Below are 142,065 nucleotides of genomic sequence, written 5' to 3' on the forward strand. Positions count from 1 at the left end.
GATGGCATACTGGCCAGCAGCTGCCTAGGGCCCCTACTGCACCAGGGTCCCCCAGCAAGTGGTGTGTCGCTAATAGCGGCATACCCAGCAGCTATGGGGCCCCTGAGTCAGAGGGCCCACCCGGTGCCAGCGGAGCAGCAGCTAGAGACAGGAGCCTGTCCCTGCTGCTAAAGAGAAATGAATATTCATGCTTTCCCATGCCCCATGGGCTTGGAGAGGAGTGAGTATTCATTTCACTTTAATAGTAGGCAGTGTTAGCCGCAGGATGAGGCTAACAGTGCCCGCATGTAAAGCTGGTGCGGCTGCATTGGGGCCTCTGAGCTGGGCCCCTGCAGGGTGGCTAACCCTGAGGGCAATCGGTGGGCAGGGAGCGATCCCTGCAGTTTGTCAGCAGAGCTTCAGGGATTCGATGCCGTCGTGCTTCCTGCCTGACGCTTCCTGTCTGACACACCACGGCCGGATGACGTCATCATTCAGCACGGCTGTTTCAGAGAGAAAGCTGCTGGCGACAAAGATGCTGCCAGGATGTGCTGCGGGAAACGTGTGGTGAGGAGAGTGGTGCTGTGTGTGTCTGTCTGTGTGCATGTATGTGGTGCGGTGTGTGTATTGGAGACTGGCAATGATGTGGGTGATGGAGATAGCAGTGGTGGGGGAGAAGGCAATGATGGAGGTGGTGGAATGGGCAATAATGGGGTGAGGGAGAAGGCAATGATGATTGTGGTGGAAAGGACAATGATGGGGGGAGGCAATGATGGAGGTGTTGAATGGGCAATGATGTGGGTGGTGGTGGGGACAATGATGATAGTGGTGGAAAGGACAATGGTGGTTGTGGGGGAGGAGGCAATGATGGAGGTGGTGGAATGGGCAATGATGGGGTGGTAGGGTAGAAAGCAGTGATGGAGGTAGTGTAAAGGAAAATGATGGTGGAATGGGCAATGATGGGGTGGTGGGGGAGAAAGCAATGATGGAGGTGGTGGAAAGAGCAATGATGGAGGTGGTGATGAGAACAATGATGGAAGTGGAGGGGGGCTGAGTTATACTTTGAGGGGTCTACATTACATTCTGTGGGGGGGCTGCATTATACTCTTAGGGGGCTGCATTATACTCTTAGGGGGCTGCATTATATTATATGAGGGGGGGCTGCATTATACCTTATGAGGGTGATACATTATATTCTATGGGGGGATGCATCCTATTTTGTGGGGTGCTGCATTATACCCTATGAGGGGGGCTGCACTATACTGTATTCTATGAGGGAGGCTAGGTTACATTATATTCTATGAGGGGGCTACCCCAACCCGTTACATAATTAAGATTTGTGCTACCTTATATTATACCCGGATATTAGCGCATTTTACTGCACAATTGGTGGCCTTGTATTTATTTCTATGTAGCTACATAGTGGGCCCCAAGAATGATTTTCTCTGGTGGGCCCAAGGTGCTCCAGTCCGACGCTGTTAGTGTGTGCTGTGTAGTGCGGCAGCGTGGGCGCCCCTTCTGCGGATTGCCTGCTGGGAAGGGAATGTAACGGACGCTGCTTATTTCAGGGTGGTGTTCAGGCGTTGTGGCTCTTCAAATCTATAGAGATCACAGAGGTAATGGGGCACAAGGCTCTATCACGTCGGTCACCTATCAGTAGGGATAAGCTTCTAGAGGAAGCCACAGAACAAGGAGGCTTTACACCACACAAGGACATTAGTTTTCCCAAACTCCCTGAGAATATTTTGGGCACCTCATGGGGATCTACTGTTCATTATATATTGTACTTGAGTACTATTTAGCCAAATAAAGGCGTAGGGGTCCTGATGCTCATTCCTGCTCCGTCTTTAAGAAAAAGACCCCCGACGCCTCCAAAATGGCCGCCGCACATACTATAGGACTACAAAACAATGGCGGCGATCACCTTAGCAGTGCAGTGGTCATGGCAACAACTTTAGTGCTTTTTGGGACTCTCGGTGCTCGCCAGAGGAAGCTATTAAGCAAATAGTAAGTTACGTGGGTTGTAGAGCGGCGCACTGCGATTCGGGGGAAGCACAGAAAAGACGGACGGTTTACTTCCGGCGGCGGCTCAGTGAGTGCTCAGTGTGTATTGTGACTTGTGTGCTTCTGCTGGGAGAGAGACGTCCGCCATGACATCCCGTCTCCTCCCGCCTTGTGCAGTGTCCGGGAGTCGCCATGGATGTCCGACACCTCCTTCTGCTCATAGCTTCTGCTTTATGGTAGATGGCATCTGTCACATAGAGAGACTCCAGTGTACAGTATACCTCTGCTGTCATCGGCCATGATACCCCGGAGAGCAGGACCCCACTATCACCATTCATATATGACACCTCCTCTGTACTATATAAAGAGCTAACACTCTATACAAGATGCCTCCTCTGTCTGCCCCCACTAATGTACACAGGGGGGCTCCACTGCCCCCACTATACTAGATACCACTGCTGTCATCAGCCATAATACCCCTGAGAGCAGGACCCCACTATCACCACTCATATATGACACCTCTGTACTATATAAAGAGCTATCACTCTATACAAGATGCCTCCTCTGTCTGCCCCCACTAATGTACACAGGGGGGCTCCACTGCCCCCACTATACTAGATACCACTGCTGTCATCAGCCATAATACCCCTGAGAGCAGGACCCCACTATCACCACTCATATATGACACCTCTGTACTATATAAAGAGCTAACACTCTATACAAGATGCCTCCTCTGTCTGCCCCCGCTAATGTACACAGGGGGGCTCAACTGCCCCCACTATACTAGATACCACTGCTGTCATCAGCCATGATACCCCTGAGAGCAGGACCCCACTATCACCACTCATATATGACACCTCCTCTGTACTATGTAAAGAGCTATCACTCTATACAAGATGCCTCCTCTGTCTGCCCCCACTAATGTACACAGGGGGGCTCCACCGGCTCCACTATACTAGATACCACTGCTGTCATCAGCCATGATACCCCTGAGAGCAGGACCCCACTATCATCACCCATATATAACACCTCTGCCCTATATAAAGAGCTAACACTCTATACAAGATGCCTCCTCTGTCTGCCCCCACTAATGTACACAGGGGGGCTCCACTGCCCCCACTATACTAGATACCACTGCTGTCATCAGCCATAATACCCCTGAGAGCAGGACCCCACTATCATCACCCATATATAACACCTCTGCCCTATATAAAGAGCTAACACTCTATACAAGATGCCTCCTCTGTCTGCCCCCACTAATGTACACAGGGGGGGCTCCACTGCCCCCACTATACTAGATACCACTGCTGTCATCAGCCATGATACCCCTGAGAGCAGGACCCCACTATCATCACCCATATATAACACCTCTGTCCTATATAAAGAGCTAACACTCTATACAAGATGCCTCCTCTGTCTGCCCCCACTAATGTACACAGGGGGGCTCCACTGCCCCCACTATACTAGATACCACTGCTGTCATCAGCCATAATACCCCTGAGAGCAGGACCCCACTATCATCACCCATATATAACACCTCTGCCCTATATAAAGAGCTAACACTCTATACAAGATGCCTCCTCTGTCTGCCCCCGCTAATGTACACAGGGGGGCTCAACTGCCCCCACTATACTAGATACCACTGCTGTCATCAGCCATGATACCCCTGAGAGCAGGACCCCACTATCACCACTTATATATGACACCTCCTCTGTACTATATAAAGAGCTATCACTCTATACAAGATGCCTCCTCTGTCTGGCCCCACTAATGTACACAGGGGGGCTCCACTGCCCCCACTATACTAGATACCTCTGCTGTCATCAGCCATGATACCCCTGAAAGCAGGACCCCACTATCATCACCCATATATAACACCTCTGCCCTATATAAAGAGCTAACACTCTATACAAGATGCCTCCTCTGTCTGCCCCCACTAATGAACACAGGGGGGCTCCATTGCCCCCACTATACTAGATACCTCTGCTGTCATCAGCCATGATACCCCTGAGAGCAGGACCCCACTATCATCACCCATATATAACACCTCTGCCCTATATAAAGAGCTAACACTCTATACAAGATGCCTCCTCTGTCTGCCCCCGCTAATGTACACAGGGGGGCTCAACTGCCCCCACTATACTAGATACCTCTGCTGTCATCAGCCATGATACCCCTGAGAGCAGGACCCCACTATCATCACTCATATATAACACCTCTGCCCTATATAAAGAGCTAACACTCTATACAAGATGCCTCCTCTGTCTGCCCCCACTAATGTACACAGGGGGGCTCCACTACCCCCACTATACTAGATACCACTGCTGTCATCGGCCATGATACCTCTGAGAGCAGGACTCCACTATCATCACCCATGTATAACACCTCTGCCCTATATAAAGAGCTAACACTCTATACAAGATGCCTCCTCTGTCTGCCCCCACTAATGTACACAGGGGGGCTCCACCGCCCCCACTATACTAGATACCTCTGCTGTCATCAGCCATGATACCCCTGAGAGCAGGACCCCACTATCACCACTCATATATGACACCTCCTCTGTACTATATAAAGAGCTAACACTCTATACAAGATGCCTCCTCTGTCTGCCCCCACTAATGTACACAGGGGGGCTCCACTACCCCCACTATACTAGATACCACTGCTGTCATCGGCCATGATACCTCTGAGAGCAGGACCCCACTATCATCACCCATGTATAACACCTCTGCCCTATATAAAGAGCTAACACTCTATACAAGATGCCTCCTCTGTCTGCCCCCACTAATGTACACAGGGGGGCTCCACCGCCCCCACTATACTAGATACCTCTGCTGTCATCGGCCATGATACCCCCTGAGAGCAGGACCCCACTATCACCACTCATATGTAAAACCTCCTCTGCCCTATATAAAGAGCTAACACTCTATACAAGATGCCTCCTCTGTCTGCCCCCACTAATGTACACAGGGGGGCTCCACTGCCCCCACTATACTAGATACCTCTGCTGTCATCAGCCATGATACCCCTGAGAGCAGGACCCCACTATCACCACTCATATATGACACCTCCTCTGTACTATATAAAGAGCTAACACTCTATACAAGATGCCTCCTCTGTCTGCCCCCACTAATGTACACAGGGGGGCTCCACTACCCCCACTATACTAGATACCACTGCTGTCATCGGCCATGATACCTCTGAGAGCAGGACCCCACTATCATCACCCATGTATAACACCTCTGCCCTATATAAAGAGCTAACACTCTATACAAGATGCCTCCTCTGTCTGCCCCCACTAATGTACACAGGGGGGCTCCACCGCCCCCACTATACTAGATACCTCTGCTGTCATCGGCCATGATACCCCCTGAGAGCAGGACCCCACTATCACCACTCATATGTAAAACCTCCTCTGCCCTATATAAAGAGCTAACACTCTATACAAGATGCCTCCTCTGTCTGCCCCCACTAATGTACACAGGGGGGCTCCACTGCCCCCACTATACTAGATACCTCTGCTGTCATCAGCCATGATACCCCTGAGAGCAGGACCCCACTATCATCACCCATATATAACACCTCTGCCCTATATAAAGAGCTAACACTATACAAGATGCCTCATCTGTCTGCCCCCACTATACTGGATACCTCTGCTGTCATCAGCCATGATACCCCACTAATGTACACAGGGGGGCTCCACTGCCGTCATCACTAATCATACTTCTAGAAGCAGGACCCCACTATCATCAATGAGTTTCCTCTAGGAAATGATCGCTATACTTTACAGAACAAGTCAATAGGAAGGCTAAGGAGACCCCTGGAAGACGCCCCGGCATCTACATCCCCTTTTTTTAGCGTTTCTGCCACAATAACATAGTAACATAGTTTTGAAGGCTGAAGGAAGACCTTATGTCCATCTAGTTCAGCCTATTTTTAGTGCAGCTGTTCTGCATTGTTGATCTTGGGGAAGGCAAAAAACCCACAGAGTAGAAGTCAATTTTCTCCATAGGGAAAAAACTTCCTTCCCCTAAGCTGCGTCAACCATCTACCTATAATATTCTGTTATTCCTAACCGTCTATACTGTTACTCACAAGAAAAGCATCCATTCCTTTCTTAAATTCATTCAGTGAGTTGGCCATCACCACTTCCTCAGGAAGAGAATTCCAGAGCCTCACTGCTCTTACCGTGAAGAACCCTCTTCTATGCTGGTGCAGAAATTGTCTTTCCTCCAAACGAAGAGAATGCCCCTTTGTTCTTGTCACAGTCCTTGGTACAAACAGTTCATTGGAGAGATCTCTGTATTGCCCTCTGATATACTTGTACATATATATTAAGTCTCCCCTAAGTCTTCTCTTTTCTAGAGTAAATAGACCTAATTTTGATAACCTTTCTGGGTATTGTAGTGAACCAACTCCATTTATCATTTTAGTAGCCCGCCTTTGAACCCTTTCAAGTTCAGTAATGTCTTTCTTGAGCACCGGCATCCAAAATTGCACACAATACTCCAAGTGTGGTCTGTCGAGTGATTTGTACAGAGGGAGAATTATGTTTTCATCTTGTGTCCCCAGACCTCTTCTAATGCATCCCATGACCCTATTTGCTTTGGTGGCAGCTGCCTGACACTGGGCACTCGAATTTAGCTTCTTATTGACTAAGATGCCTAAGTCTTTTTCCATGTCTGATTTCCCCAGCAGTTTCCCATTTAGTAAGTAATTGTAGCATCTGTTTCTCCTTCCCATGTGCATAACCTTACACTTATCTGTGTTAAACCTCATTTGCCATTTTTCAGCCCAATTCTCCAATTTACTCAAATCTGTCTGTAGTTGCAAACTGTCCTCCTTTGTGTTAACTACCTTACATAGTTTTGTATCATCTGCAAATACTGATATTTTACTGTGTAAGCCATCCACTAGATCATTAATAAATATATTAAATAGTAGGGGGCCCAATACAGAACCCTGTGGTACCCCACTAGTAACCCTGGCCCAATCTGAGTATGCACCATTAATAACCACTCTTTGTTTTCTATCACTAAGCCAGCTACGTATCCATCTACACACATTTTCCCCTAGCCCAAGCTTTCTCATCTTACTTACCAATCTTTTATGTGGGACAGTGTCAAATGCTTTAGAGAAGGCGAGATAAATGACATCCAATGATTCTCCTTGGTCCATTTGAGAGCTTACATCCTCATAGAAGCTGATCAGGTTAGTTTGACAGGAGCGATCCTTCATAAATCCATGTTGATATGGAGTTAAACATTTATTAACATTGAGATATTCCATAATGGTATCCCTTAGAAACCCTTCAAAAATTTTACCCACAACAGATGTTAAGCTTACCGGCCTATAGGTTCCAGGTTCCCTTTTACACCCCTTTTTGAATATTGGTACCACATTTGCTTGCCGCCAATCAAAAGGAACAGACCCTGTTTCTATAGAGTCTTTAAATATAAGGAATAGAGGCCTGTCTATCACATTACTTAACTCCCTTAATACCCGAGGGTGAATGCCATCAGGGCTTGGTGATTTGTCAATTTTAATCTTACTAAGGCGGTTCTGCACTTCTTCCTGGGTTAGGCGGGTAATACTTAATGGGGAGTTTACATTATCACTCTGCATTTCCCCTGGCAAATCCTTTTCCTGTGTGAACACTGTTGAGAAAAAAGTATTTAAAACATTTGCTTTTCCCACATCGCTCTCTATGATTTCACCCTCATTGTTCTTTAAAGGGCCAACACCATCAATTTTATTCTTTCTACTGTTTATATAATTAAAGAATAGTTTGAGGTTTGTTTTACTTTCCTTAGCAATGAGTCTCTCAGTTTCCACTTTTGCTAAATGTATTTGTTTTTTACACATTTTATTTTTTTCTCTATAACTTTTTAAATGCCTTCTTTTTTCAGCTTTTTTATTTGTATTAAAAATTTGTAAAAACAAAAGCTCAAAAAGTCCCCCCCCCCTTCCCGAAAAAAAGAAAAGGAAAGGACGCTACAGGCTTACAACATTTGTGAGAAAATTAGTCTCCAAACTCGTCTTCTTGCCTGAAAGTGGATGTTTGACTGCAGGAAAAAGACAGTGTGTACATACCCTTAGACAGTGTTCCCACAATGAGCATTTGATGCGTTTTTCATTCTGCGTAATTTTTGTTGCATCAAATACGCAGCATTTTACAGTTCCAGCAAAGTGGATGGGATTTTTGTAGACGTCTCATAGCCTCTATTCTTCGAAGTTGGGCATAATAGTACACCGATGTCGGACTTCTACCCTTTGAAGTGGACTCCGGCGGTGAGCCCACATCTTTCCCGGGACATGTCAGCTGTTTTGTTTTCCAAATGTATTATTTGAGTTTCAATAAATGGGGAGGATGGGGGAAGAAAGATGGGGGGGGGGAAAAGCAGGGGGAGGGAAAAATGTAAAGGGAAAGAAGGAAAAAGGAAGGACAATAACGTCCAAATATAACGAAGACATAAAATGAAACAAGTTAATGCAGAAGCATATTATGCAGTGAATTATTACAAAGGTAGGTATTTAAGCATATAATATATTAATATATATGTTCCAAAGACCCAAACACAAGGGGCCTTAGGCAGGTGCACTCTGGGTGAAGACTTAAGAGAACAACTCCAGCCATCTAGACCATTTCCTAGAATATTTAGCAAATTGATCATGCACATTCGCAAATTTCAATTCAAAAGAATGATGAAGGCTAAGTTTGTCTATAATTTCATTAATTTGTGGGGGTTTGGGGTTTTTCCAAAGAAAGGCAATACTATGTTTGGAGACTAATAAAATGTACATAATCAATAGCCTGTTAGAAGTATCAATTTTGTCTGCGTCCAGAGAAAGAAGGGCCAGACGAGGAGACAAAATAAGTCGAACAAAAAGGGAACAATTTTGGGACATTGCCAAAATATATGCAAGATATTTCCTGGCCTGCCACAACCCCTCCAACAGAGCGGAGAATTGTCAGGGTTGATTCTATGAAATCTAAGGGGGGTATAATACCATCTTGTTAAAAGCTTGAAGTGGGTCTCTTGTAGTGATAAGGAAATGGAAGAGGCATACGAGAGGGTACATGCCTGTTCAAGGTCAGAAGGGTCAATTGTCGTGTGCAATTCGGTTTGCCATTTGTCAATATTTTGAGTCTTTACCGCTTCAAAGCTATTGTTACACCATTTGTACGTGTATTCAAAACTCCAAAAAATATTATAATCTATATTACAAATAAGGTTAACTGCTGGTTCAGAGATTCTCGGGTAGATAGTAAGGAACTCATGGATTATGTCTTTGCGGATAACATATTGTAAGAAAGCAGGGGTAGTAGATTGAAATCTTTCCTTGAGTTTATTGTAAGGTGTACAAGTAACGCCATTGTATAAATCTTTAATTTTTTTAAGTCCAAGTTCAGACCAAATGGGGTCAATGGTCTGATTAGACGCTTGAAAGATAACTGATAGAGCCAGATTTTTTATTGTGACTTCTTTGTTAGAGCCTCTTTTTGGAGCAGAAAATTTTTTCCAAGCTTCAGAAATAGCTTGAAAAATTAAATGAGAATTTGTAATTAATTTTTTATGAAGGAGTTGGTTCAGAATTAGTAGGTGAAGAGGTTCATAATTATTAAAGAACAGTTCTAGTTCATGCCAAGCTGGTGTCGTATCATGAGGCCACCAGTATGAGTTTTGTTTGACTAAATTTGCAATGCAATAGGCCGTAGTATTTGGGGAACCAGCTCCACCATAAGATTTATTGTTGTATAGAATATTTTTTGCTATTCTGGGTCTTTTGTTATTGGATAAAGGAGTTTAATGAGGCTTGAAGGTTTGTGAGAGAGGAAGTGGGTATTTTTAAAGGCAGTGAACGAAGTAGGTATAGGATTTTTGGGAAAATATATACGACTTGACCATCATGATTCTTCCCCACCAAGAAAGCCCATCATCTCTAGATGTACGGAATTCATTAAAAAGCTTTTTAGTAAGCAGCTCTAAGTTTATTTTTATTAGAGTTTATGTTTTTGACGAATTTTAGGCCTAGATATGTCAGCCCATCAGTGGCCCACCCCCAAGGTGAGAGGCCCTCAATTTCCTCTTGGTCTGATCCTAGGTTAAAGCCAAGTATTTTGGATTTTGAGTTGTTTATTTTAAAATAAGAGATTTTAGCAAAAGTCTGGATTAATGTTTGTAAGGCAGAGATAGAGTTGCTTGGATCTGTGAGGGTAAGAATAATATCGTCTGCATACAACGCTATTTTAAAATCTCTGTGCAAAGTTATGATTCCCGAGATCTTTGTGCTGTTCCTGATTAGTTAGGCCAGAGGTTCAATAGCTAATACAAAAAGCAATGGTGACAATGGGCAACCCTGTCTGGTCCCATTAGCTATAATAAACGTAGAGGAAAGATGATTGTTGGAATAAACCCTCGCACCAGGGCCGGAGTACAAAGCCATAATACCTCTCGTGATCTGAGAAGCCATTCCAAAATTTTTTGAGAGTTGCTTCGAGATAAGACCAATTAAGGCGGTGGAACGCTTTCTCAGCATCAAGAGAGATAACAATGGCCCTGAGTTTGTTCAAGGAAATCTTAATTATGTTAATGAGTCTTCTCGCACCATCTATGGATTGTCTTCCTTTGATGAAGCCTATCTGATCATTGGAAATTAAACTCGGGAGGAATTGATTTAGTCTATTGGCCAGGATCTTTGCATAAATTTTTACGTCTGTATTGAGGGGATATAGGTCTATAATTAAAAATTTGGCTAGTGTCAGAATTTGGTTTTGGGATTGCGATAATTGTCGCTTCCAGCATCTCTTTAGGAAATTGACCTGTTTGGAAAGCTGAGTTAAATACTTTGACAAGGTGGGGGGTTAATATATTACTAAAAGACTTGAAATAATCATTACTAAACCCGTCTGGGCTGGGTGATTTGAATGTTTTAAGTTTGTTTATGGTATCTAGGACTTCTTGTTCATTGAAGGGAGAAGACAAAAATGATAAGTCTTCAGGGTTAAGCTTTGGAAGGTTCATGCTGGAAAGAAATGATCCAATCTCTGAGGTAGATGGCTGCATATTGTGGTTGTCTTGGTTGATATTGTACAGATTTTTGTAATAATCGGCAAAAGCTCCTACAGTATCTTTAGGGTGGACCAGGGATGTACCATTAGAGGAAGTTATACTGTCAATTCTATTCCGTTTCCGTATATTCTTAATTCTGTTTGACATGTATTTTGAAGGGCGATTTATAGATAAGTAATGTTTGCATTTTGCTGATCTAATAGCTGAGTCGTAAAAATGTAATATGATTTTTCTTAACTGCAACCTGAGATCAGTAAGTTCTGATAATACAGCTTGTTTGTTAGATGAAACAGAGGATCGATATAGTTCCTCTTCTTTATATTTAATAGACTGTTGTAGGGTAAGGATTTTATCCCTATTAATTTTTTTTTTTGTCTGGAGGAAATTTGAATCAAGACTCCCCTCAACACCGCCTTGTGAGCATTCCAATAGGTAAACGGATTGAGGAGGTTTGATTCGTTTTCACTAAAATAATTTTGTAAGGCTGAGCTGATTTCAGATTTGATGGTGGGGTTATGAAGCAGAGAGGAGTTGAATTTCCACATGAATTGGGGATGAATTGGGGACCCTATTATCAGTTCTGCAGTTACCGGGGAATGATCTGAAATAGATTTATTAATTATGGAGCTGGAGGAGAACCTTGGCAAGGAGAAGACATCTGTGAGTATCAGATCTATTCTAGATGCCGACTGATGGCCATCAGAAAAATGAGTAAATTCTCTAGATGTGGTGTTCAAACAGCGGAATGAGTCGAATAGCTCGTGATTATAAATCCAGCTGTTCAAGGATTGCTTTTTTTGTCTGCTGGGAGAGGTGGAGTCTAGTACACCATCTGGCACCATATTAAAGTCCCCTAGCAAAAGTAGGGTTCCTGATCGTAAGGTGTCTAATTTTTTCATTAGCTTATTCAGGAAGCTAATTTGTCTGATGGTGGGAACATAATTATTAACTATTGTGAAGGTTTGGCCGTTCAATTTGCACAGGAGAATATGATAATGTCCTTTTTCGTCTTTTACTTCAGAAAGCAATTCAAAGGAAATTGAGTTACTAATCAGGGTTAAAACCCCAGCTTTCTTTCGTGGGCCGCAAGATTCAAATACAAATGGGAAATTTTTGAGATTTATAGAAGGGTGGTTGTCTTTTTTGAACTTGGTTTCTTGAAGGCATACAACCTCAGGATGCATCCCGTTAATCTCCCTACCAATGGAAAATCTCTTCCAAGGGCTATTTAGCCCCCTGACATTGTATGATGCGAATTTTATTTTCATGTTACAAGAATGGCTGGGTTCGTATGAAGTGGGGTAGAGGAAATGCAAAAACCAGAATTCACCTACCTTTGTAAACTTAGTTGTCCAAAAACCTCAAACTATATACCTATTTGAAACCAAAAACAAAAGAGACACAAAAACAATAAGAACAAAATTGTCCTTCAGGAAGAGCCGATCTCTAATTCCTTAGTGGGGAAAGTTTGTGTATGGATCCCATTGGAGGCATCCCTTGCATAACAACACTATTCCCAGAAGGAAAATAATCTCATGTGATATATGAATCCATAAAGTAGTAGAGAAGTGAGAAAACCTCTCAGTAACGAGAAAACAATCCTTCCGTGGGTTATCGAAGAGAGCGATTTTCTTTTGCTTTATTTGTCGCTTTAGGAGATCCTGAGCCGTGCGTGTTACACCATCGCCAGCTCAGGCCACGCCCCATGTCAGCTGTTTTGAACAGCTGACATGTGGCCGCAATAGCCGCGGGTGGAATCGTGATCCTCCTGCGGCTATTAACCCGTTAAATGACGCTGTCAAACTCTGACAGCGGCATTTAACAGGCGCTTCCGGCAATCGCACACCGGTGACCTCCATCACGTGATCGTGGGTCATCAATGTGTTTGCATGACAACTGAAGGTCTCCTGGAGACCTCTATGGTTGTCAGTGCCAGCTTGCTGTGAGCGCCACCCATTGGTCGGCACTCTGCAAGTGAGTAAATCTGCTACATAGGTCTCTATGATCATCGCCTGTATGTAGCAGAGCCGATCGGGCTATTACAGCTTCTAGTCTCCCATGGAGACTATTGAAGCATGCCAAATGTGGAAAAAAAAAAGTTTTTAAAAATAAAAAAAAAATAAAAGTTCAAATCACCCCCCTTTCACCTCATTCAATATAAAACAATAAAAATAAAATCAAACATACACATATTTAGTATCGCCACATTCAGAATTGTCCGATCTTTCAATTAAAAAAAGGATTGACCTGAAAAAAGTAAAAATGCCAGAATTAAATTTTTTTGGTCGCCATTAAAATGCAATAACGGGTGATCAAAAGATCGTATCTGCACAAAAATGGTATCAATAAAAACGTCAGCTCAGCTCGCAAAGAATAAGCCCTCACCCAACCGGAGATCACAAAAAATGGAGACGCTACGGGTCTCGGAAAATGGTGCAATTTTTTTTTTTTTAAACAAAGTTTGGGGGCTTTTTTCACCACTTAGATAAAAGAGAACCTAGACATGTTTGGTGTCCATGAACTCGTAATGACCTGGAGAATCATAATGGCAGGTCAGTTTTAGCATTTAGTGAACATAGTAAAATTTAAGCCAAACAAGTGTGGGATTGCACTTTTTTTGTAATTTCACCACACTTGGAATTTTTTTCCCATTTTCTAGTACACGACATGGTGAAACCAATGGTGTCTTTCAAAAGTACAGCTCGTCTCGCAAAAAAACAAGCCCTCACATGGCCATATTGACGGAAAAATGAAAGCGTTATGGCTCTGGGAAGGAGGGGAACGAAAACGCAAAACCGAAAAAAGCTCCAGGGGTTAAAGCCTTTATTAAAAGCATGACACCCCAACAAGAGCCAAATACTGCAGCATCAAAAAATGTGATAAAAACGCAAGATAAGCCCGCAAGTAACTAATTTAAATAATAGGTGCAGAAACTCTGCTCCTATATGCCCTTATACTTCTAAAATATCAAACAGATGTTCCTCACTCTCCGAGGGTTCAGCCTTTGCTTCAGTCTCTTACCGGCTGCAGCGGTAACTTCCCTACTATATTGCACATTGCCTCTGCAGCCAATCTCTGAGCCGTCAGTATTAGCAGAGCCGCTGAGCTTGGTGTTTGGCTGCAGCGGTGATGTGCACTGTAGTCTTGATGTCACCAAAGACTGAAGCAGCAACACAGGCATAACTGGACCCCTGTACACCACTTCTTACTAGTTTTTGCAGTATGGTGGCGCATTATCCTGCTGAATGTGGCCATTACCATGAAGGGGTGGACACTGCTAAAAGAAATTTACACCGTCTAATATGAAGGTGAAGTGCTTCTAATCAGCACAGCAGTAGCAGAAATCAGATGCTGCAGTCTTCTGGCCCCTCTCTGTCGCGGTAAACCTGTCGTGCACAACTAATATAACAAGTGTTTTTTACAAATTCAGTAGTGAAAGTTACATTTTGTCCTGCAAAAAAACCTGCCCACAAATTTACAGCTCTTAGAATAGGACAATGCAAAAATATTTTTTTTCATGAAATATTTTCTTTTAACATGCAAGAGTAGTGACACATAAAAACTAATATAAATTTATTATGACTGTGATCATGCAGAACCAAAGAACAAAGCTGTGATCACTTTTACCGCACAGCAAAGTGTAAAAAAAAAAAGGAAAAACAATTCCTGAATTTTCTGTTTTTTGTTCTATGTCCAGAAAAGCTGGACATATTACAAGACTCGTTAAAGTGTTGATTGTGACTTGTAGGATCTCTACTACCAACAGGTGGCGCTATAGAGTTCAAGTCCTCTTCCTCTCTGAAGAGGCAATTTGCATAAAATCAGTAAAAGATTGTTATGTTCTCCAAAAATGGTATCTATATAAACTTCAACTCCTTCTTAAAAACAAAAACAAGCTCTCATATAGCTGTTTGCCCCCCAAAAATAAAAGTTATAGCTGTAAGAATATGGAGACAAAAACTTTTTGTTTCCAGAAATAAAATGTTTTTAGTGAGTAAAAGTAGTAATACCCTTTAAAAGATGTAAATCTGGCATCACTGTTATTGTACTGACCAAAAGAATACAGCTGACTTATCATACCGCCCAGATAGCGACCAAAAAATTAAAACAATTCTTGCTGTGCTGTTTGTTTGTTCATTCTGCCTCCCAAAGATCAGTCTAAGGCTCGGTCCCCATTTATCCTGCTGCCTACACTGAGGACTTATATGGGGGTTTCTGTCTAGATCCTCAAAAATGTGATTCAGACAATCTCCCTGAATGAACCATGTACTATAAGGCCTGTTTCATACATCAGTTTTTTTCCTCAGTTAAAATCCGCTAAAATGGCGGACAACAGATCCGTTCCTTTACTGACCACAACGTTTGGCACCGGACCGTTGTTTTAACGGATCTGTCGAAGGAAGAATTTTAAAGGAACCGCTGCCTGGGGAGGAGAGAGAAAGAGAGAGAGAGAATTTTTTTCAGCCGCCAGAACAGGGTTTAGGGTTAAATTTGCGGCTGAGGCAAATCCTCTGGGCTGCGCAATGTAAAATGTGGATCCAGACGGCCGAAAAAACGTTTCATTGTCCGTCCAGGCATGTTGGCAGACGCCAAAATTTTGGCGGATCCGCAAAAAAACGGATCCAACGGATGGCCATCAAGATCCGCCGGTAATGCAACTCAATGGGGAAAAAAACGGATCCGCCAACCAAAATGGCGGATCCGTTTTTTTGGCAAAACGGCGGATTTTGACTGATGGTGAAAAACTGATGTGTGAAACAGGCCTAATAGTGCAGATGTAGACTCTGTCCTCTATTTCGACGTTGTCCATCTTTTTTAGCACACAAAGATGTGGTCACAAAAAAATGTGCATGTAAACAAAAGATGGAACACCATTGAAATAGAGTACAGATGGCGTCCATCCATATCATTATAGTTAGTGGTTTTGTCAGAATCTCAGGAGGAATTAGATGGAAACCCTGACGTGCTTCTGTATAGAGCAAAAGATAAATGTTTCAAGACTTAAAATCAATCAAATATGTTTATGTCCCTCGAAATGTCATCAATTAAAGCTTCAACTTGTCCTGTAATGAACAAGTCTCCACTCAGAACCATCATCTGTTAAAAAATAGGGGGGTTCCACATTACTGGGGAAAGCACTATTACCCCCCACCCCACCAATGAAATCTTTGCTCCCAAATTCAATTGCTCCCCTCCCTGCTGAGCCGCAAAGTGTTTAGCCGTTCGCACCCACAAGTGTGTCAGTGTAGTAGAAAAGACTAATTTAAAGTACCACTCTGGCATTTTTTTTTAAAAATTTTAGCACTTGAATGCTACTACTGATCTACGTTCCCTGACTCTAGTCTTATACTCACCAGCCGCTGTCTTCAGCTGCTCCCGATGTTGCTCAGGTTCCACGCCGCCATTTTGACTGACCGGAAGTCAAAGGTAATGATGAGAAGCTGGCAATGTAAGTCTATGAGGACCTAGTTCTAGGCATCGTTTTGGCTCTCATAGACTTACACGGAGTTGTGATCTCCCCCTCGACCAGCAAACACTGGAGCAATCTGGTAGGTCACAATCGGCAAAAGACCAACCAGACCAGCATCAATGAAAGATGAAGACGGCAGCTGGTAAGTATATTACTAGGGCCTGGGAACTTAAATTAGTGGCATCAATCCACTGTTGCAATGAAAAAATAAAGGCGCAGTGGTGTTTTAATTTACAGAGCACATGTCTACAGTAGTAAAGCTGGGCACAATGTATTGGCATATTTGCCATTTTCACTCTGCAGCATCCAAAGTTTTTTTTTTTTTTTCCTTAGATCTAAAGGGTAACGGTTCTCTTTTTGGAGAGTGACATGCTAATTTAAGGAGAATTATAAGCCATGCAGTGCTCCTCTGGAAAATGAAATATGCATATTGCCTCTCCAGAGAAGAAGAGGACTACAACTCTAATGCCACCAATTTCAAGTAACAATCCTAAAAGTCCATATCGACCCTTTAACGAGCCTTGCCATTCTTGTTTGGTTTTTATCCTAAGCCAAATGTCAAGGGTCAATATTAACTTTTAGGATTGCTACTTCCAGTTGGTGGCACTAAAGTTCATCTCTCCGAAGAGGCAATTTGCATACTTTTTTTTTTTTTTAAAAAACACCTGTGGGAAATAAGTCACCTGACCCATAAGCAGGAATTTACCATGGGTTGTAACTTTTGAGAATGAGGAGCAGAACTGCGCTGGATGCAGAAGAGAGCAGCCATAAGTGACTATATTAATACACTCAAACATCATACACATATACACAGATTTTGGGTATAAGAAAAAAGTTCATGGAGGGCTTTTTTAAGGTCCAAGTTAGTTCTATCACTATTGCGTTAAAACAGCATGAGACTAGTGACTGCTATACGACAACATAGCTCCCAACCATCTCGGATTCAGCTGGATTATCCCAAATTGAGGGCTCAGGCCTGTCCCAGCACATCAGGGCTTTTCTCCCAATTTCCTTTCCCTCTCTTCAATGGCCTCATACGCATCTCTGCTCACATATACATAAATTAAAAAGACAACTCTCTTCTTTCTGAGAAGCAAACTCGCAACCTCCGTGTGTGTAGGCAGCAGCCCTGGCTATGAGCCACAGCCCAAAATGATAAACCTAGGATAATTTGGTAATCTTGAGATGTGTTTAAATCAGATTATACAGGTGCATAGAGATACATCTGTATATAGAGGTGTATTTCTATATCCCTGTATTTTAGAGGTGAAGAAAAAGTCAGATTTTTTTTTTTCTCTTTTTTTTTTGTGAGTCTCCATTGGGCTTGAACCCACAACCTTTATAATTGCAGACAACAATTTGAGCCAAATGTGCCAGTGATGTCAGTGGGAGAATTTTGTACACTTGTACATAGAGATACAGCTGTACACAGCAGTGTATTGCTATGTCCCTGTATTCTAGAGGGAGAATAAAGGAGAGGGTTTTTTCTTCTTATAAAATTACTAAAAAACAATTACAATAATGTATTTTAGTGCATTTAAAAAAATAAATGTCAGAAATAACAAACATATTTGGTATCCCTGTAATCATAACAACCCACACAACACAGCAATCAAATTATTTACCATGATCGATAAATGGTGTAAAAAAAAAATGGTGCAATTAGTTTTTTAGTCTATTAAACCCATAAAAAATGTCATAGAAATCTAGGCCGTGTTCTCACGTAGTGTAAATGCTGCATTTTCTTTACTGCTTTTTTTGTGCAGGTATCCTCACCACACTACACAATAGCAATCTTCTTTGATTATTGCGTTTGCTGCTTTTCTTTTATGCTTTTTTCTTCTTATTTGACGCTTTTTAGTGCAGATTTGAATCTCCTTTTTAATGCTGTTTTAATACTACAGAAAAGCTTTAATTCTCCTCTTAAAAAAGCACCAGAGTTTTTTTTTTTTTTTTTACATCCGTTTTTTTTCAGGCTCCACATAGAAGCTTATAGAGAAAAAAAGAACCAAAACCATGGAGTACAACGGGATCTTTACAGGCACCAAGGGCGGAGTTTTCATGAAATCACATTCACGTTATTTGAATATTTATGCCGTGTTCACATGTAACAGAAATGCTGCATATTTTCAGCTGTTTTTTTTTTTTTGCACAGAAATTCTGCTTCATTGAACTGTCCAAGCAAAGTGGATGTGATTTCATGAGAACGGCGCTCGCTGTGCATCTATTGACACTGCTGAATGTTGTGATTTTGGTGCTTTTTTTCTCTATAGGCTTCTCTGTGGAGCCTAAAAAGATGCATGTAAAAACTGCAGTTTTTAAGTGCAGAATCAAAGCTTCTTTGTAGTATAATAAACACTTAAAAACGCGGCTTCACATATGCACCAGGAACGTATCAAATAAGTGGAAAGGCATGAAAAATGCAATAACCAGAGAAGATTGTTATTGTGTAGTTTGGTGCAGACATCTGCAGAAAACAAAAACCACAGTATTTACACTGTGTGAACACGGCCTTACAGACACCAGAAGGCCATATCTATGTATATAATAGTCTTATGGTGTCTGTCTGTCTGTAACCGAAATCCCGCTGCGCAGTGAGGCGCAGCGCTCAGTCGGGCGCAGCGCATCTGTAAAAAATAGAATTAAAGTAAAAAAAGGTTATAGTCACCTTCCGACGTCCCGCGATCTTCTTTCCACGCGCTCAGCCTCGCGGTCCCAGTAATGCCTTGCGCCTTAGACCGGAGATGACGTCACTCTCGCGAGAGCGCGACGTCATCAGCGGTGTTTCGGGCAAAGCATTAGGCTATGTGCACACGCTGCGGATTCACACGTGGATTTGTATCTGCGGATCCGCAGGTAAAACCGCAGCTAAAATGACCTGCGGATTGGCCAGCGGTTTTCCCCTGCAGTTTGACACCTGGACAATGGAGTAGGTGGCAAACCGCTGCGGAATCCGCAGAAAGAATTGACATGTCAATTCTTCGGATTCAAAACTGCAGCTTTTCCGCAGTTGAAAAACCGCAGCATGTGCACAGCAGATTGTAAATCACATAGACTTACATTGTACTGTTCACTGTCTACAGAACTGGTGCGGATCCGCAGAGGACAAATCTGAAGCGGATCCGCAGCGTGTGCACATACCCTTACTGGGACCGTGAGGCCGGGCGCGTGGAGTGGAGATCGCGGGCCATCGGAAGGTGAGTATATAACTATTTTTTATTTTAACAGAGACCATGCATACCAGGAAAGGGGGGTGAGGGTGACCATGCATACCAGGAAAGGGGGGTGAGGGGGACCATGCATACCAGGAAAGGGGGGGGTGACGGGACCATGCATACCAGGATACGGGGGTGAGTGGGACCATGCATACCAGGAAAGGGGGGTGAGGGGGGACCATGCATACCAAGAAAGGGGGGTGAGGGGGACCATGCATACCAGGAAAGGGGGGTGACGGGACCATGCATACCAGGAAAGGGGGGTGAGGGGGACCATGCATACCAGGAAAGGGTGGTGAGGGGGACCATGCATACCAGGAAAGGGGGGTGAGGGGGGACCATGCATACCAGGAAAGGGGGGTGAGGGGGATCATGCATACCAGGAAAGGGGGGTGACGGGACCATGCATACCAGGAAAGGGGGGTGAGGGGGACCATGCATGCCAGGAAAGGGTGGTGAGGGGGACCATGCATACCAGGAAAGGGGGGGTGACAGGACCATTCTCCCAGTTTTTTTTTTTTTTTCAGTAAATAATTTTATTAAGTTTAAGGCAAAGTGAACAAAGTATCGCTCATATCACATATAAAATGTAAATGTACATCGGTTAAAGTTAATTCAAACATGTGGATCAGGCAAATAGCACTGTATTGTGAATACTTTTACCAAGATAGGAATGGTAAAATAAGAAAAGAAAACAGAAAAAACAGAGAAAGCAAATCAATTCAGATTATACCGTGTCATGGTAAGACTTCTCAAAATAGTATTATGGAAACTATTTTAACTATAAAGACTGAGTGAAGATCAGAAAGAGAGAAGAGGGAAGAAAGAGATATGTATAGGAAAGAGAAGAGGGTATGGGGGGGAATAGATAGATAGATAGGAGTAAGTCGGGCGTCCAGAGAGCTCATACGCACAAATATCCGAATCTTCATAAAGATTACAAATATCAGTTAAAGGCACCTGGGGGATAAACGACCACAGTATAGCCCCTTATCTGTGCCAAGACGAATATTCCGGAGTCTCTCGGAAAATGAGCCAGGAAGTCCACGTGCTAGCATGTGCATCCCATTTGTCACTGTCATCTGCCATCAGGGATTCCATACGCTCCAATCTATTTATCTCCTCCAAAAATTCCCTCATAGAGGGGGTGGTAGTTGTCTTCCAATGTCTTGGAATAATCATACGAGCAGCGATGAGAAAAAAACGCAAGATACCTCTTTTGGTCACAGAGAGAGATCCAGGTATTAGGGACAGTAAGGCTATTTGAGGAGTGGGGATTACTCGAATACCTGACAGTTGAAAGTACACTTCAAAAATTGAATCCCAGAATGACCTTATCAAGGAGCAATCCCACCATATATGTTTCATAGTACCAATTTCGACTCCGCATCTCCAGCAGGTATCTGGTACTGTGGGGAAGATCTTATGCAGTACGTCAGGGCATCTGTACCAGCGTGTAAGAATTTTAAAATTTTTCTCCTGTGCACTACAAGAAATGGACATTTTATGAGAGAGTGTAAAGATTTTGAGATGATCTTGTTCCTACAACGTAATCTGGAGCTCTCTTTGCCAGGCCTCCAAATACGTTGGGGCACCTTTATACTGGGCTGTACACAAGAGGTTGTAGATCAATGCGATGGCATGCTGCGGCATGGCTTTTAATGAAATTAGGGTCTCAAAGTGTGTAGGTTTGGATAATAGAGCGTTTCCCGGGAATTTCTTTTTTAGAAATGTGGTCAATTGAGTATATTCCAGCCAGGATAATCTCCTCTCCGGGCATGACTCCTGCAAAGCCCCAAAAGACGCCGTTCCAGATAATTTCCTAGCCACCTGTCCCAGTGTAGCTCCGTCTGCGGAGTCCCAGCATAAGAAGGTAGATCTCTTCAACGCAGGGGGAAAGTCTAAATTATTAAAAAGTGAGCTCATACTCCCCGGTCTGTGGGATAAGTTTAATGTCTCCAGATGTCTGTCCCAGAAAAGCATGAGCGCCTGAGTCAGAGGTTGAAACCCCGAGACCGCCGGTCTCTGTTGAAGGGGTCCCATAGGAGCTGTGCCAAAGGGAACGGGGAGAGATGGGACTCAACGCCCACCCATTGTTTATTGAGATCGTTAAATCTCCAATCTAAGACCCTCGTAAGGAGGACACTCTGGTAATATTTTTCGAAGTCAGGTAAACCAGCGCCTCCCCTGGATTTGGGTCTCACCAGTGTGGCGTAACGAATCCGCGGTCTCCCCGTCCCCCAGACAAATCTGCTACACGCCCTCTGGAGCTGTCTAAAATACTGTTTGGCAACTTTTACCGGGACTGTTTGGAATAAATAAAGGAACCTCGGGAGTATGTCCATCTTGAGGGCATTGATCCGGCCAAACCAGGAAAGTCGGCCCCGGTTATATCTATTAAGATCTGCAAGAGTTCTAGTAAGCAGTGGGGAGTAATTAGCCTTAAACAACTCATCCGGATTGGCCGAAACAAATATCCCAAGATACTTGATAGATTGGGTCTCCCACCTAAATGGGAAGGCGGATTTTAGTCTATTGACTTGTGTGGTAGGAAGAGTATTATTAAGGGCCTCTGTCTTTGAGTAGTTTACTTTGAAGTTAGAAACCATGCCAAAGCGTTGAAATTCTTGGATGAGAACTGGAAAGGCGATTTCCGGGTTTGTTAGATATAGAAGGAGGTCATCAGCGTATAAGGCAAGTTTATAAGATTTCTGACCTATATCAAAGCCCTTTATATCGGGGGAGTTTCCAAGGGATATAGCTAAATGCTCCATGGCTATCACATATAGAAGGGGTGAAAGAGGGCACCCCTGTCTAGTGCCATTAGATATTTGCAGGGGAGAAGATAGAGTATTATTGGCTCGAACTCGTGCCGAGGGCTTATGATACAGGGCAGAGATTCTCTCCAACATAGTTTGACCGATTCCCAGCTGTCTGAGGGATGAGTGTAGGAAGGTCCAGTTAAGACGATCGAATGCCTTCTCGGCATCGATCGATAGAAGGCAGGCTGGAGTACCTTGTCTGTACATGTGGGAGGTCAAAAGTAGAGTTTTAATAGTGTTATCGCGCGCCTCTCTACCCCGGACAAACCCTGTTTGGTCAGTATGGATTGAGGCAGGCAACAGCGGGGACAACCGGTTAGCTATTAGTTTGGCGAAGATCTTGACATCTACCCCTATAAGAGAGATAGGGCGGTAGTTGGAGCATAGCGATGGGTCCTTCCCAGGCTTGGGAATCACCGTTATGGTAGCCGCAAGAGTTTGCGCGGCAAAGGGGCAAGCTGAGGATATAGCGTTAAAGGTCCTGGTCAGGAAGGGCGTCAGTTCCAAGGCGAATTGCTTATAGAAATTGGCCAGGAAGCCATCCGGACCAGGACTCCTACCATTGGCTAGACCCCTAATAACCTCAGTGACCTCCTGCTCGCTAAAAGGGTCATCTAGCATGAGAGAGTCCACATGATTCAGTGGGGGGAGAGGGGTACCATCAACATACTCGTCCACTTTCGTTTGGAAATTTGTTGGGGACATGTCCGCCACTGGGCCACCTAGGTTGTACAACCCATCATAATAGTCTCGGAATGCATCTGCAATTTCATGAGGTTTATATGCTGAATGGCCAGATGGTGATTTAATGGTGGGGATAAATGTAGAGGGTAGGCGAGGATTAAGAAACCTAGCCAGAGCTCTGCCTGGCTTGTTAGAGAATTCGTACATAAATCTCCTACCTCTGTCTCGGTGACGGGCAGACGCTGCATCCAAGAGGGACCCCAGATCTAGTCTAGCCTTGAGCAAGTCTGTTAAAATCTGAGGGTCATGGGTCCGTTTATGGGCCTGTTCTAGGTGTTGGATGGAAGTCAGTAATCTATCTATTTTGCAAGCTCTATCCCTCTTGAGTCTGGTTCCCTGTTGAATAAAAGTCCCCCGGATCATCCCCTTCAAGGCCTCCCATTGGAGCGGTAAGGGCGTTGGGTCATTGGCGTGAAATTCGAAGAAGTCCGTGATGGTCTTCCTGATGGCTGACTGACATATCTGATCTTTTAATAAGTGTGGGTTCAATGACCAAACCCACTCCCCAGGGCGCAAGTCTGTCAAGAGGAAAGAAAGTGACACTGAAGCATGATCGGACCACACCATAGGGTCTATAGTACAGGCCGGGTCATGTGAGAGTAGGTGGTGGCTAATGAAAAAAAGGTCTATTCTACTGTACATATCATGGACAGGAGAATAGAAAGTGTAGTCCCGTGTTTTAGGGTGTAGGGTACGCCAGATGTCAATAAGCCTCAAGTCCAGTAATTTACTCCTAAGACCCCGCAGTTTAACTGCAGGAACAGAGGACCTACCCGAGGAGGAGTCAACAGCTCGATCAAGGATAAGATTGAAATCTCCTCCAAGAATCAAGGAGCCTTCAGCGAAGTCAGAGAGGGTGTTCAGGTACTTTTGGCAAGTCCTGGCCGGGTCCTGGTTGGGGAGATAGAAATTGGCAATGGTAAATAATTTGGTACAGATCTTAAGTTTGATAAAAATAAATCGCCCCTCTGGGTCGGACTTAACTGCTAAGACCTGGGCTGGGAGAGATTTATGTAGAGCGATGCTAACTCCCTTGGATTTTGCAACTGAATTGGTACTATGAAACCAGGAATTATAATACCTATGCTTAAATGTGGGGGTGTGGTCCATTTTAAAATGAGTCTCCTGAAGCAGTAGAATATGGATTCTTTTTTTATGCATGTTATAGAGGATCTTGGATCTCTTCTCTGGTACATTAAATCCTCTAACATTTAGCGAGCATAGGTTGAGGTTCGCCATCTTAGAAGCCCTATCTTCTGGGCACCCGAGAGAAGAGTAGGGAGATGGGGAGGAGAAGAAAGAAACTGAGATTAAAGGAAAGAAAGCAGAGAAAGTGGTAGAACGGAAAAAGAAACCAGAATAATAAAGACTAGTATCAAGACCTGTCTTTACTTAGCCTCCTGAGTCCTAGCTCAGAAGGCAATTAAACTGAGAAAATACTCAAAACTAGTGTTCTAGGAACACACCCTAATGTGGGAGGTGACTGAAAACTATGTCGCCTGAAGGACGGCTGCTACACCACCTAACTAGTTAATACCGAAAAGGGGTAGAAGAAAAGGAAACCACAGATGGACAGTCACCCGACCAAAATGAAAGTAACATATATAACATCTAACAGCTCAAGTTCAATAAAATTAATCACAGCAACAAGGTGAGAAATGCAGCAGGAGAGATAAACTCCCGTCTCCTGGCTCACAACTCGTGAGGCTTTTAGGAGAAGCATAGATACCCATGGGGGTTCAGGCGTCCCAACCCAGCATTGGAGCATGCTGGGAGGGGAGGCAGAGAATCCCAACATTATTAGAATTAGTGATGCCCAGGGGAGAAGGGGGGGAGGGGGGCTAGGAAAGGAGAGGAGGGGGAGAGAGAAAAAAAAAAAAAACACGGACAAAGGGCAATATTGGTTAGGCATCAGAGTAGGCCATAACAGCCCTCATTCCTCCTTCAAACTACATGTATAACCCAGTAGTCCCGAGAGTTCAGGTCTCCGCCGATGAGGATCTCGGCGACTTCTGGGATCTTGGTCGCTGAGTACGGTGTTGATCAGGTGGGAATGGACCTCCACGACGGACCATTCTCTGGGGTGGAGGTGTAGTATACGGCCAGTCCAGCAATTTTATCCCAGGGAGATCCAGAGCCGAAAGAAAATCTGGCAGGTCAGCCGGAGACCTCAAGATGATCAGGTTGGGACCTTTCCTGACTTGTAGTTGAAAAGGATAGCCCCAGGAATAAGCAATATTGTTGTTACGTAGAACCTCCAGCAGGGGTCTCAGGGCTCTCCTTTTTGCAAGTGTTGATCGGGAAAGATCCGCTAGAAGTTGTATGGGAGTTCCTTTAAAATCCAGGGTACCTTTGTCTCTTGCTTTTCTCATAATATTCTCCTTGACCTGGAAGAAGTGTACCCTGCAAATAATGTCCCTTGGCCTCTCTGGGTCCGGGTTTCTAGGCCCCAGTGCACGGTGTGCTCTGTCCATCTCAATGCGTGTTTCAAGGGGACGTTCCAACAAGGAGTTAAACATCCTCTGCAGTGTAGAGGTCAAATCCTGAGGCCCGACTGACTCCGGCAAACCACGAATGCGCACATTATTTCGCCTGTTGCGGTTTTCAGCATCTTCAATCATGTCAAACAAGAGATGGATCTGTTGAGCCTGCTGATCTATAAGCTGTTGTTGTGAGCTTTGCTGAGAGTATAAATCCTGGGTGGACGATTCAAGGGCCCGCACGGAGTTAGTTAGTGATGACAAATCCTCCTTCAAGGAGAGAATTTCAGTTTTACACACAGCCTCCAGGCGGGCAATGTATCCCTCCATATCCATTTTGGTTGGCATAGCATTTATTTGAAGCCTTAAAGCTGACATTTCTGAGCCTTGGTCTTCCCCATAGTGTTGCAAGGTAGTAGCTGTGTTCTCCCCTCCATGGCAGGGGAGGGCAAGCAAGCTCTGCTCCATAGCCCCTCCTGAGCCAGCTGCTGGGGTAATTGAGTGCTGTGGGGCAGGGGACGACCGCAGGGTACCTGGTGAGTTGGAGCAGCCAGGAAGAGAGGCAGGAGATCCTCTGCTCTGTGTAGCCCCAGGGGGAGAAGCACGCCCTGGAGCCAGTTTCCCACTGCTCACCCCTCCCCCATCAGTCACCACAGGCCGGTCTCCGGTGTTTTCCCCAGGAGCCATCCATCCAGGAGCCTGCAATGCCGGGTCAGTCTGCAGCCTCTCATCGGGTTGCTGTGCAGAGCGGGCGGGGGAAGCAGGAGAACGCTCAGGCTGTGACAGCCGGGTCGCAGCAGCACGTGTCCCGGTCGCCATTACAGGCCTGGGAGGACGCTGGGCCTCAGTCAGGTATGGCACAATACCTTGCCCCCCACGGCTGGGAGTCCCTCTGGCAGGCGTCTGCGACCGGAGACCCGCTTTCCCTCTCATCTGACCCCGGTGCTCGCTCTTGATAGCTGGTGGGTGGTGGTGTTTGCAGCCGTTACTGAGGAGCTCCTACAGTGTGTGTCTTGCCGGCTCCATGTCCAGGCCACACCCCTATTCTCCCAGTTTTTAACAGGGAGAAATGCAAAGTACTACATCTGGGCAATAAAAATGAAAAAAGCATATACAGAATGGGAGGAATAGGGCTAAGTGATAGCACATGTGAAAAAGACTTGGGTATACTAATAGATCACAGACTGACTGAGTCAACAGTGTGATGCAGCAGCAAAAAAGGCAAATGCAATTCTAGGATGTATTAACAGAAGCATACAGTCTAGATCACGTGAAGTCATTATTTCCCTCTACTCCTCTTTGGTCAGACCTCATCTGGAATATTGTGTCCAGTTTTGGGCACCACATTTTAAAAAAGACATCAACAAACTGGAGCAAGTTCAGAAAAGAGCGACCAGAATGGTGACCGGTCTGCAAACCCTGTCTTATGAGGAAAGGTTGCAGGATTTGGGAATGTTTAGTTTGCAAAAGAGAAGACTGAGAGGAGACTTAATAGCTGTCTACAAATATCTAAAGGGCTGTCACATTGTAGAAGGATCAACTTTATTCTCATTTGCACAAGGAAAGACTAGAAGCAATGGGATGAAACTGAATGGGAGGAGACACAGATTAGATATTAGAAAAAACTTTTTGACAGAGTGATCAATGAGTGGAACATGCTGCCACGAGAAGTGGTGAGTTCTCCTTCAATGGAAGTCTTCAAACAGAGGCTGGACAGACATCTGACTGGGATGATTTAGCGAAACCTGCTTTGAGCAGGGGGTTGGACCAGATGGCCCAGGAGGTCCCTTCCAACTCTACAATTCTATGATTCTATGATTCATACCAGGAAAGGGGCGGTGAGGGGACCATTCATACCAGGAAAGGGGGGGTGAAGGGACCATGCATACCAGGAAAGGAGGGTGAGGGGACCATGCTTACCAGGATTGGGGGGTGAGAGGATCATGCATTCCAGGATTGGAGGGTGAGGGGACCATGCTTACCAGGATTGGGAGGGTGAGGGGACCATGCTTACCAGGATTGGGAGGGTGAGGGGACCATGCATATCAGGATTGGGGGGTGCATTATTGCACTATTATTAAAACTTCATAAATAAACTACATATTCTAGAATGCCCGATGCGTTAGAATCGGGCCACCATCTAGTGTCATATCGTGACGCTACATAAAGATGAGAAAGTTATGGCGGCTCCAACTGTAAATGATCGAACAACATTAATTCCATAGGTCTCAAATAGGCATGAGCAGGACGTACAGATGACATAGAGCCAGCCCTGACAAATCAAAAGCCGCATTATGGACGCCGGAAGGTAAAAGATTCGCAGCCTCCCGTCACCAGGTAGGACTGATCTGGACGCTGGATCAGAGATCCATGAATCCATCCGCTCTAGTCCCAACAGTCAAGGATACAGTGGAGGGTACTGGATTGGGGTCTACACCTTGCAGTCTCAGGCGTCTGTTGAATGTCCCTCACTGCCAGCGCCCCTCTGACATCTCCTGCCTGTGAATAGGCTTCTGTTCCCTTGGTCATCCATAAACCTTGGGTGCCCATGAGCCTTTCCTTTACTCATTGTTTTTCTTTGGTAGGTTCTAACTACTAAACCCTTACCCCAAAATACCTACCAATTTGGAGATGCCCTGACCCAGTTGTCTAATTGTCTTGGCCCTCATATCTTTACACTTGCTCCTTTTTCATGCTTTTTTTTAATATAAATGCATGTAAGTCTTATATCAAGCAGAATATTCCACTTAATATGATTTTTTTAAAAAATATTTTTGTCTCTTCAGTAAAAGATGAAGTCCCTCTGCGAGGTAATGGTCCTTTTTCTGTCTGATCGACTGAGGATGGCCAAGGACAGAAAACAACTAGCTGACAGGGTGTTAAACCTCACCCTGGAGATCATCTACCTGCTGACTGGAGAGGTGAGCGAGTCTGGGCATTGTCGCAGAACATCACAAAGCCCTTACTGTACCACAGGAATCGGTGATCATCATCAGTAGTACATTTTCTGTTTTCTTCGGTGTATATGCCAATTTTACAATTCTAACCAGTGTCACTTTGAGGTAATAAGTCTGGAACGCTTCAATGGATCCCAGTGATTCTGAGATTCTTTTTTTTGTGACACATTGTACTTTATGCTAGTGGTGAATTTAGGTCAATATTTTTTGTGTTTATTTGTGGACATTTTGAAAATTTCACAATTTTCAAACTTTTAATTGTTATGCCCTTAACCCCTTCACCCCCAAGGGTGGTTTGCACGTTCATGACCGGGCCAATTTTTACAATTCTGACCACTGTACCTTTATGAGGTCATAACTCTGGAACGCTTCCATGGATCCCGGTGATTCTGACATTGTTTTCTCGTGACATATTGTACTTCATGTTAGTGGTAAAATTTCATTCAAATAACTTGCGTTTATTTGTGAGAAAAACGGAAATTTGGCGAAAATTTTGAAAATTTCGCAATTTTCCAAATTTGAATTTTTATGCCCTTAAATCACAGAGATACGGCACACAAAAAACTTGATAACTAACATTTCCCACGTGTTTACTTTACATCAGCACAATTTTGGAACCAAAATTTTTTTTTGTTAGGAAGTTATAAGGGTTAAAAGTTGACCAGCGATTTCTCATTTTTACAACACCATTTTATTTTTAGGACCACATCACATTTGAAGCCACTTTGAGGGGTCTATATGATAGAAAATACCCAAAAGTGACACCATTCTAAAAACTGCACCCCTTAAAGTGCTCAAAACCACATTCAAGAAGTTTATTAACCCTTTAGGTGCGTCACAGGAATTTTTTTGAATATTTAAAAAAAAAATGAACATCTAACTTTTTTTCATAAAAAAAATACTTCAGGTTCAATTTTTTTTATTTTACCAAGGGTAACAGGAGAAATTGGACTGCAAAAGTTATTGTGCAATTTGTCCTGAGTACGCAGATACCTGATATGTGGGGGGGAACCACTGTTTCGGTGGATGGCAGAGCTCAGAATGGAAGGAGCGCCGTTTGACTTTTTCAATGCAAAATTGGCTGGAATTCAGATTGGACGCCATGTCACGTTTGGAGAGTCCCTGATGTACCTAAACAGTGGAAACCCCCTACAAGTGACCCCATTTTGGAAACTAGACCCCCCAAGGAACTTATCTAGATATGTGGTGAGAACTTTGAACCCACAAGGGCTTTACAGAAGTTTATAACGTACAGCGGTACAATTAAAAAATCATATTTTTTCCACAAAAATGATCTTTTCACCCAAATTTTTATTTTCCCAAGGGTAACAGGACCCTAAAAGTTATTGTGCAATTTGTCCTGAGTACGCTGATACCCCACATGTGGGGGTAAACCACTATTTGGGCGCACGGCAGAGCTCGGAAGGGAAGCAGCGCCATTTGACGTTTTTGGCTGGAATTGAGATCGGACACCATGTCGCGTTTGGAAAACCCCTGATGTACCAAAACAGTGGAAACCCCCGACAAATGACACCATTTTGGAAACTAGACCCCCTAAGGAACTTATCTAGATGTGTGGTGAGAACTTTGAACCCCCATGGGCTTCACAGAAGTTTATAACATAAAGCCATACAATTAAAAAATCATATTTTTTCCACAAAAATGATCTTTTCACCCTCAATTCTTATTTTTCCAAGGGTAACAGGACAGTAAAAGTTATTGTGCAATTTGTCCTGAGTACGCTGATACCCCACATGTGGGGGTAAACCACTATTTGGGCGCATGGCAGAGCTCGGAAGGGAAGCAACGCCATTTGACGTTTTTGGCTGGAATTGAGATCGGACACCATGTCGCGTTTGGAAAACTCCTGATGTACCAAAACAGTGGAAACCCCCCACAAATGACACCATTTTGTAAACTAGACCCCCCAAGGAACTTATCTAGATGTGTGGTGAGCACTTTGAACCCCCCAGTGCTGCACAGAAGTTTATAACGCCCGGGCGTGAAAATAAAAAATTTGTATTTTTTCCACAAACATGATCTTTTAGTCACCATTTTTTTATTTTCCCAAGGGTACCAGGAGAAATTGGACCCCAAAAGTTGTTGTCCAATTTGTCCCGAGTATGCTGATACCCCATATGTGGGAGAAAACTACTGTATGGGCACACGTCGGGGCTCGGAAGGGAAGTAGTGACGTTTTGGAATGCAGACTTTGATGGAATGGTCTGCGGGTGTCATGTTGCCTTTAGAGAGCCCCTAATGTACCTAAACAGTGGAAACCCCCCACAAATGACACCATTTTGTAAACTAGACCCCCCAAGGAACTTATCTAGATGTGTGGTGAGCACTTTGAACCCCCCAGTGCTTCACAGAAGTTTATAACGCCCGGGCGTGAAAATAAAAAATTCGTATTTTTTCCACAAACATGATCTTTTAGTCACCATTTTTTTATTTTCCCAAGGGTACCAGGAGAAATTGGACCCCAAAAGTTGTTGTCCAATTTGTCCTGAGTATGCTGATACCCCATATGTGGGAGAAAACTACTGTATGGGCACACGTCGGGGCTCGGAAGGGAAGTAGTGACGTTTTGGAATGCAGACTTTGATGGAATGGTCTGCGGGTGTCATGTTGCCTTTGGAGAGCCCCTAATGTACCTAAACAGTGGAAACCCCCCACAAATGACCCCATTTTGAAAACTAGACCCACTAAGGAACTTATCTAGATGTGAGGTGAGCACTTTGAACCCCCAAGAGCTTCACAGAAGTTTATAATGCCAGGGCATGAAAATAAAAAAATCGTATTTTTTCCAGAAACATGATCAATTAGTCCCCAATTTTTTCATTTTCCCAAGGGTAACAGGAGAAATTGGACCCCCAAAAGTTGTTGTCCAATTTGGCCTGAGTACGCTGACACCCCATATGTGGGAGAAAACTACTGTATGGACACACGTCGGGGCTCGGAAGGGAAGCAATGACGTTTTGGAATGCAGACTTTGATGGAATGGTCTGCGGGTGTCATGTGCGTTTGGAGAGCCCCTGATGTACCTAAACTATTGAAACTCCCCACAAGTGACCCCATTTTGGACACTAGACCCCCCACGGAACTTATCTAGATGTGTAGTGAGCACTTTGAACCCCCAAGTGCTTCACAGAAGTTTATAACACTCGGACGTGAAAATAAAAAAATCATTTTTTTCCACAAAAATGATATTTTTGCCCCCAATTTTTTATTTTCCTAAGGGTAACAGGAGAAATTGGACCCCAAAAATTGTTTTGCCATTTGTCCTGAGTAGGTTGATACCCTACATGTGGGGTAAAACACTGTTTGGGCGCATGGCAGAGCTTGGAAGGGAAGGAGCAACATTTGACTTTTTCAACTCAGAATTGGCTGGAATTGAGATCAGACGCCATGTTGCATTTGGAGAGCCCCTGATGTGCCCAAACAGTGGAAACCCCCCCAATTATAACTCCAACCCTAACCCCAACACACCCCTAACCCTAATCTGAGCCCTAACCCTAGCCCTAACCCTAGCCCTAACCCTAACCCTAATGGGAAAATGGAGATAAATACTTTTTTTTTAATTTTATTATTTTTCCCTAACTAAGGGGGTGATGACGGGGGGTTTGATTTACTATCTATGGCGGTTTTTATATTTGGCAGCTGTCGCACGCTAAAAGACGCTTTTTATTGTAAAAATAGTTTTTGCATCACCACATATTGAGAGCTATAATTTTTCCGTATTTTGATCCACCGAGTCATGTGAGGTCTTATTTTTTGCGGGACGAGTTGACGTTTTTATTGGTACCATTTTTGGGCACGTGACATTTTTTGATCGCTTTTTATTCCTATTTTTGGGACACAGAATGAACAAAAACCAGCGTTTCATGAATTTCTTTTGGGGGGGTGCGTTTACACCGTTCCGCGTGCGGTAAAATTGATAAAGCGGTTTTATTCTTCGGGTCAGTTCGGTTACAGCGATACCTCATTTATGTCATTTTTTTATGTTTTTGTCGGTTTTATGCAATGAAAACTATTTTATATAAAAAATAATTATTTTTGCATCGCTTTATTCTGCGAGCTATAACTTTTTTATTTTTTCGCTGATGATGCTGTGTGGCGGCTCGTTTTTTGCAGGACAAGATGTTTTCAGCGGTACCAAGGATATTTATATGCGTCTTTTTGATCGCGCGTTATTACACTTTTTGTTTGTCGGTATGATAATAAATCATTATTTTTTGCTTCGTTTTTTATTTTTATTTTTTAAGTGGTTCGCTAAAGGGGTTAACTAATGGGACAGTTTTATAGGGCGGGTCATTACGGACGCGGCGATACCTAATATGTTATTTTAACACTTTTTTTAATTTCTTTTTTTACTTTATTAAATAGTCCCAGGTGGGACATCACTGTCCTGTGACAGATCGCTGATCTGTCACATCACAGATCACTGTGACAGATCAGCGATCTGACACAGGCACTGCAGAAGGCTTCCTCATGCCTGCGCTTTGCAGGCACTGAGGAAGCCAGCTTCCTCAGGCCCCCGAAGGCCCCCGTCGCCATCTTGGATTCGGGGGCCTGGAGGAAAGGAGCCCCCCGCAGCAGCGCTGCACATTGCGCTGCCGTGGGGGGCTCAGGGAAGCACGGAGGGAGCCCCCTCCCTGCCGATGCTTCCCTTTAACCCCCGGTACACCGCGATCATGTTTGATCGCGGTGTGCAAGGGGTTAACGTGTCGGGGGCGGTCCGTGACCGCCCCTGACACATTGTGCCGGGTGTCAGCTGTGATAATCAGCTGACACCCGGCCACGATCAGCGGCGCTCACCACGTGGGCGCCGCTGATCGCGCTAGACGTACTATCCCGTCCATGGGCATAGGGGCCCGGGTCCCATGGACGGGATAGTACGTCTCATGTCAGGAAGGGGTTAAACCAGAGAGATATGTCACACAAAATATGCCTACTTTACATCAGCATCATTTTTGAAACATATTTTTTGTTAGGAAGTTGTAAGGGTTAAAAGTTGACCAGCGATTTCTCATTTGTACAACAAAATTTGCAAAACCATTTTTTTTAGGGACCACCTCACTTTTGAAGTCACTTTCAGGGGTGTACATGACAGAAAATACCCCAAATATTAAATTTTCCCACAAAAAATGTTGCTTTAGCCTAAAACTTTTCATTTTTACAAGGTGTGGTGTAGTGACCACTGTGTCCACTAGGGGGCGCTGTGTGGGAGTCCCAGGACGAACAGATAGCCTTGACCAGAGTGGTAACAGGAGCAGGGTGCTAAAGGATCGTTATGTATCTCAAGGTGGGTGGCCTTGGGATGGAGACTTGTGTGTGTGTTGATCAGCAGTGATACTGCTGAGGTGCTGTTTCAATGTGTTTGGGAAGTCTCCAGGTAACTGGTGAGATGGGCGGAACCAGTTACCTACAAACCCACCAAGGGGGTGTGTTTAAGAACGCTATTGTAAAGTGTGTATGAGTGGTTGAAGGACCTGTGATGAGGTCATAGCCATGTGACTCGGTGGAAGTGACTACGGACCATATAAGGTGGCCAGGGTAGGTCACATGGAGTGAATGCTGGGACCTGGTTGGTCCGTTTTGGAAGGTCCCGTCTGAGAGAGATGGGGCTGGCTTCCTGAAAGCAAGTGAACGCTGTGTTTAATGGCTGCACGTGCCTGATAGTTCCTTGGAGGGAATGGACGTCTGCAGTAAGCTGAAGCAGCCATGATGTAAACCCAGAGAGGGGATATAACTGTGAGGCTAAGGCCTGTTTCACACTTCAGTTTTTTGTGTCAGTTAAAATCCGCCAAAAAGGCGGAAAGCGGATCCGTTCCTAACTGATGTGAACGGATGCCGCCGAATCCGTTTTTTTTGACGGATCCGCCGAATTAAGAATTTTAAAGGAACCGCTGCCCGGGGAGAGAGAGAGAGCAAAAAAACGGATCCAACGGATGACCATCCGTCAAGATCCGCCGGTAATGCAAGTCAATGGGGAAAAAAACGGATCCGCCAAAATAAATGGCGGATCAGTTTTTTTGAAAAAACGGCGGATTTTGACTGATGGGCAAGAACGGAAGTGTGAAACAGGCCTTAGAGAGCCTGTGTGCTGGACATGGCACAACCTGTATGACTACAGAATAAACAGAGTGAAGCTCTGTCATGGACGCTATGCTGTTTTGATGAACATTATGTTGCTGCTGTGGGTTTATGATGTCTGAATAAACCACATGGACTGTTACTTGTTTTATGGAAAACCCGTGCCGGACGTGATTATTTGGCTGCCAAGCGAGTGTCCCCAACCTTGAATGACAGCGCTACCTTACAATTGGTGGAGAATGCTATGGGCAATGTTGTAGCCTTGTTGCTAGGAGCAACGGAAGAGGACTGCAAAATTCGGTTGCTATGGGCAACGGTTTCCAAAGCACATGGTGCAGTGCTGGCAACGCTGAGCCAGGAGGGCTGACGGTTGTGAAAGCCGTGTTGTATACTGACAGCAGGTCAGTGGAAGAGACTTATAGGACACCTCTGCGGTAGAGGGGTCCAGGAACCTGCGCGGCCAGCAGGTGACGGTCGTGAAAGCCGTGTAATATGCTGACCGGGGTCAGAGGAAAAGACTGTGGATTGTGATAGGGTGCTTCTGTGGATGAGAGGTACCCGAGGACCTGTGTGGCCGACACAGGTAACGGACAGGTGTTCGTATTGTACTGACCTGGGTCAGTGAGAAAGACTGTGTACCTGGAGGGTTCAGTAAGCAAGGTCCTGGAGGGTCAGTGTTGGGAGGTTCTAGGAGAAGAATCAGATGCCTGGAGCACGTGGTATGACCTTGGACCTGGTGAGGCGTGAGTGTTGGGCAGTCTCAGGCGGAGACGGATGTCCTGAAGAGCACCCGCAGAGCCCCTGGACCTGGTGAGGCCGGTGTGTTGGGAAACCCTGGGAGGAGGGTCGGCTCCCTGAATAGCACCCGGTGCACCCTGTGTGTTGGACAGTCTCAGGCAGAGACGGAACGTCCTGAATAGCACACAGATAGGACACGTGAGTTTTGTGTGGTGTGTTTTTTTTTCTCTTTTCTCAACTCAGTGGGAATCAAGAAGGTGACAAGCGGCTTGCTGTAACTTGGCTGGGTTACGAAGGTGACAAGCGGCTTCCGGTAACTCGGCGGGGTTACGAAGGTGACACCAGCAGCTGTGTGTGAATGGCAGCCGGTGGTGTCGGTGATCGGTGACAGCAGGAGCTGTGGTGGTGCCAGAAAGGACTTGTGTGGTTTCGTAAAAGAGACATAAACTGTGTGGTGTGAACTGCGGTCTAAGGAGACCGATAAAACGGACATGGGGAAATCCCGAAAGGGGGTGGAGTCCCAGAAGGGGCGGTGACCCAAAACAGGGGTGGTAGCCGAGAAGGGGGCGGTGACCCAAATCGGGGTGGTCCAGAAAGGGGTCGGATTGACCCAAAAAGGGGTGGAGTCCCAGAGGGGGAGGTGGCCCAAATTGGAATGGTGGTCCAGAAAGGGGCCGAGTTTGCAAAAGGGGCAGCACTGGGTACCTCAGTGGACATGTCTGGGGAACCGCAGTGTGTGTGTATGTCTTTTGAGGAGTGCGGCATGTATTTTCCAGATAACGATGGGCCACAGGTGTGTACCGTGATGCTGCACTGGGAAGGAGTCTCTGGTAGGCTGGACTCAAAGAGTCAGGTGACTCTGACAGGAACTCCGCTTGTTTTATCTCTAACCGAGAAAAACGTCAGGGTTCGCTGCGACCACGGGGTCATTGTGAATTATACGGTGGACAGAGTCCTGATTGAGATGACAAAGGGGGTTAACTGTCAAGGTGGTAGTATGCCACCAAACTTAGTGCATCCCTTTGAGAGGGGTCGGGACTTTGTCTTGTTTGATGATATATGGCAGGAGGCTGGAGACATTCCTACTGTTGGGTTAGCAGACATGGTGACGATGACGCCTGCTAATCTGAACAGGTCAGTTGTAAAAGTGACCGGAAGAAGGGGTACATCTGCCCAACTTACGGACCTGACGTCTCGTGACATGACGGATGGTGGGCTGGGAGATGAGACAACTGGAGTGGACACTAGGTCAGAGGGTAACTGGAGGGTTCTCTTGGATGATCGGCGTGACTCTGACTCTAGGGGTGACTGTGGCTCTCAGAGGGAGAACAGACTAGATGAGCTAGAGAAAGAAGTTTTCGAGCTCAAAGGTCACCTGGCATCGTGGCAAGGTCTGAATAAGTCCCTCAGAGAAGAGGTAGGAGTACTCACAGAAACTGTCTTCTGCGGGAGAAAAAGTGGGACGAAGACTTACAGCGGCCAGGCCTGAGTGATGAACAGAGTGAAGACAAGAAGAAACTGGAGAGTATGGAAGCAGAGATGATCCATATGCAAGAGAAGCTTGCTGCTGCAGAGTAGGGTGACCACAAAAAATCGATGTCGGAATTTTGTCCGTCTGGACCCCACAAAACGATTCCCCTTTCCAGATATTGAGATAGCCAAAATTTGAGCTTATTCAAACGACGTTAACCCGTGCCGCTCGTCGCTCAAAGTTTGAAAAAAATCCAAATTTTTGGCCAAAAAGCTGACATATGGAGCCATAACTCCAGAACGGTAAATAATAAAAACACACTTAATATCTCAAAAGAAAGCTAATGTTGTTCTTCAAAATTTATATTTTATACATAATTGTTGTTATTTTAAGTCAATCTGAGTTACAACAGCTTTTAGCCCCAAGAACGTGACCTGGTACCACTAGGAGCAATGGAGCATACTTCGTATATTTTGTTATTAAGTGATATTTTGTTTTTTTTTGGTATATTTTTGAGTTTAAAGTAGAAATATAACAAAAAAACAAGTAATACTGATAAGTCTAATGACATTTTTTATTTTAAAATAAAAAAATGAGGTATATAATACATACAAAACAGACACAGAAAAGATACAGACGTAGTACCTACATGAGTTGATAATTTTACATAGTTATCTAATCTATTCTAGAGCTTTTGTTAAAGTAGTTTTTGAAACGTCAGAATATAATATTCGGCATTTGCTTACAACTTGCAGGACATATTGCTTTTGTTCTTCATCTTTTGTCAGAAGGTCGTTAAAGTCGGTTATTAATTTAACACCACGCTCAGCCATATAATTAACTACTTTTAATGTTTTGACAATTTTCAATCCTTCTTGGAAGTCATTATTTTGAGGCCAGGTGTTTGGATTTTGTCTTAGGAAATCTGTTTTTATATTAAATCGGTCAAAGAATGTAAATGTTTCTTTGGTAAGTAAATTTACCAATCCTCCATCAACTACCTCTTTTAATTTTTCTTTCCTAACTTTTGGATTTACAACCCTAGCATGCTCTGATGGTTCATCTGTGCTACTGAGCAATTTATTAGCCATTAACAACTTTTCATCGTCTGTAATGGTGGGATCAAAAAACGATAATCCCACCAACTCTGCATTCAAATACCACAAATGGTTCGAAAATTTGGTCAGGGCTATTTCTGCAATGTCGTTGTCACATTCTTTATAGTCTAACAGACTATGCAAAATACCTAAATCTTGCTTTGGCGCAAGATGAGCTTTTGGAGCATTGAACCAAGCTTTACAATAAATTTTAACTAGGAAAACAGAAATGGCACGCACAGAACTTTCTTCTTCTTTAGACATCTTAAATTGACGACGAAAAATGAACATTTTTAAGCAGTAAATAGCCTTTGCCATCCACCTAGCGTGATGAATGGCTCCAGGAGTTCTAAAACCCACAACATTGCCGTCTAGTGATCCAACAAATACGAGAACCAACTGCAACAGTTCCTTGTAGTCATCTCTGGGGTGGCTCTCAGTTAATTTGGTCTCGAATTCAGCAGTAACATTTGCAATTACTTCTGGAGTTAGCTGCTTTTGTATTAGATTGTCACTGATACCTGTGTCGTATTTTCCTTTGTCTACCTTGGGCCACGCAGTGAGGAATCTTTTGAAAATGTCTCGATGAGGTCCAGTGGTTGATCCCATTTTTGTGTCGAATACGCCTCTTAACACAATTTCCAAGATATGGTGACGGCAAGCTAGGTGTAGCAATTCTCTTCCTAACATTTGCTCCAATAGGACGCATGCTCCTTTGAGTCTTCCCGTGTTCGATGCTGCATTGTCGAAGCGCATCGCCTTGACGGTGTTGGGAAGACCCCATTCCTGTAGGCATTCATATACGGCTACGGCTTGCTCTTCTCCAGAGCTGCTTGCTCTTCTCCAGAGCTGCTTGCTGTTACAGGAACTCCCAGCAGCTGTTCCTTTTCGCCATATGAAATAGCAATAGCTATTCGCTCACATTGCTCATGTTTTAAAACACCCGGTAAAAGTTTACCATCCCAATGGACAACCACGGGCTCTTTTTCAGGAATGTCATCCCAATGGACAACCACGGGCTCTTTTTCAGGAATGTTTACTTTATCTAAAAAATTTTTAGTATATTGTTCTCTGAACATTTGCCTTCTAGAATGTAATAAAGTTTTCGAGACTTTGTACTCAAGAGGGTCAAGGTTTAGTGCTTCTAGAGTAGCTATTGAAATTCTCGTGGCATTTCTGTCGGATACCTTACATCGATCTAACACAATGGATAATTTCATGTTTAAAATCTCTTTAACGCCCCTTGCAAATGAAACTTTCATCCTCTTGCTCTCAGATGGTCCTGGATCTTCTGCAGCTTCTTCAGGGATGTCCATTTCCTCCAAGCTCTCAAGTTCCTGGTAGATGCTGTCCTCTTCAGTATCTTCTTCTTCTTTTCCTTCTTCGAGCTTGTCTTCATCATCCGTCTCTAAGAAGCAACAAAAGAAAGAGAAAAAAAAGACTATAAAAACTTGTCGTTTTAGCAGAATAGTAATAATACATAGGTACTAAATTACCTACTTCTAATTATCAATAGGTATTATTTTAAGAATATAAACTCAATCATAAAGATGCCAAATGATGCTCTCATGTACAATTTTCTTTCAATTATAATGAAACTATTTACTTATTTGTTTATCTACTTTTTAGAATAATAATAATAAAATAAACTCACCAATATCAAAAGTTTCTTCTTGGATTTGTCGGTTCATTTTTGCAAGTTCTTTTTGCGCCTTGATTTCTTCAGCTCGAGACAACTTGAGATCCACTCCAGCCATGGAACCTGGGCGGCCCTTCTGCCTCTGTTTCACGAGAAATGCCTTATCTTCTTCCAATTTCATCAGAGCCAAGGCATCTTGTTGAGCAATATCAAAGAGATCATTCAACTTTTCAACAAACTGTTTAAATTTGTTCTTGGCCGTTTCCGATGTTTTCTTCCGGTCTTTTTGAAGACTTCTCCACTCGGCGTGAAGTTTTTCCAGCTTAGTAATTGCATCTTGCTCATGTTTAGTCGGGATTCGAGCTTTCCCCCAAAAAATGAACACTTCTCGTATGGTCAGTTTTGCTGATTCTCTTACAGTTAATTTCACAGTACGTAAATTATAAAATAAAGCACATAAGACTTGACGATTTGAGGGTAGTTTACAACCGGTGATCTGGTGAATGGGATAGCCCACAAGAAATAATTTATCCTTGTTCCGGTTTTGTACACCTGATGTGAATGCCATTTCAGAGTCCAATAGGTAAATAACAGTTAACTAGAAAAACGAAACAAAATATATTACAAACTTTAATTTCAATAAAATATTTTCAAATATCTTTTAAAATAATACTATAATATCACGCATCACCCCTACTCTGGAACTCTCTACCACAACATATCAGACTCTCACCTACCATCGAAACCTTCAAAAAGAGCCTGAAGACCCACCTCTTCCGACAAGTCTATAACCTGCAGTAACCACCGATCGACCAAACCACTGCACGACCAGCTCTACCCTCGCCTACTGTATTATCACCCATCCCTTGTAGATTGTTGCAGAGACAGCAGGTGCAATGAACCATGAGGTTAATGCACTGAAAAGCAAACTTAGACGTGGTGGGGTACCATTTGTTACAAGACGCTTAGATAGAAAAAGGATGGTGACTAAACAGTGTCTGACGACGCAGACAGACCATGACTGGAGGGTCAAAGACAACAACCGATATTCTGACCGCGGGGGGCGGGGGAGGCCTAACATAGGGATGAGGCCGTGTGACAGGTGGAGACGGTTCTCTCGACCTGTGGGGCAAGGTGTGATGAGTGCCTGGTCTCGAGATCCTGGTGTAATGTTGTGTGTTCAACCCCACAAGTTTGAACAGAGGGGGGAGGTATGTGGTGTAGTGACCACTGTGTCCTCTAGGGGGCGCTGTGTGGGTGTCCCAGGATGAACGGATAGTCTTGTTCAGAGAGGTAACAGGAGCAGGGTGCTAAAGGATCGTTATGTATCTCAAGGTGGGTGGCCTTGGGATAGAGATTTGTGTGTGTGTTGATCAGCAGTGATACAGCTGAGGTGCTGTTTCAATGTGTTTGGGAAGTCTCCAGGTAACTGGTGAGACAGGCGAGACCTGTTACCTACAAACCCACCCAGGGGGTGTGTTTAAGAATGCTATTGTAAAGTGTGTATGAGTGGTTGAAGAACCTGTGATGAGATTATAGCCATGTGACCCGGTGCGCGTGGCTACGGACCATATAAGGTGGCCAGGGTAGGTCACATGGAGTGAATGCTGGGACCTGGTTGGTCTGCTTTGGAAGGTCCTGTCTGAGAGAGATGGGGCTGGCTTCCTGAAAGCAAGTGAACGCTGTGTTTAATGGCTGCACGTGCCTGATAGTTCCCTGGAGGGAATGGACGTCTGCAGTAAGCTGAAGCAGCCATGAGGTAAACCCAGAGAGGGGATATAAATGTGAGGCTAAGAGAGCCTGTGTGCTGGACATGACACAACCTGTGTGACCACAGGGATAACAGAGTGAAGCTCTGTCATGGACGCTATGCTGTTTTGATGAACTTTATGTTGCTGCTGTGGGTTTATGATGTCTGAAGAAACCGCATGAACTGTTCTTGTTTTATGGAAAACCCGTGCCGGGCGTGATTATTTGGCTGCCAAGCGAGTGTCCCCAACCTTGAATGACAGCACTACCTTACAATGGGTAACAGGAGAAATGAACACCAATATTTGTTGTGCAGTTTCTCCTGACTACATTGATACCCCATATTAGGAGGAATAGTACTGTTTGGGCGCACAGCAGGGATCGGAAGGGAAGGAGCGCTATGTGACTTTTGAATTGCAAAATTGGTTGGAATAGATAGCAGACGCAATGTTGTGTTTGCAGAGGCCCTGATGTAACTAAACAGTGGAAACCCCCCACAAGGGACCCCATTTTGGAAATTACACCCATCAAGGAATTTATCTGAACGTGTGCTAAGCAAATTGAACCTGCAGGTGCTTCACAGAATTTATAACGTTGAGCCATGATAATAAAAAATTGAAATTTTTTCCACAAATATGTTTCTTTAGCCCCAAGTTTTTTGTTTTCTCAAGGGTAAACAGGAGAAAACAAATGGTACAGTTTGCTGAGAAATTTCTCCTGTTTACACCAATACCCCATATGTGGTAAAAAACTACTTTTCAGGCACAGTGCAAAGCTCAGAAGGGATGAAACGCCATATTACAGTTCAGATTTTGTTGTTATGGTTTGCGGGTGCCATGTCACAATGGCAGAACACATGACTTGCCTGAACAGCAGAACCCTTCCAAAAGTCCTATTTTACAAACTACACTCCTCAATGTATAGGTGCAGTGATCATATTGACAATACAGGTGTGTCACAGAAACTTATGTTTTAGCCCCAGGTCTTACACTTTAACTCTGGGAAATCAGTAAAAATGGCACGAACATGTGTTACACAATTTCTGCTGAAAGTGGCAATAACCCATATGTGGCTGTACAGTACTACTTAGCCACACGGCAAGACTAGGGAGGGACAGAGCGCTGTTTCACTCTTGGAGCGCAGATTTTCCAAGAAAAGTTTGTAGACTCCAAGAGCAGAATCCCCCTCAAGTGAACACCATTTTGTAAATTACACCCCTTTGGGAATTTATCTACAGGTGTAGTGACAATTTTGACTCCATGGATGCTTTCCAGAAGCAAACAGCAATATACAGTATGTTGCTGAGTGAAAATTGCAAATCTGCTGTTGTAGTGCCCAGTACTTTGTAGTTCCCGTACATTGCAGTGCCCATACATTGCATTGCCCTTACATTGTGCCAAGCTTGTGCTTCTGGAGACAAGCACCCCATAAATTTATCAGGAGCACTACAGTACTGACAAACATGTGGACACTAGATGTCTTTTAGGCACACTGAGGCTCAGAAGGGAGGGGTTTTTTTTAACTTAGGAGCGCAGGATTAGATGGATTTCTTTGGGGGAGCCATTTTGCTTTTCCAGAGCTTTTGTGTTACCACTATCTTGAAAGTCCCATATATTTCCATTGACAGATGAAGGACCTGAGTGGGAACATTTTACATAACATTACTCTGTCGCCTTATTGGGGGACACAGAACCGTGGGTGTTATGCTGCTGTCCACTAGGAGGCGACACTATGCATAATCTGAAAAAGATTAACTTTGGCTCCTCCTCTGCAGTATACACCCCTGGACGGCGTCAGCCTTCTCCAGTTTTTGCTTAGTGTCGCAAGGAGGCACACCTTTTTTCTTTTGTTCCTTTCGTCGGAACAGATGAAGAAAAGTGGGTCTCCAGCGAGACTCCCGGCATGGCTCCTTCCTTGGCCCCCTTTTTAGCTGTGCCCAGTTGAAGTGGAGATGGCGGTTCCCCATGTCGCTCCTTCCCCAGTCCCTCGGGTACTGGTCTGAAGTTGAGACCCCCCCCCCTCCTTCCCCAACCCCCCTCAGGGTCTGGGTTGAGGTTGAGGCAAGGATGAAGACCCCCTGATGGTGACAGACGCACCCTCCCTAATCCCCCGCAGGGGGCATTAGGTTGAGAAGCCGCAGGTAGGGTCGGAGTACAGACAGCATTCTGCACCAGGGACCCCAGACCAGCTGTGGGATCCTGCTGGGGCCGGGGGAGGGTGCAGGCAGACGTGGCACAGCAGAGACAGGGCTTTCTGCGCCCCTGCCTCTGCAGCAGCAGTGGCTCCATGGCGCTCCAGGGACCCCCCACACAGGAACCGCTAGCCCTGCTGCCCCCACCGCTAGCCAGTCGCCCATTCCGGGGGGGTCCGGTGCAAATCCGACCCCCTCCCGGACTACCGCACCGCTCTGGAGCCCTCCTGGGCATCAGGCCTCTAATTTAGACCGTCGCCGCCTTTTCCCCGCCCCCCCGGATGACGAAAATGACACTGCAGTGTCATAGAAGGGGCGGATCGAGGCAGGAAGGGCGCGCTTTTACATGGCCCAGCGCGCCCTTTTCCAGCTCTCCGCCCCCTTCCCTCTCCACCTCAGAATCCGGTGGCCATCTTGCTGCACCTGGAGGAAGGCAGCACAGAGTCTCCGGGGGGCACAGGACGTGGGGCTTATCAGCGCTGGATCTAAGGGGAGCATCGGTCAGGTAAGATCACAGCTGGGTCCTTGGTACTCAGCTGTGAATTCCTATACCATATAGCGCTCTCCTACTCCTTTTTCCTCTGCGTAGATACCCCTGAAGGGCCTCTATTAATCAGCCTAGGTACTATGTCGGGCTCAAAGAAAAGAACCAGGCAAGACTGCTTTTATGTAGTCTGCACAGCCTGCAAGGTCACTCTCCCCAGCGGCAGCACGTATCCGCACTGCCGGGACTGTACCCAAAAAACCGGAGCAGAACCCCAAGAAGTCCCTACCAACACTTCTGCGACCGCTACTGCGCCGGAATGGGCAACTCAGATGTCGCAGTCTATGACACAGTCTATAGATAACCTGACCACCACATTACTGCAGGCTCTGCAGGGTCATGTCTCGGCTATGAACGTTACCCAGCAAAGGGACGTCCGGTCTCATGATCAGGGTGCTTCCGACAGTTCGAGGCGTAAGCGGACCCACAGGTCGCGTTCAGCTGCGTCCTCACATAGCAATAGGTCTTCCCCCTCCAGGGAAAGACACAGTGGCCCTCAGGTCACCGAGGCCGTCCCCTGATAGAGAAGGACAATGCGGATCTCCACAACGATCCCAGACCACGAGAAACCTCCGCTCTAGTTCGCCCGCTAGGGAGCTCCTTAGCGATGCGCAGGACTCAGAGGGCATATGTGACTCCAATTCAGATAACGAAACAGAGAACGCTTTGCTCCCTTGTCCCCCTAGCAATACTGCGATAGTTGAGGATATCGTCTCTTCCATCCTTCGGGTGCTGGACATTTCAGATCCAACCCCGGAAGCACCAGAACACAAGATTTCCTTTGAAAGTGTTCAGAAACCATCGAAGGTCTTCCCTAATCACCCGGAATTTCAAAAAATCCTTTCTAAGCATTTTTCGCAGCCTGAGAAAAAATTCGCCAATCGCAAGTATTTGGAAGCAAAATACCCCTTTCCACAGAAAGACACCAAGGATTGGACAGATCCGCCTGAAGTGGACCCTCCAGTCTCTAGGCTGGCAGCACAAACGCTTCTCTCGCTGCCGGACAGTTCAACCCTCAAGGACACGCCCCCCCCGACACGTTAACCCCTTGCACACCGCGATCAAACACGATTGCGGTGAACCGGGGGTTAAAGGGAAGCATCGCGAGGGAGGGGGCTCCCTCCGTGCTTCCCTGAGCCCCCCACAGCAGCGCAATGTGCAGCGCTGCTGCGGGGGGGGGGCTCCATCCCTGCAGGTCCCCGAATCCAAGATGGCGACGGGGACCTTCGGGGGCCTGCAGGGAGCTGGCTTGCTCATGCCTGCAAAGCGCAGGCAAGGAGGAAGCCTGCAGCAGTATCTGTGACAGATCGCTGAGCAGATCAGCGATCTGTCACAGGACAGTGATGTCCCACCTGGGACAATGTAATAAAGTTAAAAAAAAAAAAAAAAAAAAAAGTGTAAAAATAATTTTTAAAAAATCGCTAAATAAATAAAAAAAAAAAAATCCCTAATAAATTCATTTTTTGGAAATAAAAAAAACAATAAAAGGACACATATTTGGTATCACCGCGTCCGTAACGACCCGCCCTATAAAACTGTCCCATTAGTTAACCCCTTTAGCGAACCCCTTAAAAAATAAAAATATAAAACGAAGCAAAAAATAATGATTTATTATCATACTGCCAAACAAAAAGTGCAATAACGCGCGATCAAAAAGACGCATATAAATATGCATGGTACTGCTGAAAACGTCATCTTGTCCCGCAAAAAACGAGCCGCCATACAGCATCATCAGTGAAAAAATAAAAAAAGTTATAGCTCGCAGAATAAAGCGATGCAAAAAAAATTATTTTTTTTATAAATTGTTTTCATTGCATAAAAGCGCCAAAACATAAAAAAAGACCTAAATGAGGTATCGCTGTAACCGTACTGACCCAAAGAATAAAAGGGCTTTATCAATTTTACCGCACGAGGAACGTTGTAAACGCATCCCCCAAAAGAAATTCATGAAACGCTGGTTTTTGTTCATTCTGTGTCCCAAAAATCGGAATAAAAAGCGATCAAAAGAAGTCACGTGCCCGAAAATGATACCAATAAAAACGTCAACTCGTCCCGCAAAAAATAAGACCTCACATGACTCAGTGAGTCAAAATATGGAAAAATTATAGCTCTCAATATGTGGTAATGCAAAAACTATTTTTACAATAAAAAGCATCTTTTAGCGTGTGACAGCTGCCAAATATAAAAACCGCCATAAATAGTAAACCAACCCCCCCCCCCCCCCCCCCCCCGTTATCACCCCCTTAGTTAGGGAAAAATAATACAATAAAAAAAATGTATTTCCATTTTCCCATTAGGCTAGGGTTAGGGCTGAGATTAGGGTTAGGGGTGTGTTGGGGTTAGGGTTGGAGTTATAATTGGGGGGTTTCCACTGTTTGGGCACATCAGGTGCTCTCCAAACGCAACATGGCGTCTGATCTCAGTTCCAGCCAATTCTGCATTGAAAAAGTCAAATGGTGCTCCTTCCCTTCCAAGCTCTGCCATGCGCCCAAGCAGTGTTTTACCACCACATATAGGGTATCAGCCTACACAGGACAAATAGCAAAACAACTTTTGGGGTCCAATTTCTCCTGGTACCCTGGGGAAAATAAAAAATTGGGGGCAAAAATATCATTTTTGTGGAAAAAAATGTTTTTTTTATTTTCACGCCCGGGCGTTATATACTTCTGTGAAGCACTTGGAGGTTCAAAGTGCTCACCACACATCTAGATAAGTTCCTTAGGGGGTCTAGTTTCCAAAATGGTGTCACTTATGGGGGGTTTCCACTGTTTAGGTACATTAGGGGCTCTCCAAAGGCAACAGAGCATTCCATCAAAGTCTGCATTCCAAAACATCACTACTTCCCTTCCGAGTCCCGAAGTGTGCCCATACAATAGTTTTCTCCCACATATGGGGTATCAGTGTACTCAGGACAATTTGGTCAACAGCTTTTGGGGTCCAATTTCTCCTGTTACCCTTGGGAAAATAAAAAAAAATGGGGACTAAAAGATCATGTTTGTTGAAAAATACGATTTTTTTATTTTCACGCCCAGTCGTTATAAACTTCTGTGACGCACTGGGGGGCTCAAAGTGCTCACCACACATCTAGATAAGTTCCTTGTGGGGTCTAGTTTCCAAAATGGTGTCATTTGTGGGGGGATTCCACTGTTTAGGTACATCAGGGGCTCTCCAAAAGCAACATGACACCCGCAGACCATTCCATCAAAGTCTGCATTCCAAAACGTCACTACTTCCCTTCCAAGCCCCGACGTGTGCCCATACAGTAGTTTTCTCCCACATATGGGGTATCAGCGTACTCAGGACAAATTGGACAGCAACTCTTGGGGTCCAATTTCTCCTGGTACCCTTGGGAAAATAAAAAAATTGGGGACTAAAAGATCATGTTTGTGGAAAAAATAAGATTTTTTTATTTTCACGCCCGGGCGTTATACACTTCTGTGAAGCACTGGGGGGTTCAAAGTGCTCACCACACATCTAGATAAGTTCCTTGGGGGGTGTAGTTTCCAAAATGGTGTCATTTGTGGGGGGTATCCACTGTTTTGGTACATCAGGGGTTTTCCAATCGCGACATGGTGTCCGATCTCAATTCCAGCCAAAAAAGTCAAATGGCGCTGCTTCCCTTCTGAGCTCTGCCATGCGCCCAAATAGTCGTTTACACCCACATATGGGGTATCAGCATACTCAGGACAAATTGCAAAATAACATTTAGTGTCCTGTTACCCTTGGGAAAATAAAAATTGAGGGTGAAAAGATCATTTTTGTGGAAAAAATATGATTTTTTAATTGTACCGCTGTACGTTATAAACTTCTGTGAAGCCCTTGTTGGTTCAAAGTTCTCACCACATATCTAGATAAGTTCCTTGGGGGGTCTAGTTTCCAAAATGGGGTCACTTGTGGGGGGTTTCCACTGTTTAGGTACATCAGGGGCTCTCCAAACGTGACATGGCGTCCGATCTGAATTCTAGCCAATTTTGCATTGAAGAAGTCAAACGGCACTCCTTCCCTTCTGAGCTCTGCCATGCGCCGAAACAGTGGTTCCCCCCCACATATCAGGTATCAGCGTAATCAGGACAAACTGCACAATAACTTTTCCAGTCCAACTTCTCCTGTTACCCTTGGTAAAATAAGAAAAATTGAACCTGAAGTATTTTTTTTGTGAAAAAAAGTTAAATGTTCATTTTTTTTAAATATTCAAAAAATTCCTGTGAAGCACCTGAAGGGTTAATAAACTTTTTTAATGTGGTTTTGAGCACCTTAAGGGGTGCAGTTTTTGGAATGGTGTCACTTTTGGGTATTTTCTATCATATAGACCCCTCAAAGTGGCTTCGAATGTGATGTGGTCCATAAAAATAAAATGGTGTTGCAAAAATGAGAAATCGCTGGTTAACTTTTAACCCTTATAGCTTCCTAAGAAATAAAATTTGGGTTCCAAAATTGTGCTAATGTAAAGTAAACATGTAGGAAATGTTACTTATTAAGTTTTTTGTGTGCCATATCTCTGTGATTTAAGGGCATAAAAAAGTTGGAAAATTGCGAAATTTTCAAAATTTTCGCCAAATTTCCATTTTTTCACAAATAAACGCAAGTTATATAAATGAAATTTTACCACTATCATGAAGTACAATATGCCACGAGAAAACAATGTCAGAATCACCGGGATCCATGGAAGCATTCCAGAGTTATTACCTCACAAAGGGACAGTGGTCAGAATTGTAAAAATTGGCCCGGTCATGAACGTGCAAACCACCCTTGGGGGTTAAGGGGTTAATGGTAAGGTACAATACTTTGAGTAAGGCCGGGGTCACATTTGCGATAATTACGGACGAGTGCTATGCGCAAAAAAATAGCTTTGCACTCGTCCCAATGTTAATCTATGGGGTAGCTCCCAGCATCCGATTTTTTTCTCTGCCGTATTATAGATGCTGAGAAAATCGCAGCATGCTGCAATTTGCACCGTATTACACCCGAAAAACGCCAATGCAAGTCTATGAGTTTTCTTTATTTTCATGACTATGAAAACTGTAGATTCACTGTGAAGGCATCAAAACTATGAATTAACACATGTGGAATTATATAATTAACAAAAAAGTGTGAAACAACTGAAAATATGTCTTATATTCTAGGTTCTTCAAAGTAGCCACCTTTTGCTTTGATTACTGCTTTGCACACTCTTGGCATTTTCATGATGAGCTTCAAGAGGTAGTCACCGGAAATGGTCTTCCAACAGTCTTGAAGACGTTCCCAGAGATCCTTAGCACTTGTTGGCCCTTTTGCCTTCACTCTGCGGTCCAGCTCACACCCCAAACCATCTCGATTGGGTTCAGGTCTGGTGACTGTGGAGGCCGGGTCATCTGGCGTAGCCCCCCATCACTCTCCTTCTTGGTCAAATAGTCCTTACACAGCCTGGAGGTGTGTTTGGGGTCATTGTCCTGTTGAAAAATAAATTATGGTCCAACTAAACGCAAACTGGATGGAATAGCATGCCGCTGCAAGATGCTGTGGTAGCCATGCTGGTTCAGTATGCCTTCAATTTTGAATAAATCCCCAACAGTGACACAGCAAAGCACCCCCACACCATCACACCTCCTCCAGGAGGAAGGAGGTGTCCTCCTCCAGTGATGCTCCTGTTTTCTCCTCCTGTTTTCTCCACCTCCACATATATGTATGTGTGTGTGTATGTATATGTGTATATATATATATATATATATATATATATATATATATATATATATACACGGACCAAGACTGCGAACAAGTTCAACAATGTAGAAATCAAGGCAGAGAAGTCCGGCAAGCGGAAACTTGAATTTTTATTGCAGATAATTTAAAAAATCCAGAGTTCAGTAACAAGATGCAGACATAATGCTGAACAGACAGTCTGGGGCGCCGAGACCATGGGGGAAGCAGGGGCTGAAGAGACCATGTGCCAGGAGGGAGCGACTATGACGGGGGAGGACGGGGAGCAGAGCATTATTTTCCTTGTCCCCATTCCACCGCCGTGCATCGCTCTGTCCTCTTGGCTGTGACGTTCAGCAGAGGGCGCGATGATGTAGTCAGTGCGCGCCCTCTGCTGAACGTCACTGCAGAGGACCTGGGAGACAGCAATGGAGCGGGGACCGGTAAATATAGCCAGTGCCGGAGGCGACACCGGCACCTGGCCCCCAGCGACGGAGAGGTGAGTATGTCATTTTTTTTAAAGCAGCGGCAGCAGCATATGGGGGGTATTTATGTATGGAGCATCTTCTTGGGCCACCATTAACCCTTGTGCAGCATTTTAGAGGGGTATTAATCCTTGGAGCATCTTCTTGGGCCACCATTAACCCTTGTGCAGCATTTTAGAGGGGTATTAATCCTTGGAGCATCTTCTTGGGCCACCATTAACCCTTGTGCAGCATTGTATGGGGGTTTTTTATCTATGGAGCATCTTCTTGGCCCCCAGCGACTGAGAGGTGAGTATGTCTTTTTTTTTTTTTTTTTTTAATAGCAGCCACCACTAACCCTTGTGCAGCATTTTCTGGGGGGTTTATCTATGGAGCAACTTCTTGGGCCACCGTTAACTCTTGTGCAGCATTTTATGGGGGGTATTTATTCTTGGAGCATCTTCTTGGGCCACCATTAACCCTTGTGCAGCATTGTATGGGGGTTTTTTTATCTATGGAGCATCTTCTTGGGCCACCATTAACCCTTGTGCAGCATTTTATGGAGCTATTTATCTATGGAGCATCTTTTTGGACCACCATTAACCCTTGTGCAGCACCACCCTTGGCTTATACATGAGTCAATAAGTTTTCTCAGTTTTTTGTGGCAAAATTAGGGGGGGTCGGCTTATACACGAGTATATACGGTAGTTTGTGTTAGAAAAAATTTGGAACTCTAGTGGTTAAATTTAAGGCTATAATCGCGGAAAAAAATTGCGTGGGCTCCCGTGCAATCTTCTCTGCCAGAGAGGGAAAGCCAGTGACTAAGGGCAGATATTAATATCCCAGAGGGGGACCATTATTTTTGACCCCCCCCCCCCCTGGCTACAAACATCTGCCCTCAGCCACCCCAGAAAAGACACATCTATAAGATGCACCTTTCCTGGCACTTAGCCTCTCTATTCCCACTGCCTTTAGCAGTGGCATGTGGGTTAATAAGGGGTTAATGTCACCTTGCAGATGTCAGAAACTTTCCTACGCTAATCAGTTTATCTCCGGGCAGCCACCTGCGCAGACATTTTTTCATTCATTCTGCAGTGGTTTACAGTGGGGCCTATCTAGCGGAGAAAATACCGCGGGAGCCCACGTAATTTTTTTCAACGAATTTACCCGTTAATTTAACACCTACATGTCCCACATTTTACACACATACACTAATCTGATTATTAGTCAGACATATAAAAAACTAAATAATATGAAATGATTTACTGTATGTAAACCATGTGTCATTTCATGTCGGGTTCTGTAATGATTTTACGGAAGCCGGCAATTGATATAGCGGCTATTGTGCTATGTAGAACTCCATGAAATATAAATAAATAAATATATATATATATATATATATATATATATATATATATATATATATAGTGTGTGTGTGTGTGTCTCAATGACGTGTGTGTATACTGTGTGTGTGTGTATGTATATATATATATATATATATATATATATATATATATATATATATATTCTATGTGTATATATCTATTCTTTTGTTTGTGTGTTAACCTCTCATTGGGATCCATTGTATGTTCATTTTGCATTATATCTTCACACGGATGCTTAGATGTGAGAAAATCGCATCCTGGCATTACAATCGGATGACATACGGATCACTGTTCATGAAACATTTGTGCGATTCTGGTCCGTAAAAAATGGACCAATTTTTTATACGTTGTGTGTGACTCCAGCCTAACAAGGTACAATACTTTGGGTAATAAGGTACAAAACTTTGGATACATAGAGAATCAGAAGAACTATACTACATTTCTAATTAAAGGCAATCACAAATATTATTACTATTACACCTACTACATATTGGTATAGGGTCTTGGAGATGGAAATACCCCTTTAATGCAGGCAATGTCTTATTTAAATATCTGGAGAGCAGCAAATAAGTAGTTGCTGCATCTCCATAAAATCTTCTCTACCCCGTCAGCCGAAAAGTGTGTTATCAGTAAGTAAGAGGGTTAGCCCTTTCCTTCCTTCCGACAAGACCTTGTTGTTTTTTTGTGTTGTCTGTCCTATGTAGCGGTATCCCCCTCACGTGTGCCCCCTTCTGTGTCTTTTGCCCCGTGTCTTCTCACCTCCATACCTTGCCCTCTAATAAAGTTGATTTCTGACCCTTGCCTTTCCTCTCCATTCCCTATTCCCCCTGCAGGACTGACCAGTCCTAACAACTTCCCCTTCCCTTCCCCCAAAAAAGGAATATGAGGTCAGTGTGATCAGAAATCTACTCCAGCTATAATTTACACCACATTGTTTGGAGTAGAATAGATTATTATCGAGAGTTTAATTTTAGGCAGAATTGCGAAGCCCTAGTTGTCAGATGCGCCTCATTTAGTAAGGGGTATTATTTATTAAGTTGTGCATGGCCATCTTATTCTGGAGAGCAAAACCGCAGATTAAATGCATCAGGGCCTATGTTTTCTCTGAAATGTGGAATACCATGGTGTTTTATAGTGAAACATATCTAGCCGGAGTCGCTCTGTCATGATCTTATTCATGCACATGGTTCAGGCAGCATGAGTCTAGTGACAGATTCCCTTTAAATGCAATATGTCAGCAGGATTTGTGATGTAGTCCAAGGTTAGCTTAATTTATGGGCAGAGAGTATCATGTCAGTGATGTCACTTACTGGACTGCTTGGTGTAGTTTTGCTAGAATCCTTGTTTTCTTTGGTGCACATGTAGCAGGGCTCAAATTGCTGAGCGGTGTTGTATAACCCTGCTCACACTCCTGATTGGCAGCTTCCTGTGCACACTGTACATTGTCAGCAAGCTACCAATAAGTGGTGGGGGCGGGATTACACAGATTAACTGGACTGGCCTGCACATGAGTCCTAGTCCTGTAGTGATAATATCTTTATGATAAAATACTGATTGTATTGAAACTACAACACATAATAAACATGCGAGAAATAGGAGGAAACCACTATGGCTAAATAGAGCTGTAAGGGGCGCAATAAGAGATAAAAATAAAGCATTTAGAGAATTAAAGCAAGTAGGTAGTGATGAGGCATTAAATAAATACAGAAGATTAAATAAATTCTGTAAAAAGCAAATCAAGACAGCAAAGATTGAGACAGAGAGACTCATTGCCAGAGAAAGTAAAAATAATCCCAAAATATTCTTCAACTACATAAATAGTAAGAAGCTAAAAAATGATAGTGTTGGTCCCCTTAAAAATAGTCTGGGTGAAATGGTGGATGAGGATGAGGAAAAAGCCAATATGCTAAATAACTTTTTTTCAACAGTATTTACACAAGAAAATCCCATGACGGATAACATGATCAGGGATAAAAATTCTCCATTAAATGTCACCTGCTTAACCCAGCAGGAAGTACGGCGGCGTCTACAAATCACTAAAATCACTAAATCACTAAAATTGACAAATCCCTGGGCCCGGATGGGATACACCCCCGAGTACTGCAGGAATTAAGCACAGTCATAGATAGACCACTATTTTTAATCTTTAAAGATTCCATAATAACAGGGTCTGTACCACAGGACTGGCGTATAGCAAATGTGGTGCCAATATTCAAAAAGGGGACAAAAACTGAACTTGGAAATTATAGGCCAGTAAGTTTAACCTCAACTGTGGGTAAAATCCTGGAGGGTTTTCTAAGAGATACTATACTGGAGTATCTGGAGAAGAATAACCTTATGACCCAATATCAACATGGGTTTACAAGAGACCGTTCCTGTCAGACTAATCTGATAAGCTTTTATGAAGAGGTAAGTTCCGGACTGGACCAAGGGAATGCAGTGGACGTGGTGTACATGGACTTTTCAAAAGCTTTTGATACGGTGCCACACAAAAGGTTGATACATAAAATGAGAACAATGGGGATAGGGGAAAATATGTGTAAGTGGGTTAAGAGCTGGCTCAGGGATAGGAAACAAAGGGTGGTTATTAATGGAGCACACTCGGACTGGGTCACGGTTAGCAGTGGGGTACCACAGGGGTCAGTTTTGGGCCCGCTTCTTTTTAACATATTTATTAATGACCTTGTAGGGGGCATAGAGAGTAGAATTTCAATATTTGCAGATGACACTAAACTCTGCAGGGTAATTAATACAGAGGAGGACAATTTTATATTACAGGAGGATTTATGTAAACTAGAAGCTTGGGCTGATAAATGGCAAATGAGCTTTAATGGGGATAAATGTAAGGTCATGCACTTGGGTAGAACGAACAAGTTGTATAATTATGTGCTTAATTGTAAAACACTGGGCAAAACAGTCACTGAAAAAGACCTGGGTGTATGGGTGGACGACAAACTCACATTTAGTGGCCAGAGTCAAGCAGCTGCTGCAAAGGCAAATAAAATAATGGGATGCATTAAAAGAGGCATAGATGCTCATGAGGAGAACATAATTTTACCTCTATATAAGTCACTAGTGCGACCACACTTAGAATACTGTGTACAGTTCTGGTCTCCGGTGTATAAGAAAGACATAGCTGAACTGGAGCGGGTGCAGAGAAGAGCGACCAAGGTTATTAGGGAACTTGGGGGTCTGCAATACCAAGACAGGTTATTACACTTGGGGTTATTTAGTTTGGAGAATCGAAGGCTTAGGGGTGATCTTATTACAATGTATAAATATATGTGGGGACAATACAAAGACCTTTCTAATGATCTTTTTACTCTTAGACCTGTGACGGGGACAAGGGGGCATCCTCTATGTCTGGAGGAAAGAAGGTTTAAGCATACTCACAGACGCGGATTCTTTACTGTAAGAGCAGTGAGACTATGGAACTCTCTGCCATGTGATGTTGTAATGAGTGATTCACTACTAAAATTTAAGAAGGGACTGGATGCCTTTCTTGAAAAGTATAATATTACAGGGTATATACACTAGTCTCCTTAATATTGCGTTGATCCAGGGAGCTAGTCTGATTGCCGTATGTGGAGTCGGGAAGGAATTTTTTTCCCCAATGTGAAGCTTACTGTTGCCACATGGGTTTTTTTTGCCTTCCTCTGGATCAACATGTTAGGGCAAGTTAGGATAGGATATGGGTTGAACTAGATGGACTTAAAGTCTCCCTTCAACCTTAATAACTATGTTACTATGTTACCACCTAATAAGTGACACATCACTGGAGTCAGGGCCTCAACTCCTACATTATGCTGTCTCAGAATAAATAGCAAAAACCTGCTTCCTTTTAATAACACAAGTACATTACAGGAGTGGTTCCGGGAATGTATATAGCGATGTTCAATAATCTTTCTCCCTACACAGGACTACTCAGTAGTGAAGAAGACATCTGGAGAGGGTGAGACCTCCAGAAGCTATCCTCATGTGACAGGAGGAAGGAGCATATCTCAGACCCCCATCTCAGGGCCTATATCTAACTCGCTGATAAATGAGGACAATGATCAGAAGATCCTAGAAGTCGCCAACAAATTCATTGAGCTGCTGACCGAAGAGGTGAGTGCTGCTGGGATGTTGTAAACCATGTATGTGTTACTGCACATGGTAAGAAGGGGATAAGTGTATGACACACTTAGATACAGGCAGTCTGAGCTGAAAGAAATGGTTATTGTGGTAGACTTATTGTATGGTGACCCATCGCAGGAAATTTACAGCGCTTGGTCTTTGGCTTTAACACCATACTGTTGTAAATGTACAGCATGAGGCTGAAGCTCCTGCAGTCTAGTGGCAACAGGTCTGGTGTTTGACAGTCAGGGACTCTCTGGAGAAGACGGTAGTGATTTATTACCGCTTTTGTCTTTTCTTTGGCCAATTACATATCACTTAGTGAACGCTATGCAGGAAACAGAAGTATCAGCATTGCCAATGGTCTTGGAGGACCTGGTGATCGACCACTAGGTTTGTGTCGGCATAGCAGAATAGCTGGGTCCTAGAAGACCCCGATCAATTCTTCTAGGGAAAGCAGGCGTCTGTTTACTGTTTTAGATGCCTCTATTATAGTGAAGGGGGGGACGAACAATAGAAAAAAATATTCCCTAGAGATTTGTATGATGTCTTGTGAGACAAATTATGCAAGAGATAAAACATATACAAAATAATAATAAATGAAAAGTCACCATGACAATAGGGAAAAAAACAGTAATTTATTGACTCCAAGACAGTGCTAAAAGATATTCCAATTTGTTCCGCATAACGCAAAACGTAATAAAAAAACATCAGTGAGAAAATTAAGGCTGCTGAAGTAGTAGAGGCAAAATCAAAAAAGGATCATTCATAGCAGGTCACTAAAGGGCTAACAACATTTTAGACAACTTAAAGAGAATTTCCATTTTCAAGAAACATTGAAGTAAAGGCTTGTAGTGCATTAAACTCGTCCTTACACTGGATGTACTGGTACTATATGGAGCAGGCTCAGAAGCTGAGCCCGCACCATAGCTGGCAGCTGATAACTGTGTTATTTAACTCTGGTCACTGCTGTTAGACGCAGAACCTGGCTAAGTAGTGATCGCTGCTGTTGACACCTTAAATGACACTGTTAGTCTTTGTTAGCAGCATTTTAGGCATGCAATCCTGAAATAGGGGCTGCACAATTTCATGCACACATTGCAGAGTGCCGTTTTATTCGCTTGACTACTGTGTGCCTGAATAAGGCCCAATGTCTACTATGTTAATAATCACAGTCTAGGCTTCCTACCTAGGCCTCTGAGATTATACTTATATATACATATGCAATTCTGTAGTATTGCACTATACAGATTAAGAAATCAGATGATAAGAGCTTGTTTACATGCTGCGTTTTTCCTGCGCATTTTTGTGTGAAAAATGCAGCGCAGTATTTTACTGTCCCAGTATAGTGAATGAGATTTCTGAAATCTTATGCACGTGCTGTTTATTTTTTTTCAAATCTGCAGCATGTCAATTCTTTCAACATCTTGTATTGTTTTCACCCATTCTAATCAATGGGAAAAAAAGCATTGAAAAAATGCCAAAACCCATTTTTGATGCAGAAGATGTGCCTGCAGCAAATAAGTAACGTGTGGTGATACCCAAAAGGGTCAAATCCCCCAAACGGTCTGAAAGAATAATTAAAAACGTTCTGCGTTTTACATTTCTGATATATTTATCAAAAAAGAAACTGTCTTAACCCGTGCTGTAAACATCATAAAGATCAAAAAAATCAAAATCTCAGAATTGTGATTTCTTTGGTTGTTGAAACTCCACCAAAAAATGTACAGTCGGTTTACCATACAAAACAAGCCCTCTCACATCTCCACTGACGAAAAATGAAGGCGTTACAGGTTTCAGAAAGTGGCTACACACCAATTTGTATGTACCGTATGTATTTATTTTTTAACAATTTGTACATTCATTTAATTTTTTTTTCAGCACGTAAATAAAATTTAAAAAGATGTTACATTTGATATACCATAATCAGACTGACCTAAAGGTCATTTTTACAGCGCAAAACTCAAAACAACAATAGTGAAATTGCTTTTTTTTTTTCTTCACAATTTCACTGCACTTGGAATTTTATTTTCTTTTTTCCAGTGTATTGTATGGTAAAATTGAATATGGTGTTATTCTAAATTACAACAAATATCGCAAAATTAACAACAAAAAAGAAAACCTCATGCCGTTATGTCAATGTTAAAATAAAAAAGGGAGAAAAAAAAAGCACATAAAGTGGAAAAACGACTGGCAATAAAGGAGCTAAAATAGGGGATGGGGAAACTACGGCCCTTGACGTCCTTTTCTCCAGGCCCTGGGGCAGATTTTCGGGGAGCACAGTGCTCAGGCCAGCCAGCATCCGACAAAACGCCGGCCCTTTTGCCCCCAGCATTTCCTGTGATGTGTATACCCCAAGCCCTTCCTGTGATGTATGTGCCCCGGCATCTCATGTATTTGTTTGGGTCCACAGAACCCTCCTGTGGTGTATGTGCCCCAGTGTCTCCTGTGATATGTATGTCCCAGTGTCTCCTGTGATGTATGTGCCTCCAGCATTTCCTGTGATGTATATGCCCTGACGTCTCCTGTAGTGTATGTAGCCCCAGCGTTTCCTGTGATGTATATGGACTGTCGTCTCCTGTGACATATGTGCCCCAGCGCCTCATGTGATGCATTTGCCCCGGCATCTCCTGTGATGTATGTTCTCCCATTGTCTCCTGTGATGTATACGCCCCCAGCGTCTCCTGTGATGCATGTGCCCCAGTGTATCCGATGTGATGTATATGATGTAGCGTGAGCAGTGATTTCCCACTTTGAGGAAATATGCAGTGTAATCTACACCTGTGTTCAGAACTTACTGCGAGTTCTTTTCAAAATTAATCAGTCGCTTGCGCTCCAGACTGAATGCAAACAGTTGCAAGCAGCAACTTCATCACGACCACCTATCATCACAGCCGCACCAGAGAGAAGCAGCTCCTGCCGTCACATTCGTGGGAAGATGATTAAATCTTTGACCAAATATAGCAGAATAAATTTCAAGTTGATATTTTGTACGGCACCAGAGTGATGGTACAAATATTGAAATGGCCCCTGGTTGGAAAAATCGTTCCCCACCCTTGGGCTAAAATAAGAAACTACAGGGTGGGCCATGTATATGGATACACCAAAATAAAATGGGAATGGTTGGTGATATCAACTTCCTGTTGTGGCACATTAGTATATGGGAGAGGGAAAACTTTTCAACATGGGTGGTGACCATGGCGGCCATTTGGAGTTGGCCATTTTGGATCCAACGTTATTTTTTGCAATGGGAAGAGGGTCATGTGACACATCAAACTTATTGAGAATTTCACAAGAAAAACAATGGTGTGCTTGGTTTTAACATTCTGTATAAACTGAGGGTCTTGTTCCAATTTTTGTTTTGCCCATTCTGTAAATTCAGCGCAGCGATCTGGCATCAGTCGAAAATCCATTCGGCGGATATTAGCTACTCACAAATGGCACTCTTACAAAATCCAGCTGCTGCAGCATCTCAAAGAGGATGACCCAGATCGAAGCGCTGAATTTGCAGAATGGGCAAAACAAAAATTGGATCAGTTTGCTCACTGTAGCATGGGAGATGGGTGGTCTCGTAGGGTGTCTTGCATTGAAATCTGCTGCAATGACCCAGGTACTGCTTTCACCAGACATCAACACAATCTCTATCCGCTCCTCACATGTTAACCTCTGCGACATGTCAATGGCTGAAAACAAAGAGAAACTTGTAAATAACTCATGAAAGAATGAAGTTACGTTAAAACTAAGCACACCATTGTTTTTCTTGTGAAATTCTCAATAAAATTGTGTCACATGACCCTCTTCCAATTGGAAAAAATAAAGTTGGATCCAAAATGGCCGACTTCAAAATGGCTGCCATGGTCACCACCCATCTTGAAAAGTTACTAATGTGCCACAAACAGGAAGTTGATATCACCAATCATTCCCATTTTATTTAGGTGTAATTCCAACCTTTGCCCCTCCAATGCCACCTCCCCCACTGCCCCTCAGCGGTCTTTGTATAGAGGGCTTCAGCTATAACATCCCGTTTATAACAAGTGGCTTCAGTGGCCATGTGTTGTACATCGGACATCACCCATACAGCATTTACTGTGTAATCACCATTCCCAGGTCCTACAGCTCCTCACCTATGCATTCCTATAGGAGTCGTATACATGCTGTCAGCAGACTTTGCCAGTCTTAACTGGGAATCATCTTTTTCTCATTCATTCAAATCGTCTTTTCCCAAATATCAAATTAGGGTGAAGATGAGTCTGATATTAAAGTTAAGGAAATACCAGGGGAAGAAGAGAGTATGCGCTGCGGTTATCAATGCAATGAAGAGAAAATTCCTGTAGATGCTATCAGCCCAGGTGAGTAATTGACACTAAATTTTCACTTTTCAGCAAACCACCTCCTCCAGTAAGATTGGGCTCACATGTACTGTATGGCAAATCCTATATTCCATACTCTACTACTGTATTGCAGTGCTATTGATCATACAATTCTTACACGTGGATATATACCGTATTTTTCGGACTAGAAGACGCACCCCAAATTTTGAGGTGGAAAATAGGGGGAAAAAAATTGTGTCAAATGGGGGTCCGTCTTACAGTCCGAATTCCGTGGGGTGGCTGTGTTCTGTGGGGTGGCTGTGCTCTGTGGGGTGGCTGTGCTCTGTGGGGTGGCTGTGTCCTGTGGGGTGGCTGTGTCCTGTGGGGTGGCTGTGTCCTGTGGGGTGGCTGTTTCCTGTGGGGTGGCTGTGTCCTGTGGGGTGGCTGTGTCCTGTGGGGTGGCTGTGCTCTGTGGGGTGGCTGTGTTCTGTGGGGTGGCTGTGCTCTGTGGGGTGGCTGTGTCCTGTGGGGTGGCTGTGCTCTGTGGGGTGGCTGTGCTCTGTGGGGTGGCTGTGCTCTGTGGGGTGGTTGTGTCCGTGGGATGGCTGTGCTCTGTGGGGTGGCTGTGCTCTGTGGGGTGGCTGTGCTCTGTGGGGTGGTTGTGTCCGTGGGATGGCTGTGCTCTGTGGGGTGGTTGTGTCCGTGGGATGGCTGTGCTCTGTGGGGTGGCTGTGCTCTGTGGGGTGGTTGTGTCCGTGGGATGGCTGTGCTTTGTGGGGTGGCTGTGCTCTGTGGGGTGGCTGTGTCCTGTGGGGTGGCTGTGCTCTGTGGGGTGGCTGTGCTCTGTGGGGTGGCTGTGCTCTGTGGGGTGGTTGTGTCCTGTGGGGTGGCTGTGCTCTGTGGGGTGGTTGTGTCCTGTGGGGTGGCTGTGCTCTGTGGGGTGGCTGTGCTCTGTGGGGTGGTTGTGTCCGTGGGATGGCTGTGCTCTGTGGGGTGGCTGTGCTCTGGTCACAATATACTTACAAATCTTGTTACGGCGGTCACGTGATGGTGGTCCCAATGCAGCCTCCCTGTGCTCTGTGGTGCGGTGGTGTCGGGGCTCTGTAGTGTGGCTGCAGCGGGGCTCTGTGCTGCGTGGGGGGCTCCGCCTGCATTTAAAGCCCGAAAGCCCCCCGCAGCTCCGTTGCTGCGACGCGGAGGCCTCCGGACAGATGGCTGCCAGGGGCCTCCGGAAAGATGGCCGCTGCTCAGTTTCAGATCTCCGCAACGAGATCTTGTCCCGAGATCTCGGGAGATGAGATCTCGGGACGAGATGTCGTGATTTGAATTTGAGTATGCGCCGCTCCCAGCGGCCATCTTTCTGGAGGCCACCGCGCTGCAGCAACGGAGCTGCGGGGGGCTTTCGGGCTTTAACGAAATGCCGGTGGAGCCCCCTATGCAGCAAGGAGCCCCGCTGCAGCCACACTACAGAGCCCCGACACCACCGCACCACAGAGCACAGGGAGGCTGCTTTGGGACCGCCGCAACTGGATTTGTAAGTATATTGTGACCATAAGACGCAGCCCCATTTTCCCCAAAAAGTTTTGGGGAAAAAAGTGCGTCTTATGGTCCGAAAAATACAGTATATATTTGTTTAATACAAACTCCCTGTAGCCTATTGACCTCTCTGAAATAACGCAGCCATGTCATCATAAAATCACTGGCTCATTTTTATTTATTATCATTTATTTATTAGACTTTGTTTATATATAACGCCATCATATTCCATTATCCTTCTAACAGATTGTCTTTAACCCCTTCACCCCTGAGCCTGTTTTCACCTTCATGACCAGGCCAATTTTTACAATTCTGACCACTGTCACTTTATGAGGTTATAACTCTGGAACGTGTCAACAGATCCCACTGATTCTTTCTTCCCATTGTTTTTTGTTTTTATTTTCTATGCCATGCTGCGTGTGGTATAATCGATAAGGCTGTTTTATTCTTCGGGTCAGTACGATTATAGCAACACCACATTTATATTTTTTTATGTTTTGGCGCTTTTGCACAATAAAAACTTTTATAGAAAAAGTATTTATTTTTGCATCGCTTTATCCTGAGAGCTATAACTTTTTTATTTTTCCATTGGGATGGTGTATGGAGGCTTGTTTTTTTGCTGGACAAGATGATGTTTTCAGCTATACCATTTTTGTTTATATTCGTCTTTTTTATCGCGTTTTATTCATCTTTTTGTTCAGCGGTATGATGGTAAAGAATCGTTTTTGCTTCATTTTCGATTAATTTATATATGGTGTTCACTGAAGGGGTTAACTAGTGGGACTTTATAGGTCTGGTTGTTCTGAACTCAGCGACACCAAATATGTGTACTTTTTTTTCATACAATACAATATATTTTTACTTTTTTTTTTTTCAAACTATTTTGTTACTTTTTAACACCTTTTTACAATTTTTTTTTTACTTGTTTACTTAGTCTTAGGCTGCGTTTACACGTTGCATTTTTTTCACGTTTTCACAGCAGTTTTTAACGCGTGATTTTGCAGCGAAAACGCAAAAAGACAGCATCCCATGCAATCCTATGGGATTCCGCAATGCTGTGCTAATGCTGCGGATTTTCCCTCTGCGGCATCGCATCGCTGAAAAATACACAGCATGCTCATTAATTTTGCGGAATCGCGGCAATTCTGCCCACATAGGAATGCATTGTTCTGCTTACTTTCCGCATGTGGCTGTGCCCACCATGCGAAAAGTAAGCAGAACATTTGCGGATGGCACACGGGGTGAGGAGAGGAGACTGTCCTCCAGGCTGTGGGTACCATATCCCTGTAAAAAATAGAATTAAAATAAAAAAAATCGGGTTATATTCACCTTCCGACGTCCCGCGCAGCCTTACCGATGCTCTCACCAACTCCCGTTCCCAGTAATGCCTTGCGGCAAGGACCTGTAATGAAGCATCGGTCTCATGAGACCGCTACAGTGTCGCGAGACTGCTACGTCATCAAAGGTCTCGCAAGGCATTACTGGGAACGGGAGCATCGCGATGAACGGGAACGCTGCGCGGGACGTCGGAAGGATAGAAAAACACGATTTTTTTATTATTATTTTTAACATTAGATCTTTTACTACTGATGCGGCATAGGCAGCCTCAAAAGTAAAAAGTTGGTCACACTCATCAAACACTATGTTTGACGAGTGTGACCAACCTGTCAATCAGTTCGCCAAGCGATGCTACAGATCGCTTGGAAAACGCTAGCATTCTGCAAGCTAATTACGCTTGCAAATCGCTAGTTTTTCCGCGGGAAAATCGCGGGAATTTTTTTTTTTTATTCGTTTATTGAACCTCAGGACAAAAATAATGTACAGGATACACAATGGCTTATGATAACAAGCTTATACATAGCACACATGTTCCCGTCCATTGTAAAATACAATGCAAAGAAATTGCACTCTTATAGATAAACAAGGTAATATGTACATATCCTTCCAAGCACACATAAAGGATAATTGGCTATACATTTTCCAGCATGTATATCAATCCAATTTCACAAGCCTTGTCATATCACTCAGAAATAAAATCTTAACTAAAATTCCTAAACTACAACTACCACTACATCAACTAGTATCTACTATTTCCGCAGCCTGGTCTCCTATATCGTATTATGTCGCATGTGATGTCTCAGCCTTGCAAAGCCAGGTGAGAGGAATTCCACCTCTCCCAAATCTTTTCAAATTTACCCGGGCATCCCCTATTTTGGTATAACGTGCGCTCATATGGAACAATCGAATTTACCAACTCGATCCAGAATCTAAGGGAAGGACATGAACCCCCCCATCCACTGCAATGCCAGCACCTTCCGTGCCATAAACAGCGTATCGCGCAGGAAGACCCCAGTATAGCGATCCCAAATCTCCTCCTCCCATATCCCAAACAAGCAGACCAATGGCTCTAGAGGGACAGGGGTTTGTACCAGGGACGTCAGTAGTGTAGTCACCTCTTTCCAGTAATGTAGGATAGTGGGACATTGCCACATCATATGAATAAAATCCGCATCTGGCAAGTGACATTGCAAATATTCTGATGATTGAAGCCGACCCATCCTAAAAAGTCGCATCGGAGTCAAATATGATTGATTTATTAATTATAATTGTATCATTCTGTTTTTAATAGATGGTGATACTCCGATCGGAGATTCCAGAATCTCCTCCCACTCCTCTCTTTGCGTATTAGGGATGAGTCGTTCCCACTTCCTCTTAATAGAGCATATGGCCGATTCTGCCCCTATTGACAGCATGTATGTATACAAAGAGGATATGAGACCCTGGGGACCCTGCGAATTAAGGATTCCTATCAGAGGTAAAGATGAAATAGTACGGTCCACATCCCTATCCCTCATATGTGATTGAAGAGCCGATCTCAGCTGTAAATAGCGAAAAAATTGAGATCTCGGAATATCATGTGTAGCCTGTAATTGTTGAAAAGATTTTAAGAACCCTTGGTCATACAGGTCTCCCATTGAAGAGACGCCACACTGAATCCAAAGAACGGTGGACGGATGATCCAACAACCCCAGAAAATAATTATTATTCCACAGGGGCATTTCAGCTATAAAATCTTTAAACCCAATTACGTTCTTGATTTGTCTCCATATTAATCGTGCCAGCCGGAGCAGGGGCAGCAGACGTGGGACATTAGTTTTCTCCAACTCTAGGAAACCTAATGGGCAATCCGCTTGTGCAGCATGGAGCAAGTGACTTTCAGAATGGGGGAGACAGTTACATGTCATCCATTTACTTAAAGCTTTAGCCTGCCCAGCTAAGTAATATAGGAAAAAATCTGTCAACGCCGCCCCACCTCCCTTCTTTGGTGGACAGTTTAAGTTTGGGCCTAGTTTTCCCCCATATAAAGGACGTGATCAGGGTATTGAGATTAACAAAAAAGGACTTGGGCACCGCTACTGCACTGTGCTGAAGCGAGTACCTAAATTTAGGGAGTAATATCATTTTAATCAGGTTAATGCGTCCAGCCACAGATAATGGGAGCCTACTCCAGGATGCAAATTTAACTTTAACTAGTTCCAGCAATGGGTGGACATTAAGTTGTAGATCAAGCGTACTATTGTTAGATATATGGATGCCCAAATATTTAAAACTAGATACAGTAGGTAGCGAGGAGAGAGCCTCCAGCTGGGGCATCGGGGCATAGGAAAGAGGTAACAGAGCAGACAAAGTTTCTTCCACATCATTCAAGAATATCACCATATCATCGGCATAAAGGCCTATGGTATCCACCCGACCCGCTATATCTATACCTCGGATGTTAGGGGAGGACCTTATACGTATTGCAAGTGCCTCTATCGCAAGGGCGAAGAGGGCCGGGGAAAGAGGGCAACCCTGATGGGTTCCCCTCTGCAATGCGAAAGACTCAGATATAGAATTATTTATTATAATACGGGCCTTGGGTTTCATATATAGTACTTTGATCCATGTTATAAATTTGTTGCCAAAGCCATACCTTAAAATCGCGGGAATTTAAAATGTGGTTTTCCCGCGGAATGGAATTCCGGAATTCCCGCGGTAACTTACGCAGGAGTTCCGCAACATGTGCACATAGCCTTAGACTTTCACTTTTTCAACTCTGATTGCTTTTGATCACTTATAAAGCATAGTAATTCACGAGCATTACTATGGTTTGTAAACTGTCAGTGCCCTACTGACACACAAGCTTGATACACCATGCTCTGAGCATGTCGTCATGACAATGATTGGCCCCTCGCGATGGCGTCGTAGGGGCACCGATCGGAGGGCAGAGGGGGCTACCTTGTTCTGCCTGCCTTCAATATCGACCACAGCATTTAGCGAGTTAAACGGCTGGGAGCGCTGCAGGCAACATCCGGGGCGATCGCCATGACGTATATACAGTTGTGTGAAAAGTGTTTGCCCCCATCCTGATTTTCCTATTCTTTTGCATGTTTGCCACACTTAAATGTTTTAGATCACCAAGCAATTTTAAATATTAGGCCTCTTTCACACTTCCGTTTTTTACAATCAGTCACAATCCGCCAGGTTTTGAAAAAAAACGGATCCTCAATTTTTTTTTGAGGATCCGTTTTTTTCCCATTGACTTGCATTAATGGCGGATTGTGACGGATTGCTGTCCGTTGCATCCGTTTTTTGTGAGGATCCGCCAAAAGTTGCTGTCCGTCACCATCCTCAAAAATTTCAAAACGGAGCTTGTAACGTTTTTTTCTCTGGCGGATCCTGCAAACACTGATTTAACCCGAATTTCTTTCTGGGTGCCGGACAAAAAAAAAAATTCTCTCTCTCTCTCTCTCTCCTCTCCCCCCCCCCCCCCCCCCCCGGCCAGCGATTCCTTTAAATTTCTTCATTTTCAGGATCCGTCTGAAAACGGATCCTGTGCCATCCGTTCACATCAGTTTAGAACGGATCCGCTTGTCCGCCTTTTTGGCGGATTATAACTGATGCAAAAAACTGAAGTGTGAAAGAGGCCTTAGACAAAGATAACACAAAATGATGTTTATAAATGAAAGGTCTTTATTATTAAGGGAAAAAGAAATCCAAACCTACAGGGCCCTGATTGAAAAAGTGATTGCTCCCCTACCCCCCACCCCCTTAAAACATAAACCACAGTTAATTTAGCACATCTTTTGGAAGTGGAGTTCAAATTCTCAAGCCACACCAAGTCTCAATCAAGAACTGCCTGACAAAGTGAAGTATACCAAACGATCCTCAAAAGCTAGACACCATGCCATGAACCAAAGAAATTCTGGAACAAATGCGAAACAAAGTAATTGAGATTTATCAGTCTGGAAAAGGTTATAAAGCTATTTCTTAAGCTTTGGGACTCGAGCTAACCACAGTGAGAGTCATTATCCACAAATGCTGAAAACATGGAACAGTGGTGAACCTTCCCAGGATTGGCCTGTCAACCAAAATTACCCCAAAAAGCGCAACCACAACTCATCCAAATGGTCACAAAAGACCCCACAACAACTTCCAAAGACAAAACACAAAGATTGAGCTTAACTTGAGGTGGTACACATGCAGAACATAAACGCGTGTTCACATTGGCCACAAAACATATAAAACCTACAAGAAAAATAACCCTGCTGTAACTAAGTAAATAAAAAGCAAAAAGTGCATTTAAATAACACAGAGTTTTTAGTAATACTTTTTTTTTTTGTAACCAAAAAATAGCATCCCACCATAACAAGGTAACTCTGATCGGGACAGACATGACGAAAGAGACTGTGCAAAAATAACTTGCTTGGCGGAGTTCCAAGACGAAAAAAACTGTGGAGCAGAAAACATCTTGATGATCCCCAGGACTTTTGGGAGAATACTCTGTAGACTGACGAGACAAAAGTTTAACTTTTTGGAATGTGTGTGTCCCATTACGTCTGGCACAGAAGTAACACAGCATTTCAGAAAAGGAACATCATACAACCGTAAAATATGGTGGTGGTAGTGTGATGGTTTGTGGCTGTTTTGCTGCTTCAGGACCTGGAAGACATGCTGTGGTAAATGGAACCATGAATTCTGCTGTCTACCAAAAAATCCTGAAGAAGAATGTCCAGCCATTAGTTTGTGACCTCAAGCAGAAGCGCACTTGGGTTGTGCAGCAGGACAATTATCTAAAACACACCAGCAAGTCCACCTGTGAACGGCTTAAGAAAAACAAAATTAAGACTTTGGAGTGGCCTAGTCAAAGTTCTGACCTTAATCCAATTGAGATGCTATGACATGACTTTAAAAAGGCGGTTCATGCTCGGAAACCCTCTAATGTGGCTTAATTGCAACAATTCTGCAAAGATGAGTAGCCAGAATTTCTCCAGAGCATTTTAAAAGACTTATTGCCAGTTATTGCAAACGCTTGATTGCAGTTGTTGCAGATAAGGGTTGCCCAACCAGTTATTAGGTTTAGGGGACAATCCATTTTTCACACAGGGCCCTGTAGGTTTGGATTTATTTTTCCCTTAATGATAAAGACCTTCTTTTAGCCCCTTAGCGACCGCCGATAGCCATTAAAACAGCAGCTGCTAAGGGTACTTATTCCCTCACTGCTGTTTTAAAACGGCAATCTGGAATAAGGCTTGTAAGGCAGCGGTAGCACCGTATGCAGTGAAGTGGCAGTGACTGTTAAAAATACTTATTCTTGGATGGTAAATGACATCTGACTCTGTTAGAAGCATCGTAGAAGCAACATGGGTTAACTTACATATCAGCTGTCCATTCAACGTAGTGGCCGAAGAGAGTGAAGAAGAGAGCGAGAGCCCCTCCTTCCTGCAGGCCATGAATTATATACGTCTCACACAGAGCATGTGTTCTCTTTATATGGGGTTGACATTTACCATGAGCTAAATACAGAAATAACCTGTCAGGTAAAAGCAATGTGCTCGGTACAGAACTGAGAATAATAAGAATATAAATCCATAATATTCAATAATTAATATTTAACAATTCCCCCTTTTGAGGGTGACAGACATTAACTGGAACCCTCAAAGTAGATAAGTTCATCTTTAGGATAATAAGATCTTCTTTCTTCTTTTCTTCTTCTTTAACAAAATAATTTAATAATAATAATAATAATATCAGATTATTCGTATACATACTCAGTAATGATGTGAATTCATGTTATTGTAAGCCATGAACAATATTCATATATAATATATAATTATACTTCCTTAAATCTAAATTGAAGCATCTCAGGTCCAGTCATTATCATCTGATGTCATCTGGTCTTCATTTTGATGTCTTCTGTCTTCTTCTTGGTTCATTTCAAATACAGTCTTTATATGATAATTCTTTTGAAATAGCATATAGATAGATGTTGTAGAGATCGTGTCGTGTGTCAAATCAAAGTCCATAAATTCAAATGTTGATAAGAAAACAAAGTCCATAGATGAAATGTAGCTTTAATATCTATGCAGTGTCACCTTTAAAGACCTGGACTTACATTGGCTCGCTCTCTTCTTCACTCTCTTCGGCCACTACGTTGAAAGGACAGCTGATATGCTTTTTAACGGAGCTGAGGTTTAAGGTTATAGCGCCCCCCAGCATCGGAATTTCTACGGGGTCTTGGCTGCTGGGGGTAGTCGAGACCCCAGAGAACATGATTCGGGATGGTTTTACCTACTCCTGTGTTGCAATAAATCAAACCTTTATTACCCCTTAGTTAGGGAAAAATAATAAAAATGTATTTATTTCCATTTTCCCATTAGGGTTAGAGCTGGTCTAAAGTTAGGGTTGGGGCTAAATTTGAGGTTGGGGCTAAGGCTAGGGTTTGTATTACAGTTACGGTAGGGATTAGGGTTAGGGGTGTGTTAGGGTTAGTGGTGTGTTAGGGTTAGGTTTGTGGTTAGGGTTGGGATTAGGGTTAGGGGGTGTGTTAGTTAGGGTTGGAGTTAGAATTGGGGGGGTTTCCACTGTTTAGGCACATCAGGGGCTCTCCAAACGCAGCATGGCATCCGATATCAATTCCAGCCAATTCTGTGTTGAAAAAGTCAAACGGGGCTACTTGTGTTCCAAGCTCTGCTGTGCGCCCAAGCAGTGATTTACCCCCACATATGGGGTATCGACGTACTCAGGACAAATTGGACAACTTTTGGGTCCAAATTCTCCTGTTACCCTTGGTAAAATAAAAACTGAATCTGAAGTAAATTTTTTGTGAAAAAAACTTAAATGCTTTTTTTTTTAAACATTCCAAAAATTCCTGTGAAGCACCTGAAGGGTTAATAATCTTCTTAAATGTGGTTTTGAGCACTGTCAGGGGTGCAATTGTTAGAATGGTGTCACTTTTGGGTATTTGCTATCATATAGACCCCTCAAAGTGACTTCAAATGTGATGTGGTCGCTAAAAAAATGGTGTGGTAAAAATGAGATATCGCTGTGTAACTTTTAACCCTTATAACTTCCAAACAAAAAAAATGGATGGTTACAAAATTGTGCTGATGTAAAGTAGGCATGTGGGAAATGTTACTTATTAAGTATTTTATGTGACATACAGCTCCCTCAAATAATGCTAAGAAAACAAGTTCATAATCATTTAGAAACAACAACACTAATGTTTTAACTCAGGAAGAGTTCAGAAATCAATATTTTGTGGAATAACCATGAGTTGGGGAACATGGCCTGAACAGAATGAATCAACTGTTTTTCCAGGATAACCTTGTATGCGGCTTGATTTATATGTCCTTCACAAAGATTAACCTGCCCAATTCCAGCCTTGCTGAAGCATCCCCAGATCATTACCGATCCTCCCACATATTTCAGAGTGGATGCAAGACACTGTTGCTTGTACAACTCTCCAGGTCTCTGTCTAACCATTAGATGACCAGGTGTTGGGAAAAACTGAAAATTAGACTCATCAGAGAAGATTACCTTACTCCAGTCCTCTATGGTCCAATCCTTATGGTCTTTGGCAAACTTCAGCCTGGCTCTCCGTTGCTTTTCATTGATGAAAGGCTTTTTTCTAGCTTTACATGACTTGAGCCCTGCCTCTAGGAGCCTGTTACAAACTGTTCTTGCCATGCACTTCACCCCAGCTGCCATTTGCTATTCCTTTTCTAGGTCACTTGATGTCATCCTGCGGTCGCTGAGTGACATTCAAATAAGATGACGGTCATCCCGTTCAGTGGAGAGTCGTTTTCTTTTGCTGCCGGTCTGTAGATTCATTGTCCCCAATGTCTGCTGCTTGACCTTGTTGTAATGGACTGCCGTCTTAGAAATTTTAAGGATGGAGGCAACATGACGATCACTGTATCCTTCTGCTAGTAAAGCTAGAATAGAGCCCTTCTTTTCCTCACTCAAGACTTTTCTTTTCAACTTATTTGGCATGTTATAAGTTATTTTTTCATTCCTATTACTTTTGGGATATTACTAGCACTTGTTTTGCCATCCAGCTTGTCGTATTGCAAGAGGATTGTGAACACCACAGCAGGGTTTTTTATACTTTCCTTCGTTAAATAAGATTTGGTTCAGTTGATCACCTAATCAGAAGCACATTAAGTAGAATGAGGTGTACTCTGGTTGGAATTCAACTGACGCTGGAATGGAATGGCTGTCAGACATGTAGAGAAGCTGATTTTTATAAAACTGTGCAGTGGTCTCTTAATTTTTGCCAGAGCTGTATCTCTATGATTTAAGGACGTGAAAATTCAAAGTTGGAAAATTATGAAATTTTCGCCAAATTACCTTTTTTTTCACAAAAAGTCATATCAAAGACATTTTACCACTATCATGAAGTACAATATGTTACGAGAAAACAATGTCAGAATCACTAGGATCCATGGAAGCGTTCCAGAGTTATTACCTCATAAGGGGACAGTGGTCAGAATTGTAAAAATTGGCCTGGTCATTAACATGCAAACCACCCTTGGGGGTAAAGGGGTTATAAGGGGTTAAAAACTGCATTTTGTGTTATGTTTGTCTAATATTTAAATTTGTTTGGTATTCTCAACATTTAAGTGTGACAAACATGCAAAAGAATAGGAAATCAGGAAGGGGCAAAAACTTTTTCACACAACTGTATACTGGTCAGGAAGTACTTCCTGACCATGACATGTTTATACTGCAAATTTTGGAAAGGGGTTAAACAGTTGACTTTTCCTGAGGAAATCCACATGTTCATTTGTCATACATTTAATGAGTATATGCACCTTTTGATGTATCTGCCGGTGTTTGAGAATAGCTATTCGGCGCAGATTGCTGGGTAAGAGGGGGGAGCAGGTTTGAAGGTCGAATAGTTTAATTAATTTTGTAATGTCTTCAGCCACCTTGTGTTTTTATTCCACAGATGGAAGCAGTCACTGTGGTGCTCTTGAGCGATGTCTGCCTTCTCTCTCCACAGAGAGTCGGCAAGAGAAGAATGCCAGCATCCCGCAGCATTGTCAGGTAAATGAAGCTAAAGACTGATGACCAAATCCTCTTTTTGTACTGAACCACTGCACACACTACGCTCATTGAATGTAACCTGTAAAGTTATCACTTGGGGTTTTGCTCCTACAGCTGGTCTGATGTGCTCACTATTTTTGTACATGCCGAACTAGGGTGAAGATCTGAAATCTATTAAAGTGGAAGTTGTCGCAGAAGAAGATTGTGACGCTAATTACTGTAAAGTGGAGGATATTCCTGTAGATATAAGCCCAGGTGAGTAGCAACCAATAGTGACATTTTGCCTACATTCAACTACTAGAACATTCAGTCAGTCAGAATGTGTGCCCGGGGAAGTACAGAGAAAGCCAGAGGACTCCTGCTGTAACGTGTGGCCGCCGCCGTGAGTGCGCCGCAGGTTAACAGGACCTGTAACACGTGATAACCGGGGGAGTGGCTGAAGGCAGGGCAAAGTCCCCTACTCCTGAGAACGGCGACGGGAGCCGGCGGAGCAGAGAGAAGAGTCAAGCAATCAGAGGTCAGACCAGAGGGTAACGCGGTAACCAAAGGAGGAGACAGACAGCGTGGTATAATACTAGCCGGGTCATCAGAAGCCAGAGAGGGTAACGTGGTCACCAAGGGCACAAACGAGAGAATAGTCATTGAGCTTTAGCCAAGGTCAAAACCAGAGATAAGACAGAAGGTACAGAGTCTAAGCGCAGATACAAAACGAGGTACGGGACAGGTCATACAACACGGTACAAGCATACAAGAACAGGCAGTATGCACAGGTATCACGAGGGTCAGCTGAGAACGGAAGTATCACTGATGACGAGTCCAGCACAGGGGCGGGTAAATATAGCCCTCCCCCAAACCAAAGAGAGGCCATGCAAAATTACTAGAAGGACGGTGAGGGAAACCCCCGTCCAGAGCCATGACACTTAGTTTGCTCAGATTTGGAAAGCTAGCCATACCCTTCCGATAGTTGTTAGCCAAACGCTTGTTTGGCTTGTTTTATTACAAGAGTTAGAAAAACCATAATACTCCAAATATACACAGTTTAGAGAGATTATTTTAATGGTACACAATCCAATTTCATGTACACGTTTCGATCATTAAGACCTTCATCAGACATACTGGAAACATAGACTACTATAATGATACTGACAAATGTTTAACCACATAGAAAGGCAATAGAGACCGATGCAGATAACATTTCATATGTATATTAATGGGGTTTATAAATGTGACATAAAAGGGGGCATGATTTAGGCTGTGTGCCCACGATGCGATTTTTAAGCGTTTTTGCTGCGATTTTTGGCGCGAAAACGTTTAAAAATCGTGTACAGAACGCACCCCATGCATTCCTATGGCATTCCGCACATGCTGTGCTAATGCTGCGCTTTTTTCCGCGGCGGAATCGCATCGCGGAAAAAATCGCAGCATGCTCATTCTTTTGTGCGGAATCGCAAAGAATTACCGCGATTCTGCACCCATAGGAATGCATGAGAACCGCTTACTTCCCGCATGTGGCTATGCCCACCATGCGGGAAGTTAATAGTGTCTCATGTGCGGTTGGTACCCACGGTGTGGAGGAGAGGAGACTGTCCTCCAGGCCCTGGGTACCATACCCCTGTAAAAAAAAGAATAAAAAATCGGGGTATATTTACCGTCCGACGTCCCGCGCTGCATTCCCGGGCCTCAGCGTTCCCAGTAATGCCTTGCGGCAAGGTCCTGTAATGACGTAGTCTCGTGTGACTCTAGCGGTCTCGTGAGATCGCTATAGCAACACGAGACCAGCGTCATCACAGGTCTTGCAAGGCATTACTGGGAACGCTGTGGCCCGGGAATGCAGCGTGGGACGTCGGAAGGTAAATATACCCCGATTTTTTTATTTTTTAATTATTTTTTACATTCTTTCTTTTACTATTGAGGCCGCATAGGCGGCCTCAATAGTAAAAACCTGGTCACACTTGTCAAACACTATGTTTGACAAGTGTGACCAACTTGTCAATCACTTTCCAAGCGATGCTTCAAATCGCTTGGAAAGTGTTTGAATATCGCACGCGAAAATCGCGGCAAAATCGCGAACATAATCGTGGTAAAATCGCGCGGAAAAAAACGCGTGATTTCTGGGAAGGAGTCCGGTTTTCGGTGTCCGGATTTAAACGCTACGTGGGCACATAGCCTTATAAAGGAAATTGGGCAAACATGTGAGAAAAAGTCCATTGATTCTAGAAAAATAGAGACAAGGATGTACAAGTGTGGGCTCTTCCCAGAACTATAATGGTGGCATCTATATGGCCTTTAGTTGGTAACATACAAAATGGAGAGAGCATGTAGAATATCAGGGGATCCTGTAACACCAACAGAGGCTCACAGGGTTTGTGCGTCCACCCCAGCGCGCGTTTCGGATGCGGTCCTTCGTCATGGGGCATGAAAGATGAAAGACAGTAACGCAATACACTGACCAGAAATAGAAATGAGCAGGGAAAGTCATATGAAGGAGACGCTATGTAAAAGTGCTAGAACAGTAGAATAGTAATATCAGTAGGCGGTGCAAATGCTGATGAGAAGGCAATATGTGATAGAATAGTAATATCTCTTAAAGTGAGAATAAATAAGATTAGTATTCTAGTCATTTACAAGTGGAATATCTTTGTAAAGTTTAGTAATGTTTTCTCCAGACTGTAGCGGGATCGCAAATCCAGAAACTGAATTTCAGAAAGACAAGAAACCTAGATGTATTAACTACTGGCTTTATCAATTCTTAGGCTATGTTCATACTGCATTTCTAACTTACCGTATGTTAGTGGCTCCATTGGGGCTTCCACCTAAAGCCCTGAAAAACGGCACTCCAGCGAACCGCCTACAGGGTCATTGAGGTTAGTCACTTTGAACCCTGTCTGACCTCCTTTACAGCAGTGTCCGAGTTTTGAGGCCAGCACAGAAGAGCAGTAGACTCAAAGAGGGTAGGCTGTCTCACTCTGTGGACTCATTCACATATCAGTTTTTCACATACAAGTGTCTATGGGAGTGTTCACATGTCAGATTTTTTCCTTGGACGGAGTGGTTTGTACAAAATCGCAGAGATATGTCCAATACTGATGCGAGTGTTGGATCAAAATCGTCAATGAAAGTCTACGGATCAGTGGAAAAATCTAACCGCGCTCACATTCCATTCATGTATTGCCTATCTTTCACTGACTGATAGGAGAAACTTTATTTTTCTTCATCAGTGACAAAAAACTGTTGAAACTCTGACCAAACTCTGATGACAGTCCGCTGAAGTCCCTTCTGTCGGTCAATCTGGTTCTCCTGTGAGTGCCTGCTTCTGGTTGGCATTCATAGATCGGGACTTTTGCTATATACAGTATGTACATAGCACAAGCGATCGGATGATTGCCGGTTCATGTCCTTTAAAGGAACTAACAAATACAGTAAAAAGTGAAAAAAAATGTTTTTGAAAATATAAAAGCTCAAATCACCCCATCTTTTCTCCCATTAAAAATAATAATAATAAAAAAAATACACATGTGGTATCACGTCCGTAAAAGTCTGATCAAAATATACAATTAATTAACCTGATCGGTAAAAGACATAATGAGAAAAAAATCTGAATGACAGAATTACAGTTTTTCAGCCGCCACAACACTTAAAAAAAACATGCAATATGAGGTGATCCAAAGACTGTATCTACCACAAAATATTTTCATTAAAAATGTCATCTGATGATGCAAAAGAAATAAGCCCTCCTGATATTCTCATCAAAAACTCCATCAAGATAGTGTATGCGTGAAAATGATCTTAGGGTGGGTTCACGAGATGCATGTAGACTATGCCACACACTGAAACAGTTGAGTGTTTCTTTCATCCCATAAACTACACTGAATTTAACAGCACTCCTCTTTGGCTACTTCACCTCATCTACTCCATTCATTGCAATAGGAGTCAGGACTCGCCCATTCTGCCAAAATATGACTGGTCTAGAAATGAACACCGTGCACCATTCATAATGTACCGGGTTCCAAATTATTATGCAAATGCTATTTTTCTCTGATTTTCCTAAATGGTTGATGCAATTGAGTCAGTATAATGTTAAAATCATCAACCATTAGAATATAAGTCACATTTTATTGGACAAATCTCCCAATATTAATCAGTATTTTTTTCAGATCTAAAAGAAAACCACAAAATGCACCAAATTATTATGCACATCAGTGTTTCCAAACATTTTAAGGGTTATAGACAGGGGTGGGATTCAGCGGGTTCTCCCCGGTTCGGTGGAACCGGTTGTTAAAAAAGCAGCCGGTTCCCCGAACCGGGGAGATCCAGAGCCGCGATCCAGTCCTCTGATGTTGCTGGCGGCGCTGCCTGCAGGCAAGGAGCAGAGGAGGACTCTTGCTCTGCTTCCTGCCGGATACTGCGCGCGCATTGATACTTGACGTACTGCTCTTTGCTGACTACTGGACAGAGCAGCACAGCACACCCCGGCGGCCCCCGCTGCCCGTGCACTGATTCCTGTGGCGCAGTGCGGCTATAATTGGGTAACTAGACTCTGGAGCTCGCTTTACTTGTCTTCAGTTCAACTTCAGCCTGTGGTACACACAGGCCAACACCAGGTCAGTTGTATATGTGCAGTGCTGCTGCTTATTGGGGACCTGTGCAGTGCAGTGCTGCCTATTAGGGACCTGTGTGCCTGCCTATTGGGGGCCTGTGCTGTGCTGCCTACTAGGGACCTGTGCCTGCCTACTAGGGACCTGTGCCTGCCTAATGGGGACCTGTGCCTGCCTATTGGGGACCTGTGCTGCCTATTGGGGACCTGTGCTGCCTATTGGGGACCTGTGACTGCCTTTTGGGGACCTGTGCTGCCTATTGGGGACCTGTGCTGCCTATTGGGGACCTGTGCTGCCTATAGGGAACAATACTGCCTATTGGGGACCTGTGCTGCCTATAGGGAACAATACTGCCTATTGGGGACCTGTGCTGCCTATTGGGGACCTGTGCTGCCTATAGGGAACAATACTGCCTATTGGGGACCTGTGCCTGCCTATTAGGGAACAATGCTGCCTATTGGGGACCTGTGCTGCCTATTAGGGAACAATGCTGCCTATTGGGGACCTGTGTTGCCTATTAGGGAACAATGCTGCCTATTGGGGACCTGTGCCTGCCTATTGGGGATTTGGCACTTTGTAGTTCTGATGTGATTTTATAAGTACTATACATTAATAAATTATTACTACTCTGTCGATTATACTTGTGGTTGTGATATTTTCATGAACCATTCTTTTTGTGGTGTTCTAGTTGTGGAAATATGCCAATTTAACCCTGCAATTAAAATCATCATTGTTTGACATAGATGGGACTTGAGTAACACCAGTTTGCAGGAAGGGTATGGTGATTTTTACTTTTAATTTTCATTAGGACGCAGACATGTAGTGCACAGCCTGGCCAGCCGGACAGTCAAGTGAGACAGCTGCATAGAAATATATGCAGCTGTCACACTCGGGTCAGGAGAGCCGCTGGCCAGAATGTGCACTGTTCTGATCTCATTCCAATGTATTTTTTTCTCAACTGTTTGACTGCGCCCCTACTTGTATATGTTTGAGGAAAAGGTGCTTGTAAATGGGTGTGGCTTAATAGTGGGTGTGGCTTAAAATGGGGGTGGTTTTCCTACACACAAACACAGAACCTGTTGTTAAAAATTTGAATCCCTCCCCTGGTTATAGAGAACTGAAAATGGTCATTTGTTTAATTTCTAACCTTTTAGAGGTCACATTTATGTAATTCCAAAAGCTTTTTCAATCAATAACATCCTAACAGGCCAAGTTACATGTTAACATAGGAACCCTTCTTTGATATCACCTTTGCAATTCTTGCATCCATTGAACTTGTGAGTTTTTGGAGAGGTTCTGCTTGAATTTCCTTGCAGGATGTCAGAATTGCCTCCCAGAGCTGCTGTTTTGATGTGAACTGCCTCCCACCCTCATAGATCTTTAGCTTGATGATACTCCAAAGGTTCTCTATAGGTTTGATGTCAATGGAGGACAGTCGGCATAACATGTTTCTCTCCTTCTATGCCCATAGCTGCCAATGACTCAGATGTATTCATTGTAGAATGAAATGGTGCATTGTCATGCATGAAGATGATTTTGCTACGGATGGCACTGTTTTTTTTTGTACCATGGAAGAAAATGGTCAGTCAGAAACTCTATATACTTTGCCAAGATCTTTTTCATACTTTCACTGACCCTAAAAGCTCTCTCTCCATGATTCCAGCCCAAGATATGACTCTGCCACCTCTTTGCTGACAACACAGCCTTGTTGGAACATGGCAGCCATCAACTAACCAACCACTACTCCATCCATCTTTACCATCCAGGGATGCATGACACTTATCGCAAAACCAGACTGTTTGAAAATTGGGCTTCATGTATATCTGGGCCCAATGCAACCATTTCTGCTTATGAGCATTGTTTAGGGGAGGTGGAATAGTAGGTTTAAGCATAACTGCAAGCCTCTGGAGGATCCTTACACCTTGAGGTTCACAGAAATCCAAAAGTACCAACAGCTTAAAATATCTGTTTGCTGGTTTGTAATGGTATTTTAGTAGCTGCTCTGTTAATGAAATGATTTGTCTGTCGTAAACCTTCCCCATTATGCCTTTATCTGCACTGTATCAGCCCCAAATCTCTTCACAGTGCTATGATCACGCTTACGTTTTTGAGAAATATCTTAATGCTTTCATAACTTGTCCAAGGCATTGTACTATTTTATGCTTTTCGGCAGCAGAGATTTCTTTTTTTCATACCCATATTGTGTGAAACCTGTGGCCTGCCTAATATTGTGGAATGTACTTAAGTAATTTTCCTTTAATTGGGCATCACCTGGAAAACTCATTATCACAGGTATCTGACATTGATTTCAGTGATCCAAGGAGCTTTGAGACACAATATCATCCCTGAGTTTATTGGGGAAAAAAAAAAGTTACATTGTGATGACACTTAAACCAAATTTGCATAATAATTTGGAATGGGGTGTAGTGTGCTGCTGGTCTTCTCCATGGTATGGAAAATATGTGGGACCAGACACTCTGCTGATGGTTAAAATCTGCCCAGAAGGGTTTTGATAGCCTCTTCAGGGGCTCAGTATTTGCACCTCTGGTCTAGAATAATGATGTTACTCCATCCAGCTCTGGGACTGAGGATATAGAGCTTAATGACATACAAGTTGAAGAGCCTGGCGCTGCCCAGGCATAGTAACTAACTACGGTTAGTTATAACAAATTATAATGATTATATCTATACATATAAAGCTGAGTGTATAGCCCCGCCCACTCTGCATAGCCACATCATCCCGTCAGCCAGTGCTACCGGACTACTACCCCTAATATCCCACATCGTGCCATCAGCCAGAGCCACCGGACTACTAATATCCCACATCATCCCGTTAAAGCCACCGGACTACTACCACTAATATCACATATCATCCCGTCAGCCAGAGCCACCGGACAACTACCACTAATATCCCACATCATCCCGTCACATCCGCCGGACTACTATCCCTAATATCCCAAATCATTCTGTCAGCCAGAGCCACCGGACTACTACCACTAATATCCCACATCATTCCGTCACAGCCGCCGGACTACTACCCCGAATATCCCACATCATCCCATCAGTGGTCAGAGCCACTGGACTACTACCCCTAATATCCCACATCATCCCGTCAGCCAGAGCCACCGGACTACTATCCCTAATATCGCACATCAGCCAGAGCCACCGGACTACTACTCCTAATATCCCGCATCATCCTGTCAGCCAGAGCCACTGGACTACTCCCCCTAATATCCCACATCATCTCGTGAGCCAGAGTCACCAGACTACTACCCCTAATATCCCACATCATCCCGTCAGCCTGGCGTCAGAACCAGAGCAGTGAGTGGAACAGTCCTAACTTCCACACCGGGGATCCCTTTAAGAGAGGCCTGGCGTCAGAACCAGAGCGCTGAGTGGATTTGCCCTGACTTCCATACCGATGATCCCTTTAATAGAACCCTGGGGTGAGAATCAGAGCGCTGAGGGATTTGCCCTAACTTCCGTACAGGAGATCCCTTTAAGAGAGCCTGGGGTCAATACCAGTGCATTTGAAGGCAATTGCGCTGACTTCCATACCGAGGATGCCTTTAAAAAGGCATGGGGTCAGAACCGAAGTACTGGATGGATTTGCCCTGCCTTCCATACCGGAGATCCCTTTAAGAAGGGCCTGGGGTCAGTACCAAAACGCTGAGTGGATTTGCCCTAACTTGCATACGATTGATCCACGGGAGGGGGGATTCATTTCTGTCATGTGCTCTGTGCTCCTTTCTGGGGGGCAGACATTGTCTGGGAGCTTATGTTCCTGGGGATGCTAGATTTCTCCCACCATGTCTGTCTGCTGAGGTGTTGTCAAGTGGGAAAACTTGCTCATAGCAACCAATCACAGCTCAGCTACTTTTAACCAGCTCTGGTGAAATGAGAGATGCTTAGTGATTGGTTGTAAGGAAAACTGTTGATCATAGCAACCAATCACAGCTGAGCTTCTGTTGAACAGCTCTGGTGAAATGAAAGATGCTTTGTGATTGGTTGGTGATACACACATACATACATTCATTTTTATATATAGAGATGAAAACATGCCTATAGCTTAAGTCTGTATGAGCTTGAGCAGGATTAGGTAAGGGTGCCACTCGGCCATCAATCTACTGACTTTACTACAGTAATTTAAAAAATTGTGGGACTTTTTTTTGAGTAGAGTTTTGGATCTGTTAGACAAAAGACAAAAATGGGGCCAAGTAGTTCTAAGCTTGTTCCTTCATTTATTAGTTTCTGAGAAATTTTGCACTGATTGGTTTCATAATACAGATATAGGATTCATAATATGTAATAGTTTTTGCTCCTTTTGCTTGATAAAAAGCACAAGCGCTCCTCATTTATTTCACACAGATATATTAAAATAGGGCATATTCAGGAGTGTTTTATGTAAAACGTGTAAAAATTCAGTATACAGTATTATGTGTCATTAATGCTCTTTAAATGAGAATTGTCATATTTTTAGTCTTCACTTCCTTAACACATTGGTATTGGTAAATTTGTCATAGAACTAACATATCTAGCGGTAGTAATAACTTTCTTTTGTACATGGCTTTATGATAAGAATGTGATATAGAAAAACACTCTTTTGGCAGAATGCTAAATAATACATTTTTTCCCGAGCAGATAATTTCACAAGAGACAAGGAGAGACCTCTTTTATCTCCATATTTTGGAGCAAAAGATAACAATCTAGTCAATGATATGTCCCCAGTCTTTCATAGCAGAGAGCCATCCCAGAATTACGAGAAGCCTACTCCTGATCGATCACATATTGTTAATGAACGTTCAGATCGTAATGGAGGCAACATTTCTACAAGTTCTGAACATGAAATGAGCTTGCGTCTTCCCAATAACTGGAGAACTACCAAAGATGAATGGCAATTTGCATGTATAGAATGTGGGAGACACTTCAAACGGAAGGATCACCTGAAGAGACATCAGAGACTCCACAAAGACGAGAGACCTTATTCCTGTTCTGAATGTGGGAAAGGTTATAACCACATATCGGTTCTTGTCGAGCATCAGAGAACTCACACTGGAGAACGGCCTTTTGTATGTAATGAATGTGGGAAATGTTTCATTTATAAATCGGCTCTTTTTACCCATCAGAAGATTCACTCAGGAAAAAAGCCATTTTTTTGCTTGTATTGCGGGAAATGTTTTATCAGGAAATCGGTTCTAATTGACCACGTGAAAATTCACACAGGAGAGAAACCATTCTTATGTCAGGAATGTGGAAGAAGCTTCACCCAGAGTTCAGCATTTGTCAAACATCAAAGAATTCACACCGGGGAAAAGCCATTTTCATGCTCGGTGTGTGGGAGATGTTTCAGCCAGAAATCATGCCTTCTTTTACATGAGAAAATTCACACAGGAGTGAGGCCATTCTCATGTTCTGAATGTGGCAAATGTTTTATTCACAAAACAGCTCTTACTAGACACGAAAAAATTCACACAAAACAATTGATTTAGAAGAAAGCATTTTCATTTTAGAAATGTGGGATTTTTTTTAACACGGCCATGTAATAAACATACATAATAGCAATGGTGGGTTGGTCCTGATTACATGTCGTCACAAACTAACCGCATGCAGAATTAACAGTGATTTAGACTTGGGGATCAGATTTTGGTTGCCTAGTGTTAGGATAGGCCTTCAGTATGAAATTGCTGGGGTTCTGCCATTCATCACCCCGGCCAATCAGCTCTAAGTACAGCGATCCCTCAATGTTCACATTCCCCTCTTGTACACCATCTACTTTGGAGCAGCGGGACCCCTTGACCAGGAATGATGCATATATCCAATCCCAACAGTCTGATATTGATGGCCTATCCTAATAGGCTATTAGTATTTTTATCCCTGAAAAACAATTTCATAGGTTTCATTTCCCCATTGTGAGTTTGCACTTTTTCACTTCACCTTTGAACTTTTCTCAGGAATTGTGGATCTCAGCCCAGCTATAGCACTCTTGCTATGATCCATATTGAAGCCCAGTGAATATGATGGGTCATGCTCTCCTCCTCAGCCATCCTCACCCACCACTATATTCAATAGCTTTAATGATAGTTGCGAGTAGACACTACACAGTCCGCATCGCAGTACACGCCTATTTTAGAAGAGACTGATCTACAAACGTTACCAACATCTTAGACCTTACCCCATTTTGTCACGTCTGTAGAATCTCTCTCCCTTAGCAGAATCTGGAAATTCCCTCATTCTCTTACTAAGTTACCTGTCTCTCAATCCAACCTGAAAAATAGTGTATGTATTTTCTGTTGCCTATATCGGTAACCATATCTCACTGCCCTGTACACAGATGTCATCATCCCATCAGTACTCTAAATCCCTCAAATTGGGATAATCTGACAGTAAAAAGTGCTAAAGGAGTAAGAGCAGAGAGGACAGACAGGACTTGACCTACGGATGTTTCACATCTTCTCATGCGGAGCGCCAAACATTTGTAGGTTGAGTGCGTGTGATTTTATTGCTACACTTTGAATACTATAGCCTTCTTCCTTTGATCAGAGAGCCACCATATTACTGAGAGGTTGACGTGGTGCACCCTCTGGATTTTATACATTGTGGCTGACACCAGTGAGTTGTGCCAGTCATTCATCTTTTTTGTTCTAATGCACAATTACAATCTACAACCAATTTTATTACAGCCAGTTGTTATGATATTAGGCTGTAGGCATGCATGGTTAGACTTAGAATCATAGAATGGTAGAGTAGGAAGGGACCTCCTAGGTCATCTGGTCCAACCCCCTGCTTGACTCCGTGACCCTAATTCTGTTACGCTGATAGCGTTGGCATCTCACCACACAATGCAGAATCTTCCAGCAATTACATCTGCACCTCTTGAAAGTCCTACAACCTACAAAAAAAGGCGTTTAGGCTGAATCTACACACACAGCTTTCAGAGTGTTGGTTCTAGTTTTCATGCAGCTTTTGGATGATACAAGATCTCTGACCCATTTCCACTAATGTAGTAGTCTACAATTTGTAATATTCCAGCAAAGACATATTGGCTACACAGCTACCGTTACCAGACAGAGCCACTTTGCGCAGAAGTCTTGGGTCCACTGAATACTCCTAGGAAATGAAGGTAAATTGTGCAACCTGAATGACCTAGAGCTCCCAATATGTGCTGCTAAAGGAAATGCATCAATCCAAACTTTGGTGTGTTCTAATTTTCTATTGTTAAAAGGCTGGACACAGTTAACACTTGACCCATCATTTGTAAGTGGGCAATAGGTTTACATTGCCCAATCCTTCCCTCTCTGCGATGCGACTTCTGCACAGAGCACAAAATATAAAACCGATCAGAGAAAGAGGTTGTATAGGTAAGGTGAAACGTTGGCTTTCCTGCCCAATATGATGTTGGCCTTTTCTAGGCTTATTTGTTCTTTAGTTTATGGCTGTACGAGTCTCTTTAATCTGATGAGGAGGTTTTGATACCTGAAAATGCTTGTATAATCGTTGAGACTATTAAAGTTCTATCCTCAAGGGAATCTGTCGCCAGGTTTTCGCTACCCCATCTGAGAGCAGCATTTCCTGGGCTGCTTGCTGTCATTTTAATAAGGCCGGTTTCACATTAACGCATTTTCAGCGCGCGCACGGCCGGGGGTAGCTCCGCCTCCGATCCGGCTCTCTGCCCGGCGTGCCCGCCCCTTCCTTGTAGCGCCGCCTCCTAGCGGACAGCGGCGCCTGCGATCGGCGCACCCTATCTTTAGCATAGGGTGCGCCGATCGTGCGCAGGCCGTGCGCTAGTTGCGCTTTGACCTGCGCTGCGCACTTTTGACGGTGCGCCGTGCGCGCCAAAATCAAACTTTTCGGATTTTGGCGCGCACGGCGCACCGTCAAAAGTGCGCAGCGCAGGTCAAAGCGCAACTAGCGCACGGCCTGCGCATGATCGGCGCACCCTATGCTAAAGATAGGGTGCGCCGATCGCAGGCGCCGCTGTCCGCTAGGAGGCGGCGCTACAAGGAAGGGGCGGGCACGCCGGGCAGAGAGCCGGATCGGGGGCGGAGCTACCCCCGGCCGTGCGCGCGCTGAAAATGCGCTAATGTGAAACCGGCCTTAAATCACCGTTTTATCTGCTGCAGCTCTAGCAGTATTCTAAATACCAGTGATTGGCAAATTTGTGCCCATGTACAGTGTACACAGAAAGCTTCCATCAGTGGTGGGGGCACGGTCATGAATATGGAGGACTACATGGCCGCAGGCTTACTAGCTTTAGTGATAACCTCCTGCTGATAAAAGTGACTTTATCAAAACTACAACAAGCAGCCCCATAAGTGATACATCACTGGAACCAGAGTCTCTTTGTAGCTATATTAGCCTGCTATCAGATTAGGTAGCAAAATTTGGTGAAAGATTCCCTTTAAGCATTTGTTTTGTCCAGTTTTCAACAAGTTTTGTTTCCTGTGAAAAAGGTGTAATGAACAAGACATTCCTTAGATTACCCTAAACTGACTTATAAGATCAATCCAAAGTCACAATGAGAATGGCAGTACTAAGTGATCAGCCCCATTCCTGTTTTACTGTTGGGAGCCAAATTGTGGCGTGTAATAAGACATTACCAAGTTTGTTTTGTCTGAGTTGCTTTTGCACAAAAAAAATTGTCATGTTGTAATTTTATTTTTTCCTAAACTGGAGTAAAGAGAACTTATTGATCAACTTGTGCCTGTCTTTTTTGTAGTTCCTAAATTACTTCTAAGACAACATTGCATAGTAGAGCAGCTATATGTGATTGTGCAGGTAGCAGGGAGGCGGCCTAGCCGAGTTCCCCATAAGAGGTTTATATCCAAATCTGTCCTCTCTATCGCTATGTAAAGAGGTCATTCTTTAAGAATGCTGCAATATGTCACCTACTTGTTCATTCCGTGCCTTAGAAGACTTGGTGTTCTCCTTAAAAGTCATGGAAGTCATACACAATACTAGATGTATTAAACCAAAAAACAATTCCACATGGCCAAGTGGAAACACCTCTAGACCAGCAATAAATAACCAAAAGAAAACCAAAAAATTGGGATGAAAATTATTATGCGTGACAATTAGTTAATAGAAATAAATAATATTCAAACGCACTTTTATTTACAATTCATAAGTGACTAGTCACTGAGAAATATAAGAATATTAAAAAAAAATCCCAAAATAAAACAATAGAGGATTGTAATGTGTCAAAAAATATATAGTGAAGTTTATTAATCACAAAATATACAAGTGACAACAGTGTACATGGGTATACAGATACAATGGGGCTTCCAAATGAAAAAAGAGAGAGAGTTATGGTGCAAGAATAATACTATCCAATTGATCAAAATGCACTATAGATACAGAGTCAGTGTCTCAGCAATGCCAGATGATTGTCACATAAAGTAATAGATTCAATCTATGTATAGTCTTATTATTTAAGAGACACAAAAAGAGGCTCACAAGTGCAGTGATCAGTTAAAAAAATCTTATACACCTAGACAGAGAAAAAAGAAAAATGTCCCACTGAGTGACCTACATGTGCAAAACCGCAATGAGTATAAGCTGATAGTGACGGCACAATGAATGCCTCTTTACAAAAAGCATATAGTCTCATAGTAAAGTAGAGGCTCACATCTGTTGTATGTCAGTCTTATAGGTAAGGACAGGGTTAATTGCCTTCAAACATAGTGCTGTAGAGAAGAGTCTCAAATAGTACAAGAGTATACGGTCTCATAATAAAACGGAGGCTCTAATCTGTTAAATGGCATAAGAGCATATCAGCCTTACAAGTGAGGGTGGGGTTAATTACCTTCGGACATGATGCAGTATATTTGATGAAACCACAGGGAAGTGGTGAAACGCGCGTCGAGGCTTAGCGTGTCCCACCTGTCTTCTGCATCCAAATATACCGTCACTATCAGCTTATACTCATTGCGGTTTTGCACATGTAGGTCACTCAGTGGGACATTTTTCTTTTTTCTCTGTCTAGGTGTATAAGACTTTTTTATCTGATTACTGCACTTGTGAGCCTCTTTTTTGTGTCTCATGAATAATAAGACTACATAGATTGAATCTATTACTTTAAGTGACAATCATCTGGCATTGCTGAGACACTGACTCTGTATCTATAGTGCATTTTGATCAATTGGATAGTATTATTCTTGCACCATCTCTCTTTTTTTCATTTTGAAGCCCCATTGTATCTGTATACCCATGTACACTGTTGTCACTTGTATATTTTGTGATTAATAACCTTCACTATATATTTTTTGACACATTACAATCCTCAATTGTCTTATTTTGGGATTGTTTCGAATATTCTTATATTTCTCAGTGACTAGTCACAATACTAGATGTAGTTGCTTTTATGTGGGGTGTACTCATTTTTGCATCAACTAATTTGAGTACAACTGAAAATTTTGTAATGAAAGCTATATCATTAACCTTACTTTCATGTTACGGGATAGAACATTTTTTATGAAACTCAGTCTTGTCAAAACTTGGCAAATTGTTCTTGTGATCAGTAAGATTGATTTTCAAGGGCTGTATGACCGCTGTGTCTAGGGAGGAAGCAGAATTTTTTTCTTGTTTTTAGTTCTTTATGCAAAACAGGACGAAAAATTTTCAAGACAAAGTAATCCCATTGTTACATTAACGACAATAGCAAGCAATTACATTAACACAATATAATCAATTAAGTAGCTGAAGACTTATTAATATTGAGTGGCAACTGGTAAAAACAGAAGAGAAGGGATTCATAGCTTCGTAGGAGAACTTTTTCCAACAATTATTTAATCTGCTTTTTTTTTTTATAAGAGAAAAGGAAAACGAAAGAAGAGAGGTAAAAGGACAAAGTGTGTGGAGGAGGGACAGTAAGGAAACAAGCAAACATTAGCCAAGGCATGCAGTCAAGGTAAGGAGTCAGGTAGAGATTTCAATATTCCCTGGAACGTTGGAAAGCCATTCTGTAGTATCAAGTTTTGAAGAAAGCATCCTGTCTACTATAAAGAGAAGTCCTCCGCTCCTCTGTGTGCATTAAGTCATTGGTCTTGGACATCTAGAGGGATATGCTAAGTGGGTTCGTCTACAAGAGAGTGTAGGTCACTGTGTCTGAAGAAATAGTCCAATATCAAAATACCGACCACCACCTCCATCAGCCTAAGTCATGTTTAATAAGAGTTCGATCCTGCTTGTCCTTAAAATTATATGCCTCGCGTGGGCTGAAAGCCTACAAGGTTTAGGGTCCCAAAAAAGAGGTACGACTTGTTTCTGGCTGTTGGTCTCTAATAAATTGGCCAATTTGTGCACTATACTATTTATAGCAGAAATGCAGTTCCAGTTTAATACATTCAATATTTGCATATTAAAGAAATAGCCCAGATGGGAATAGGTAGCATGAACAGAAGAATAATAAGTATTCTGAAGAGCGTAGCAGACGCCAAGAATTGCCTGATATGAAGTAAAACAACCTGAGTCATATGTGATGAACCCTTCGAAACATCTATGGAGGGGTCAAGTGCCACATAAATGCCCCCCCAAAAAAACAAAAACAAAACAGTATGCCCTCAGTGAACCCATCTACAAGGTCATGGTAAAGTAGAAGAGCTGCACATTGACCCAAATTGGACAGATATGAGGCAGATGTGTAAAGGTACTGTCACACTTAGCGATGTACCAGCGATCCCGACCAGCGATATGACGCGGTCAGGATCGCTGGTACATCGCTAAGTGGTCGCTAGTGAGCTGCCACACAGACAGATCTCACCAGCGACATCGCTGGGGACGGGGGTCGCTACTTACCTGTCAGACACGGCGATCCTGCGTCCTCCCGCCTGGCTCCACGCGTCGCTCGTCACAGCAGGAAGCTGACGACAAGAAACAGTCCTGAACGTTCTCGCGCGATCAGCGATAACCAGCGGGGGAGCCGGTCGTAGGTAAGTATCACACACAGAGATATCGCTAGCAATATCGCTATAACGTCACTAGTTATAGCGATATTGCTAGCGATATCTCTAAGTGTGACAGTACCTTAAGTGCGACCCTTTAGTAGTGACAATCTGCTTTACTGATCAGTGCAAGACTCCAAATACTCCCAGGGGCAAGAGCTAGTAATCAGAATGCTAGTCTCTGGATTTTGGGTCAGGGGTAGGAGAATGATAGACAAAATGGCACCGCTTATCAGAAAGTCTGCAGTGTTTACCTGAACAGTAATAGGTTTCTTGTAGTAAGGCGACCTGTAACCAGTTTCTCTTTAATAGATTCAAAAGGCTAGTGTATTTCTAAAGGCTATGATGGCCCTTGATATTCAAAGATCCCACTCGGAGCGTCATTTGTACCTGTGATGTCCTGGCTATGACTCATTAAGCGAAGATATCAACCTACTATGATCTAGGACAACAGTGACAGAGAATGTATCTAGGGACCTTTCCAGCAATGGTTTTTACCCTGGAGGGTAAACAGGAATCCCTATACTCTCAAGTACAAAAATTGTCCCGGCTCCTCGACGACCAAAATAACATGGAGAAGAAACATTTGCATAAAAAGGCTACCAGGAAAAAACAGGCCAAAGGGAACCTCAAGATGGTGGTCACTTATTCAACAAGACCACACAGAGACCTTTACATGCTTCATACACCATTGACAGAGCACATTGGGTCACTAAAATGGGACCTCTTGACCCAAGCAATCCAAGAGTTGTATTGTGTAGATTTCACTATTTCACTGACAAGTAAGATATTCTCTGCTGCGCCTCGTCCTTCAATCCTATGTCCATAGAGAAAGCAGTGATCAAGCTCTTTCCAAATGGGTCAGACCAAACGCTCTACATGAGGCGACTCCAAAGATTCGTGAGGCTGGAGCGTCCTTACAGATGAGTTTTTGTGCCTCCAATTGTCTGTCAATGGGCTTTTCCCATGATGGAACGGGAGATTATGTAGCTGGTTTCAGTTTATTTTTCAGGTACGGTATCTAGTATCAAGGAACTTATCTACTAGATATGTGGTGAGCACCATGAACCCCCTGGTGCTTCACAGAAGTTTATAATGTAGAGCCATGAAAATTTTTTTAAAAAAGTCACATTTTTCCCACAAAGGTGTTCTTTATGGCACCAAATTTTTTATTCTCATGGGTATGAGGAGAAAATGCATTTTTTGTGCAATTTCTCCTGAGAACACCGATACTCCATATGTCGTCAAAAACTACTTTTGAGGCATACTGTTAAGCTCAGAAAAGATGGAGTTCAGATTTTGCTGTTATGGTTTGCAGGTGCCATGTCACATTGGCAGAACCCCCCAAAAGTGACTCCATTTTTTTCAAACTACACCTCTCAATGAATTCATCTAGGGGTGCAGTGATAACACTGACACCACAGGTGTGTCACAGAATTATATACCATTGTTATAAATTGCTAAAGAAAAAATAGTTACATTTTTACCTCTAAAATGTTGTTTTAGCTCCAAATTTCAACCCCTTTACCCCCAAGGGTGGTTTGCATGTTCATGGCCGTGCCAATTTTTACAATTCTGGCCACTGTCCCTTTATGAGGTAATAACTCTGGAACGCTTCCATGGATCCCAGTGATTGACATTATTTTCTCGTGACATATTGTACTTCATGTTAGTGGTAAAATTTCATTCATATAACTTGCGTTTGTGAAAAAAATGGAAATTTGGCAAAAATTTTGAAAATTTTCACAATTTTCCAACTTTGAATTTTCATGCCCTTAAATCACAGAGATATGGCACACAAAAAACTTGATAAATAACATTTCCCACATTTACTTTACATCAGCACAATTTGGGAACCAAAATTTTTTTTTGTTAGGAAGTTATAAGGGTTAAAAGCTGACCAGCGATTTCTCATTTTTACAACAAAATTTACAAAACCAATTTTTTTATTTTTTTTTTAGGGACCACATCATATTTGAAGTCACTTTGAAGGGTCTATGATAGAAAATACCCAAGAAAATACCCAAAAGTGACACCATTCTAAAAACTGCACCCCTTAAGGTGCTCATAACCACATTCGAGAAGTTTATTAACCCTCAGGTGCTTCACTGGAATTTTTGGAATATTTTTTAAAAAATGAACATTTAACTTTTTTTCACAAAAAAATTACTTCTGATCCAATTTGTTTTATTTTACCAAGGGTAACAGGAGAAATTGAACCCCAAAAGTTGTTGTACAATTTGTCTTGAGTTCGCCGATACACCATATATGCAGGTAAACCACTGTTTGGGCGCATAGCAGAGCTCGGAAGGGAAGGAGCGCCATTTGACTTTTCAATGCAAAACTGGCTGGAATTGAGATCGGACGCTATGTTTGTAGAGCCCCTGATGTGCCTAAACAGTGGATACCCCCCACAAGTGACCACATTTTAGAACTTATCTAGATGTGTGGTGAGCACTTTGAACCCCCAAGTGCTTCACAGAAGTTTATAAAGTAGAGTCCTAAAAATAAAAAATATTTTTTTCACAAAAATGATCTTTTCGCCCCCAATTTATTTTTCCAAGGGTAACAGGCGAGACTTGGGAGGAACGTAGCACTATTTGCCTTGATCATTACCATAGGGCACTTGTAAACCGAGAATGCACCCATGAGATTACTTGTCTTCCGGGGGAGATTGGAGACCTGGAAAGATTACATAAGCACTCCCCTTCTGAGGAAATAATGAAGTCCCTTACAATTAAATATGAATCCCTCTGTTCTTTACTCTTAAAGTGAAAGACGATTTCTCTAAATGATGTCATTACTATGAACATGATAACAAAACTGGCAAGACAGTAGCTCGGGCCTTGAAAGCACAGAGAAATAACACTCATGTCCTTCAAAACCTGGACCACTTGCCATGACTCAAGCACCTTTTGCCCGATAAAAAGTTTAAAACTTTATACTCAGACTCAATGAACCAAACCACCCAAAATACTGACTTTAAGTCTCACATTCAAAGTCAGGCCTACCACCTTTATCAGAATCTGACTCAGAAGTCCTTAAGTTGTCCTTTACCAGAAGCGAAGGGTGGCTGAAAAATAAACCAAATCGGTGACAGCTCATGACCAAGATGGTTGCTCTTCACCCTATTATAAACAGTTTTAGGTAACCATTTCTCCCCATCTGATTTCCAATTTAAACACAATAACTCAGGGCTCCTCATTTCCAGGAGAATCCTTACGAGCCCGTATATCAGTTATTCATAAGGAAAGGAAAGATCCATCCTATTGTGCACATTATAGGCCCAGCTCACTCCTTAAGGTAGACATTACATTATTTGAAAAACTGATTCCTTCCCGACTAGCTCCTTTTTTTTTTTTAACTATTGTTCACCCAGACCAAGTGGGGATTATGAGAATTAGAGAAGCTAGTAACAACATAGCAGTCAACCTCATACATAGAGCCAGAATGAAGTCTCAGCCTCTGATGGACTTAACAGATGCAGAAAAGGCCTTTGACAGGTTAAACAGTTTTTTCACGAAAAAGACACTATGTAGGCTGGGACTAAAACATAACCTGTTATGTTGGATCTCCTCATTACCCCACAGTAAATAAATCCGTAATACACCAAGTGGAAAGTATAAAGCACAGTACCTGAGCCCATAGACCCCGGGGTGAAAACAAACGTATATCGGGATGAGGGGGGACGCCCAGTCTATCCACTCCATCTGATTCTGCAGTCTATGGGCTCAGGTATTGTGCCTTATACTTTCCACTTGGTGAATTACTGATTTATTTACTGTGGGGTTCATCCATGGCATATTTATGTGGATGATTTATGCACCCATTTACTTGGTCCACTATAGCCATGGTTTCCACTTCACCCACACAATTTCCTTAGCCGCAGTTAACTCCTATATTAGATTTTTTATGTACCAGACCTTTGTTTTCTTTTTGCTTTTGTTATAGGTTATTTCTTATTACTATCATATTATATTAGATACGTGATCTTTCCACCGTACTGTTAACCCTTGCCTGTGTACTCAGGATACTCATCCTTTTACTATGCTGTTGTATTAGATTACCCTGTTAACCACACTTTTTTGGAAAGTATTGGGGTTCTGCCTACTGGCACTCCGTGGTAACTTATTTTGTGCTATTTTTTACTTTTATTAACATTTTTATGGATTGATAATTAAGTTGCAATTTTAATCTTCATACAGTGGGGAAAAAAAGTATTTAGTCAGTCAGCAATAGTGCAAGTTCCACCACTTAAAAAGATGAGAGGCGTCTGTAATTTACATCATAGGTAGACCTCAACTATGGGAGACAAACTGAGAAAAAAAAATCCAGAAAATCACATTGTCTGTTTTTTTTCATTTAATTTGCATATTATGGTGGAAAATAAGTATTTGGTCAGAAACAAGCAATCAAGATTTCTGGCTCTCACAGACCTGTAACTTCTTCTTTAAGAGTCTCCTCTTTCCTCCACTTATTACCTGTAGTAATGGCACCTGTTTAAACTTGTTATCAGTATAAAAAGACACCTGTGCACACCCTCAAACAGTCTGACTCCAAACTCCACTATGGTGAAGACCAAAGAGCTGTCAAAGGACACCAGAAACAAAATTGTAGCCCTGCACCAGGCTGGGAAGACTGAATCTGCAATAGCCAACCAGCTTGGAGTGAAGAAATCAACTGTGGGAGCAATAATTAGAAAATGGAAGACATACAAGACCACTGATAATCTCCCTCGATCTGGTGCTCCACGCAAAATCCCACCACGTGGGGTCAGAATGATCACAAGAACGGTGAGCAAAAATCCCAGAACCACGCGGGGGGACCTAGTGAATGAACTGCAGAGAGCTGGGACCAATGTAACAAGGCCTACCATAAGTAACACACTACGCCACCATGGACTCAGATCCTGCAGTGCCAGACGTGTCCCACTGCTTAAGCCTGTACATGTCCGGGCCCGTCTGAAGTTTGCTAGAGAGCATTTGGATGATCCAGAGGAGTTTTGGGAGAATGTCCTATGGTCTGATGAAACCAAACTGGAACTGTTTGGTAGAAACACAACTTGTCGTGTTTGGAGGAAAAAGAATACTGAGTTGCATCCATCAAACACCATACCTACTGTAAAGCATGGTGGTGGAAACATCATGCTTTGGGGCTGTTTCTCTGCAAAGGGGCCAGGACGACTGATCCGGGTACATGAAAGAATGAATGGGGCCATGTATCGTGAGATTTTGAGTGCAAACCTCCTTCCATCAGCAAGGGCATTGAAGATGAAACGTGGCTGGGTCTTTCAAAATGACAATGATCCAAAGCACACCGCCAGGGCAACGAAGGAGTGGCTTCGTAAGAAGCATTTCAAGGTCCTGGAGTGGCCTAGCCAGTCTCCAGATCTCAACCCTATAGAAAACCTTTGGAGGGAGTTGAAAGTTCGTGTTGCCAAGCGAAAAGCCAAAAACATCACTGCTCTAGAGGAGATCTGCATGGAGGAATGGGCCAACATACCAACAACAGTGTGTGGCAACCTTGTGAAGACTTACAGAAAACGTTTGACCTCTGTCATTGCCAACAAAGGATATATCACAAAGTATTGAGATGAAATTTTGTTTCTGACCAAATACTTATTTTCCACCATAATATGCAAATAAAATGAAAAAAAAAAAACAGACAATGTGATTTTCTGTATTTTTTTTTCTCAGTTTGTCTCCCATAGTTGAGGTCTACCTATGATGTAAATTACAGACGCCTCTCATCTTTGTAAGTGGTGGAACTTGCACTATTGCTGACTAAATACTTTTTTTCCCCACTGTATATGGTTCTCTTCTTCCGGCTTGCTATTTATACTAGTCCGATTTTGGTTACTCATTGATTGAAGTGCCACAGTTGCTTTACATGGGCATTATTGGATAAATTAAATCCTATACTCACCCACTCAATATACTCACATTTAAAAGGAAAAATGACCGAGTGTTTCAAAATACATATGTCAGATGTTGGTAAAGGGTTATATGTACAGCAAAAGTCGGTAGGGGGCCCACAGGGTATACTCACCCCATTCCCAGCAGTTAATGACTGTTACAGCCGGGATCTCATCTCTTACAGCGGTGGATGGGGCAGAACCGCTCTCTGATGTCACTGCAGAGCTGTGTTTGATTATACAGTCATATGTTAAAGTTTGGGCACCCCTATTAATGTTAACCTTTTTTCTTTATAACAATTTTGGTTTTTGCAACAGCTATTTCAGTTTCATATATCTAATAACTGATGGACTCAGTTACATTTCTGGATTCAAATGAGGTTTATTGTACTAACAGAAAATGTGCAATCTGCATTTTAACAAAATTTGACTGGTGCAAAAGTATGGGCACCTCAACATAAAAGTGACATTAATATTTTGTAGATCCTCCTTTTGCCAAAATAACAGCCTCTAGTCGCTTCCTGTAGCTATTAATGAGTTCCTGGATCCTGGATGAAGGTATTTGTGACCATTCCTGTTTACAAAACAATTCCAGTTCAGTTAAGTTTGATGGTCGCCGAGCATGGACAGCCCGCTTCAAATCATCCCACAGATGTTCAATGATATTCAGGTCTGGGGACTGGGATAATAATAATAATCTTTATTTATAATAATAATAATCTTTATTTTTATATAGCGCTAACATATTCCGCAGCGCATTACAGTTTGCACACATTTTCATCACTGTCCCCGGTGGGGCTCACAATCTATATTCCCTATCAGTATGTCTATGGAGTGTGGGAGGAAACCGGAGTACCCGGAGGAAACCCACGCAAACACGGGGAGAACATACAAACTCCTTGCAGATGTTGTCCTTGGTGGGATTTGAACCCAGTACTCCAGCGCTGCAAGGCTGCAGTGCTAACCACTGAGCCACCATGGGATGGGATGGCCATTCCAGAACATTGTAATTGTTCCTCTGCATGAATGCCTGAGTAAATTTGGAGCGGTGTTTTGGATCATTGTCTTGCTGAAATATCCATCCCCCACGTAACTTCAACTTCGTCACTGATTCTTGCACATTATTGTCAAGAATCTGCAGATACTGAGTTGAATCCATGCGACCCTCAACTTTACCAAGATTCCCGGTGCCGGCATTGGCCACACAGCCCCAAAGCATGAAGGAACCTCCACCAAATTTTACTGTGGGTAGCAAGTGTTTTTCTTGGAATGCTGTGTTTTTTAGCCTCCATGCATAACGCCTTTTTGTATGACCAAACAACTCAATCTTTGTTTCATCAGTCCACAGGACCTTCATCCAAAATGTAACTGGCTTGTCCAAATGTGCTTTTGCATACCTCAGGCGACTCTGTTTGTGGCGTGCTTGCAGAAACGGCTTCTTTCGCATCACTCTTCCATACAGCTTCTCCTTGTGCAAAGTGTGCTGTATTGTTGACCGATGCACAGTGACACCATCTGCAGCAAGATGATGCTGCAGGTCTTTGGAGGTGGTCTGTGGATTGTCCTTGACTGTTCTCACCATTCTTCTTCTCTGCCTTTCTGATATTTTTCTTGGCCTGCCACTTCTGGGCTTAACAAGAACTGTACCTGTGTTCTTCCATTTCCTTACTATGTTCCTCACAGTGGAAACTGACAGGTTAAATCTCTGAGACAACTTTTTGTATCCTTCCCCTGAAAAGCTATGTTGAATAATCTTTGTTTTCAGATCATTTGAGAGTTGTTTTGAGGAGCCCATGATGCCACTCTTCATAGGAGAATCAAATAGGAGAACTACTTGCAAGTGGCCACCTTAAATCAGGGCTGTGGAGTCGGTAAGCCAAACCTGCGACTCCGACTCCTCAATTTCCCTTACACCGACTCCAACTCCGACTCCCACTCCACGACTCCGACTCCCACACATATTGCTTATATTTAAGTGAAAAATTTATTGTAGTACAATGTGAACCTCAGACATTTAATCATTTTTATGATCCAATAATCAAGATATTTAGATAGAACAGAATATATATTGGTGTACTACCCGGTTTTCATTCTTTTTGGTACAGATACGATATGGATAGACAGATATGGATAAATGGATAGATAGAGCAGATTTCTAATCTGTTTTTGCTATTGAAAACATTATCTATGAGCTCAAAAACCTTTCAGGTGATGCAGTTTTTTAAAAAGATGATCAACTTTTGCAGCTGAAAAACGTATCCTCAAAAAACACAGGAAAAACGCTGTGTGTGAATGTAGCCTTAGATCAGGAATATAACAGCCATTTATAGGACATTTCATAACTTTCCCAAACTCCTATGAAAAAATATTCAGCACATCCTGCATTGAACTACTGTGCCCAATTTATTATATATTTTAGGAGTCGGAGTCGGTCCATTTTATACCGACTCCAACTCCGACTCCGACTCCACCAAAATGAGCTCCGACTCCGACTCCACGACTCCACAGCCCTGCCTTAAATACCTTTTCTCATGATTTGATACACCTGGCTATGAAGTTCAAAGCTCAGTGAGGTTACAAAACCAATTTAGTGCTTCAGGAAGTCAGTAAAAAGTAGTTAGGAGTGTTCAAATCAAGAAAATGATAAGGGTGCCCATACTTTTGCACCGGTCAAATTTTGTTTAAATGCAGATTGCACATTTTCTGTTAGTACAATAAACCTCATTTGAATCCAGAAATATAACTGAGCCCATCAGTTATTAGATATATGAAACTGAAATAGCTGTTGCAAAAACCAAAATTGTTATAAAGAAAAAAGGTTAACATTAATAGGGGTGCCCAAACTTTTACATATGACTGTAACTGACACATCTGCAGGTTCCTCACAGCTTCAGCTTCTATCTCACAGGCAGACATTGTTGCCATACAGCAGAGCTGTGAGAGCTGCAGCTCCAAACATGTTTGTTATGATACAAAGTTCAGTTCTCCTGTTCTCTGTTAGTTACATGTCTCGAGTCACAATGGTAACTCCCAGTTTCATTTAAAATAATCTCTACAGGCAGGTTCTCATGCAGATCAGTGTGTGGCCCATAGCATTGAACAGCTTATTAACATATAAGAAAAACATTGATTTCTCTGGAATAATAATTAGGACCTCAAATATCAAGGTATCTTTTTATTAAGCTTCCTATGACCTAAATGCCTATACAGACAGCTTTAGCAGGTTGATCCTACTGAAACACGCCCTTAAAGTTCTCCCGATTGCCGACTGAGGTATGTGTGAAAACAACAGACCTGTTTGTCAACTGACGAGCGGTATCAATCTGCAGCCACATGATGAGGATGGGTTACAGTTTGAATTATATCAGGGACACCATTTTATTACATTCTTGGAGAACCACTTAAAGGTCTACAGTGATATAGAACTTCATGCTAAGTGTCTACAGTAGTTAATAGAGCCCAAATAACAAGAACGCTGGCACTACAACCACAGGTTGAAGAAAAACGGGATCTGGCAAAAACGTTCGGTCTCGTATAGCTAATGTCATGTGGTGTTCGACTTGATGGCTAACTTGTGTATACTAGTAAAATGTAGGAAACAAGGAAAGCGGCACTGACCTCTGGCGTCTAAGTATAAAGTTACTTTTTATGGTTGCAGGATAGCAAACAGAGCCATCAATGAAACAAGGAACACCCGTTTCCAGTGAGTTCTTGCTTCTTCCAGCTCACACTGCACAAAAATGTAGAGCAAAATATAATGTTTCACATATGAAATCAGTGCAAACTGCATCATTATGGTTATCACACAATCGGCATCTTTTTACTTGCCGGAGCAAATACATAGTGTATGCAATTTTGTGTGACTGAGGTCAATTTTACATTGGTAAAACTATTTGTCCCTTGCACAAATGCACTAGTGAGCATGTACTCTCACTGCAGTCGTGGAAAGATATTCCCTGATTTATTAGTCACAGGAGACACGTTCACGGATCAGACCCGCATGGATACGATTAGAAGAAGGTGATGGCAGACCCAAAAAATTACTTAGAAAAAAAATATATGTTATTCAAAGAACAGATGCTATGTGACCTACGAGGTTAAACGATCGCAATCATTTAAGCCGCTTTTTTTTTTCTTTTTTTTTTAAACAGCATATATTAGTGATTCACGTTTTGTCTGTTTTTTTATATATCCCCTTTGTAAAGATTCTGGGGTTCATCTCAATAAAAGGTGTATAAAAGGTGGGGAAGTGTTACCAGTGATGTGTGAGCCTGAAGAAGCGTGTACTCATGCGAAACAGCTGTTGCTTTTTTCATTTATGTCTCTTGTCAACCATACTGTGACCAAAATAAAATGCCTTTTACTGATGCGCCAGTGTACAGTGTCGCCTTTCCTCATTTCCTACATTTTCATGGTAACTACTTAAACAATTGAACCATGAAATAAAATGGCAACAACCCCAACCCTTATTTATCATGTTGCTGTAAGTGTATAATTAGATACAGTGTGTCCGTAAAGTCATGATGCACTGTTGACCAGTCACTGGAAAGCAACAAAAGACGACTGAAATGGGAAATCTGCTCCAAATAAAGGAAAAGCCCTCCCAGTTTCATACCTATTCAGTGCAGCTCGATGTGGGCGCCATTTGTTTCCCTACACACATTCAATCGATAGTGAAGTTCTTGCCACACACGGGTAAGGACGTCTGGTGAAACAGAGGGAATAACATCTGTGATTCTCTGTTTCAAGTGATTAATGTCGTTGATACGTTCAAATCACATGCTGCCACATCATCCTACAGAAACTGGGAGGGCTTTTCTTTTATTTGGTGCAGATTTCCCATTTCTATCGTCTTTTGTTGCTTTCCTGTAACTGGTCAACAGTGCATCATGACTTTACGGACACACTGTATATTACAACGGGGTCACATTGTAGAAGGATCAACTTTATTCTCATTTGCTCAAGGAAAGACTAGAAGCAATGGGATGAAACTGAATGGGAAGAGACACAGATTAGATATTAGAAAAAACTTTTTGACAGTTAGAGTGATCAATGAGTGGAACAGGCTGCCACGAGAAGTGGCGAGTTCTCCTTCAATGGAAGTCTTCAAACAGAGGCTGGACAGACATCTGACTGGGATGATTTAGCGAATCCTGCTTTGAGCAGGGGGTTGGACCAGATGGCCCAGGAGGTCCCTTCCAACTCTACAATTCTATGATTCTATGATTTCCTTCTCTAACATAAGTGCTTAAGCAATAATTTTCCTACCTTGTACATTTTGTGGATTCATAGCAATGGCTGGGGGTTGTTGCCATTTTATTTCATGGTCCAATTGTTTACATTTTAATATGATCAAATAAAGATTTGTATTTTATAGTCACACCGCAGGTTTACATAGCAGAAAATAAATAAATAGAAGAGGATTCTTTACTGTTAGGGCAGTGAGAATCTGGAATTCCCTGCCTGAGGAGGTGGTGATGGTGAACTCAGTAGAGGGGTTCAAGAGAGGCCTGGATGTCTTCCTGGAGCGTAACAATATTGTATCTTACAGTTATTGTTAGGTTCTTTAGAAGGACGTAGATCTGGGGATTTATTTGTTATACTCACCCAGGGGCGGTCCGGGTCCGGTTTTGGTCCGATGGGTGTCGTGGTCCGGTCTGGCCCCTCCCATCTTGTAGCGGTGACGTCCTCTTCTTGGCTTCCCTTCCTGTAATGGTTCCGGCGCAGGCACACTGCTGCTCTGCCCTGTTGAGGGCAGAGCAGAGTACTGCAGTGCGCAGGCGCCGGGAAAGGTCAGAGAGGCCCGGTGCCTGCGCACTGCAGGACTCTCTTCTGCCCTCAACAGGGCAGAGCAGCAGTGCGTCAGAGCCACGATGGGAAGCCAAGAAGAGGACGTCACCGCTACAAGATGGGAGATGCCGGACTGGACCGCGACACCCATCAGACAAAAACCGGACCCGGACCACCCTTGGTAATATAACTTATTTTTCTTCTCTTTCAGGTTACATCGGGGGCTTATCTACAGCATTACAGAATACTGTAGATAAGCCCCTGATGGCGGTGCCGGCAGCTGATAGGGCTAAAAATAGGGACAGATTCCCTTTAAGGTCAGGGGAGTTTGCTGGCCAATCAAGCACAGTGATACTGTTGTTTTTCAACCAGGTATTAGTACTTTTGGCAGTGTGGACAGGTGCCAAATCCTGTTGGAGAATGAAATTTCCATCTCCAAAAAGCTTGTCGGCAGAGGGAAGCATGAATTGCTCTAAAATTTCCATTTCCTGGAAGATGGCTGTGCTGACTTTGGTCTTGATAAAACACAGTGGACCTACACCAGCAGATGACATGGCTCCCCAAACCATCACTGATTGTGGAAACTTCACACTAGACCTCAAGCAGCTTGGATTGTGTGCCTCTCCACTCTTCCTCCAGACTCTGGAACCTTGATTTCCAAATGAAATGCAAAATTTACTTTCATCTGAAAACAACACCTTGGAACACTGAATACCAGTCTAGTTATTTTTCTCCTTGGCCCAGGTAAGACGTTTCTGGCATTGTCTATTGGTCATGAGTGGCTTGACACAAGGAATGCGACACTTGTAGCCCATGTCGTGGATACGTCTGTGTGTGGTGGCTCTTGAAGCAATGACTCCAGCAGCAGTCCACTCCTTGTGAATCTCCTCCAAATTTTTCAATGGCCTTTTCTTAACAATCCTTACAAGGCTTCAGTTACCCCGGTTGTTCGTACACCTTTTTCTACCACATGTATGCCTTGCACTCAACTTTCCATTAATATGCTTGGATACAGCAGTCTGAACAGCCAGCTTCTTTAGCAATGACCTTTTGTTGCTTACCCTTTTTTGTAGTGTGTCATTGACTTCTGGACATCTGCAAAGTCAGCAGTCTTCCCCATGATTGTGGCGCCTACTGAAACAGTTTAAGGGTCCTTTTTAAACACTTAGGAAGTCTTTGCAGGAGTTTTTTGTTAATTATTCTAATTTACTGAGATAATGACTTTGGGGTTTTCATTGGCTGTAAGCCATAATCATCAACATTAACAGAAATAAACACTTGAAATACATCACTGATTGTAATGACCCTAAATAATATGAGCTTCACGTTTTGTATTGAAGAACTGAAATAAATTAACTTTTTGATGATATTTTAATTTTGTAAGAAGCACCTGTTTATCCATGTCCTGTCCTAAGGTAAGCTATCCATAGCATAGTTCTGGACGACTACTTGAGCACATCCTCTGCATAATGTTTAATGGTTGTCTTCGGGTACTGTAGTTCAACTACACAGTGTATGGAACGGTTAGTGTTCCAGTTCTGAGAACCTCTGGTAGTCACAACCTTCTAACAGCTGATCAATAAGGTTATTTATTGGCTTTAGTGTCCCCACCAATCTAATATGGATGACTTATGCCAAGAAGGGTAGGACATCATTACTGTAGTCCTGAAAGAGACCTTTAGGTCACCCATGCAATTTCAAGGGTGAATAAATAGCATTTTAAAATTGTAAAAAAAAAAAAAAGGATCTAACTTTCCTCCTAAAGAGACTTGTTTTGAACAGTCATTCTGTGCTGACAACGTGCAGAAGCTCAGTGAATCATGGTGGGACAAATCATTTATATACACCTTCCCACCTACTTGGTTTCCTCTATCCATTTGCTCCATTCTACGAAGATAGAGCTATCAATAAAAAAAGGGGGGGTGGAAATAAAGAGAATACCAACATGTTGGAAGGGGAACTTAAATGTTTGGCCCCGCCCTGATGCACCAAGCACCTGTACTTGGTTTGATCAGAGATTCTTTGCTGACAAAGTCCATTTAAGAGCCCAAAAAATTGATGATGTCCAGAAAAAAATACAGACTATCACATTCATATTTGACTGATGGCCTCTCTCTCTCCAGGACCCTTAAAGGGGTTGTCCCAGAAACAAAGTACATTTTAATCAATAGTTCTTCGAATAACAAGTTCCACAATTGGATGTATTAAAAAAAAATAATTGCCCTGTGCTGAGATACGTACTGTGTAATGGCTGTGTCTGACCATCCAGAGCTGCTCCAGTTCATGGTCAGCACATAGCATGGATCCTAGCCGGGATGGAGCATAAGTAACTTATGATAAGAGTATACAAATGAAACAGCAGATACTTTTCGAGGAAACACATTTCCCAGTTTTATCACAGGAAAGTCTTAGTTACTCACTGGTTAACGGTATTTTTCGGAGTCCATGACAGCACCACCTGAGAGAGGGGATCCGCCCTTCAGGAACAGGAAACCTACAGATACAAAAGGGCGGCACCTCTCCCACGCATCAGTTGGATTATAGAGCACAAGAGGACCTCCAGGGTTAATGGCATGATTTATGTACAATACTATTACTATTTAATTATTTATCACCAGTGGACATATACAAGAGGAAGACGTGCACACCTAAATTAACTAAGGGAAGGGAATATACGGGTGCTGTCATGGACTCCGAAAAATACCGTTAACCGGTGAGTAACTAAGACTTTATTCGGTCGTCCATGACAGCACCACCTGAGAGAACCTTTATACCAAAGGAGAGGTCTGCGGAAGCACCCAGGTCTAGCCTATAATGTCTATAAAAGGCGCTCGGAGAGGACCACGTAGCCGCCTTACATATCTGGTCAATGGAGACTTCCGATCTTTCGGCCCACGAGGTCGCCATGGCTCTGGTGGAATGCGCCCTCAGCTTCCCAAGTGCCGACCTGCCTTTTGAGGTGTATGCTATTGAAATCGCCTCTCTAATCCACCTGGCTAGTGTATTTTTTGACGCTCTAAGACCTTTCCTAGGGCCTTGATGGGAGACAAACAGGGCATTATCTTTCTTCCAGGGATCGGTAACTGCCAGATATTCTATGAGGCATCTCCTTACATCTAGAGTGTGTAGTTTCTTTTCCTTCTCGTTAGCTGGATTAGGGAGGAAGGATGGAAGGACTATTTCCTGTGTCCTATGAAAGCTAGAAACTACCTTAGGTAAGTACGCTGGATCAGGCCTAAGTATTACCCTATCGTCTTTGAACTGTATATAAGGACGCCGCCTAGATAATGCCTGGATGTCGCTTACTCTACGAGCTGACGTCAGAGCTACAAGGAAAGCTACTTTGAGGGGCAGATTTTTTATGGAAGCTGATGAGATAGGTTCAAATGGAGCTTCCGTCATAGCCGTGAGGACTAGGTTCAAGTCCCATGGCATGAATCTATCCTTCACTACTGGTCTGGATCTACCTGCTGCCTTAATGAATCTACTAACCCAGTAGTTTCCTGCGATATTGCAGCTAAAGAGGGCCCCCAAGGCTGATACTTGTATTTTAAGAGAACTGGTGGAAAGCCCCATGTCCAGACCTTTCTGTAGAAACTCTAAGATTTGAATTATAGGCGCTGAATCCCCAGCGATTACTTCTGAGCTCTGAAGGAATTTCTTACAGATTATAATGTAAATTTTGGTTGTAATGATTTTTCTACTTTTAAGTAGGGTGTTAATCAGGTCTGGGGAAAAACCTTTATCTTTTAGCAGTGACCGTTCAAACTCCACGCCATCAGATGCAGGCCAGTCACCGGAGGATGGAAGACTGGGCCCTGGGATAGGAGATCCGAGATGTCCGGAAGAACCCAAGGATCGGACACCGACATGGTCCTGAGGCATGAGAACCATGCCCTCCTGGGCCTAAATGGAGCGATAACTATAACCCTTGCCCTGTCTTTTCTGATTTTCCTCATCACCAGGGGTAGTAGAGATAGGGGAGGGAAGGCGTAGGCTAGCCTGAAGTCCCACTTTATCAGAAAGGCATCTACCGCCAGAGGATTCTCTCTGGGGTTTAGGGAGCAGAATTGCCTTATTTTCCTGTTTTCTTTGGTGGCGAAGAGATCTACCTCTGGTTGTCCCCACTTTTGTACAATCAGGTTGAAGATGGAGGTTTTTAGGGACCATTCTCCTTGCTTTAGCAGATTGCGGCTTAAGAAATCTGCCGTGATGTTTTCTTTCCCTTTTATATGTAGCGCTGTTAAAGATAGAAAATGCTGCTCTGCTAGCTGGAACAAACGCTCTGCTACATTCATCAGGGGTTTGGAACGAGTCCCGCCTTGGTGGTTGATATAAGCCACGGTGACCTGATTGTCGGAGAACACTCGCACGTACTGGCCCTGTAGATACACAAGGAGCTTTTTAGCTGCCTGCTCCACTGCTGTCAATTCTTTCAGGTTAGACGACATTTCTATCTGATGATGCTCCCATAGGCCCTGGACCAGAATCTCACCCATGTGAGCCCCCCAACCGGGAAGGGCTTGCATCCGTGGTGACTATGCGGGTTATGTTATACTCCCAAGGCACCCCTCTGGATAAATTATCCTTCTCTTGCCACCACTCTAGGGACTCCTTTGTGTTTCGGGACAAGGTTAGCTGGCCCTCCAAGTAACCCCCAAAGATTCTTTGATGTAATAGAACCTCGCCCTGTAGTTTCCTTGCATGAAACTGGGCCCACTGGACCGTGAGGATATAGGACGAGAGAGAACCCAGAAGGGACATGGCTTTCCTGAGGGACATGGTGGGGTTATTGGAAGCGTTCAGGACCTGATAGTGTAGGCGAACAAGCTTCTCCGGAGGCAGACGGCATTCCTGTTTCTCAGAATCTAGGATTAGGCCTAAGAATTGCTGGACTCTCATCGGCTGTAACCGAGATTTTTTGATGTTAAGCAACCATCCTAACCGCTCTAGGGCAGACATTGCCCTTTGTAGCTGTTCCAAACAATGTTCTGCCGTTTTGCCTACAATAAGGATGTCATCCAGGTAGAGGACTACTAGAATGTCTGATTCACGTAGATGGGCCATAACCTCTGCTATAACTTTAGTAAACACCCGGGGAGCGACTGCCACCCGAAAGGGGAGGGACGCATATTGGAAATGTTGAACTGACCCATCTAACTGAACCGCCACTCTGAGGAAACGCTGATGAGCTGCATGAATGGGTATATGGTAGTAGGCGTCTCTTAAATCTAACACCACCATAAAGCAAGTTTGAAACAGCAATTTTATTGTGGAATTGATTGTTTCCATTTTGAATGGACGTATGACCAGAAACTTGTTGAGGGCTTTAACATTTATTATAGTCCTGAAGGAGCTGTCCGGCTTACGGACCAGGAACCTCTGTCAGCGCCTTCTTGCGGAATAGATCACGAACCTTGGCCTCCAGGGCAGCTTGTTCTGATGGGGAAGACCTGAGTGGGGTGACCTTAAATCGATCTTGGGGAACACAGGAGAACTCTAGTCGTAGTCCCGTGGCTATCAACCCCAGTATCCAGTTGCTACTAGAGATCAGCGACCAGGCTGGGTAGAAGGCAGCTAGTCTCCCTCATACCGGAGCAACTAGTCATTGGGGAGGCTATTTAGTGTCACGTGCTGGACCTTCCTGGCGCCCCCCTCCTCCAAACATAAATCCTGTACCTTTCCTTCTTTTTTCATCCCATCTGCCTTGATCTCTGGACCGCCTTCTACGGAAATATCCCTTCCTGATAAAGGGACGTCTATAGGAAGGGTTCGGCAGACTGGGGAATTTCTTTTTATCATCCCCGGCTTTTTCTAACAGTTCGTCCAGGACGGGGACAAAAAGATATTCCCCCTCACACGGAATGGAACAGAGTCGGGACCTGGCCTGCTCCGACCCCCCCCCCGGCCGCCGCATCCGACCCAGGACAGCCGCGCTTCAGCGGCGCACACCGGAAGCCAGCGGGACCCGACTTCCGGTTTCGGCGTTCCCGACCCCGCCCCCTCCGGCGCGTCATCTCCAGAGACCGCGGGAGCGTGCGGAAAGGAGCCGGCACGTCGCCTCCGGCTCGGTAATGCCTCCAGCCCCCAAGTGCGCCGCCCTGCGCCTGCCGACCGGGCGCTAACGTCGGCCCGGACGAGAAGACCGGACCCCGGGGGGAACGCACCCGGAGGGGCCCGGGGCATACATACCTGGTGCTGGCACTCTGGAGACCGCTGTCCTCCAGACCCCTTGCTCCACCTGCTCCGTCCACTGCCGTGGAGACCTACCCGGCCCCACCGTGGCGCTTCCAGGGACCCCGCGCTGACCGAGGTAAGACACACAACCCCCCCCCCCCCCGCCACCTGGGTCGGTCAGCCGGTCCGGGAATATCTTCGACGATCCATGACGGACGATCTGTAGGAAGTCCTGTCCTCTAGGAACAGGAAACTAACTGATGCGTGTGAGAGGTGCCGCCCTTTTGTATCCGTAGGTTTCCTGTTCCTGAAGGGCGGATCCCCTCTCTCAGGTGGTGCTGTCATGGACGACCGAATAATGACTGTTTCTGATGCATACCCGTTGTGTGAGCTCATTGTAAATCAAATCCGTGATACACAAGTTCAGTGGCTGCTAAAGCTCCTACCTTCCTGACATGCTTTATGATGAGCTCAGAGGGCTGGAGACAAGGCAGAAACACTGACTCCTGTGTTACCTCTGGCAGGTAAATGTGTTACATCAGGAAGGGAAATATGTTACCTTAGGAAACAGCAGCTGTGAGCTCCTGCCTTTTTGTTTGTATACTCACTTATCATACGTGGCTTACGCTCCCCCCTCCAGCCAGGGGCTATGGTATGTTCGGACAATGAACTAGAGCAGCTCTGCAAGGTCAGTCAGAGTAAATAAAATTACACAGCAGGGGCACATTTATAAGATTATTCTGGCATAGGAACATTTTGGGTTTTTTTTTTAAATCATCTCATTGTGGAAGTCATTATTCCAAGAGCTATTAATTAAAATGTACTTTCTTCATGGAACAATCCCTGTAATACATAGTGAGAATTTTGTAAAATACCGTTCTTCAGAGAGTCCGGAAGGAAAAGAACACCACAAAATTTTACAATAATCTAATTTATCGAGACCTTCCTTCATTGTACTTCTCATAAAAAACAGAACTTTTATTGTATGATGACAAACCATTTTTTCATATTTCTATTACTCATACTTCTACATTTCATACAGGACAGTTCTTACTTCAAGTCCCAATCATGGAAAAATAGATTCTTAAATTTTATCAACTTATATTACAATGGGCAAAAAAGAACAATCTAAATGCCTGAGAAAAGTTCACAATTTTAAAATCCGTTAAATAAAAACTCAAAAAATTTGTAGAAGTAAAATTTCTTTTAAATAAGCATTGAACAACTTAGTTAAAAAGTTGAATAAATATAGCTTAAAAAGCCTTGTGAAAAAACACATCAATAAGACTAAAATAGAAAAGTCAAATAAAAGTCTAGATGACAGCTATTTTCAAAAGTTCCTTCTAAAAGGTCTGATGTGCCGGACGCTTACATTACAGTGAGACTTGAGGAATTTTATTCTTTTTAAAGTCTTACATAGGCTTGCGCTTTTTTGCAGGTTCCTCAGAAGTCAAGTACCGGTAGTTTAGGTACATATTCGTATTACGCTGTTGGGCAATTTGCGCCGCCAAGAAGCTTCTTTTATGAACAGGTAATTCTCCATATCTGCTGGTTGAAGGGTGGGCCTGGATGCTGCTCACGATGGGTAGCCTTTCTTGTGATGGCCGTGTCAAGGTCGAGTGTAAATTATTTATAATAATTCCTGGCTTATGTTGCTTCATGTCCGTGACAGTCAGCTTGTTGTTAAAGCTATGCAAGTGATTTTGTTGACTTGTTGGCACCATTGCCCCTGAGGCTAATGTGTGCTGTGTCAATCGTTCAGCTAGTCTCCTTTTTGTTATGTAGCTAATTTTCCTTTTTGACTCTGGCAATGAAGCCCGAATCTTCATAGTTGACATCATGGCTCGAATTTTTTGTATTCCGATTTTTGTCGATCTGTACCATTCAGAAAATGCTGGATTGTAGTTCACATTTGGTGCCAAATAAAATGGAGAATCTGGTGTCATCATGGCTCCCGGCCTGAAGCTTTGATATTTTAAGTATGCTTTTACTGGGTCTCGGTCTGGAATATGCGGAGTTGCATAAATCCTGGGTTTCAGTTGCCTTACATTCTTGCGATTTTCTAAAGTTTCAGTTTGCTGATCGGAATACTCTAAGTATTGGTTCCCCCTGGCATCGATTTTTAACTTGATGTCACCCCACTGGAGGGCGTACTGCTCCTTTGTCCGTAATGCGAAATGAATGCCATTATTGAAGAATACCATATTTAGTAAACTCGTTGGATTATCTAAGGACAGAGTTCCAGTCTTGTAGAGATTGTTAATGTCGTCGTCGGTTAATGCCTCCTGCCTGATTGGTGGATTGCTCTCTGCAATTTTTTTTAGAAATTTGATTTTTGCATTTAGTGACTGTTTTGTAAGTGGAAAATCTTTGCTGTTCCCATAAATGATTGTGTGGTTGTAGCTGTGTTCCTTCAAGTAGCGGTCAATACTTCCTACCATACAGCGGAGGGTGTGGGGCTCATATTCATTGCCATCTTTGCGCTTCACCACCAAAATAAATTTTGAGAGCAGTGTATCCAACTCTGTGTGAGGCATTTCTTCAATTCTTCTATTTTCGTTCCTTTCACTCAAAAAATTTTGTAGTGTCTGAATATCAGAGGTAGTTTTCCTGGCAGTGTTTATATTTTTTTGCAGCTGTCCGATTTGGACATGTTCTTGAGAAGCAGGAAAGCTGAACTGGGACATCAGCTCACCTTGACCAGGAGGAAACGTTTTTGCACAATTGTTTGAGTTAACAGTATTTAGTGTTGCAGTTCCATTATGAATGTGACAATTAAGCATAGCTTGTGGATTGCTTTTATTCGCCCGTTCTCCAGGCAGAACAGGAAGCTGTTAGAAACAAAAGGGGTTAGAAAAAATAAGAATCATCATATTAAAGATCTGTAAGGCAAGACTACACTGTGCAACTGGCAGCAAGTCATTAAAACGGCACCCACCATGGTGGTCAAAGGCTGCACCACTGCACTTAAGCAAAGATTCAGCTGCACTGTCTATTCTCACCCTATTGTACTGCTGAAGGTTCATGTAAAGGGTTGTCCACCTTGAGAACATTTAGGTTTTTTTTAATTTAAAAAGAATATTCTCATGTTATTACATTGCTTTTATTAACCAGAATGAAAATAAACATGTTTGCAATTAACTTGCTTTTTCCATCTGCTGTGATGCTCCTGATTTGACAACTTTCATCTTACATAGTGTACAGCTGGTTTCCAAGGAGCTCGGCCTCTAGTGCCTGCCCTGACCGAGTCAGACCAGTAATTACACTACAGGTGAGGTGCTAGATGACTGTCCTCTGCTGCAGGTTATTATAAAGAAATAAACAATACTGTACCTACCTTCTCTCTCAGGTCCACCAGCAAGTCTCCACCAATGCTCCCTGTTTCTGGCATTGGCTAAGACGCTGAAGTAAAACTGACAGCCAATCAGTGCACTCAACAAATTTGCCAGTGTAAATGAACACCCGCTTCAGAGCCACTGAGCGTACCAATTGGCTGCTGTGCTGTCTATTTATATTGGCTGCGGCGTTTATGTCATAACAATGTGTACATCAGCTGAGACTAACATCCTAGCCACCTATATACAGCCCATAGATTTCGGTACAGCAGTTAGCTGCTGACCTCCCTTTCCATCAGCTCCTGACAAGCTGCTGTTATCAATCTTGAAAACTTGCCAGCCACCTCTTCTATCCGCTGATTCCATAGCAGTCCTCCTAATCATGTCTCTAACTTTTATGAGCCGTGTGCTTATTTAAGTGCCCTTTTATCTGTATGCATGAATATAATGAAAGCAGTGTACACTCCAGAACAAACCACTGATAGCTAATGGTGTTACAATAAAACTATAAAGCTCAGCCTTATGGAGATGCTACTGATGGGAACTGTCATTTAACCCCTTAGTGACAGAGCCATTTTGCAGCTTAATGACCAGGCCAATTTTTACAATTCTGACCACTGTCAATTTATGACGTTATAGCTCTGGAACGCTTCAATTGATCCAACTGATTCGGAGACTGTTCTCTTGTAACATATTGTACTTTATGATAGTGGTAAAATTTCTTTGACATGACCTGCGTTTATTTATGAAAGAAACAAAAATTTGGCGAAAATTTTTGTAATTTTCAAACTTAATTTATGTACCTTTACATCAGAGAGTCATATCGCACAAAATAGTTAATAAATAACATTTCCCACATGTCTGCTTTACATCAGCACAATTTTGGAAAAAAAATTTTGTTAGGACCATTATAAGGGTTAAAATTTGACCAGCAATTTCAAATTTTTCTAACAAAATTTGCAAAACCATTTTTTTAGGGACCATATCACATTTGAAGCGAGTTTGGGAGATCAATATAACAGAAAATACCCAAAAGTGACACTACTCTAAAAACTGAACCCCTCAAGGTGCGCAAAACCACATTCAAGAAGTTTATTAACCCTTCAGGTGCTTCACGAGAACTAAAGCAATGTGAAAGGAAAAAAATGAACATTTTACGTCTTTCACAAAAAATTTACTTTGCAACCATTTTTTTTTTTATTTTCACAAGGGTATCAGGAGACAATGGACGACAAAATTTGTTGTGCAATTTCTCCTGAGTACGCCAATACCCCGTGTTAGGGCTGGCGGAACACAACAAATTATAAAATAATGGTAGGTGCGTTCGCAGCCCGGGGTCCACCGTGCAGAGGTGGTACACTGCTGCTAAGTAATGGCGGAAGAATAGAGCGGCGTAAAAACAGTCACACGTGGGTTACGTCACCCAATGTGAACAGGTGCGAACTCTGTTAATGCAGTCGCACAACCGCTGAATGTAAATGCCGGAGCCTGTTTAGCTCACAGAGCCCGGCCAAAAGAGCACACAGTGTACGGCCACAGAACTCTACCCCAAGGACACGGGGTTAGAGTCCTTCTAGGCCCACTGAGAGCGCGTCATCGCTGCCGCGAGTGCCACTATAGACGCTGGCTATGAAGTGGAGCACGTGCACTGAGGCGTGCCGAGTCCCTGGTGAGGACTGATGCCTGACTCAACCTCTGTCCTACCTACACCTAAGCCTGGGCGCTAGCAGGCTAGGCTGCACAACACATGCATACCAAGGGTAGGGGTTTCTTAATGAGTCATTCACCAGAGACATTCATACGTGAATACATCACTCAGTCCACATAGTCTTTAAATACAGTCTTATCCTAGCGCATGGCCGAGCGGCCATGCAAACCTTTTATAGCCGCGAGCGTCCGGGACCTTCCTGGCTTCTCGGATGGGCCAATCCGAACAGGAGCAGGACCTGAGCATGTGACCTTCGATCTCCAATGGGAGATCACTCCACGGGCATGCTCAGTGGCCCGACATGGGGACTTAGTCCCTGGAGAATCTCGCTGCTGAGCAGCATGTATTGCCATAGCTGTGCCAGAGGTGGCAGCAGCAAGCAATCCCACGGAGCTGGTCAGGGCAGAGTGCCTGGACCGACGAGCTTGCTGAGCAACCTCCTCTGTGGCTGGAGAGGAATGGGAGACCGCTGGAAGCAAGGCTCGGGATTCCCGCTGTGCAGCGACAGGAACCCGACGCCTAACAACCCCGTCGGTTGTGGGGGGAAAACCACTGTGAGCGCATGACAGGGCTCAGAAGGGAGGGAGCACCATTTGACTTTTTGAACAAAAAAATTGGCTGGATTCAATGGTGGCGCCATGTTGTGTTTGGAGGCCCCCTGATGTACCTAAACAGTGAAACCCCCCCAACCCCAACTCAAATGGAAATAAATATATTTTTTATTTTTACCTAACTAAGGGGGTGTTGATTTACAATTTTTTTTTTATTTTGATCAGTGTGATAGACCCTGTTTCCTATTGTTGCCGGCCTGGCAGATCTCAGTGGGCGCACTGCGCATGTGCTCACCATTTTCTTCCTGAAAGAAGACACCACGGGCATGGGGACTTCACGGGGATGCAGGAACACAGGAGGTACTGGAGGGTGGGGGATCAGGGGAACCCATTTCTCTCTCCTCTGATGTGCAATCACATCAGAGGAGAGAGAAATTAAATGGGAAATCGGCCTCTTTTTTGCGGTCGCCGTAATTCCGTTAATAACGGCGATCGCAACAGTGGGGTCGATCAAAACCGTCCCGAATAATGTTCACTGGGGTCTCAGCTACCTCCGATAACCAAGATCCCTTTTGTTTTCTTGCACATTCAACGGTCAAGGGTTTTTTTTGCATAAATCAGCCGAGAGGAGCTTAGAAAAGACAGATATAAGTTCCAAATGTTCCAGTAAGACCGTCAGAACGATCTCACTGACGGATTGTCACTGAATTTTCATTTTGCTGCCAGAAGGCAAACTGTATACATTTTTTTTTTTTTTTTTTTTTTTTAAAAAGCTAAATTACAAAAATAGAATTTTAGTCACAAATACATGCATTTACGAAAACAAAATGTCCCCGAAGGTGGTCAAGGATAAGGCAAGTTAGCTTGGATGCTACGAGTGTCAAAGCCACCCTAGTGGCGATAATTTTCTTGATAACTGGTTCACCTGATAATCTAGAGATACACCGCCATCTTTTTCAGAGTGAGGATAAAATGTGCTTGGACGTTGTTCAGCAATCATTCTGTTTTTCAGTAAATCTGTAAAAAAAGAAAAAACATTTGGTTTGACAGTGCCTAGGTTTTGGTTGATTCACTTTTCAAGTTGTGCGCTGACGAATCTATACCGTAAAACTGAATTTTGCATTTGTGTGTGCCTTTTTTCCTTTAGTACATTTGCACGAGGCTCCAGTCGAACTTATCTGAAAGTCAAACCTTGAACATAAAGGGTCTATTATTTGGTTGGCTCTTTAGCCAACAAGTTGAACCTTCCACAATTCTTACAATAAAAAAAAAAAGAAATTCAACTTACATATCACTGTAAAGGGTGGACCCCCACAAAATAAGAAAGTGAGGTCCTATTCTAGATATTTCAGATGAGACCAGCTCTTTATTGAAAACGTCAATTGGTATATCAGCAGATATTACCTTAATTACATATTCTTCTTAAAGGGAATGTCAGTGGGATCAACCCTCCTAAGCAGTCTATATGGGAATGTAGGTCATAGGAAAATGTATAAAATACCATGATATCCAAGATCTGATGTTTTATTCCAGCGAAATTCACATTTTTTTGCTTAATATGTCAATGAGATGTTACGTTCTATGGGCTGGACACATCTCCCTGGGGATCTGCCTCCTGAGCATATTTTAAATAAGATGAGGAGTTACCAGTGTGAGGCATGTAGGTCAGGAGAGCAGACCGTCAGTCATTACATGTCTCACACTGGTAATGACCCATTTCATTTATAATAAACTCTGGAGGCAGATTCTCAGGTACATCATTGTGCAACCCATAGATCAACAGTTCAATTACATATTAGGAAAAACAGATATATTTCTATGCAATGAGACACTGGATCGCAGATATGAAGGTATCACTTTATTCAACTTTCTCTTACCTACATGCCTATTTAGGGTGTCAGGAAAAATAGAATTAGATTTACCGGTAATTCGGTTTCTAGGAACCTTCCACGACAGCACATGGAGGTTGTCTCCACTCCCTAATGGGGGACAGGAAGCACAGAGGTTAAAAGCCCCTCCCACTCGCCAGCGATTTATAACGAACACTGTAGCACCAGTTACCTTAAGGCTCCCAGGGATTACCCAAGGAACATAGGGAGGGAATTAGTGCTGTCGTGGAAGGTTCCTAGAAACCGAATTACCGGTAAGTCTAATTCTATTTTCTCTACTCACCTTCCACGACAGCATATGGAGGAATACCAACTAATCCTGCACTGGGGGAGACAATAGCCTGGAGTACTTTCCAGCCAAAGACTAGATCCCTATTGGACAATAAGTCCAATCTGTAGTGTTTGGTGAAGGTATGAAGTGATGACCACGTAGCAGCCCTGCAGATCGGCTCGGTGGATGCATCTGCTTTTTCTGCCCTGGAGACTGAGGTAGATCTCGTAGAGTGGGCCCTGTCCCCGGCCGGGGGTGTCATGTCCTGGGGCCAGATATGTTTCCGATATGACCCTCCTGATCCAAATTTGAGATGGTATTTTTTGTCACTTTCCTTCCTTTATTTCGGCCGGATAGATGAACAAATAAGTTCTGGTCAATTCTCGAGGAGCTGGTTTGAGACCGGTGAAAATCAGACACTACTTTAGGAAGAAAGGACGAATCAAGACGGAGGACTATAGAGTCATCTCTAACTATTAGGGTTCTCTTATTGACAAGGCTGGTAATTCCACTACGTGCCTTGCTGTGGTTATGGCTACCAGGAAGGCTGCTTTGTATGAGAGAAGTTGGGGAGTACAGGAAGCCAGGGGTTCAAATGGTGGGCATGTTAGCCCTCTGAGGACTAGATTTAGGTCCCAGGAGGGGACAGCGGTCTGTTTTCTGGGATGTAATCTGAGAGCTGATACCATAAACCTCTTGATCCAACGGTGGTTGGCTAGGTCCTGATCAAATACAGAGCTCAGGCCTGAGACCTGAACTTTCAAAGTACAGGGTTTGAGCCTTAATTCTAGTCCTTTTTGTAAAAAATCCAATATTTGAGAAACTTTCGGGTGGAATGGATCAGGAAGATAAGGTGTGGAAAAAGTTTTCATCTTTTTGCCTCCCTAATTATAGATAGAATTAGTAAATGGCTTCCTGGATCTCTACAAGGTAGTAATTACTGCGTCAGACAGTCCTTTAGCCCTTAGCACCTGGGCCTCAGTAACCTGGCAGCTAGATTCAACTCCTATGTGTTCGGATGATGAAGGGGCCCTTATGACAGGTCGGTTTCTTTCTGGTCCGTCTACCTGTAACTCGATAACGAGGTTGAACAAACTTCTCCTCGGCCAGACCGGAGCTACTAGGATGGTTGGGACTTGATCCTCCTGGATTTTCCGAAGAACTTTTGCTAGTATTGGAATCAGCGGGAATGCGTAAGCCAACTGAAAGCCCCATTTCTGAGCGAAGGCATCCACTCCCCTGGAGTTGTCCATAGGATTCAGGGAAAAAAAGGCTTTGACCTGCATGTTTTGACCAGAAGCAAATAAATCGATTTCTGGTATGCCCCATCTGTCTACCAGCATTTTGAAGACTAATCTGTTTAGACTCCATTCCCCTGGATGTATATCCTGGCGACTCAGGAAATCCGCCTGAAGGTTTGAGGAACCTTTCAGATGGACCGCTGTCAGGGAGAGAAGGTGTTTTTCGGCCCAAGAGAATATTCGATTTGAAATGCTCTTTAGGTTGTTGAATCTTGTGCTCCCCTGATGTTTGAGATGAGCAAATGTAGTCATGTTGTCCAAATAAACCTGTACGTGACATCCGGAGATAAGACTGCTCGCTGCCAGAAGAGCTTCCTCTACCGCCTTCACTTTTCTGTAGTTGGACGACCTGGCGCTTGTTGCTCAGTCTCATCATCCCTGGAAAGGTGTATGGGATACTAAGGCCCCCCATCCCCGCTTGCTGGCATCAGATGTAATCATGACTAGAGGGGTTTGTGACCAGCTTACGCCTCTGAGAAGATTCCTGGCATTCAACCACCACACCAGGGAGGCCTTCACACGTCCTGGAGTGAGCACTCATGTTCAGGGAGCTGGGATTTCCGTTCCAATTCTCGAGGATGTGGGTTTGAAGCACTCTGGAGTGGGCCTGCGCCCAGGACACTGACTGGACATCATGGAGCCTAGGACAGACATGCTCTCCTGAATGGTAGGGGACCTCTGGTCTCTCAAGCTTGAGACTTGTCATCAAGGCCAGGCGATGATCTTCCGGAAGAAAAGACATCTGTTTGGCAGAATCTAGAAGGTCCCCTAAAAATCTTCTTGTTTGGGAGGGCTGTAGCTGAGATTTGTTTAGATTGGGAAGCTGTCCCAGAGATTTCAGAATACTGAGGGATCTTGATACATGGCTCCTGAGAATATGAGTGGAGGAACCCACTAATAGAAGATTGTCCAGATAAGGTATGATGCAGATGCCCTGTCTCCGGATATATGACACCGCCTCTGCCATTATCTTGGAGAAGACTCTTGGCGCTGAAGAGATGCGAAAGGGGAGTACGTTGAACTGGTAGTGCTCAACCTGCTGGTTCTGTCGTATCGCAAACCTTAGATACTTCCTGTGTCGAGGATGGATCGGCACAAACAAGTAAGCATCTTTCAGGTCGATGGTTGCCATGAAGAATTGCGGGCCTATCAGAGGAATGGCTGATTTCACTGACTCCATCTTGAATCTGCGATACAAGACGTGCTGATTGAGTCTTTTTAGATTTATGATAATACGAGCCTCCACCCCCGAAGGTTTCTTTACCAATAAAAGTTGGGAGTAGTGGCCTGCACCCCACTCTGTCGCTGGCACTAGGGAGATCACGTTTGATTTTACCAGATTCTGGAGGCCTGATATCAACATTGTCTGGTCTCCATGGGATGGAAGGGAGGTGACTCTCAGACCCCGCGGAGGGGAGGACTCGAACTCTATAAGGAGGCCCCCCTGGATTACATTGAGGACCCACCGGCAATCAGTAATGGCTTGCCATTGGAGAAAAAATTTTGCAAGCCTCTCCCCACCGGGTCTGAGTCAATGTTTATCATGCTGCTGCTATTGGGGAACAAGGATGTTCTTTCCCCTTCCCTTGGCATAGCTCCATCTCCCAGTTTTTCCCTTCCCTTTGGACAGGGGGCTCTGATCCTGGGAGGTACAAAAAAAAAAATGCTTTCTGGTCGGTTTCTGTTCAGGGAGGGACTTTTTCTTATCTGTGTCCTTCTACAGAATTTCGTCTAGAGCGGGGCCAAAAATGTAATTGCCTTTAAATGGAATTGAGCATAATTTGACATTTGAAGTGACGTCCCCACTCCACATCTTATGCCAGAGGGCTCTTCTGGCGGAGCTAGACTGGACCAGGGATCTGGCAGCAATCCTAATAGAGTCCATGGAGTCATCAGCTAGAAAAGCAGTGGCTCTCTGAAGAATGGGCAGAGAGTTCAACAAATCCCCCCTTAAGGTGCCTTGGGAAATATGACTTTCTAACTCCTCCAGCCATTAAAAGAGGGCTCTGGCCACGCAAGTGGAAGCTATGTTGGATTTTAGCGCTGTAGAGGCCTGTATGTCCACTTTAGGCACATCCCACCTAGTGGAGTCGCCTTCCAGTGGGAATGTTTTATTTCTGAGGGAGTAGTGAGGCGTTTGGAAATTCCCATTCCTGGGATATCATATCCAGGATATTCTTATGGACTGGAAAGCCAATCTGTCTCCCTGTTTTTGGTCCCCCAAACATTTCATCTTGAACAGACTGAGGGACTGACTCTTCTTCCAACCCATAGTAGTACGTACTGCGCTCAACAGCTCTTCAATATACTCGGAGGAAAAAATATATTTTCTTGCCTCTGAACTTTTCGGGGATGTAGATCCTTCCCATCTCCCAGAAGATGAAGTGTAAGAGTGCTCGGACTCAGAGTCGGAGTCCTCTATTTGGAACTTCCTCTTTTTCGGAGATGGACCCAGAGATAGAGGTGACGGCGGAGGTGGGGTAAAGTTGGCTAGGGAGGACTGCACCTCCTGTTTGACAAGAGTGCGAATTTCCTCGAGAAGAAGGGGCTGTTCTACTCTGACCACCTTTTCTGTACACACTTAACAGAGCTTCTTCTCCCATCGTGAGGGAAGCTTGATATTGCAAATGGCATATTTGGTCTTTTTGGTAGGGGCTTCATGGGCAGACTTGTCTCCCTGAAAGAGAGGAAGAGTAGTGTAAGTAGGGGAACCTACTATTAATGTCCAGGCCCCTAACCCAGGACCCACCCCATACACAGACTTACTGGAGCTGGGGCAGCATTGGGCTCTGCAAGCGCAGGGCTAGAAGAACCATTCATACTGACAGGGGGATCAGTCTTACCTGCATGTGTCTTCAGGCGGGTTTATATGGCCATCAAACCCCACCCTCAGTACGAATGAGGCAATCTCCCTCCTCCTCCCCGGGTCTGTGAGCAGGGTTATAGTAAATGAGTGTTCAAAAACGCCATTCGGTAGCTCCAGAGGCTCAGGGGCCGAAACCAGAAGTGTATGTGTTCCGATTGGAAAGCAAGACCCGGAAGGGACTCGTGAGCCTGATGACGTCACTTCCGGGACGTCAAACAGCATGAGGAGAGGGAGGAGGAAGACCGGAGGGCTCAGGGAGGCCACTGGTCGGGATCCCTGGCCCGCTTTACCCCCATGTGGGGACGCAGGCTGGCCAGGATGGTCCTGAGGCTGCCGGATACGGGGGGGGCAGTGAGAGCAGCACGGAGTAGGAGGGCCGAAACCCCCGACCACCAGTGCCCGGTTAACCAGCTCTGCAACGCCGGAGGTAAGCTGCGGTCGCCGGCCACCGCAGCTAATGAAGTAACCTCTCCCTGCCTCATGGGGGACAAGAAAGACACTGACGAGTAGGAGGTGGGAGGGGCTTTTAACCTCTTTGTACTTCCTGTGCCCCATTAGGGAGTGGAGACAACCTCCATATGCTGTCATGGAACGTTCCTAGAAACCGAATTACCGGTAAGTCTAATTCTATTTTTCCTGACACCCTAAATAGGGATGGAAGGTGACCAGAGAATTACGAGTTAGTTCCTAATATCCTAGGTACACATCCAGGGCTGCCTGTTGCCCTCCCCCCATTGGTTTGTGAAAGATTAAGCTTCACAAGTGATCCCCCCCCTCGGTCGGTCTGCCTCTGTGAAATTCTATCCACTCCCCCCTCCCTTCAGCAAATGGTCACTTTTATTTCAAAGATATGGCCAATATAAGCATTTAATAACTTTTCAAAAGAGGTGTCCCATTCAGAAACAGCCCATATGTGAGGTCAACAAAAGTGGGCGTTCCTAAGTTTGTGGCTAAACCATAAAACAGAAACAACCATTTTGAGACGCGTTCAGACCCCGGGACAGACATCCAGGCAACAGGCTGTGGACTGAATCTTTTCTGTGGGATTCTCTCCTTCCCTTTTATCGACACATCATACCTGTGACAGAGAGTAAGTTTCCTATTTTAATCCCTTTTATTTCTGTTTGTACATATTGTATTTTGTCTCCTTTTGTAATCACTGCCTATATTTTGTTGAGTAAACTTATAAATTTTATTAACTTCGTTCTCCTCGCTCTATGACTGAACCGACATGTACTCCGTGGCAAATCACGCTACGTGTGGGTTGGTTCCTGACCCGATATAGGCTTTAGTATCAAACAAGGAACTGGTGGCAGTGAAACGTCCTGGTGGTATTGGGGAACCCTGGCAGTGATGGATCAGAGGCTTATGTGTGCATTCCCTGCCTGGGACTGGTGATATACTTACCGCCCTCAATGCAAAGTGCCCGATGGCCAGTGCGTGACAAGGCAGCCTTTCCGGCGACTACTTATCCTAAGTGCAGGTAAGAGGGGGGGGGGGGGGGAAGACAGCAGAGAGCTGCAAGTTCCTAATTGGAACAGAAAGTGGGAACAAAAAGTTCGGGTTTCCATGACATAGTTGTTGTACTCACTCGGGTGCGACAGGAGGAAAACAGGAGGCTCTTTCCTTTAAAAGTTTATGTGGGTTTATTGCTTCATAAACCCCAGAAGCCAAACAGAAAATAAACAGTCTTTAGATCAGACAAATACAACATAAAGTGTCCATAGCAGGGCTCTGCTCCGCCAGGCCTGTGGGCACACAGGCTGGGGTAGTGTCCAGTATTCAGGTTCGGTCTGGGGCCAAACACACAGGAGGGGTCTCTCTCCCAATACACAGACCATGTTCTAAACAACAGCCTCCATTATATAGGCTGTAACCACATCGAGAGGGTAGGTATGTGGGTACCCAGACCCGCCCATCTCTCACAGCTACCCGCAACCCGGTCCCAGGTGCAACAAATGAACTTCTTAGTGCTTTCATGCACTAGAGAAAATACTCCAGGTTACATCACAGAGACAAGCCATCTCTTTGACACACACCTCCCATCGACTATGCGACGATTAGCCACAATACACTATATGTACAGTTTAGGAGGTATGATCTTACTGACAGACTCCCTTTAATTATGTTCGGAGCCAATCATCACAGAGGTTCATGGGAACATGTAACAAACATATGAAAGTAATAAAAATGAACTCTTACCTGGGAGAATGCCTTCAGGATTTTCCTCCATGAAGATATCTCTTCCTGGTTCACCCCACCAAGAGGTCTCTTCCTCCCATTCACCATCCGATATCACCTCAATTTTCACATCTTTTAACAACTCTTCCTGACGAGCATAAAAAAAGTACCTTTAGGCTTACAATGGCATTTAGGCGTTCCCTCTTTACAAGGATCTGTTACCACTCCCCCCACCCCCCCCATGTCAGTTTTAGTAAATTCTAGCATTACCCAATCTGTTTTTCCTGAATACAAAGAGAATGTTTCCATTTACCTTGAAAAGAGTGTCTCCATACACGTTTCAACTATTAGCACTGATTGGGCACCCAAGGTGTAACGACCATTTGACAATGTATTCCCACATTTCTAACAGGAATAACAAATGAACAGCACAACACAGAGTTCTAAAACAGATGTTCCACAATTGCTAGTTCCTGAGAAATACTAGTATCTGCTAAAAATACATGTCGGGAGATCTACCCAACAGAATTTTTAATTAGAGGTGTGTGCAACAGAAATCCTCTTTGTCATTATGAAGGATACACTGACAACAGAATACTAATGGTTATTAAAATAAAAACAGAATTAAAAAAAAAACAAAAACTTTTTTTTCAAGAGTAGAGATCTCATAGGAATCTATGACATTCAGTAATCAAACTGCTGTTGCACCATAGTCCCTACATTAAAACACCCAAGAAATTCAAGTAAATCACTAAGGACTTAAAGGGAACCCATCACCTAAAAAAAAAACAAAAAAAAAAACACTATTCTATTTACTTGGAGATTTAATAGTAACTTCCAGATAAATAGCATTTTAATCATGTTTGGCAGCGTAAATGGAAGGCGACTAAAGGGAGAAAAGTTATATTCTCCCTACAGTTGCTCTCTGTCAACAGGGTGGTGCAAAGGGATTTAATAATCACTGCTCACTTCATAATGAGTTTGGCTGATATCATGCCCCTGCTCCTTGATGGACCGCTTGCTTGTACATATATGCACATATAGGCAGTGTAGGGAAGGGTGACTATAACAGCCTCCTGCACCCCTCCGATGATCAGAAACAAGCAGCTGCAGTGAAAAATACAACCACTTTTTCTTCCTGTAACTGCTGTTCCAGTTACACAGCCAAACATGGTTAAAATTATATTTTCCTGGAGATGACAGTTAACAACAAGGTATATTGCTATGGAAAAAAATATACTCTGCATTTCTCTCTACCTCAAAATACTGTTGAACTCGATCATCTTCATATTTACAGTGACTTCGTTTTCTAGCCTTTTCCTGTTTGCAATCCTTCCTGGTATACTGCGTTTCCTTCTTACAATCCTCTCGGAGATCCTCCATTTCCTTTTTACAGTCTTCTCCAAGATTCTCAGGTCTCTCTTTACAGTCTTCTCTGCGATCCTCCATTTCCTCTTTATAGTCCTCTTGAAGATCCTCCTTTTCCTTTTTACAGTCCTCTCCGAGATCTTCCATTTCCTCCCTATTGTCCTCTGTGAGTTCATCTACTTCATCCTTACAGTCCTCTGTGAGTTCCTCCATTTGCGCCCTACAGTCCTCTGTGAGTTCCTCCATTTGATTCTTACAGTCCTCTGTGAAATTATCCATTTCTGCCTTACAGGCCTCTAGGAGATCTTCCATTTCCTCTTTATAAGCCTCTGTGAGATCCCCAATTTCCTCCTTACAGTCCTTTGAAATATAATCAACGTCCAGTTTCCAGTCACAAGAGTTTGTCTCATCTTCTCCACTACCATCAGAGGCATAATGATACTCCTCATTATTCTGTTGTGATACATAATCACTTTCTCCCATCTCTTTGTCGTCAACTTCTTCTTGGTTATATGGTCCATCTCCATATTTTTCATCGCTGTCCTGCGAAAGATCAAAGTCGTCCTCTGGACAATCAAGTGAATACGGTGGACTCTCACAAGTATCTGACATACTTGTGTACCTTGATTCATCTATATTGGAATAACAGAAAGAAAGACTGAATGAGTGAAAAGTAACCATGGCCAGCTACAACTGAGTGCCATAGTCATGCAACATCTTTATCACTGGAAAATCATTATACCAAAATCTAGATACCAAGAGAGACCAGCTGAAGAGGCAAGAGCAGAATTTGGAAGAATATCCTGGAAAAACACCCAATATATAATTACCAACTAATCAATGGACCCTGAGAAAATGAAGAAACCAAAGCAGCGGGTGGGCATGAGTACAGAAACAAAAATGTGATTAGATAGCATGTCTGCTTAAAGAGCAACTAAAGCATTTTTTTTTTTTTTTTTTAAATCATACTCCAGACATTGAAAAGTTATCACTTTTATTGAATATACTTTCTTACTTTGATTAGTTCCATCCAAAAGGCTTTGCTGTTTCAACTGCCCAATACATGCACCTTTAGTATCTCGTCAACTGCTGCTCAAAGCAGGACTTACCCTCTCTGTTGCATAACTTGTACTAAGAGGAATTCCCATACAAAGACTTTGTATACAGTGTTGATATCTCACTGAACGGCTTCTAAAAAAGCATGAATTGGCAGTACTGCAGGATAGTGATCCAGAAGTAACAATACATCTTAAGAGAAGAATATTGGAGCAATATGCGGTGTATTACAAAGAGAAGTGGGGAGGGAGATTTGGGCCCTACTGAGGAAGTGCACTAGTGATGTCACGACTCTTGTCGGCTGTCCTGGTACCAGGGGCTCCTTCCCTGTCCCTAATGCTAGACGCGCCCTAGCTCGCCCTGCTCCCCGGATTACTTCTGTTGATAAAAGACACTGGGGCCATGTACCTTGCCTTAGCTCCTGAATCTGCCCTCAGTCTGTACTCTTCCTCCACCCAGGGAAGGGGGGAGTAGTAGTGTACTGTGATACACCAAACAGACTAACAAGGCAATACGAACAGGGGTAACAAAAAATACCAAACATACAAATATACACACACAAATAACAGAGGGATGCAGCGGGGAGTAGAGGATGAGTTTAAACCAAAGTAGGAGAAGAAAGGGAATAATCACACACAAAACCTAGCAACAATCACTCTTAAATCCACTAAACATTACTCTAACAACCACCAGCATCAACCATCAGCCGTGCAGCAAATCCTAGCTCTGACAATGAGAGCTAGCCATGGAACAGTTTACATAGGAGATGGGAGTGGCTGGCAGTGCACAGCTGAGAGCCTTAGCTTCAGGAGCTCTCAATAGAGCAGATTAACCCCTGTACTGCCAAAAGAAATTTACAGAAAAATCAGACGCTTCTGGCTCCTCTATTACGGTGAACCCGTGACAGGTGAGATATACTTGAAAAAAAGACCACAACCTTTCCATAGTAAGGCTCATCATGTTTTTATATATTATGCAGGAGCAATACCAGGGTAAGGTGGGTGCAGAGCCTTCCAAAATGATCCAGATAATGGATAATGTTCTATAACCAGCATAGAAAAACTTTATTAAAACATAACTTTTATTGTTTCTGAAATAAAACCACCAACAATGAGTACAACTGTCACGTATTCTGCACAGTTACCTAGTGCCATAAATACACACAAGACGAACTAAATGAAAGAGTGCCAGTGCATATAAAATGTTCAGATGTCACCCATTTGAGCCAAGGGACATCCAGTTCTGTAAGATTCTAGGGATAGCCGGATTCCATTTTCACCTTAGTTTACACTGTCGTGCCCCATGTGTTTGCTCCCGCCCTAACAAGGGCAGCCCCCAAATGTAGCTCTGATAGTCGCCCCAAAAGAATCCCTCCTGATGCGTTTCTTTTTCAATAATGAGATGTCATAAGGTGAGTATTATTTGTGTATGTGGAAGAAAAAAAAAGAGGCATGTATTACGATAACATGAATTACCTCTATTGAAATATAGTGGAGAGTGACAAAAGGTCTATAAAAATTAAATAAAGGAGTATCCTACAGTAGCTATCTCCTAGAAAAGTATAGAGTGAAGACCTTTTTCAGAAAAAAATGTTTGTACCAACAATCGATGTAAACCAAATGGTAATTGGCACAGGTGAATGTAAGCAAGCACGTGTTAGTCAACTTGTACATTGGCGATCAAAGCTTGGTAGACGCACATTATCCCCAAACTCTTACCCTCTATAGCAGCGCTTTCCTTCTCATTGATGCTTGTGCATTGAGGAGCTGCCTTCAACGCTTCAGATATACCCGCAGAGGTTTTGTCCACTATCAATAAACAAAACGATAACCAAAGTAAAAGGACAGTCCTTCCATACTGTGACTTCAGAAATCAGAACACCAAAATACAATGCTCGGGTCAAAGAAGCTATATTTCTATGGGCTGCTGCCCTCATTAAAGTGGCACTTCAGAAATTTTGTGCTTCTTTGCACATATATGATGCCAACTTTCTGCTTATGTCACGATGACCAAATCTTCTAGCAAACCCTTGACAGCTGTCCCTCCATACTCAGTCAACCTGCGCACATGGTGCAGCTAAAAGGTACTTTTGGTTATCAGCTGAAGTGACCAGTCCTCTCCATTATGTGCAAAAACCGAGAAGTCCCCAAAATTCTTGAGCTGGTGCTCACCCTTCCACTCATTTAGTTTTTTTTTCCATTATGCACAGTTTGGTCATCAGATTAGAGGGCGGTTGGAAACATAGCTCGAGAATATGAGGAGTCACATCCTGCAGCTGATACCTAGGGATTTTAGGAAAACAACTGATAAAAAAAAAAAAACTACCAGTAATACCATTTTAGAATTGGGTAAGGTATACACATCCAGCATCGCGTCCAAAAATTATATTCAGTAGAAAAATAACATTTACTAGTATAGAACTAAAAGAAGCATAGTAAAAAAAATTCAAGGGGAACGTCCTACTGAACATAGTATTATATCTATGGATATAGACTCCATTTTATAAGACTAGAGGCGGGAAATTATATAAGAATATTATGAGAATATTTAAAACTCCTACTTTCGTCCTTTAATGTCCATGTGTCATGAAGCTGGGTGTGCGTTCTCCAGTTTCAGAGGTGCACTGTGCATGTCTGAGGAGTACAACCCCATGCCTAGTGTTCTCCTTCCGGGTATAGTCTATGGTGGATGGCAGCATACATTGTTACAATGTGCCCCCGGACATGCGCAGTGCGCCCAAGAAGCTGGGGACAGTACACCCTGCTTCACTGCGCACTGTCACAAAAGGAGGAAAGTTGCCTGTATGGCCAAGATCTGCAAATAGCTGGCGGTGATGCCGGCTTCTACAAATCCTGTTATCACTCCCCACAAGGGATTAGTTTGATGGCTAGTCTGGGGAAATCAATTCCCCCTTGACTAGTCTGACACCAACTGGCATATCACAAACAGATTTATATATATTTTTTTTTTTTGCAATATTGTGAAATCAAATATACATTACAAAGAGGTTTTTAGAAAATGTATTAACATAAGAATAACTACATGAAGGAGGTTTGGGTTTACGGGAGATCAGTCAGGTTCCCTTCAACAGTGCAAATATTTAAAAACTGCATGAAATATCTGTATCACAGCATTTGGTGTAACCAGAAACATAATATGTAAAGATCAATTTAAAATTGCAACAGAACTGTTGTAATTTTAGTGTAACATCCAATATATCGGACGTTCAACTTCGGCCTTTAAGAGGACATATTGCCGATATCTGTGATGAACAGAACCCTACAACTTACAGCTTATCTGGTGCATCACAACATGTTCTATGTGTACATACCGGTGACGTCAGTCATCTAAGGGTTAATGCTACAGAGAAAATACCTCAACCCAGAAGGGGAGAAAATCGATGCCGTATTCTACGGAACTGAGAAGCTTTGTGGAGCTTTAAATTGGAAACAAGTGCGCGACCAGGCAAGAATAGAAAAACGGATGAGATGTATATCATCAATCTGTTTCTGGTTATAGATTCGCTTCAATGTGGATATTTGATATAAGGTTTAAATATTTGAAATAATTTATGGTCGCTGTGTCTCAATATTACCTGCATCTAGTCTTATGAAATGGAGTTTATAACCATAATGTAGTGCCATAGCAAAGTTTCCCATCTTTTTAACCCCTTAGTGAGAGAGCCAATTTGGTACTTAATGACCAAGCCAATATTTACAATTCTGACCACTGTCACTTTATGAGGTTATAACTCTGGAACGCTTCAACGGATCCCACTTGTACTTCATGTCAGTGATAAAAATTTCTTACCACTATAATATATACAAACATAACTTGCATTCATTTATGGGGGGGAAAAAAACGGAAATTTGGCAAATATTTTGAAAAATTTTTATTTTTGTACCCTTAAATCAGGACGTGGTGTCACACAAAATAGTTAATAAATAACATTTCCCAGATGTCTACTTTACACAATTTTGGAAACAATTTTTTTTTTTGTTAGGACGTTAGAAGGGTTAAAAGGGCAGCTCAGTGGTTAGCGCTGGCTGGAGTCCTGGGTTCGAATCCCACCAAGGACAACATCTGCAAGGAGTTTGTATGTTCTCTCCGTGTTTGCGTGGGTTTCCTCCGGTTTCCTCCCACATTCCAAAGACATACAGATAGGGAATTTAGATTGTGAGCCCCATCGGGGACAGTGATGATAATGTGTGCAAACTGTAAAGCGCTGTGGAATATGTTAGCGCTATATAAAAATAAAAATTATTATTATTAAATTGCCCAGCGATTTCATATTTTTCCAACAAAATTTACAAAATCATTTTTTTAGTGCCCACCTCACATTTGAAGTGAGCTTGGGGGGGTCAATATATCAGAAAATACCCATAAGTGACTTCACAAAAAAAATTACTTTGAAACTATTTTTTTTATTTTCACAAGGGTATCAGGAGAAAATGGACCACAAAATTTGTTATGAAATTTCTTCTGAGTACGCCGATACCCCATATGTGGGGAAAAGCCACTGTTTGGGTGCATGGCAGGGCCCAGAAGGGAGGGAGCACCATTTGACTTTTTGAACGCAAAATTGGCTGAAATCAATGGTGGCGCCATGATGTGCCTAAACAGTGGAACCCCCCCAATTCTAACCACAACCCTAACCCCAACACCAACACACTGATAACCATAACCCTAATCCACCCCTAAGCCTAATCCCAACACTAACCATAACCCTAACCACAACCCCAACACACCCCAAACCCTAATCCCAACCCTAACCCCAACGCTAACCATAGCCCTAACTACAACCCCAACCCACCCCAAACCTTAATCCCAATCCTAACCCTAATCCCAACCCTAAATCGTAACCTTAAAACACCCCTAACCCCAACCCTAACACACCCCCAATCCCAACCCTAACCATAACCCTAACCCCGGCCCCAACTCACTTTGTCCCCAACACTAACCCTAATGGAAACATGGAAATAAAAAAATGTACTTATTTTATTATTTTTCCCTAACTAAGGGGGTGATAAAGGGGGGGTTTATTTTACTTTTATTTTGATCACTGTGATGGTCTATCACAGTGATCAAAATGAACCAATAGGAAAAACTTCCTATTGTTGCCGGGTGCAGGCCAGCAGATCTCGGCATGCGCCCACAATTTTCTCCCAGAAGACGATCAGATCAGGGGAGAGAAAAATTAAAAGGAAAATCTGACTTTTTGTGGTCGCCGTTATACCGTTAATAACAGCGATCACAACACCGAGGTCGGTAAAAACCGACCCGCATCATGTTCTCTGGGGTCTCAGCTACCCCCGGTAGCCAAGACCCCGGAGAAATTCCAACTCTGGGCGGTGCTATAACCATATTACTCAGTGCTGTTAAACAGCGGCGCTGTGGTTTAAATACCCTTATCTGCCGCCATTAAAAGGTGTATCAGCGGTCGTTAAGGGGTTAAAATTATACACCAATATCAAAAAGTTAGGGATATTTGGCTTTCTGGTGAAATTTGAGGATGATCCTAAATGCAGTGTAACCTTTTCAGGTGAACATAATGTGCCTTCTCTAAACTTTTGAATGCACATGTCCAATGTTTCAACGTTTCAGTACTTCTTGCACAACTTGCTTTTCTCCAACAAGGAGCTTAATGGCAAAATTCACACCAAATGTTTGATCCACTTGATACATTTCAGGGTTTAATTAGAATTGGTATTAAAGGAAACCTGTCAGCAGGATTGTGCATAGTAACCTACAGACAGTGTCAGGTTGGTGCCGTTATACTGATTAACATGATACCTTGGTTGATTAAATCCGTCTTGCTGTTGTTTCTTAAGCTTTATTTTCAGTTTTGTGTTAATGATATACTCGTGCCTTAAGGCGGGGTTCATGTATGTGAAGCATTGATTAAATATTCATAATGCGGACTGCTGACAGGTCACTGATACCTCACTGACTTGCCCCCTAGTTTGCATAATGAATACCATCACATACTGAATAAAATTAAAAAAAAAAGAAAAATCTTCTGCAGGCAGGTGCAGGCCGTAGCACCTGCGCTGCAGCATAATCGCATGGTTACTGTTCACTTAAAAAAAAAAAAAGTCAGTAGCAGCTATCAGTTTGTATAGAGATCGCTGACAGCTGCTATTGCGCAGGCACCAGCAGCGCCATCTTGCTGCAGAAGAAAAAAAAAGTCCTCCACCAAGATGGCGCCACCCACGCATGCGAAATAGCTGCTGTCAGCGATTTTGGTGGAGGACTTTTTTTTCTTCTCCTGCAAGATGGTGCTGCTGGTGCGATAGCTGCTACTGCAGAGGCGCGACAGGCACCATTTTCAAAATGACTTTTTCCCCCCTCTCTCAAGTAAACCTGCAAAAGGGATTAGGTGCATAGTAACCATGCGATTATGCTGCAGCACAGGTGCCATTTTGTTTAATTCAGTATGTGATGGTATTCATTATGCAAAATAGGGGACAGGTCAGTGAGGGATCAGTCACCTGTCAGCAGTCTGCATTATGAACATTTAATCAATGCATCACATACATGATCCCCGCCTTAAGGCACGAGCATATCATTAACACAAAACTCAAGATAAAGATTAAGAAACAAGCTGGATTTCATCAACAAAGGTATCATTTTATTCAGTATAACGACGACGCCCTGACACTATAGGTTACTGTGCATAATCCTGCTGACAGGTTCCCTTTAAACACTCCTCATCATCATGCCGTTCACATTTCAACATCATGAGACCAAGACGACACCTAACAATTGATCAATAGTACCCTGCCATTGCGAGGCTTCAAGCAGGATGTCCTCAGACAGAAGTGGCCACTGAGCTTAGATTATCACAGAGAGTCATCAGCAAGTTGCAAAATAGATGCAGAGAGACTGGAAGAGCCACAGAAAAGCAGAGAAGTGGGCGTCTTTGACCACATGCCACACTGACGACTTTTGGAACTGAATGATGAATGGCAAACAACTCAAGGCACATTTAACGGAGGCGTGAGGCAAAAAAGTGGCACATCAGACCATTTGAAACCATTTACACATCAGAATTGTCTGCATGCTAGATGACCTACAAGGGTACCTGACCACACCATCAGGCACAGTGAGCATCTATGCTGGACGAGGGACCAGTAGGACTCAGTGTTGTTCCCTGAAGAAAATCGATTCATGCTGAGCCGAAATAATGGCTGCCAATGATGTTGGCGACGTCAAGGAAGACTATGTATCAGTCACTGTTGTTACCAGACGAGTCTTTGGTGGTGGTGTTACAGTGTGGGCAGGTGTGTCTGGTCAATACAGAACTGCCCTACATTTTTTTGAATGGTACAGTGACAAGCCCCTACTATGTGAATAACAGTTAACCCAGTCATTGTGACTCTACACGAATACCACAGACCTAATTTCATCTTCATGGACAACAATATTCCAGTTCATCAAGGTCACATCACTAGAGAACGGATGCTGGAGACTGGGGTACCTCAAATGGAGTGGCCTGCACTTTCTGCAGACCTGAATCCCATAGAAAACCAGCTGAGTCACCATGTACAAACTCGTATCTTTGTACCACAGAACCTCAATAACCTGAGGACCACCTTTCATAAAAAGAAGTGGGATGCCATGCCTCAGCAGACAATAACTTGACATGCGACCACCATGAGATGTTGTTGTCAAGCTGTAATTGATGCTCTATGCCACATGACATTATTTAGACTGACATTTTTTGGGGGTGTATATGCACCACTGTTGTTGGCTTTAGTTTCAATAACTTGTTTGAGATGAGAAAATCACCATTGCATGCTGCCACTTAAATGCCCTACCTTCATAACAAAATATCACTGTAGCGTGAACTCTTTACGTTTTCCATAAATTTCACCCAAAAGCCAAATTTCTTTCGCTAACTTTTTGTGAGTAGTGTATGCTAAGAAATGTTTTTATACTGAATGTTATGGAAGTGATGCCAGATGTTTACACTTCACTTGGATCTCTCTTGCTTGATACCAACATGAAACTGTGGTCCGTGCACCCCCCATAGGAAGTTCACTACCATGGATTTACTACTTAGGATGAGCTGAAGATATTTTTCTTGTCTACATTGCACTCTAGAATTGGGGTGTGTGTCACTAATTAATGGTAGTTTTTTTTTCAGTTGCAGAGGGCACACATAGAATATGGAGTGGAGTTTGAGCATGGACTGGACAGGTGGTCAGGCACTGTTGCCCATAATAAAAGATAAATCTCAGGATAATTGTGTAGTTTGGGTTCTTATGAACTGACTAATTCCAAAATTGTATTTTTTAATCCCATTAAGGACTTACAAATTTGATCTACTGGATGCTGGTATAGTACACTGCAGTACTTCTGTATTGCATTGTACTAGGCCCTGACAAATGGCAAATGTATAAGGTGGCAGATCGAAGGGCCATTATTACACCCCAAGCTGTCATTGCACTGACACTTCGTGTTCAGGCCACTGGAAGGTCAATTATGCCAGAAACAGAGCTGTTTAATATTGCTGTGCTCCTGTTGCTGATCCAGTGGGTGAACCAACAAAATCACAAGGTCAAAGATGTACAACACAGAGCAGGAAAAGGCAACCTACTTACAGTGGGTCAAAAAAGTATTTAGTCAGTCAGCAATAGTGCAAGTTCCACCACTTAAAAAGATGAGAGGCGTCTGTAATTTACATCATAGGTAGACCTCAACTATGGGAGACAAACTGAGAAAAAAAAAATCCAGAAAATCACATTGTCTGTTTTTTTTTTCATTTTATTTGCATATTATGGTGGAAAATAAGTATTTGGTCAGAAACAAAATTTCATCTCAATACTTTGTGATATATCCTTTGTTGGCAATGACAGAGGTCAAACGTTTTCTGTAAGTCTTCACAAGGTTGCCACACACTGTTGTTGGTATGTTGGCTCATTCCTCCATGCAGATCTCCTCTAGAGCAGTGATGTTTTTGGCTTTTCGCTTGGCAACACGGACTTTCAACTCCCTCCAAAGGTTTTCTATAGGGTTGAGATCTGGAGACTGGCTAGGCCACTCCAGGACCTTGAAATGCTTCTTACAAAGCCACTCCTTCGTTGCCCTGGCGATGTGCTTTGGATCATTGTCATGTTGAAAGAACCAGCCACGTTTCATCTTCAATGCCCTTGCTGATGGAAGGAGGTTTGCACTCAAAATCTCACGATACATGGCCCCATTCATTCTTTCATGTACCCGGATCAGTCGTCCTGGCCCCTTTGCAGAGAAACAGCCCCAAAGCATGATGTTTCCACCACCATGCTTTACAGTAGGTATGGTGTTTGATGGATGCAACTCAGTATTCTTTTTCCTCCAAACACGACAAGTTGTGTTTCTACCAAACAGTTCCAGTTTGGTTTCATCAGACCATAGGACATTCTCCCAAAACTCCTCTGGATCATCCAAATGTTCTCTAGCAAACTTCAGACGGGCCCAGACATGTACAGGTTTAAGCAGTGGGACACGTCTGGCACTGCAGGATCTGAGTCCATGGTGGCGTAGTGTGTTACTTATGGTAGGCCTTGTTACATTGGTCCCAGCTCTCTGCAGTTCATTCACTAGGTCCCCCCACGTGGTTCTGGGATTTTTGCTCACCGTTCTTGTGATCATTCTGACCCCACGGGGTGGGATTTTGCGTGGAGCACCAGATCGAGGGAGATTATCAGTGGTCTTGTATGTCTTCCATTTTCTAATTATTGCTCCCACAGTTGATTTCTTCACTCCAAGCTGGTTGGCTATTGCAGATTCAGTCTTCCCAGCCTGGTGCAGGGCTACAATTTTGTTTCTGGTGTCCTTTGACAGCTCTTTGGTCTTCACCATAGTGGAGTTTGGAGTCAGACTGTTTGAGGGTGTGCACAGGTGTCTTTTTATACTGATAACAAGTTTAAACAGGTGCCATTACTATAGGTAATGAGTGGAGGAAAGAGGAGACTCTTAAAGAAGAAGTTACAGGTCTGTGAGAGCCAGAAATCTTGATTGCTTGTTTCTGACCAAATACTTATTTTCCACCATAATATGCAAATAAAATGAAAAAAAAACAGACAATGTGATTTTCTGTTTTTTTTTTTCTCAGTTTGTCTCCCATAGTTGAGGTCTACCTATGATGTAAATTACAGACGCCTCTCATCTTTTTAAGTGGTGGAACTTGCACTATTGCTGACTGACTAAATACTTTTTTGCTCCACTGTATATTTGATGACATTTCAGGTTGATGGGACATTTGAGTGCAGTTAGTTGCCGAGAGTAATGAGGGGTACTTAGTCCATCACTAACACATGCCCCAATAGATCATTTAACTGCATATTTTCATACCAGAAAATCCCTTAACCTTTAAGGATTTTTTTTGCAGATGCTTTAATTGCAAAGATCTAAATTGGAGAACAAAATTACCATGAGAAGGGACGGTTTCAGGATTTTCCATCATGACACTTTTGTACAGATCCATGTGCTCTTCTACATACTCCCACTCCTCCATAGTGAAACAGACCATGATGTCCTCACATCTTAATGGAACCTGACACATAATAAAACCAGAATTACCATCTAGACACCGCTCTTACTGTTACTGAACAATGCCTGGGACATTCCTTGTGGCACTCACCTCTTCAGTCAGCAGCTCAGTGATCTTCTTGGTGAGTTCTAGGATCTTCTGATCATTCTTCCTCTCATGTGCCCAAGATTGAAGTTCTGGATCCATTATGGACTTAAGTGACACATATTCCCCAAATTTCTTGACAAGTGTATACTCCTATAAATAAAGTTAAAGGACATGCAGTACAAGTCACTACAGTTTACTACAAGGTAAGTGAAATCACTGGGTCAGAGAGAATCACTCACCTCACCAGTCAGCAGACAGATGATCTCCAAGGTGAGCTTCAATATCCTCTTAGTCACATGATTCCTGTCCTTGTCCATTATCAGTGGGCACATAAGATATATTCAGGATGCACCTTCAGATCTCTTGAGCAGACCCCTGTAAACAAAAATTTGTCACTTAAAGATGATCTAAAATCCTCTTTTACTACATTTTCTTGGGGCAACAGACATACAAATGATTAGAGTAACATTTCCTTCCTCAGATGTAAACCAATCTCAGAGCAAAAGGGAATTCAGTTAACTCTCAGAGCTGGGACGAAACTATTAGGTATAAGGCCGGCGTCACACAACCGTACAATACGGACAAGTACTATGTGAAAAAACACCGCACAGCACTCAGCCCAGTGTTAATCTATGCGGCAGCTCACATCACTATTTATTTTCACGGGTGTATTCAGCATACGTGTAAAATTGCAGCATGCTGTGAATGTCACCAAGACTCACCAATGCAAGCCTATGGGTGCAAAAAAAATATAAAAAAAAATAAAAATCGCATAGCACTCGGACCATGCGAGTGCGGTCCAATTTTTACGCACCAGTGTCCTTGGAAAAGCTGGCAATTTATATGAGGCTATACAGTAAAATCACACTGACAGGTTAGAATAGAGTAGATATATAGATGTCAGTGATAAATATATATATATTACATAGAAAGATGGAAGAAAGGCCGGCAATTCATCTGCCGTGTGCTGTAAAATCACTGAAGGAGCCAACAGGATAGAAGAGATGGATTACAGACAGTAAATACAAATACAGTAGACGAGGTAGATATACAGATGTGTGTGACAAATACAATTAGTACAGTGTGTACGCAAATTACTGGATATGTATTTAATAAAAGATTATTTTTCAGAAAAAAAAAAGGCGTGGGCTCCCGTGCAATTTTCATAACCAACAGAGGGAAAGCCGACGGCTGAGGGCAGCTGTTTAAGGTGTGGGAAGGGGATAATACCCATTGGAGCTTCCCAGGCTATTAATATCAGCTCATAACTGTATAATTAGCCTTACTGGCTAGTAAAATGGGGAACCCCCCAAAAAAATGACGTGGGGTCCCCCTATAATTAATAACCAGCAAAGGCTATGCACACAGGTGCAGGCTGACATTAATAGCCTAGGAAGGGGCCATGAATACTGGCCCCCCTGGCTAAAAACATCAACTCTCAGCCACCCCAAAAAAAAGTACATCTCTAAGATGCGCCAATTCTGGCACTTGGCCACGCTCTTCCCACTTGCCCTGTAGCGGTGGCAAGTGGGGTTATAGTTGGGGGGGGGTGATGTCACCTTTGTATTGTCAGGTGACATCAAACCCCGAGGTTAGTAATGGAGAAGCATCAATAAGACGCCCCTATTACTAACTCCATAGTCACATTGTAAGAAAACACAGACACCCAGAAAAAGGTCCTTTAATTGAAAGAATGACAGACTCCTTTAATATTCTTAATTAAACCATACTTATGACCTCACCCATTCCCCCGATGCCCTCGTCATCTGCAAGAGAGGTAAAAAAAACAACATTATTCCCCACTTTTCCGCAGAGATTATTTTAATTCATTATTCGCATGACGGGTCCAGCTCTGCTACATCTAGATGACAGACTGCATGGATGCATGATGTGTCATCCAGCAGACACTGAACACCATGTGCAGTGTCTCCCTGTGAACGGCTATTCCCTGCCTGAGGGCACTCCGAGCGTGAGAAAGTTCTCTTGTTGGTCGCGGTGCCGTCAGACAGGTCCTGCGAGTTCACGGCCAATGAACTCACTTCACCTATGTGACATCGGCGCGACAGCCGTAGGGCTGGAAACCAGGGGACCACGGGCCACACTGTGCTCGCCCGCTCGATGTCTCCAGCTGCACTGTGCTGACTGCATTAGTGAAGGAGGGGCCTCCAGCCACTTCCTCCACCAATCAGCGTTTGAAACAGATGACGCGATAACATCATTTCATTGAGTCAGCTCACCGGAAACAGGAACAGAAGCAGAGCCCCGGGGAACAGGACCGAGGTACGTGGTATTCTTTTTTTTCATATTTATGGGATGTTAAGCTGCGCATGGGGAGGCCGTGTGGGGCTCGCGCCGCTTATGGAAGAGGCCGTGTGGGGCTCGCGCCGCTTATAGAAGAGGCCGTGTGGGGCTCGCGCCGCTTATGGAACAGGCTGTGTGGGGCTGACTGCCACTCTCACACTGACTCCAATACATTATATATACACACACACAGTCTATGACACTGACTACCACTCTCACACTGACTCCTATAGAAGGCTGAACTTTTAAATTCCTATTTTGCATCTGTTTTCTCTCAGAAAGGAAATGTAACATCAACTGTTCTTCACTGTCCTATTAAGGGAATAGAAGAATCCAGGATATCTATAAACAGAAAGATAGTGAGGAAACACTTAGCTAACCTAAATGAATTCAAGTCTCCAGGTCCAGATGAATTACACCCCAGAGTACTGAAGGAGATAGCAGAAGAAATTTTTGAACCCCTCTCCATAATCTTTGAAAATTCTTGGAGAACAGAAGTGCCAGAAGACTGGAGAAGAGCAAATGTTGTTCCTAGCTTCAAAAAGGGGAAGAAGGTGGACCCAGGCAACTATAGGCCGGTGAGTCTGACTTCTATAACAGGAAAGATCTTTGAACAAATTATTAAACAACATGTATGTCAATACCTGGATAAGAATGAAGTGATTAAACAGAGTCAGCATGGGTTTGTAACTAATAAGTCATGTCAGACTAACTTAATTTCCTTCTATGACGGTATCACTGATTGGGTGGATCAAGGAAATGCTGTAGATATAGTGTATAGTGTATAGTGTATAGTGTATCTTGACTTCAGCAAAGCATTTGACAAAGTCTCTCATACAATCCTTATTGAAAAAATGACTAAGTATGGAATAGACAAGGCAACTGTTAGGTAGATTCATAACTGGCTTAGTGATCGGACCCAAAGAGTGGTCGTAAATTTGCTGCACATCCAGTTGGAAGAATGTCTCAAGTGGGGTACCACAGGGCTCTGTCCTGGGCCCTGTATTGTTCAACACCTTTATCAACGATTTAGATGAAGGAATTGAGGGTAAACTGATTAAATTTGCTGATGACACAAAGCTAGGAGGGATAGCTAATACTAGAGAAGAGAGAGAGGATTCAAAAAGATTTAAATAAACTGGGGAAGTGGGCAGCAACTAACAGAATGGTTTTTAACAGGGAGAAATGCAAAGTACTACATCTGGGCAATAAAAATGAAAAAAGCATATACAGAATGGGAGGAATAGGGCTTAGTGACAGCACATGTGAAAAAGACTTGGGTATACTAATAGATCACAGACTGAATATGAGTCAACAATGTGATGCAGCAGCAAAAAAGGCAAATGCAATTCTAGGATGTATTAACAGAAGCATACAGTGTAGATCACGTGAAGTCATTATTTCCCTCTACTCCTCTTTGGTCAGACCTCATCTGGAATATTGTGTCCAGTTTTGGGCACCACATTTTAAAAAAGATATCAACAAACTGGAGCAAGTTCAGAAAAGAGCGACCAGAATGGTGACCGGTCTGCAAACCCTGTCTTATGAGGAAAGGTTGCAGGATTTGGGATTGTTTAGTTTGCAAAAGAGAAGACTGAGAGGAGACTTAATAGCTGTCTACAAGTATCTAAAGGGCTGTCACATTGTAGAAGGATCAACTTTATTCTCATTTGCACAAGGAAAGACTAGAAGCAATGGGATGAAACTGAATGGGAGGAGACACAGATTAGATATTAGACAAAACTTTTTGACAGTTAGAGTGATCAATGAGTGGAACAGGCTGCCACGAGAAGTGGTGAGTTCTCCTTCAATGGAAGTCTTCAAACAGAGGCTGGACAGGCATCTGACTGGGATGATTTAAAAAATCCTGCTTTGAGCAGGGGGTTGGACCAGATGGCCCAGGAGGTCCCTTCCAACTCTACGATTCTATGATTCTATACATTATATATATACACACACACAGTCCGTCACACTGACTGCACCTCTCACACTGCCTCCTATACATTATATACACACACACACAGTCTATGACACTGACTGCCACTCTCACAATGACTACTATATATTATATATACACACACAGTATAAGACAGACTGCCACTCTCACACTGACTCCTATACATTATATATATATATATATATATACACACACACACACACACAGTCTATGACACTGACTGCAGCTCTCACAATGACTCCTATACATTATATAAGGTATATACACACAGTCTGACACTGACTGCCACTCTCAAACTGCCTCATATATATATATATATATATATATATATATATATATATATATATATATATACACACATATACACATATATACACACGCACACATACACACAGTGTATGACACTGACTGCCACTCACACTGACTCCTATACATTAGTATATATACACACACAGTATATGGCACTGACTGCCACTCTCACACTGCCTCCTATACTAATATATATATATATATATATATATATATATATAGTACAGATCAAAAGTTTGGACACACCTTCTCATTCAAAGCTTTTCTTTATTTTCATGACTATGAAAATTGTAGATTCACTCTGAAGGCATCAAAACTATTAATTAACACATGTGGAATTATATAATTAACAAAAAAGTGTGAAACAAGTGAAAATACAGTATGTCTTATAATCTAGGTTCTTCAAAGTAGCCACCTTTTGCTTTGATTTCTGCTTTGCACACTGTTGGCGTTCTCTTGATGAGCTTCAAGAGGTAGTCACCGGAAATGGTTTTCACTTCACAGGTGTGCCCTGTCAGGTTTAATAAGTGGGATTTCTTGCCTTATATGGGGTTGGGACCATCAGTTGTGTTGTGCAGAAGTCTGGTGGATACACAGCTGATAGTCCTACTGAATAGACTGTTAGCTGCTTTTTTCTTGCCATAATACAAATTCTAAGTAAAGAAAAACGAGTGGCCGTCATTACTTTAAGAAATGAAGGTCAGTCAGTCCGAAAAATTGGGAAAACTTTGAAAGTGTCCCCAAGTGCAGTGGCAAAAACCATCAAGTGCTACAAAGAAACTGACTCACATGAGGACCGCCCCAGGAAAGGAAGACCAAGAGTCACCTCTGCTGCGGAGGATAAGTTCATCCGAGTCAGCAGCCCTAGAAATCGCAGGTTAACAGCAGCTCAGATGAGACCAGGTCAATGCCACACAGAGTTCTATAGCAGCAGACACATCTCTACAACAACTGTTAAGAGGAGACTTTGTGCAGCAAGCCTTCATGGTAAAATAGCTGCTAGGAAACCACTGCTGAGGACAGACAACAAGCAGAAGAGACTTGTTTGGGCTAAAGAACACAAGGAATGGACATTAGACCAGTGGAAATCTGTGCTTTGGTCTGATGAGTCCAAATTTGAGATCTTTGGTTCCAACCACCGTGTCTTTGTGCGACGCAGAAAAGGTGAACGGATGGACTCTACATGCCTGGTTCCCACCGTGAAGCATGGAGGAGGAGGTGTGATGGTGTGGGGGTGCTTTGCTGGTGACACTGTTGGGGATTTATTCAAAATTGAAGGCATACTGAACCAGCATGACTACCACAGCATCTTGCAGTGGCATGCTATTCCATCCGATTTGCGATTAGTTGGACCATCAATTATTTTTCAACAGGACAATGACCCCAAACGCACCTCCATGCTGTGTAAGGGCTATTTGACCAAGGAGAGTGATGGGGTGCTAAGCCAGATGACCTGGCCTCCACAGTCACCAGACCTGAACCCAATCGTGATGGTTTGGGGTGAGCTGGACCGCAGAGTGAAGGCAAAAGGGCCAACAAGTGCTAAGCATCTCTGGGAACTCCTTCAAGACTGTTGGAAGACCATTTCTGGTGATTACCTCTTGAAGCTCATCAAGAGAATGCCAAGAGTGTGCAAAGCAGTAATCAATGCAAAAGGTGGATACGTTGAAGAACCTAGAATATAAGACATATTTTCAGTTGTTTCACACTTTTTTGTTAATTATATAATTCCACATGTGTTAATTCATAGTTTTGATGCCTTCAGAGTGAATCCACAATTTTCATAGTCATGAAAATAAAGAAAACTCTTCGAATGAGAAGGCGAGTCCAAACTTTTGGTCTGTACTAATAAATATAATATAATATAATATAATATATAATAAATATATATATATATATATATATACACACACACACACACACACACACACATATACATATATACACACACCGTATAAGACACTGACTGCCACCATCACACTGACTCCAATACATCTAATATATAAAGCTCAAGTGTGTGTATGTCCGGGATTGGCATCCGCACCGTCGCAGCTACAGCCACAAAACTTGGCACAGTCACACGTCTGGACCCCGAGAGCGTCATACGCTTTGTTGTGAGGCGAAATTTTAACCCCGCGTGTTCCAATTCACCAAACAATTTTGCCCCTATCTACATAATAGGGAAAAAGTGTGCATCAAGCCCCGCCCCTCATTATGATGTCATAATGGTTGACTATGGGATGGAGGATGTGTGATGGGTATATTGGCACTGGACTATGGAATGGAGGATATGTATGACTGGTATATGGGCACGGGACTATGGGATGGAGGACGTGTGATGGGTATATGGGCATGGGACTATGGGATGGAAGATATGTATGATGGGTATATGGGCACGGGACTATGGGATGGTGGATATGTATGATGGGTATATGGGCACGGGACTATGGGATGGAGGATATGTATGATGGGTATATGGGCACGGGACTATGGGATGGAGGACAAATATAATTTGTTATAACTAACCACAGTTAGTTACTATGCCCGGGCAGCGCCGGGCTCTTCAGCTAGTATTAGATATACACAGTCTATGACACCGACTCCTATACATTATATATACACACACACAGTCTATGACACTGACTGCCACTCTCACAATGACTCCTATACATTATATATACACACAGTCTATGGCACTGACTGACACTCTCACACTGACTCCTATATATTATATATACATACACACAGTCTCTGACACTGACTGCCGCTCTCACACTGACTCCTATACATTATATATACACACACAGTCTATGACACGGACTGCCACTCTCACACTGACTCCTATACATTATATATATATATATATATATATATATATATATATATATATATATACACACATACACACACACACACACAGTCTATGACACTGACTCCTATACATTATATATACACACAGTCTATGACACTGACTCCTATACATTATATATACACACAGTCTATGACACTGACTCCTATACATTATATATACACACAGTCTATGACACTGACTGCCACTCTCACACTGACTCCTATACATTATATATACACACAGTCTATGACACTGACTGCCGCTCTAACAATGACTCCTATACATTATATATACACACAGTCTATGACACTGACTGCCGCTCTCACACTGACTCCTATACATTATATATACACACAGTCTATGACACTGACTCCTATACATTATATATACACACAGTCTATGACACTGACTGCCACTCTCACACTGACTCCTATACATTATATACAGTCTATGACACTGACTGCCGCTCTCAAACTGACTCCTATACATTATATATACACACACAGTCTATGACACTGACTGCCGCTCTCACACTGACTCCTATACATTATATACACAGTCTATGACACTGACTGCCACTCACACTGACTCCTATACATTATATACACAGTCTATGACACTGACCGCCACTCTCACACTGACTCGTATACATTATATATACACACAGTCTATGACACTGACTGCCGCTTTCACACTGACTCCTATATATTATATATACACACACAGTCTATGACACCGACTGCCACTCTCACACTGACTCCTATACATTATATATACACACAGTCTATGAAACTGACTCCTATACATTATATATACACACAGTCTATGACACTGACTGCCACTCTCACACTGACTCCTATACATTATATATACACACAGTCTATGACACTGACTGCCACTCACCCTGACTCCTATACATTATATACACAGTCTATGACACTGACTGCCACTCTC

The 142,065-nt window shown here is 43.3% G+C and overlaps 3 protein-coding genes across 13 annotated transcripts in view; 1 reads left to right on the top strand and 2 right to left on the bottom strand.

Annotated features, from left to right (window-relative positions):
• The first annotated feature begins 1,856 nt into the window (after window positions 1-1,856).
• On the top strand, window positions 1,857-84,262 carry LOC141100145 (uncharacterized). 5 transcript variants are annotated; one of them, XM_073588410.1, is made up of 8 exons: window positions 1,868-1,986; window positions 28,014-28,096; window positions 28,575-28,709; window positions 55,714-55,902; window positions 60,149-60,260; window positions 72,031-72,128; window positions 72,284-72,383; window positions 81,365-84,262. In XM_073588410.1, the coding sequence occupies exons 3-8, from the start codon at window positions 28,581-28,583 to the stop codon at window positions 82,210-82,212; spliced, it is 1,476 nt and encodes a 491-aa protein (XP_073444511.1). In that variant the 5' UTR covers window positions 1,868-1,986; window positions 28,014-28,096; window positions 28,575-28,580; the 3' UTR covers window positions 82,213-84,262. The 5 variants fall into 5 exon arrangements, with proteins under 5 accessions (XP_073444510.1, XP_073444511.1, XP_073444508.1 ...); XM_073588407.1 differs by having other exon boundaries at window positions 1,869-1,986; window positions 28,014-28,125; XM_073588408.1 differs by having other exon boundaries at window positions 1,894-2,071; window positions 28,014-28,125.
• LOC141099839 (uncharacterized) lies at window positions 38,954-53,156 on the bottom strand. Its single transcript, XM_073587880.1, has 4 exons — window positions 53,106-53,156; window positions 39,802-40,384; window positions 39,260-39,555; window positions 38,954-39,166 (listed from the first exon to the last, which is right to left on the bottom strand). Exons 1-4 carry the CDS (start codon window positions 53,154-53,156, stop codon window positions 38,954-38,956), a joined length of 1,143 nt encoding a protein of 380 aa, XP_073443981.1.
• A 23,228-nt stretch (window positions 84,263-107,490) lies between the features above and the next one.
• LOC141100147 (uncharacterized) overlaps window positions 107,491-142,065 on the bottom strand; it is a 60,625-nt gene continuing 26,050 nt past the window's right edge. For 3 of the 7 annotated variants that reach the window (XM_073588412.1, XM_073588413.1, XM_073588414.1), the window contains exons 2-10: window positions 135,436-135,459; window positions 133,933-134,068; window positions 133,697-133,843; window positions 133,486-133,609; window positions 124,788-124,877; window positions 121,903-122,645; window positions 120,667-120,793; window positions 113,063-113,154; window positions 107,491-109,374 (exon numbers count right to left, since the gene is read on the bottom strand). In XM_073588412.1, the coding sequence (XP_073444513.1) occupies window positions 107,956-109,374; window positions 113,063-113,154; window positions 120,667-120,793; window positions 121,903-122,645; window positions 124,788-124,877; window positions 133,486-133,609; window positions 133,697-133,843; window positions 133,933-134,025 (2,835 nt within the window). In that variant the 5' untranslated portion in view covers window positions 134,026-134,068; window positions 135,436-135,459 and the 3' untranslated portion in view covers window positions 107,491-107,955. The remainder of the gene's footprint in view (window positions 109,375-113,062; window positions 113,155-120,666; window positions 120,794-121,902; window positions 122,646-124,787; window positions 124,878-133,485; window positions 133,610-133,696; window positions 133,844-133,932; window positions 134,069-135,435; window positions 135,460-142,065) is intronic. The other 4 variants (XM_073588411.1, XM_073588415.1, XM_073588416.1 and 1 more) reach the window with 2 other exon arrangements.

Source organism: Dendrobates tinctorius, unplaced genomic scaffold, assembly GCF_039654945.1.
Source record: "Dendrobates tinctorius isolate UK_male_01 unplaced genomic scaffold, ASM3965494v1 ptg000103l, whole genome shotgun sequence".
Lineage (NCBI taxonomy): Eukaryota > Metazoa > Chordata > Amphibia > Anura > Dendrobatidae > Dendrobates > Dendrobates tinctorius.

Excerpts from the sequence above, each read along its gene's own strand:
- LOC141100145 (XM_073588409.1), top strand. The coding sequence starts at position 28,581 with ATGAAGTCCCTCTGCGAGGTAATGGTCCTTTTTCTGTCTGATCGACTG. Across the intron at positions 55,903-60,148 it reads TTGAGCTGCTGACCGAAGAG|GGTGAAGATGAGTCTGATAT; the intron begins GTGAGTGCTGCT and ends ATATCAAATTAG. Across the intron at positions 72,384-81,364 it reads TCCTGTAGATATAAGCCCAG|ATAATTTCACAAGAGACAAG; the intron begins GTGAGTAGCAAC and ends TTTCCCGAGCAG.
- LOC141099839 (XM_073587880.1), bottom strand. The coding sequence starts at position 53,156 with ATGTGCACCAAAGAAAACAAGGATTCTAGCAAAACTACACCAAGCAGT. Across the intron at positions 40,385-53,105 it reads AAACTACACCAAGCAGTCCA|TTAACTGTTATTTACCTATT; the intron begins GTAAGTGACATC and ends TCGTTTTTCTAG. Across the intron at positions 39,167-39,259 it reads TTGACCCTCTTGAGTACAAA|CCCGTGGTTGTCCATTGGGA; the intron begins GTCTCGAAAACT and ends CCTGAAAAAGAG.